This window comes from Scyliorhinus canicula, chromosome 5 (genome assembly GCF_902713615.1).
Source record: "Scyliorhinus canicula chromosome 5, sScyCan1.1, whole genome shotgun sequence".
In the NCBI taxonomy this organism is placed as follows: Eukaryota; Metazoa; Chordata; class Chondrichthyes; order Carcharhiniformes; family Scyliorhinidae; genus Scyliorhinus; species Scyliorhinus canicula.
In genome coordinates, this window is record NC_052150.1 from 222,727,473 (window position 1) to 222,850,413 (window position 122,941).

A 122,941-nucleotide genomic window follows, 5' to 3' on the forward strand; every position below is an offset into this window, starting at 1 on the left:
GTGTGGTGTGAATGTAACTTGCCACTTGTCAGCCCAAGCCTGGATATTGTCCAGGTCTTGCTGCATTTGGACACCGACTGCTTCGTTATTTGAGGAGTCACGCATGGTGCTGAACATTGTGCAGTCATCCGCAAACATCCCCACGTCTGACCTTATGATGGAAGGCAGGTCATTGATGGAGCAGCTGAAGATGGTTGAGCCGAGGACACTACCCTGAGGAACTCCTGCAGTGATGTCCTGGACCTGAGATGATTGATCTCCAACCACTACAACCAACTTCCTTTGTGCCAGGTATGAGTCCAACCAGTGACGGCTTATGTGGAGTTTGCACTTTCTCCCCGTGTGTGCGTGGGTTTCCTCCAGGTGCTCCGGTTTCCTCCCACAGTCCAAACATGTGCTGGTTAGGTCGATTGGCCATGATAGAGTGACCTTAGTGTCCAAAAGGTTAGGTGGGGATACTGGCTTACGGGGATAAGGTGGAAGTGTGGGTGCTCTTTCCAAGGGTCGGTGCAGACTCGATGGGCCAAATGGCCTCCTTCTGCACTGTAAATTCTATGATTCTATGATAACAGACACAAAAACAGAAAATACTGGCCAATCACTGCAGGTTTGACAGCATCTGTGGAGAGAGAAAGAAGGGAACGAACGTTTCGAGTCTGGATGACTCTTTGTCAAAGCCAGGAACATTTCAACAGAAATGCCCGTAATCCCCTGACTTTTACATAGCTGCAAGCAGACTCGAGTTGGAGCTTTCTCCCTCCTGCTCACAGCACCACTGACCTCACTGATTAAAAGCACATTGGATCAGCTCCATTGCAAACGTAAAATCAGAGATTTGCAACTGCAGACGAGCCCGAGGATCTTATATCATAGAATCATAGAATGTACACTGCAGAAGGAGGCTATTTGGCCCATCGTGTCTGCAGCAGCCCTCAGGAAAGAGCATCCCACTTAAGTCCAAAGCCCCACCCTATTCCTGTAACCCAGCAAACCCACCCAACCTTTTTGACACTATGGGCAATTTATCATGCCCAATCCACCTAACCTACACATCTTTGGACTGTGGGAGGAAACCGGAGCACCCGGAGGAAACCCACGCACACACTGGGAGGACATGCAGACTGCGCACAGACAGTGACCCAGTGGGGAATCGAACCTGGGACCCTGGAGCTGTGAAGCAACTTTGCTAACCACTGTGCTACCCCACTGAAGGGGAGGGATCCCCGGTTCCAGTATCTCTGAACAATTAACACAATTCACATTCTAATAAAAGAAAACCCTGAATACATTAAGTTTCTTAAAATGCTTTGACATTTCACAGAACAGAGAAAAGACAGGAGCTCCCTTCCCCATTAAAATTTGTTTGCTGGAATGAAACAATGTCAAACCAATTGTGGGAGAACATCACTATAGTACGTCAATGTGAGGATAAATACAAATACATCCAGAAGTGAACCAGATTCTTCAATATTCACACCTCTCACTGTGAAGCAATGCATGCAAACCCATTGCTTGCTCCATATATTAGTGTTCAGCTGAGTATAGTTTGCTCTGCCCTTAGATCCGGTATAGCACAAGGCATGTTCTCCCCTAGTAATCCAGTACAAGTAGCTATTATTTTATCTTAGAAGCTGCTTTATGAAGTTTTGATTTGATTTGATTTGTTGTTGTCACATGTATTAGTACACAGTGAAAAGTATTACTTCTTGCATGCTGTGCAAACAATGCATACCGTACATAGGGAAGGAAGGAGAGACTGCAGAATATGATGTTACAGTTATAGCAAGGTGTAGAGAAAAGATCAACTTAATACGAGGTAGGTCCATTCAAAAGTCTGATGGCAGCAGGGAAGAAGCTGTTCTTGAGTCGGTTGGTACGTGACCTCAAACTTTGGTATCTTTTTCCTGATGGAAGCAGGTGGAAGAGAGTATGTCCGGGGTGCGTGGGGTCCTTAATTATGTTGGCTGCCTTTCTTTTTTCAAAAAATATTTTTATTCTCCTCCTTTTTCCCAATTTTTCTCCTGAATGTACACCCAACAACAATCAATAACCAACAACAAATATCTCAAACCCCATAACACTAACAACGATCCCATCCTCCCACCATGCCCAGACATCAGCCCGCATCTTAACATAAACAAATGACAAAGAGAAAGGAATCAGGGATTACCCAGAGCCACCTTCAACATACATAGCCCCCCTCCCCCCCCCACCCATCTCCCCCCAACTAATGTTCGATGTTACCCAGTTCTTGAAAGTGCATAATGAATAATGCCCATGACTTGTAGAACCCACCCGTCCTTCCCCTCAGTTCGAACTTAACCTTCTCAAGGGTCAAGTATTCCAACAGGTCCCCCTGCCATGCCAGGGCACAGGGTGGAGAGGCTGCTCTCCATCCCAGCAGGATCCGCCTTCGGGCGATCAACGAGGCGAAGGTTATGATATCTGCCTCCGCACCCGTTTCCAACCCTGGCTGATCCGACACCCCGAATATGGCCTCCCGGGGGCCCGGGTCCAGTTTCACATGCACCACCTTGGAAATTACCCTAAACACCTCCTTCCAGTAATCCTCTAGCTTTGGACAGGACCAAAACATATGAACGTGATTAGTGCCCCCCCCCCCCCCCCCCCCCCCCCCCAACGTTCACACACATCTTCTATCCTGTCAAAGAATCGGCTCATCCTCGCCCTCGTGAGGTGTGCTCTGTATACCACCTTCAGCTGTATCAGCCCCAACCTCGCACACGAGGTGGAGGCATTCACTCTCCGGAGCACCTCACACCAGACCCCCCCTCCTCTATAACCTCTCCCAACTCTTCCTCCCACTTCACTTTGATCCCCTCCAGTGGTGCCTTATCCTTTTCCAACATAGCTCCGTACACCGCTGACACTGTCCCCTTCTCCAGTCCACTTGCCGTCAGCACCTCCTCCAGCAATGTGGAGACCGGTTCCTCTGGGAAGCGCTGTATCTCCTTCCTGGCAAAGTCCTGAACCTGCATATATCTAAACACTTCTCCCTTCTCCAGCCTATACTTCGCTTCCAGCTCCCTCAATCCCGCAAATCGACCCCGAAGAAACAAATATTTTAGCGTCTTAATCCCCTTCTTTTCCCATTTCCGAAAGCTTCCGTCCCACCTCCCTGGCTCAAATCTGTGGTTCCCCCGAATCGGCATTTCCCTCGACCCTGCCCCCAACCTGAAGTGTTGGCGAAACTGCCTCCAGATTTTCAATGAAGCTATTATTACCGGACTCCCTGAGTATTTCCCCGGAGCTATCGGGAGCGGCGCTGTTGCTAGTGCCTTCAGCCCCGACCCCCTGCACGAACTCGCCTCCATTCTGACCCACTGGGAATCAACCCCTCTGACCCAGCTCCGCACCTTCTCCACATTCGCCGCCCAGAGTAATAAATCAGGTTCGCAAGACCCAAACCCCCTGCCTGCCTTCCCCTCTGTAGCAGCACCTTCCTCACTCTGGCCACCTTCCCTCCCCATATAAATGAGGTAATCCTTCCCTCAATCTCCCTGAAAAAAGACTGGCAGGAAAATCGGTGGAGAGAAAAGTATCTGGAACTGATATTGTTTGTGCGGACACTCGCCTTCGGCTCCTTATATAATAGCTTTACCCAATTCACAAATCTTGGTCCAATCCCAAACTGCTCCAGAACTGCCATCACGTACCCCCATTCTACCCGGTCAAACGCTTTCTCAGCCGCCAATGCCACAACCACCTCTGTTTCCTTCCCTTCTGCCGGTGCCATAACGATGTTCAAAACCCTCCTAATGTTCGAAAACAGCTGCCTCCCTCTCACGAACCCTGTCTGATCCTCACCTATCATCTTCGGGAGGCACCCCTCCAGCCTACCCGCCAGTACCTTCGCCAATACCTTTGCATCCACATTCAGAAGTGATATTGGCCTATACGACCCACATTCCGTTGGATCCTTATCTTTTTTTAGCAACAGTGAAATCGATGCCTGCCCCAAGGTTTGTGGCAACACCCCCTTCCCTATCGCCTCTTCAAACATACCCACCATCAGGGGTGTCAACTTATCCTTACATTTTATCCTTGAAACCCATCCGGCCCCACCACCTTCCCCGACTGCATCCTCCCAATCGCATCCTTTATCTCCTGCTCCTTCTAATGTAGCCCTGTCCCCCTCCCCTAGCCTCGGGTACTCCAACCCATCCAGAAATTCCAGCATCTCACAGTCTCCCCCGGGTGGCTCTGACCTGTACAACCTCTCGTAAAATTCCTCAAAAACCTTGTTAATCAGTTCCGGAGCCACCACCAACTTCCCGGCCCTATTCCTTACCTGAAGAATTTCCCTTGCTGCTGCCTCCCTCCGGAGCTGACCCATTAACATACGCCCCACCTTGCCTCCATGTTCATAAACTGCTCGCCTCAGTTGGCGCACCGCCTTCCTGGTGGATAGTCGGTCGAAGCTCGCCTGTAGTTCCTTCCTCTTTCCCAGCATCGCTGGGTCTCCATCCTCTGCATAACTCCTATCTGCCTCCAACATCTCATCTATTACCCTCTGCCGCTCCAACCTCTCCTCTTTGTCCACCCTGGCCTTAAACAAAATTGCTTCACCCCTCACTACCGCCTTTAGAGCCTCCCAGAAGACTGCCATTGACACCTCACCGTACATATTCCTTAATGACCTTTTCAATTTTCTCACAGAATACTTGGTTCCCCAAAAGCCCCACATCCAGTTTCCACCCCGGCCTCTGCACTACCCCTTTCTCCAGCACCATATCCACCCAATGTGGCGCGTGATCTGACACAGCAATACAGAGTATTCCGACCCCTTGACTCCAGCCAGCAAAGCCTTTCCCACCACAGAAAAGTCAATCCACGAGTATACCCTATGGACTGCTGAGAAAAACGAGTACTCCCGTTCCCCTGAGTGCAGGAACCTCCAGGGGTCCACCCCTCTCATTTCCACTATTAGCCCAGCTAACACCTTTGCCCCCCTGATGGGACCAGCGAGCGTGGCCGTGATCTGTCCAACCTTGGCTCCTGCACCAGGTTCCAGTCCCTCCCCACAATCAGCTCGTGTGTGTCCAAGTCAGGAATGGCTCCAAACACCTTCCTCGCAAATCCCGCATCGTCCCAGTTGGGACCGTATATACTTACCCGCACCATTAATCCCCCGTCCAGCACCCCGGCCACAATCACATATCGACCCCCCTGATCTGCCACCACCTTCTCCATCTGGAAGCGTACCCTTTTGCTGACCAACACCGCTACCCCTCGAGCCCTTCCATCAAATCCAGAGTGAAACACTTGGCTAACCCAACCCATTTTAAGTCTCACCTGGCCCTTCACCCTCAAGTGAGTCTCCTGCAGCATTGCCACATCGGTTTTCAGACTTTTAAGATGCGCAAGCACTCTTGACCTCTTGACCGGACCTCCTAGCCCTCTCACGTTCCACGTGACTATCCTTACTGGGGGTCTCTCACCCCCCCCCCCCCCCCCCCACCTTTCCTATCCACCATCATCATACATGCTGGCTGCCTTTCTGAGGCAGCAGGAATTATAGGTAGAGTCAATGGAATGGAGGCTGGTTTGCGTGATGGACTGGGCAAAATTCACGACCTTTTGTAGTTTTGTGCGGTCTTGGGTAGAGCAGGCTCCATACCAAGCTGTGTTTTAATAAAGTTTACATTTTATTGTTTCATTTCAGATGAGCCTCAATCCTCAGATGAAATAAATTCTGCTCTTTAATTCCTCCCGGCCACAGACACTGAAGACAAACATTGTAAAGCTCAGGGAAGGGGGCGGCACGGTGGCGCAATGGTTAGCACTGCTGCCTCACGGCACTGAGGACCCAGGTTCGATCCCAGCCCACTGTCCGTGTGGAGTTTGCACATTCTCCCCATGTCTGCGTGGGTCTCACCCCCACAACCCAAAAATGTGCAGCATCGGTGGATTGGCCACGCTAAATTGCCCCTTAATTGGGAAAAAAAAAGAACTGGGTACTCTAAATTTACAAAACAAAAGTAAAGCTGAGGGAAATGCAGAATGGTTTTGGGAACATCCACACGCCTTGGCCACAGTGCTTCCTGCACCGCGATGGTTAGTCTTTCCCCAGCTCGCGGGCCCGCTTTGTTGCAGCTTCGACAGCATTCATTACAGTGCAGCGCAGGTTTCCCTTCTCCAGCTCATACAGGCCGTGGATGGTTGTCCCTCCTGGTGTGCAAGCATCATTTTTCAGTTTTCCTGGGTGGTCCCCGGTCTCCAAGATCATTTTCGCAGCTCCCTAAGGAAAAGATACCAGACAAACAGAAAAAAATAAATTACTAAACTATGGGCGGTATTCTCCGCTCCCGATAAAAATCGGGATGGCCGTCGTGAAATCGGCAGAGCTTCACGACAGCCTTGGGGCCCGCTCCCTGCACCTAATTCACCCCCACCCAGGGGGCCAGGGGCGGAATTCTCCGCTCCCCACGTGGCGTGGGAGAATCGTGGGAGGGCCTCACGACATTTTTCACGCCCCCCTGGCGCCCCCAGCGATTCTCCCCCCCTTCACGCTCGGAAAAATCGGCGCTCGCCGTTTTTCACGGTGAATGGCGATTCTCCGAGCCCGATGGGCCGAGCGGTTGGCCCTTCACGCCCATTTCACCACGGCAGCAACCACACCTGGTCGCTGCATTCGTGAAACGGGCGCCGGATGCCCGTTTGAGGAATCTAGGGGCCCGATTGGCACGGGAGCACCACGACTGTGCTCGGGAGGGGACAGGCCCGCGATCGGTGCCCACCGATCGTCTGGCCAGCGTCCAAAACGGACGCACTCTTTCCCCTCCGCCGCCCGGCAAGATCAAGCCGCCACGTCTTCCCGGGCGGCTGAAGAGAAAGACGGCCACCGCGCATGTGTGGTTCGCGCCGTCTGCGCGATGAAGTCATCCACGCATGCGCGGGTTGGAACCGGCAACCCGCGCATGCGCGGATGACCTCACAAATGCGCCATTTTGCGCGTCATTTCCGGCGCGACGAGGTCGCGGCCGGGAAAGACGGAGGCCCCTTTCCTAGCCCCCCCTGGGTGGGGGTGAATTAGGTGCGGGGAGCGGGCCCCGAGGCCGTCGTGAACCTCGGCTGATTTAACGATGGCCATCCCGACTTTTATCGGGAGCGGAGAATCCCACCCCAAGAGCGGGCCCCCGTCGTTCCCGGTCGCGACCTTGTGACGCCGGGAATGACGTGGAAACCGCGCTTTTCTGATGTAATCCGCGCATGCGCGGTGCCGTCTTTCTCCACCGCTGCCCGGCAAGACGTGGCGGCTTGATCTTGATCTTGCCGGGCGGCGGAGGGGAAAGAGTGCGTCTGTTTTGGACGCTGGCCCGACCATCGGTGGGCACCGATCGCGGGCCTGTCCCCTCCCGAACACAGTCGCGGTACTCCCGTCAAAATCGGGCCCCTAGATGTCCCAAACGGGCATCTGCCGCCCGTTTCACGAATGCAGCGACCAGGTGTGGTTGCTGCCGTGGTGAAACTGGCGTGAAGGGCCGGCCGCTCGGCCCATCGGGCTCGGAGAATCGCCGTTCTCGATTTTTAAGTAGTGGGGGGGGGGGGGGGGGGGGAGAATCGCTGGGGGCGCCAGGGGGGCGTAAAACATGTCGGGTGGCCCTCCCACGATTCTCCCACGCAACATGGGGAGCGGAGAATTCCTCCCTAATAGCTCTGTGTGTATTTTCAGTGGAAACTATCCAAACATATCACACTAGAATTACAGAACAATATTTCTAACAGAATATTATTTCAATGGAGAGGGCCTACAGAATGCTGCAGTACAGAGGGATCTGGGTGTCTGTGCCTAAACACCTACATATGGGCTGCTGATTTCAAACCTGCTGCTTGCTGCTTTTTAAAAATGTTTTATTCATTTACGGGATGTGGCTGTCGCTGGTTAGAGCATGGAACATACAGTGCAGAAGGAGGCCATTCAGCCCATGGAGTCTGCACCGACTCACTTAAGCCCTCACTTCCACCCTATCCCCGTAACACAATAACCCCTTCTCACGTTTTTGGTAACTAAGGACAATTTATCATGGCCAGTCCACCTAACCTGCACGTCTTTGGACTGTGGGAGGAAACCGGAGCACCCGGAGGAAACCCACGCAGACACGGGGAGAACGTGCAGACTCCGCACAGACAGTCACCCAAGCCGGGAATCGAACCTGGGACCCTGGCGCTGTGAAGCCACACTTGTGCTACCGTGCTGCCCGTTAGGCCAGCACTTATTGCCCATCCCTAGTTGCCCTTCAGAAGGTGGTGGTGAGCTGCCTTCTTGCAGTCCTTCAGGCATAGGTACACCCACAGTGCTGTTGGGGAGGGAGGTCCAGGATGATGCCCCAGCGACAGTGAAGGAACGGCGATATCTTTCCCAGTCAGGATGGGGAGTGACTTGGAGGGGAACCTCCAGGTGGTGGGGTTCCCAGGTATCTGCTGCCCATGTCCTTCTAGATGGTAGTGGTTGTGGGTTTGGAAGGTGCTGCCTAAGGAACCTTGGTGAGTTCCTGCAGTGCATCTTGCAGATGGTACACACGGCTGCCACTGCTCGTCGGAGGTGGAGGGTTTGAATATTTGTGGAAGGGGAGCCAATCAAGCGGAGCTGCTTTGTCCTGGATGGCGTTGAGCTTCTTGAGTGTTGTTGGAGCTGCACTCATCCAGGCAAGTGGAGAGTATTCCATCACACTCCTGACTTGTGCCTTGTAAATGGTTGACAGGCTTTGGAGGGGGGGGGGGGTGTCAGGAGGTGAGTTACTCGCCGTAGGATTCCTAGCCTTTGTCCTGCCCTGGTACCCACAGTATTAATATGGCCAGTCCAGATCAGTTTCTGATCAATGGTAATCCCCAGGATGTTGATTGTGGGGGATTCAGCGATGGGAATGCCATTGAATATCAACGGGCGATAGTTGGACCCTCTCTTGTAGGAACTGGTCATTACCTGGTACTTGTGTGGTGTGAATGTAACTTGCCACTTGTCAGCCCCAAGCCTGGATATTGTCCAGGTCTTGCTGCATTGGGACATGGACGGCTTCATTATCTGAGGATTCGCAAATGGTGCTGAACATTGTGCAGCCATCCGCAAACATCCCCACTTCTGACCTTGTGATAGAAAACAGGTCATAGAGTCATAGAGGTTTACAGCATGAAAACAGGCCCTTCAGCCCAACTTGTCCATGCCACCCAGTTTTTACCACTGTCATTGATGAAGCAGCTGAAGATGGTTGGGCCTAGGACACGACCCTGAGGAATCCTGCAGTGATGTCCTGGAGCTGAGATGATTGACCTCCAACCACCACAACCATCTTCCTTTGTTTTTCATAAAATCCCTACAATGCAGAAGGAGGCCATTCGGCCCATCGAGTCTGCACCGACCCCTCAAATGAGCACTCTATTCATATCCACTTCCCCCCCTATTCCCGTGCCCTAAACTGCACATCAAGGGACAGTCTATCATGGCCAATCCACCTAACCTGCACATCTTTGGACTGTGGGAGGAAACCGGAGCACCCGGAGGAAACCCACACCGACAAGGGGAGGACGTGCAAAGTCCGCACAGTCACCCGAGGTGGGAATCGAACCCCGGGTCCTTTGAGCAGCTGGACACTCTTTGTACGCAAGTCTGAATGGTATGAGTGATATTGGACTGCAGGGGCATCACAGTTGAACCCCTTTCTGTCCTCCCAAGCTTGAAGAATCATTTTTTGATCCGGAGCAATCGATATTCCATCCAAACCAAGGATCATTGAGATTATTGCAGCACCCTACCAGCGAGATCAAGTAACTCTGTATAGACTAATAACTGAACCCAGGCTGCTGTCTTGTTTATGTAAGTCACAGCAAACTATGAATATACTCACTAACTTTAGGGAGAAGTCAACTCAACTTCAAAAATGACGAAAGATGTGTCACCTACCAGCAGCGTGTGTGCTACAAGTTTCTTTGACAAGTCATATGGCATTCCCATTTTGACACCTCCCTCTGCCAGAGCCTCAGCAAACAGGTAAACCTATGAAACGAGAAAGAAGAAACTTGCGTGAATATAGCACCTTTTACAACCTCATATCGTCCAATTGTTCTTTACAGCCAAAGCAGTCACAACCACAAGAGTCCCAGAGGCTGTTCTCCCCATTGAGAGGGAGCTGACCGGTGGTGGTTTAACCTGAGGGTCACCACACCTCAGATGAAGGGCCAGGTTGAGAAGGTGGGGTCTTCATGGTCACCTCAGCAGGCACGGGAATTGAACCCACGCTGTTGCCGTCACTCTGCCCCAGCTATCCAGTCAACTGAGGTAACCAACCTCCCAGCCAATGAAGTAGTCTTAAGTATAATGTAATGCAGGAAGTGCGGCAGCCAATTTGTGCACAGCAAGCTCCCACAAACAGCAATGTGATAACGACCAGATAATCTTTTTTTTGAAGCTGTTGGTCAAAGGATAAATATTTGCCAGGTATTTGAGGGAGCTCCCCTGCTGTGTGATGAAATAGCGCTTCTGTAATGGGGAAGGGAGGAAAGAAATCGCTTGCAGTTAGCTCTACCAGATAGCTAGCATAGGCGCAGTGAGCTGAATGGCCTCCTCCCATCCTCCTTGTTCTGCTTCATTCCCAAGACACCTTTATCTTCCTTGAACACATTCTATACAAAACTCTATCACCACATCACACCAAACAAGTGCCACCAACAACCTCTTTACATATCAGTGTCAATTATTAGATACTTAACATCAATGACTCATCTAATTGGAATGTCTCTTAACCCATTCCTTAATAGTCTCCCTTCCTTGGAGAAAAAAAAATAGGTAAATATTGGTTTCCCCAGAAAAAAACAAAATGACAAGAAACTCAAATACACACACTGTTTCTGTGACTCTTTTTTTCAATTTTTTGGAAGGAAAAAAAAACAGTCACAGAAACAGGCGCCCTTCATTAATAAGATCCCCTCTTTTCGTAAAACAATTGATAGCTACTGTCGACCCATTTAATTTTTGCTATCTCCCCTCTGTCCAACATCTGCTTCAAACTTGTGAAGTCTATCCTTAACCTTTTCTCATTCACACTTTTTGTAGAGTGCACATTTTCCCACAGGGATTTATTGTCAATGTGACACTCAATGGGTATGTTACCCAAATTCCCTAATCCCAAAATGTCTGTCAATATCTGAGATATATAAAAGGCCATATCCACCGCCTGTACAAGGCTTAATGTCTCAGCGGCCAAAGTGCTTTTGACCACTCTCCTTATTTTCTTTGTTTCCCACACAAGAGGTCAACATTTACCATTGTTCCCCAAAAGGAAAATTCTAAAACCTCCTGCGCTTGAAACCCCATCACATAAATTTGCATAGGACGCATCACTATAAATTGTGAGTTTTAAGTGCCTAAGATCACCTAAAACCGGGAACCTCAAAACACACACCTGCATTTTTAGTTTGACCAACGCTTTATTTGCTCTTATTATGTCTTCCGCTTTAGGATCGTTAATTTTTGTACTCAACTCTAGGACATCAAAACTAGCATCCGGTCAGTCTGTCCACCTAACCAATTCAGTTGCCCATTGCTGCACTATCAATTACGACGAGACGAGAGTAGAATGTAATCGAGGCTTTATTACACAGAGATGTGTGGACTCCTACAGCAGCTGGCAAAATGGCTGCAGCTCGGAGAGCACACATATTTATACTCCGCCTACTGGGCGGAGCCAGCAGGCAGGGATCTACCCCCGTACCTGTAGTACAGGGGCCTTACCGTAATACCAATATATACAATATAATACAATAGTGGTGACTACTACACCCATTAAACTTTGCAGTTGCTCTTTTTCCATCTTTGAAATCACTGCGTCTTTTTGTGAAACCCGGCCACGACTAATTGCTATTGGGCTGATGCTTTCCAAATAAGATTGTTGTGAAGTTGCCCCTAACTTAGTCTGTCCAATTTCCAGTCTAATATATTTAAATGCACCGGAAACCTGACTTCCAACCCTGAATTGTTTCCTCAACCCAGAGATTAAAATAGCTTCAAAATCACTAGTCCCACCCCACAAAAAATCATCGACATGCATCATAAAGATAGAACATAGAACAGTACAGCACAGAACAGGCCCTTCGGCCCTCGATGTTGTGCCGAGCAATGATCACCCTACTCAAACCCACGTATCCACCCTATACCCGTAACCCAACAACCCCCCCTTAACCTTACTTTTTAGGACACTACGGGCAATTTAGCATGGCCAATCCACCTAACCCGCACATCTTTGGACTGTGGGAGGAAACCGGAGCACCCGGAGGAAACCCACGCACACACGGGGAGGACGTGCAGACTCCGCACAGACAGTGACCCAGCCGGGAATCGAACCTGGGACCCTGGCGCTGTGAAGCATTGACGCTAACCACCATGCTACCGTGTTTCCCCCGCCAGAAAGATTTCCTTTATAATGCCAGTAAAACATTGCCGGATCTGCTTTCAAATGGCAACAGCCTAACTTTAACAAAACTCACCTTACCGAAAAATACCAGACTCAAGACACATCATTTAATCCATATACACATTTGTTCAACTTCCAGAGTACCCCTTCTGTGTTAGCTGCCTCTTTAGGAGGACGGAGAAATATGTCTCACTGGAGCTGATGCCCCTGCAAGAAGGCAGCTTTTATATCTATAGATTTGCATTCCCATGCTTTTGTGGCTAATAGAGCCAAGAAGATCTTTAAAATAACCTTTCCTGCTGTAGGTGAATCTACCCTTAAATCCTGATCTTCTAAGTTTTCTTCAAATCCCCTTGCCACAAGCCTGGCCTTTGCCTGAAAAGTTCCACCCGGAAGAATCTTTTCCGTGCAAATCCATCTGTAGGATAGAGCTTTGTCCCCTATCTGGCACTTCTGTGTACATAGAACATGAACATACAGTGCAGAAGGAGGCCATTCAGCCCATCAAATCTTCACCGACCCACTTAAACCCACACTTCCACCCTATCCCCGTAAAATGAACACGTTGCCGTGATTTCTGTTTATTTTCCAATTCCTGCTCATTTTCCTTACAAAGGCATTTTTAAAGAGATTGAAGAAATGATTACCTCGTTCATATGGGGAGGGAAGGTGTCCAGGTTAGAAAGGTGCTGCTACAGAGAGAAAGGAAGGCAGGGGGTTTGGGTCTTCCGAACCTGATGTATTATTACTGGGCAGCGAATGTGGAGAAGGTGCGGAGCTGGGTCAGAGAGGTTGATTCCCAGTGGGTCAGAATGGAGGAGAGTTTGTGCAGGGGGTCTGGACTGAAAGCACTAGCAACAGCGCCGTTCCCGATGGCCCTGGGGAAATACTCAGGGAGTCCGGTAATAATAGCTTCATTGAAAATCTGGAGGCAGTTTCACCAACACTTCGGGTTGGGGGCAGGGTCAAGGGAAATGCCGATTCGGGGGATCTGAGCCAGAGAATTGGGACGGAAATTTTCGGAAATGGGAGGAGAAGGGGATTAAGACACTAAAATATTTGTTTCTTGGGGGTCAGTTTGCAGGATTGAAGGAGCTGGAAGTGAAGTATGGACTGGACCAGGGAGAAATGTTTAGATACGTGCAGGTTCGAGACTTTGCCAGAAAGGAGATACAGAGCTTCCCGGAGGAACCGGCCTCCACATTGCTGGAGGACGTGCTGACGACAGAGGGACTGGAGAATGAGGTAGTGTTCGTGGTTTACTGGGCTATTTTGGAAGAGGAGAAGGCACCACTGGAAGGGATCAAAGCAAAGTGGGAGGAAGAGTTGGGAGAGGATATGGAGGAGGGGTTCTGGTGTGAGGTGCTCCGGAGAGTGAATGCCTCCACCTCGTGTGCGAGGTTGGGGCTGATACAGCTGAAGGTGGTATGCAGAGCACACCTCACGAGGGCGAGGATGAGCCGGCTGTTTGAGGGGGTAGAAGATGTGGGAGGGGGGGCAAATCACGTTCATATGTTTTGGTCCTGTCCAAAGCTGGAGGATTACTGGAAGAAGGTGTTTAGGGTAATCTCTAAAGTGGTGCACGTGAAACTGGACCCAGGCCTTCAGGAGGCCATATTCGTGGCGTTGGACCGATCGGGGTAAGAAACGGGTGCGGAGACAGATGTAGCCTTCGCCTCATTGATCGCCCGAAGGCAGATCCTGTTGGGATGGAGATCAACCTCTCCACCCTGTGCCCTGGCGTGGCGGGGGAACTTGCTGGAATTCTTGACTCTTGAGAAGGCCAAATTTGAACTGAGGGGAAAGATGGAGGGATTCTACAATTCATGGGTGTTATTCATTATGCAATTTCAAGAATTGGATAACATCGAACATTAGTGGGGGGGGGGGGGGGATTTGGAGGGTTGGGGGAGGGGGACTATATTAGATGTTTAGCTGCTGTTGTATAAAGAGTCAAAGGTTATGCTCCTTTTCCACAAACACCTTTAATTTACTTCACCAGACTCTGCCCAAAACTCTAACATCCCATCATCTGACATAAAGGCCATCTGAAGCCCCTTTACATATCAGTGTCAATTATTGGATACTTAACATAAACGAGACAACTAATTGGAATGTCTCTGAACCCATTACTTAACAGTCTCCCCTTCCTTGGAGAAAAAAAATAAATTAGGTGAAAACAAAATTTCAAGAAACTCAAAATCAAACATGCAATTTCGCCCCTTTTTTAAATGTCATTTTTGGATGAAAAAAAAACAGCCACAGAAACAGGCGCCCTCCATTAACAATATTCAAACGTTTCTGTGAGCTAGCCCCTCTTTTTCTAAAACAGTCTAACAATTGATAGCTACTGTCGACCCATTTAATTTTGCTATTTCCCCTCTGTCCAACATCTGCTTCAAACTGGCGATGTCTATCCTTTAAAAAAAAATTAGAGTACCCAATTATTTATTTCCAATTAAGGGGCAATTTAGCATGGCCAATCCACCCAACCAGCACATCTTTGGGTTGTGGGGGTGAAACCCCCACAGACACAGGGAGAATGTGAGAACTCCACATGGACAGTGACCCAGGGTCGGGAATCGAACCCAGGTGCTCAGCGCTGTAGGCAGCAATGCTAACCACTGAGCCACCGTGTTGCCCCGATGCCTATCCTTAACCTTTTTTCATTGACACTTTTTGTAGAGTACACATTTTCCCACAGGGATTTATTGCCAACATGACATTCAAAAGGTATATTACCGAAATCCCCTAATGCCAAAATTTCTGTCAATATCTGAGATATATAAAAGGCCATATCCACCGCCTCTACAAGCCTTAACGTCTCAGCAGCCAAAGTGATTTTGACCACTCTCCTTATTTTCTTTGTTTCCCAAACAAGAGGGCAACATTTACCATTGTTCCCCAAAGGAAAATTATAAAACCTCCTGCGCATGAAACCCCATCACAAATTTCCATAGGACGCATCACTATAAATTATGAGTTTCATTTGCCTAAGGTCACCTGAAACCGGGAACCGTCTAGCCTGGGCTTGTGAAATCCTACCAACTGGCCTGGCTTGAGACAATTCACACCTCTTTAACCTGGGGTTACCCCTCTCTCCAGTTGCTCCATCTGGATTTGTAATGACTTAATTACCTGCAAATACTCACATTTAAAGTATCGTCATGCATCATTGACTTTGTCTATATATGTGGTTGTGCTCCGAAAGCTAGTGTTATCCTTTGCAGACAGTGACCAGGCAATGCCACATCAGCTGCTGTGTGTAGCTGCAGCCCATTGAGGAGTACAAAAACAGATTTAGTCCCTTGTCAGCAATAATACCTACATATGCCACTCCGCTCCCACTGATACCAGTGTGGATGTCCATGTAAGATTCTGGAGTTTCTTCACACAGTCCACAGGCAGCTACAAGGCTTTTGAGGAGAGCGGCTTCCTGAGTCCCAGCATTGCTTCCACGGCAGAACACCATCGAACCTTGCTGTACCGTGCACGGGAGGTTTGGCATCATTCGCAGCACCTTGGTCCCAGCAGGCAGGAACTGAGAATAGAGTCACAGGTCAGAATGTGGGAATTACTGCAAGCAAACAAAACGGGTTAAAGGGACATGGGGGACAGGCCAGGAGGGAGGTGGATGGAGTAGCACAGTGATGCAGTGGCTAGCACTGCTGCCTCACAACGCCGAGGTCCCAGGTTCGATCCCGGCTCTGGGTCACTGTCCTCGTTTGCACATTCTCCCCGTGTCTGTGTGGGTTTCACCCCCACAACCCAAAGATGTGCAGGGTAGGTAGATTGGCCACGCTAAATTGCCCCTGAATTGGAAAAAGTAATTGGGTAATCTAAAATTTATTTTAAGAAAAGGAGGGAGGTGGATTTGAGACCAGGAAGAGATCAGCCATGATCTGATTGAATGGTGGAGCAGGCTCGAAGGGCTGAATTGCCTACCTCTGCTCCTAATTCCTATGTTCCTATGGATGCAAAGTAATTACACGCAAGAGGATGCCATTCAGCCCATTGAGTCCATGCACTTTGTGGTTAGCACTGTTGCTTCACAGCGCCAGGTTCGATTCCTGGCTTGGGTCACTGTCTGCGCAGAGTCTACACGTTCTCCCCGTGTCTGCGTGGGTTTCCTCCGGGTGCTCCGGTTTCCTCAACGTGCTCCTCAGGCGAATTAGACATTCTGAATTCTCCCTCAGTGTACCCGAACAGGCGGCGGAATGTGGTGACTAGGGGATTTTCACAGTAATTTCATTGCAGTGTTAATGTAAGCCTGCTTGTGACAAAGATGATTAAATTATAAATAAATCCAACAGTTTAATTCAAATGTGTAAATGTTGTGAAGCTATTGTACAGTTACAGTGCAGGGTGTTAATGGGAGTTTGTTTTCTTAGTAATGGAAGTTGAAGGGGTTGAGGTTGTTACTTGTTGTTCTGCAGAGATCAGATGGATCTGAGATTCAGGTCTGTCTAATCATAGTCTTCAGGCATTCTGGTATGTGACATCCGGGTGTGGGTTGTAGGGAGAGTTTACATTGCAAACAGTAAAAGAAATAGCTGGTAGCAATGGCTTGTTGCACAGGCCTCATGCAAATCAGTGAGCAGGTGCAGCAAGTATTAGGTTGGTGCCTTCAGATCTGTAAGGCCAGTCAGGGTCTTTATGGTCTCTCAGACTATTGTTGTCAAAAGCTGAATGTAGGGCAGTGACCAGAATGACATCAAGACAGAACCTGACTGGAAACCAAAGGAGGAGATATTCAGACAGGTGACCAAATGTTTGGTCAATGAGGTAGACTTGAGGGAGCATCTTAAAGGAGAAGATAGAGCGAGAGGAAGAGAGGCTTAAAGTGGAGATTCCAGAGCTTTGGGCCTGGATAGCTGGAGTCCGGTCTGATGATGGTGGAGTAAAGGAAATCAGGAATGTGCAAACAACCAAGAGGAATGCAGAGCTTTTGGAGTGTGAGAGGGCTGCAAGAAATGACAGCGATAGAGAGGAGCGAGATCATCGAGGGATGAGAACACAAGAATGAGAACATCAAGATCCCTGGTAATTATCATCTGCCATTCTGAATTAAAGATTTAGAAAAGAGTCAATCATTCGGTGAGAAATCAGCACTTTGTGACCAATCTGCTACGTTGTGTGTTATTAAGAAGAGATTTGTCAGTGCCTTTAGCTTCGATGGGTTTCTTTGGGGTGAAAAATAGCGTCAGGATTCTCACTGCTGACTGCTGTCCAGAAATCATGCTGCAAATTATCCAATTGAACTGTGACTCTTATTGTCAAAAGATACAGAAATAATGGATGCACTGGCTGTGATCTTCCAAAATTCTCCAGATTCTGAAATGGTCCTAATAGAACGGAAAGTAGCAAATGAAATACCACTACTCGGGAAAGGAGGGGAGAGAAAACAGGGAACTACAAGTCAGTTTGCCTAAAATCAGTAATACGCTAGGATCCATTATTAGGGAGTGGTTACAGAGCAGTTAGAAAATCATAGTATAATCAGGCAAAATTGACATAGTTTAATTAAAGGGAAGTCATGTTGAACACATCTATGAAGAGTTTTTTTAAAGGATGTAACTGGCAGTGTAGATAAACGGAAACATGTAGATGCAGTGGTCTTTGGATTTTCAAGAGGTATTTATCAGGGTGCCACAGAGGGGAGATTCTTGCACAAGATAGGGTTTATGGAGTTTGGGTTATATATCAGCATTGATTGAAGATTGTGACACCCTGGACGAGTGTACAATCACTTTCAGCCCCACAGACCCCAGAGTCCCACAATAACCAATAATGTGTGTATTTCCCGGAGATCGTTAACCCTTGACTACTGCAATGAATTACAGACACCACAGTGAGTAAAAACATTAACAAACTAGTTATTTACAACAAGAGTAAAAGATTAACATAGTGGAAGTAATGCAACAATGTCTACTATGAAAAAAAAATGAAAATCGCTTATTGTCACAAGTAGGCTTCAATGAAGTTACTGTGAAAAGCCCCTAGTCGCCACATTCCGGCGCCTGTTCGGGGAGGCTGATACGGGAATTGAACCGTGCTGGTGGCCTGCCTTGGTCTGCTTTAAAAGCCAGCGATTTAGCCCAGTGTGCTAAACCAGCCCCTTGTGTAACTATCCCCAAATCCACGTTCATCCCTCCACCCAGACACACACAAGACAAACATACAATAGGGGTGGGGAAAGGATTAAAGATAACAAGGATTAAAAGGGTATGAGAGATTTGAGGATCCAGGCTGCTGAGGTTGAAGTCCTTGTAGGCGGTGTTCTCTTCAGAATGCGAGATGTTGCAAACCTGTGAGTTTGGATCTTTAAGTTCCCTTCGAACTCCCAGACGTTAGGACGTCCTCTGAGGAATTGCCTTCATGTAGCAGATTCAGGTCTGTGCAATTCCATCATGCGACCACCAGATGGAGTCTCCCCGAGATCCCCAACATCACAGCTGTCAGCCTTCAGCCAATACGATTCACTCCACGTGATATCAGGAAACGGCTGAAGACACTGGATACTATGAAGGCTATGGGCCCTGATAATATTCCGGCAATAGTATTGGAGACTTGTGGTCCAGAACTTGCCGCACCCCTAGCCAAGCTGTTCCAGTACAGCTACAACACTGACATCCAACCGGCAATGTGGGAAATTGCCCAGGTGTGTCCCCGACACAAAAGAAACAGGACAAACCTAACCCAGCCAATTACTGGCCTATCAGTCTACTCTCCATCATCAGCAAAGTGATGGGAGGAGTCAACAGTGCTTTCAAGCGGCACTTACTCAGATATAGCATCAAGGAGCCCGAGCTACATTGGAGTCAATGGAATTCAGGGGGAAAACACTCCGCTGGTTGGAGTCATACCTGGCACAAAGGAAGTTGGTTGTAGTGGTTGGAGGTCAATCATCTCAGCTCCAGGATATCACTGCAGGAGTTCCTCAGGATCGTGTCCAACCATCTTCAGCTGCTTCATCAATGACCTGCCTTCCATCGTAAGGTCAGAAGTGGGGATGTTTACGGATGACTGAACAATGTTCAGCACCATTCGCGACTCCTCAGATAATGAAACAAATGCAGCAAGACCTGGACAATATCCAAGTTTTGGCTGACAAATGGCAAGTTACATTCGCGCCACACAAGTGCCAGGCAATGAACATCTCCTACAAGAGATGTATGGAGGGAAAATCTTATGAGGAAAGGCTGATGGACTTGAGGTTGTTTTCGTTAGAGAGAAGAAGGTTAAGAGGTGACTTAATAGAGGCATACAAAATGATCAGAGGGTTAGATAGGGTGGACAGCGAGAGCCTTCTCCCGTGGATGGAGGTGGCTAGCACGAGGGGACATAGCCTTAAATTGAGGGGTAATAGATATAGGACAGAGGTCAGAGGTGGGTTTTTTACGCAAAGAGTGGTGAGGCCGTGGAATGCCCTACCTGCAACAGTAGTGAACTCGCCAACATTGAGGACATTTAAAAGTTTATTGGATAAGCATATGGATGATAATGGCATAGTGTAGGTTAGATGGCCTTTAGTTTTTTTCCATGTCGGTGCAACATTGAGGGCCGAAGGGCCTGTACTGCGCTGTATCGTTCTATGTTCTATGTTCTAAGAGAGGATCTAACCATCGTCCCTTGACATTCAATGGCATTACCATCGCTGAATCCCCATAATCAACACCCTGGGGATTACCATTGATCAGAAACTGAACTGGGCTAGCCATATTAATACTGTGGCAACCAGGGCAGGTCAAAGGCCAGGAATCCTATGGCGGGTAACTCACCTCCTGACCCCCAAAGCCTGTCCACCATTTAAAAGGCACAAGTCAGGCGTGTAATGGAATACTCTCCACTTGCCTGGATGAGTTCAGCTTCAAAAAGATCAAGGAGCTCGACACCATCCAGGACAAATCATCCCACTTAATGGCTCCCCCTTCCACAAACATTCAAATCCTTCACCACCGACGAACAGTGGCAGCCGTGTGTACCATCTACAAGATGCACTACAGTAACTCACCAAGGTTCTTTAAACAGCACCTTCCAAACCCACGATCACTACCATCTAGAAGGACAAGAGCTGCAGATACCTGGGAACCCACCATCCTGACTTGGAAATATATCACCGCTCCTTCACTGTCACTGGGGAAAAATCCTGGAACTCCCTCCCTAACAGCTGAAGGACTGCAGCGGCTAAAGGAGGCAGCTTACCACCACCTTCTGAAGGGCAACTAGGGATGGGCAATAAAAGCTGGCCCAACCAGCGACACCCACATCCCATGAATTAATTAAAAAAATAAATTCCTGGAGTTTTCTACCTGAGTTTACAGTAGATTTTCACAGAGTACTACAGTGCAGAAGAGGCCCTTCAGGCCATTGAGTCTGCGTCGATGCATGAATGGCCCTGACCTGTCCATCTAATCCCACTTGCCAGCACTTGGCCCATAGCCTTGAATGTTATGACGTGCCAAGTATTCATCCAGGTACTTTTTAAAGGATGTGAGGTATTCTGCCTCTACCACCCTCCCAGGCAGAGCATTGTAGACCATCCACTCTGCCGTTCAACTGCTTGTCTGGTCTCTGTGCAGAGATCCTGGCTGTATCTTGAAGAGAGTTCTCAGATTGGGCTTTTACTAGCCATTCAGACAGAGGATTAAACTATTACAGTCCTGGTGGGAGAACCTGATTGCAGCCTTTCAAACCAGTAGTTCCCTTCACAGGTCTGGTTACTGCCTGTAGTCTTTTAAACAGATCTGGCTGGGTGCCTCTTAAATACTTGGCAGAAAGAAAGCTGGGAGAGAGATCCTTAAAGCTGCTTCAGGGCAGAATCTTTCATAGAACTGACAAAATGGGGCTTGCTTCTCCTGTTCCAGTAGTTTCTGAAAAGCTCCACCAATCCCAAATGAGAATCCGAGGTCTGGATTTGAAACGAGCTGATTGGCTACTTGCCAAGTCCATCAATACTGTTTTTCAAAATGTAGAGTACCCAATTAATTTTTTCCAATTAAGGGGCAATTTAGCGTGGCCAATCCGCCTACCCTGCACATCTTTGGGTTGTGGGGGAGAATCTACAAACTCCACACGGACAGTGACCCAGAGCCGGGTTCGAACCTGGGATCTCGGCGTCGTGAGACAGTAGTGCTAACCTCTGCGCCACCGTGCTGCCCGCCAAGTTCATCAACATGTCATCATGGGCTCCGCCACAGAGCATACTGAGCCATGGGGGAATTTGCCGGATCAGTCCACAAAGAAGCTTGGAGCAGGGGTTTTCAGTTCAAAACCGAAACCAGCCAGCGGGGCAGACATTAAACGAGGAACACAAAACAGATCAGGATTCAGAAAGTTCCTTACAATTGGTTAAATAACAAAAAACAGAGAATGGGGAAAAACTGTGTCAATTTGTTTGTCAGGCTGTTACAAGTGGAATGATGCAAGGAACGGTGCTGGGGTCTAAGCTAATTACAATCTATATTAACAATTTAGATGAAGAAGGGACTAAGTGGAATGTGTCTGGGTTTTCCTGTCTGTGAAATGATAGACAGGCTAAGTGAGTAGGCAGCAAAGGGGCAGATGGGAGTACAATGTAGTGAAATGTGAGCTTATTCACTTCATTGGCAAGATTAGAATATTTTTTAACTGTTGGTGTCCTAGTAAAAAGAATATAGAAAGTTAAAACGCAGATACATCAAGTCAATAAGGCGGCAAATGGTTTGCTGGCCTTTATTGCAAGGGGTTTGGGTACAGGAGTAAGGGGGTTTGGGTACAGGAGTAAAGGGGTTGGGGTACAGGAGTAAGGGGGTTTGGGTACAGGAGTAACGGGATTGGAGTACAGGAGTAAAGGGGTTGGGGTACAGGAGTAAGGGGGGTTGGGTACAGGAGTAAGGGGGTTGGGGTACAGGAGTAAGGGGGTTGGGGTACAGGAGTAAGGGGGTTTGGGTACACGAGTAAGGGGGGTTGGGGTACAGGAGTAAGGGGTTTGGGGTACAGGAGTAAGGGGGTTGGGATACAGGAGTAAGGGGTTTGGGGTACAGGAGTAAGGGGGTTTGGGGTACAGGAGTAAGGGGGTTGGGGTACAGGAGTAAGGGGGTTTGGGGTACAGGAGTAAGCGTGGTTAGGGCACAGGAGTAACGGGATTGGGGTACAGGAGTAAGGGGGTTGGAGTACAGGCGTAAGGGGGGTTGGGGTACACGAGTAAGGGCGGTTGGGGTACAGGAGTAACGGGTTGGGGTACAGGGGTAAGGGGGTTGGGGTACAGGGGTAACGGGGTTGGAGTACAGGAGTAATGGGGTTGGGGTACAGGAGTAAGGGGGGTTGGGGTACAGGAGTAAGGGGGGTTGGGGTACAGGAGTAACGGGTTGGGGTACAGGGGTAAGGGGGTTGGGCTACAGGGGTAATGGGGTTGGGGTACAGGAGTAAGGGGGGTTGGAGTACAGGGGTAACGGGGTTGGAGTACAGGAGTAAGGGGGTTGGAGTACAGGAGTAAGGGGAGTTGGGGTACAGGAGTAAGGGGGTTGAGGTACAGGAGTAACGGGGCTGGGGTACTGGGGTAAGGGGGGTTGGGGTACAGGAGTAACGGGTTGGGGTACCGGAGTAAGGGGGGTTGGGGTACAGGAGTAAGGGGGTTGGGGTACAGGATTAAGGGGGTTGGGATACAGGAGTAAGGGGGTTGGGGTACAGGAGTAAGGGGGTTGGGGTACAGGAGTAATGGGGGTTGGGATACAGGAGTAAGGGGGTTGGGGTACAGTAGTAAGGGGATTGGGGTACAGAGTAAGGGGGTTGGGATACAGGAGTAAGGGGGTTGGTGTACAGGAGTATTGGGGGTTGGGGTACCGGAGTAAGGGGGGTTGGGGTAAAGGAGTAAGGGGGTTGGGGTACAGGAATAAGGGGGTTGGGGTAAAGGGGTAAGCGGGTTGGAGTACAGGAGTAAGGGGGTTGGGGTACAGGAGTAAGGGGGTTGGGGTACAGGAGTAAGGGGGGTTGGGGTACAGGAGTAACGGGGTTGGGGTCCAGGAGTAACGGGGTTGGGGTACCGGAGTAATGGGGGTTGGGGTACAGGAGTAATGGGGTTGGGGTACAGGAGTAATGGGGTTGGGGTACAGGAGTAAGGGGGTTGGGGTACAGGAGTAATGGGGTTGGGGTACAGGAGTAAGGGGGTTGGGGTACAAGAGTAAGGGGGGTGGGGGTACAGGAGTAACGGGGTTGGGGTACAGGAGTAAGGGGGGTTGGGGTACAGGAGTAAGGGGGTTGGGGTACAGGAGTAAGGGGGTTGGGGTGCAGGAGTAAGGGGTGGGGGTACAGGTGTAAGGGGGTTGGGGTACAGGTGTAAGGGGGTTGGGGTACAGGAGTAACAGGTTTGGGTACAGGAGTAAGGGGGTGGGGGTACAGGAGTAATGGGTTTGGGGTACAGGAGTATGGGGATTGGGGTACAGGAGTAAGGGTGGTTGGGGTACAGGAGTAAGGGGGTTGGGGTACAGGAGTAAGCGGGTTGGAATACAGGAGTAAGGGTGGGTTGGGGTACAGGAGTAAGGGGGTTAGGGTAGAGGAGTAAGGGGGGGTTGGGGTACAGGAGTAAGGGGGTTAGGGTAGAGGAGTAAGGGGGGTTGGAGTACAGGAGTAAGGGGGGTTGGGGTAGAGGAGTAAGGGGTGTTGGAGTACAGGAGTAAGGGGGTTGGGGTACAGGAGTAAGGGGTGTTGGAGTACAGGAGTAAGGAGGGTTGGGGTACAGGAGTAAGGGGGTTGGAGTACAGGAGTAACGGGGTTGGGGTACAGGAGTAAGGGTGTTGGAGTACAGGAGTAACGGGGTTGGGGTACAGGAGTAAGGGGGGGTTGGTGTACAGGAGTAAGGGGGGTTGAGGTACAGGGGTAAGGGGGTTGGAGTACAGGAGTAACGGGGTTAGGGTACAGGAGTAAGGGGGTTGGGGTACAGGAATAATGGGGTTGGAGTACAGGAGTAACGGGGTTGGGGTACAGGAGTACGGGTTGGGGTACAGGAGTAAGGGTGTTGGAGTACAGGAGTAACGGGGTTGGGGTACAGGAGTAAGGGTGGGTTGGTGTACAGGAGTAAGGAGGGTTGAGGTACAGGAGTAAGGGGGTTGGAGTACAGGAGTAACGGGGTTGGGGTACAGGAGTAAGGGGGTTGGGGTACAGGAATAATGGGGTTGGGGTACAGGAGTAAGGGGGGTTGGGGTACAGGAGTAATGGGGTTGGTGTACAGGAGTAAGGTGGTGGGTGTACAGGAGTAAGGGGATTGGGGTAACGGAGTAACAGGATTGTGGTACAGGAGTAAGGGGGTTGGGGTACAGGAGTAAGGGGGTTGGGGTACAGGGGTAAGGGGGTTGGGGTACAGGAGTAATGGGGTTGGGGTACAGGAGTAAGGGGGGTTGGGGTACAGGAATAATAGGTTGGGGTACAGGAGTAAGGGGGTTGGGGTACAGGAGTAAGGGGGTTGGGGTACAGGAGTAAGGGGGGTTGGGGTACAGGAGTAAGTGGGGTTGAGGTACAGGAGTAAGGGGTTTGCGGTACAGGAGTAAGGGGGGTTGGGGTACAGGAGTAAGGGGGGTTGGGGTACAGGAGTACGGGGGGGTGGAGTACAGGAGTAACGGGGTTGGGGTACAGGAGTAAGGGGAGTGGGATACAGGAGTAAGGGGGGTTGGGGTACAGGAGTAGGGGGGTTGAGGTACAGGAGTAGGGGGGTTGAGGTACAGGAGTAACGGGGTTGGGGTACAGGAGTAACAGGGCTGGGGTACAGGAGTAACGGGGTTGGGGTACAGGAGTAACAGGTCTGGGGTACAGGAGTAACGGGTTGGGGTACAGGAGTAACGGGGCTGGGGCATTGCCTCCACACTGGACATAGCCTCAAAAAAAGCCGTCCAGATCTCCTTGAGTCTGGGGCAGGGCCAGAACTTGTGGGCATGATTGGCTGGGCTCCCCCGACACCGCTCGCACTTGTCTTTCACCTCCGGAAAGAACCTGCTCATACAATCTTGGTAAGGTATGCTCTGCACTCTTCCTTTAGCTACACCAGGCTTGGCCCGGCGCAGGAGGCGGTGGAGTTGACTCTGTGCAGTGCCTCGATTCAGAGTCCTCTCCCTGTCCCCATTTTCTCCCCCCACTTCTGTCTGGTCTCGTCCTGTATGGCCCTGACCTTTTCTATGAGTCGTCTGCAGATGTCACCACATTTGTCGCCTCCTAACCAGTCCAGCCCCATCATTGTGTCCAGGAATGTGTGCCTGGGTCTCTGGGGAAACATTTTTTTCTTACGTAATAATGGATATGAATGTATTAGAAGCAGTTGAAAGAGCTCTTTCAGAGAGCCAGTGTAGACTTGATGGGCCAAATGGCCTCGCTTGCATTGTAAAGACCCTGTGATTCTTAGAGAAGGTTGACCTGAATGATAGCTGGGATGGGGAGCTTATTTTATGAGGAAAGTTTGGACAGGCTGGGCCTGTACCCATGAGAGTTTAGAAGAATGAGGGGTGACCTTATTGAAACATACAAGATACTGAGAGAACTTGACAGGGTGGATGTTGAGAGGGCCTTTCCCTGTGTGGGGGAGACTAGAACCAGGGGACACAGTTTAAAATAAGGGGCCTCCCATTAAAGACGGAGATTAGGAGAAACATTTTTTCCTCTCAGAAGATCATGAATCTGTGGAACTCTCTTCAATAATAATAATCATTATTGTCACAAGTAGGGCAGCACGGTGGCCTAGTGGTTAGCACAACCGCCTCACAGTGCTGAGGTCCCAGGTTCGATCCCGGCTCTGGGTCACTGTCCGTGTGGAGTTTGCACATTCTCCCCGTGTCTGCGTGGGTTTCGCCCCCACAACCCAAAAATGTGCAGAGTAGGTGGATTGGCCACGCTAAATTGCCCCTTAATTGGAAAAAATAATTGGGTAATCTAAATTTAAAAAAAAATAAAAATTATTGTCACAAGTAGGCTTACATTAACACTGCAATGAAGTTACTGTGAAAAGCCCTTAGTCGCCACATTCCGGCACCTGTTCGGGTATACTGAGGGAGAATTCAGAATGTCCAATTCACCTAACAGCACGACTTTCGGGACTTGTGCGAGGAAACCGGAGCACCCGGAGGAAACCCACGCAGACACGGGGAGAACGTGCAGACTCCGCACAGACAGTGACCCAAGCCGGGAATCGAACCCGGGACCCTGGAGCTGTGAAGCAGCGAGCAGGGGAGGCAGGGCCAATGAATAATTTTAAAGCAGAGGTAGATAGATTCATTGTTAACCAGCGAGTCAAAGATTATCGGGGTAGACGGTGTGTGAAGTTGAGGCTAGAATCTGATCAGCCACAATCTTATTAAATGGTAGGCTTGAGGCCAAATGGCCTACTCCTGCTCCTCATTCATACGTTCATATATACTCCTTTCAGACCTCATATAAAAGGGTCACATGAATAATTGCAGATGGTCAAGGTACCAGAGTGGGATTAGCTAACGTGACACCAGTAAAAGGTGGACAGAGGTGAAAATCCTGGAAACGCTCCCCTCGAAACATAATCACTCGCAGCGCCTTCCTTACTCCACCAGAGGCCCAGCGACTTACCTTTTCAAGTGTTTCTATGGTAACCCCAGCTGCCACAGAGACGATGAGGTGTGTTGGTGTGACAAATGGAGAAATGTCACTCAGGACTTTAGTCAGGATGTGAGGCTTGACGCTGAGAAAGACGACCTTGCAGTTCTCCAGCACCGAGCTATTGCAGTGTGTTGTCTTCATCCCAGCTTCCTGTAGAGCAAGGGACAAGAGGGACTGGAGGAAATCCAGATCGAGGAAAGACCATTCGACGAACAATCCCACATAACCCATTCTATTCTGGGAGCTGGGGGGCCCTACACAAACTTAACCTCACAAGGCTGGTGGAGCAAATGGAGGAGGAGTTTAAGAGGTGGGACATGTTGCCGCTGTCGCTGGTGGGCAGGGTGCAGTCAGTCAAGATGACGGTGCTCCCGCGGTTTTTGTTCCTGTTCCAGTGCCTCCCCATCCTTATCCCGAAGGCCTTTTTTAGGAGGGTCAACTGGAGTATTACGGGATTTGGATGGGCGCATGGGACTCCGAGGGTGAGAAGGGTGTTTTTGGAGCGGGGCAGGGATGGGGGGGGGGGCCTGGCGCTGCCCAACCTCTGTGGGTACTATTGGGCTGCCAACGCAGCGATGGTGCGTAAGTGGGTAATGGACGGGGAAGGGGCAGCATGGAAGAGGATGGAGATTGCGTCCTATGTGGACACAAGCCTGGAGGCGCTGGTAACGGCGCCGTTGCCGCTCCCTCCAACGAGGTATACCACGAGCCCGGTGGTGGCGGCTACCCTCAAAGTTTGGGGGCAATGGAGACGGCATAGGGGGAGGTGGGGGGCTCGATGGAGTCCCCGATACGGGGGGACCACCGGTTTGTTCCAGGGAGCATTGATGGCGGGTTTCTTAGCTGGCACAGGGTAGGTATTAGGAGGTTGGGGGATCTGTTTGTAGATGGGAGGTTTGCGAGCTTGGGTGAGTTAGAGGGGAAGTTTGGGCTCCCCCCAGGGAACATGTTTAGGTACATGCAGGTTAGGGCGTTTGCCAGGCGGCAAGTGGAGGGGTTCCCTCTGTTGCCCCCACGTGGGGTACGGGACAGGGTGCTCTCGGTGTGGGTTGGAGGAGGGAGGAGTTTGGACGTGTACCACGTAATGCAGGAGGTAGACGAGGCCTCGGTGGAGGAGCTGAAGGGTAACTGGGAAGAGGAGCTGGGTGAGGAGATTGAGGAGGGGACGTGGGCGGATGCCCTGGAAAGGGTGAATTCCTTCTCTTCTTGTGCGAGGCTTAGCCTCAGACAGTTCAAGGTGCTACATAGGGCCCACATGACCTGTTTCGGTGGAGGGGAGGAATGTGTACATGTGTTTGTTGAAAATGCCGGGTGCTAACCTATTTGTTCTTTTTGTAATTACTGTGGGGGGGGGGGGGGGGGTTTGGTTTTGGGGGTTTTTCTTTTTTTTTTCTTTTTTTTTCTTTTTGGTGTGAATACTGTTTTCTTGTTGATATTTTCTGTTTTTGATATTTTGTGAAAATCTCAATAAAAATTATTTTTTTTAAAAACCCATTCTATTCTGGACTTTACCTCAGGAAATCAAAAACAGAAAATGCTGAAAAACCCAGCGGATCAGGCAGCATCTGTGGAGAGAGAAAATAGGATTAATGTTTCGAATCTCATATAACTCTTCAACTCTGAAGATGGGTCATATGGACTCAAAGCGTTAACTCTGTTTGTCTCTCCACAGATGCTGACAGACTCGCTGAGTTCATCCAGCATTTTCCGTTTTTATTCCAGATTTCCAGAAACCGCAGTATTTTGCTTTTATTTTACCTCAGGAAATTCTGTTGAGTTTCTTGTTTCTGCTTAAGGAGCCGAAGTAAATCTCTCCTTGGCAGTCTGTATATTGTCACTGAATGTCTTCACTTCCTGCCCTCAGGCACCAACTCTTTCCCGGGTACATTTACAACTTGGGCACAGTGAATGTTGCTGGACTATTCATCCGTGAGTCACTTCACAACCTGAGCATGATTAGATCCTCACTCAGGAACCACATGAAGAGGTCCCTGCTGGATAGCGATTAAAGTCAGGATTTTCCTTCTCTCTGGCCCAGGGGAAACCGAGGCCGATCTTTGCCCACTAATTGTATCTGGAACTTAGTCTGATGATGACCAGGAAACTATTGTTGAATAAACCCAACTGGTTCCTTCATGGGGCAGCACGGTGGCGCAGTGATTAGCACTGCTGCCTGACAGCGCCAGGGACCCGGGTTTGATTCCTGGCTTGGGTCACTGTCTGCGTGGAGTCTGCACGTTCTCCCTGTGTCTGCGTGGGTTTCCTCCGGGTGCTCCGGTTTCCTCCCACAGTCCAAAGACATGCAGGTGGATTGGCCATGATAAATGACCCTTAGTGACCAAAAAGGTTCAGAGGGGTTATTGGGTTACGGGGATAGGGTGGAAGTGAGGGCTTAAGTGGGTCGGTGCAGACCCGATGGGCCAAATGGACTCTTTCTGCACTGTATGTTCTATGTTCTCCGTGTCTGTGTGGGTTTCCTCCAAGTGCTCCGGATCCTCCCACAGTCTAAAGATGTGCGGGTTGGGTGGATTGGCTGTGCTAAATTGCCCCTTAGTGTCCAAAGGCCAGGAGGGGAGTGGGCCAGGGTACAGTGCTCCTTCAGAGGGAAGGTGCAGATTTGATGGGCCCAATGGCCTCCATCTGCAATGAAGGAATTCTATGAAATCTGCCAACGTTTCCAGGTCTAGCCTACATGTGACTCCAGACCCACAACAATGACTCTGAAATGCCACTAAGCTCAATGCAATTAGGGATGGCAAATATGCTGACGCAGCCATTGGCGTCACATACCATGAATGAATAAAAACAATTCTGTGTTTTAAAAATTCATTTACGGGATGTGGGCGTCGCTGGTTAGCCCAGCATTTATTGCCCATCCTAGTTGCCCTTCAGAAGGTGGTAGTGAGCTGCATTCTTTAACGCTGCAGTCCCGAGGGGTAGGTACAGCCACTGTGCTGTTAGGGAGGGAGTTTCAGGATTTTGACCCAGTGGCCGTGAAAGAACGGCCAATATATTTCTAAGCCAGGCTGGTGAGTGACTTGGAGGGGAACATCTAGTTGGTGGGATTCCCAGGTATCTGCTGCCCTTGTCCTTCTAGATGGCAGTGGTCACAGGTTTGGAAGGTGCTGCTTAAGGCATCTTGTCGATGGGACACACATGGCTGCCACTGTACGTGTAGGGAATGTTTGTGGAAGCGATAGCAATCAAGCGGGCTGCTTTGTCCTGGATGGTGCTGAGCTTCTTGAGTGTTGTTGGAGCTGCACTCATCCAGGCAAGTGGAGAGTATTCAATCACATGCCTGAGATGTGCCGTGTAGATGGTGGTTAGGCGTTGTTTTTGATGGGGGATGGGTGTGTGTGTCAGGTGGCGAGTTACTCACTGCACGATTCCATCTGCCAATCCTCTCTAACCTCAATCTCTCACCATCTAGATTCACACAGCTATAATCCGCAGACTGCACCTTACCTTGAATTTGTATATATTGTTGTTTGATGGAGCCGAAGCCATTATTTTTTCAGGTTTCACCTTTCCTAAGAAACAAAAAAGATATTTTGCTTTAGAATTGGGATTGTTGCCCCATTGCATTGTGCAGCTTACTCACCTTCTCCGAGCCCAGATTACACACCAGGCCGCCAGCCTGCTGCTGTTGTTATCTGGAGGAGAAGGGCAGAGACTGCACACTCTTAATAACAGCAGGATAGACACAGGCTCCAATTAGGAACGGAGCTTCCCCTCCTGGCTCGACAGCACTGATGAAGGAGGCTGGTTTGGAAAATAATCACCAACATGGACTGGTTGGCCGAATGGCCTGTTCTTCTTTTTCCTGGTATTCTTTCCTGGGATGTGGGTGTCACTGACGCGGCCAGCATTTCTTTCCCATCCTTTAACTGAGTGGCTTTCTCAGCCATTTCAGAGGGCAGTTAGCAGACAAGCAAGTTAGAAGTAGGCCAGACCGGGTAAGGACGACATTAGTGAACGCCAGGGCATTGAGTACAGGAGTTGGGAAATTATGTTGCAGCTATATAAAACCTTGGTTAGGCCGCATTTGGCGTATTGCGTGCAGTTTTGGTCACCGCATTATCAGAAGGATTTGGAAGCTTTAGAGAGAGTGCAATGAAGGTTCACCAGGATGTTGCCTGGTCTGGAGGGTGTTGGCTATGAGGAGAGGTTGAATAAACTAGGATTGTTTTCACTGGAAAGATGGAGGCTGAGGGGAGACCTGATTGAGGTCTACAAAATTATGAGCGGCAGATAGATTATGGGTGGATAGTCAGAGGGTTTTTCCAAGGGTGGAAGTGTCAATTACAAGGGGGCACAGGTTCAAGGTGACAGGGGGACAGTTTAAGGGAGATGTGCGGGGTAAGTGGTGGGTGCCAGGAACGTGCTGCCAGAGGATCTGGTGGAAACAGGCACATTAGCAACATTTAAGAGGCATCTGGATGGATACATGAATGGGGCGGAAATGGAAGGAGACGGACCGAGTGAGGGCAGAAGGGTTCTTTTCCAGTTACGGCAGCATGATCGGCACAGGTTTGGAGGGCCGAAGGGTCTGTTCCTCTCCTGTATTTTTCTTTGTCTTTGACACCAAGGTCTTGTTGCACTTCCCCTTTTCCTAAACTGCCACTGATGTGTTATCTGTGTTGGTCTAACATCGACTGCAACTGGATGCAGTAAAACGAGAAACAGGTTTCCGACACAGGAGATGGTCCAACACTGTTTTATTGAACCTGCTGATTGCTGTACATAATCTGCTGTGGGTTGACACTCTATTAACCTAACGGATAACCTCCTACTGGCTTGACCAGACTAGCTCTTTACCACATGGTGATGATGTTCATTGGCCTGTGCACTGTGACTATCTCCCTAGCCGTGCCCTGTGAGAGAGAGAGTCTTAATGCACTGTGGGCTTTGTAGTGGTGGTGTCCTGTCTGGTGATTGGTTGTTCTGTGTCGTATGTGTTCATTGGTTATCCTGTGCGTCAATCACTGCCGGTATCTCAGGATATACATGAGTGTATATTATGACAGCCACTATTCAGATAATAATCTGCCTTCCTCACATTTACCCACATTATATTGCATTTGCCAACTACTTGCCCACTCAGCCAGCCTGTCCAAGTTCCCCTGCAGAGTCTTTACACCCTCCTCACAGCACACACTGTCACCCAGCTGAGTGCCGTCTGTAAATTTGGAGATATTGCGTGCAATTCCTACGTCCAAATCATTAATGTATTGTGAACAGCTGGGGTCCCAGTAACGAACCCGACGGTACCCTAGACACAGTATCGCAGCACCCCCCCCCCCCCAGCTAGACCCAGCCTCCTGCTCCTGTCCAAACCCAGACACATTTCCCTCCCCAAACCCAGACACACCCCCCAAACCCAGACACATTCCCCCCAAACCCAGACACATTCCCCCCAAACCCAGACACATTCCCCCCAAACCCAGACACATTCCCCCCAAACCCAGACACATTCCCCCCAAACCCAGACACATTCCCCCCAAACCCAGACACATTCCCCCCCAAACCCAGACACATTCCCCCCCAAACCCAGACACATCCCCCCCAAACCCAGACACATCCCCCCCAAACCCAGACACATCCCCTTCCCAAACCCAGACACATTCCCCCCAAACCCAGACACATCCCCCCAAACCCAGACACATTCCCCCCAAACCCAGACACATTCCCCCCAAACCCAGACACATTCCCCCCAAACCCAGACACATCCCCCCAAACCCAGACACATCCCCCCCAACCCAGACACACACCTCCAATCCAGACACACACCCCCAACCCAGACACCCCAAACCCAGACACATTCCCCCCAAACCCAGACACATCCCCCCCCAAACCCAGACACATCCCCCCCAAACCCAGACACATTCCCCCCAAACCCAGACACATTCCCCCCAAACCCAGACACATTTACCTCACAATACCCAGGCACCAATGTGTGTCTAACCCACCTTCCTGAGGAATCTAACAGAAGGTGCTGGGCGGTGAGGGGTTTGGGGTTAGGAATGTCTGATTGGGGTCGCCGCCGTTACCTGACTGCAAGATGCCGATGGCAATTCCAAAAGCCATTTTCCCTCCGCCGATGAAGCCCACCCCTCCATCGCCCCCCATGGCTGCAGAGTCGGCACAGACTGATGTGGAGATGCCGGCTCACACCAGGTTAAAGTCCAACAGGTTTATTTGGAGCCACCAGATTTCCAAGCGCAGCTCCTTCCTCAGGTGAGTGATGACGGCGAAAGTTAATGATTCCAAATAAACCTGTTGGACTTTAACCTGGTCCGAGGCTCTGACTGAGCACAGGCCGGAGCGGAGGGGGCCCACCACCAAACACCCGCAGTTCAGGCAGCTGGACACCCATGAAGCAGAGACACCCTGGGGACAGAGTCGGGCTGGGGGGGGGGGGACACAGCCGGGCTTGGGGGGGGGGGGGGGGGAACAGAGCCGGGCTTGGGGAGGGGGTGGACAGAGCCGGGCTGGGGGTGGGGGGGAAACAGAGCCGGGCTGGGGGGGGACACAGCCGGGCTTGGGGAGAGGGTGGACAGAGCCTGGCTGGGGAGGGGGGAACAGATTTGGGCTGGGGGGGGAAACAGAGCCGGGCTAGGGGGTGGGGAACAGAGCCAGTCTGGGGGGGGGAAAGCGGGGGGAACAGAGCTGGGCTTGGGGGGGGGGGGTCAGAGCCGGTCTGGGGGGGGGGGGGGGAAACAGAGCTGGGCTGGGGGAGGGGGGAAAGCGGGGGGAACAGAGCTGGGCTGGGGGAGGGGCTGAGCTAGACTGGGGGAGGGGCTGATCAAGGCTGGGGAAGGGGCTAAGCCGTGACCCCACGGCCACTGACCCGGCCGTGACCCCACAGACACTGACCCGGCCGTTACCCCACAGACACTGACCCGGCCGTGACCCCACGGACACTGACCCGGCCGTGACCCCACGGACACTGACCCGGCCGTGACCCCACGGACACTGACCCGGCCGTGACCCCACGGACACTGACCCGGCCGTGACCCCACGGACACTGACCCGGCCGTGACCCCACGGACACTGACCCGGCCGTGACCCCACGGACACTGACCCGGCCGTGACCCCACGGACACTGACCCAGCCGTGACCCCGACACTGACCCGGCCGTGACCCCGCCAACCCGGATCCGGCCGTGACCCCGCGCACCCTAACCCCCCGGGCACTGACCCGGCTGTGACCCCATGGGCACTGACCCGGCCGTGACCCCACGGGCACTGACCTGGCCGTGACCCCGCCGGCACTGACCCCGCCGACCCTGACCCGGCCGTGACCCCGCCGACCCTGACCCGGCCGTGACCCCGCGGACACTGACCCGGCCGTGACCCCACGGACACTGACCCGGCCGTGACCCCACGGACACTGACCCGGCCGTGACCCCGCGGACACTGACCCGGCTGTGACTACGTGCACCCTGACCCGACCGTGACCCCGCGGACACTGACCCGGCCATGACCCCGCAGACACTGACCCGGCCGTGACCCCACGGGCACTGACCCGGCCGTGACCCCGCGGACACTGACCCTCGCACCCTCCTTTCGAGATGAGAGCGGTGGACTCGAGGTTTGTGTCGGAAGGCCGGAGGCTGGAGCTGAGTCTGCTGGACAGCTGTCACCAGGCGGTAAGGGGGCAGCGGGCCCGGCATTTACAACTTGCATAAACTGTTTACTGAAGTCAAAGTAGAAGAAAATTCTCCAGCATTCCTTTATTTTATTTTAATTCAGCAAAAGATTTCAGCAACATGTCATATGGAAACAGAAAGAGGAAAAATGGGTGTGGTGAATTTATCAATTGCAAATCCTACCAGCTGCTGTTAGTTGTTGGGAGGCTATACCCAATGCTGCAGGGCTTGGAGAGGAGTGGCCACTCTCTCGGGGGTTCACCATGAACAACACAGGAGCAGTAATGGCAGAAACCAATCTACAGCAAATGGAATGGGACCTTCATTAGGAATTTTCAATAAACTTGATACCAAATAGTTTGGGGTGGGCGTTCCCTCCATTGTACAACAGATTCAACAGAAACAAAACCAGAAAATACTGGACAATCACCGCAGGTTTGGCAGCATCTGTGGAGAGAGAAGGAAGGAGCTAACGTTGAGTCAGGAGAGATTTGCAACTGCAGACCAGCCCGAGGACTGCTACGCAGCAGACCTGGTTCCCTGAACAATTAACAAGATTCACATTCTTACAATAGAAAAACCTTGAGTACATTAAGTTTCTTAAAATGCTTTGACATTTCACAGAACTTGATCCCTAGCCCATCAAAATTTGTTTGCTGGAATGAAACAATGTCAAGCCAAATGTGGGAGAACATCACTATAGTACGTTAATGTGAGGATAAATACAAATATATCCAGAAGTGAACCAGATTCTTTATGTTCCACTGCTATCTTCAATATTCGCTCCTCCCACTGTGAAGCAATACATGCAAACCCATTGTTCACTTGTGTACAATTTGCTCTGCCCTTAAATCCGGTATCGCACAAGGCATGTTCTCCTCCAGTAATCCAGTCCAAGTAGCTATTATTTTAACTTAGAAGCTGCTTTATGAAGTTTACATTTTATTGTTACATTTCAGATGAGCCTCAGATGAAATAAATTCTGCTCTTTAATTCCTCCTGGCCACAAACACTGAAGACAAACATTGTAAAGCTCAGGGAAATGCAGAACGGTTCTGGGAGTATCCCAACCCCATGGCCACTGTGCTCATCATAGAATTTACAGTCCAGAAGGAGACCATTCGGCCCATCGAGTCTGCACCAGCCACCCGGAAAGAACACCCCACTTAAGCCCACACTTCCACCCTAGCGCCACAACCCAGCAACCCCACCCAACCTTTCTTTGGACAGCATGGGCAATCCAGCCAGGCCGATCCACCCAACAGTGCTTCCTGCACCGCGATGGTTAGTCTTTCCCCAGCTCGCGGGCCCGCTTTGTTGCAGCTTCGACAGCATTCATTACAGTGCAACGCAGGTTTCCCTTCTCCAGCTCATACAGGCCGTGGATGGTTGTCCCTCCTGGTGTGCAGACATCATTCTTCAGTTTTCCTGGGTGGTCCCCGGTCTCCAAGATCATTTTCGCAGCTCCCTAAGGAAAAGATACATGAAAAATTAAACTACCTCTCTCTCTCTATATATATATCTATATCTATCTGTATCTAGATAGATAGAGAGATAGAATTTATAGTGCAGAAGGAGGCCATTCGGCCCATCGAGTCTGCACCGGCTCTTGGAAAGAGCATCCTACCCAAGGTTAACACCTCCACCCTATCCCCATAAGCCAGTAACCCCACCCAACGCGAAGGGCAATTTTGGACACTAAGGGCAATTTATCATGGCCAATCCACCTAACCTGCACATCTTTGGACTGTGGGAGGAAACCGGAGCACCCGGAGGAAACCCACGCACACACGGGGAGGATGTGCAGACTCTGCACAGACAGTGACCCAAGCCGGAATCGAACTTGGGACCCTGGAGCTGTTAAGCGACTGTGCTAACCACTATGCTACCGTGCTGCCCTATATCTATCTAACTATATATATATATATATATATAATATATCTATCTGTGTCTATATATCTATCTTCATCTGTCTATATATCTATATCTATCTATATCTAGGATATATATATATATTTTGCACTCTGTCTGTATTTTTAATGGAGACAATGCAAACATATCACACTAGAATTACAGAACAATATTTCTAACAGAATATTATTTCAATGGAGAGGGCCTACAGAATGCTGCAGTACAGAGGGATCTGGGTGTCTGTGCCTAAACACCTACATATGGGCTGCTGATTGCCAAGTGAAGCTATGAGACTTTCCCACTGTAACCAGACCAAATGTCATATCTTCCGATTCAGCACGTTAGTGTCTAACAGATTTTCCCTCTCCCTCTCTGTTGTGATGAAGAGCCAAACAGACTCGAAGCTTTAACTCTGTTGTCTCTCCCTACCGCTGCTGCCAGACCTGCTGAGTTTTTGCAGCATTTTCGGTTTGTCTCTCTCGTCTGCAGCAAGGAGGGATTGTCTCTCTCAGCACTACCTAGGGGCGTCCCATTCTCTCCCTGCCCCCGCTAGCTCTACAGTATTTTGCAGCTCTAAGCCGATACGTTTATCAACATTTTGTTTCTCCCTTCAGGTTCTCTCCCCTCCTTTCCAAAAGTTACAAACTCAAACTGGCGTAAAGTCCCCACAGTGCAAGATGACTCGCTCACTTCACATACTGTCTGCTGCCCCACCCAGCTGGACACTCTTTGTACGCAAGTCTGAATGGTGAGTGATATTGGACTGCAGGGGCATCACAGTTTAAACCCCTTTCTGTCCTCCCAAGCTGAGGGGAATCGCTTTTTGATCCGGAGCAACCGATATTCCATCCAAACCAAGGATCATTGAGATTATTGCAGCACCCTACCAGCGAGATCAAGTAACTCTGTACAGACTAATAACTGAACCCAGGCTGCTGTCTTGTTTATGTAAGCCACAGCAAGCTATGAATATACTCACTAACTTGAGGGAGAAGTCAACTCAACTTCAAAAATGACTAAAGATGTGTCACCTACCAGCAGCGTGTGTGCTACAAGTTTCTTTGACAAGTCATATGGCATTCCCATTTTGACACCTCCCTCTGCCAGAGCCTCAGCAAACAGGTAAACCTATGAAACGAGAAAGAAGAAACTTGCGTGAATATAGCACCTCTTACAACCTCATATCGTCCAATTATTCTTTACAGCCAATGAAGTCACAACCACAAGAGTCCCAGAGGCTGTTCTCCCCATTGAGATGGAGCTGACTGGTGGTGGTTTAACCTGAGGGTCACCACACCTCAGGCGAAGGGCCAGGTTGAGAAGGTGGGGCCTTCATGGTCACCTCAGCTGGCACGGGAATTGAACCCACGCTGTTGCCGTCACTCTGCCCCAGCTATCCAGTCAACTGAGGTAACCAACCTCCCAGCCAATGAAGTAGTCTTAAGTATAATGAAATGCAAGGGCAGCATGGTGGCGCCATGGTTAGCACTGCAGTCTCACGGCGCCGAGGTCCCAGGTTCGATCCCAGCCCTGGGTCACTGTCTATGTGCAGTTTGCACATTCTCCCCGTGTTTGCATTGGTTTCGCCCCCACAACACGAGGTAGGTGCATTGGACGCACTGAATTGCCCCTTCATTGGAAAAAATGAATTGGGTAGCCTAAATTTCAAAAAATTAGAAATAAAAGTATAATGTAATGCAGGAAGTGCAGCAGCCAATTTGTGCACAGCAAGCTCCCACAAACAGCAATGTGATAATGACCAGATAATCTTTGTTTTTGTGAAGATGTTGGTCGAAGGATAAATATTTGCCAGGTATCTGTTGGAGCTCCCCTGCTCTCTCGTTGAAGTTGCACTCCTGTCATAAGGAAGGGAGGAAATAAATCGCTTGCGGTTAGCTCTACCAAATAGCTAGCATAGGCGCACTGGGCCGAATGGCCTCCTCCTGTCCTCCTCACGTCATAGTTCCAGTTCCCGATTACCATCCAGCTAATTCAGATTGAAGATTAAAGTGATTTGGCTTTGCTGTGACGCTTCCTGAAGTTGAATTACTGCCACTCATTTTTAATAGCAGAGGACACCCAGTACTCTAACAAAGGGTGAACAGTTTAAGGAGAGGAATGAAAAGCCCGAGTCATCGAGATTTTACAGTATGAAAGAAGCCATTCGGTCCATCTTGGCTGTGCTGCCCATAAAGCACCTATTTATTCTAATCCCATTTTCCAGCACTTCATCTGTATGCTTGTCTGCTAGGGCGTTGCACGTGCTCATCTAAATACTTCTTAAATGTTGTGAGGGTTCCCGCCTCTCCCATCCTTTCAGGCAACGAGTTCCAGATTCCCACCACCCTCTGGGTGAAAATATTTTCCTCAAATCCCCTCTAAACCTCCTGCCCCTTACCTGAAATCGATGCCCCCCTGGTCATTGACCTCCTCCGCAATGGGGCAAAGTTCCTTCTTATCTACCCTATCTATGCCCCTCACAATTCTCTCCACCTCAATCAGGTCCCTCCTCAGCCTTCTCTGCTCTAAGGAAAACAACCCCAGTCTCCCTATCTTATCCTTTGCAGACAGTGACCAGGCAATGCCACATCAGCAGCTGTGTGTAGCTGCAGCCCATTGAGGAGTACAAAAACAGATTTATTCCCTTGTCAGCAATAATACCTACATATGCCACTCCGCTCCCACTGATACCAGTGTGGATGTCGATGTAAGATTCTGGAGTTTCTTCACACAGTCCACAGGCAGCTACAAGGCTTTTGAGGAGAGCGGCTTCCTGAGTCCCAGCATTGCTTCCACGGCAGAACACCATCGAACCTTGCTGTACCGTGCACGGGAGGTTTGGCATCATTCGCAGCACCTTGGTCCCAGCAGGCAGGAACTGAGAATAGAGTCACAGGTCAGAATGTGGGAATTACTGCAAGCAAACAAAACAGGTTAAAGGGACATGGGGGACAGGTAAGGAGGTGGATTTGAGACCAGGAAGAGATCAGCCATGATCTGATTGAATGGCGGAGCAGGCTCAAAGGGCTGAATTGCCGACTTCTGCACCTAATTCCTATGGATGTAAAGTCATTCTACACAGGAGGATGCCATTCAGCCCATTGAGTCCATGCACTTTGTTAAAATATTGCCAAGATGGATTTGTTTCTTGTCACGTGTACCGAGGTACAGTAAAAAGTATTTTCCTGCGAGCAGCCAAACAGATCATTTAGTACATGAAAATAAAATAAAAGGAAAATACATAATAGGGCAACACATGGTACGCAATGCTAATACATAAGACACCGGCATTGGGTGAACCACACAGGGATGTAGTATTAATGAGGTCAGTCCATAAGAGGGTCGTTTAGGAGTCTGGTAACAGTGGAGAAGAAACCATTTTTGAATCTGTTCGTGTGTGTTCTCAGACTTCTGTATCTCCTATCCGATGGAAGAAGTTGGAAGAGTGAGTAAGCCGGGTGGGAGGGGTCTTTGATTATGCTGCCCGCTTTATATTGATACGTGTACATTTTATGAAGCTATTGTACATTTGCAGTGCATGGTGTTTATGGGAATCTGTTTTCTTAGCAATAGAAGTTGGAGGGGTTGAGGTAATAGGCTTGTTCTGCAGAGATCAGATGGATCTGTGATTCAGGGTCTATCTATTCAGAGTCAGGTTGATGATGGTGGTGATGGAGTTGGGTCTGTAAGGCCAGTCAGGGTCTTTATGTTCTCTCAGACTATTGTTATCAAAAACTGAATGTAGGGCAGTCACTAGAATGTCATCAAGACAGAACCTGACTGGAAACCAAAGGAGGAGATATTCAGACAGGTGACCAAATGTTTGGTCAATGAGGTAGACTTGAGGGAGCATCTTAAAGGAAAAGATAGAGCGAGAGGAAGAGAGACTTAGGGTGGAGATTCCAGAGCTTTGGGCCTGGATAGCTGGAGTCCGGTCTGATGATGGTGGAGTAAAGGAAATCAGGAATGTGCAAACAACCAAGAGGAATGCAGAGATTTTGGAGTGTGAGAGGGCTGCAAGAAATGACAGCGATAGAGAGGAGCGAGATCATCGAGAGATTAGAACACAAGAATAAGAATCTTAAGATCCTTGGCAATTATCATCTGTCATTCTGAATTAAAGATTTAGAAAAGAGTCAATCATTTCAATTACAATGGGATGAGAGAAGAACCGGCTAAGGTAGACTGGGAGCAAAGACTTTATGGTGGAACAGTTGAGGAACAGTGGAGAACCTTCCAAGCGATTTTTCACAGTGCTCAGCAAAGGTTTATACAAACAAAAAGGAAGGACGATAGAAAGAGGGAAAATCGACCGTGGATATCTAAGGAAATAAGGGAGAGTATCAAACTGAAGGAAAAAGCATATAAAGTGGCAAAGATTGGTGGGAGACTAGAGGACTGGGAAATATTTAGGGGGCAACAGAAAGCTACTAAAAAAGCTATAAAGAAGAGTAAGATAGATTATGAGAGTAAACTTGCTCAGAATATAAAAACAGATAGTAAAAGTTTTTACAAATACATAAAACAAAAAAGAGTGGCTAAGGTAAATATTGGTCCTTTAGAGGATGAGAAGGGAGTTTTAATAATGGGAGATGAGGAAATGGCTGAGGAACTGAACAGGTTTTTTGTGTCGGTCTTCACAGTGGAAGACACAAATAACATGCCAGCGACTGATAGAAATGAGGCTATGACAGGTGGGGACCTTGAGAGGATTGTTATCACTAAGGAGGTAGTGATGGGCAAGCTAATGGGGCTAAAGGTAGACAAGTCTCCTGGCCCTGATGGAATGCATCTCAGAGTGCTGAAAGAGATAGCTAGGGAAATTGCAAATGCACTAGTGATAATTTACCAAAATTCACTAGACTCTGGGTTGGTCCCGGTGGATTGGAAATTAGAAAACGTGACACCACTATTTAAAAAAGGAGGTAGGCAGAGAGCGGGTAATTATAGGCCAGTGAGCTTAACTTCGGTAGTAGGGAAGATGCTGGAATCTATCATCAAGAAAGAAATAGCGAGGCATCTGGATAGAAATTGTCCCATTGGGCAGACACAGCATGGGTTCATAAAGGGCAGGTCGTGCCTAACTAATTTAGTGGAATTTTTTGAGGACATTACCAGTGCAGTAGATAACGGGGGGCCAATGGATGTGGTATATCTGGATTTCCAGAAAGCCTTTGACAAGGTGCCACACAAAAGGTTGCTGCATAAGATAAAGATGCATGGCATTAAGGATAAAGTAGTAGCATGGATAGATGATTGATTAATTAATAGAAAGCAAAGAGTGGGGATTAATGGGTGTTTCTCTGGTTGGCAATCAGTAGCTAGTGGTGTCCCTCAGGGATCCGTGTTGGGCCCACAATTGTTCACAATTTACATAGATGATTTGGAGTTGGGGACCAAGGGCAATGTGTCCAAGTCTGCAGTTGACACTAAGATGAGTGGTAAAGCAAAAAGTGCAGAGGATACCAGAAGTCTGCAGAGGGATTTGGATAGGTTAAGTGAATGGGCTAGGGTCTGGCAGGTGGAATACAATGTTGACAAATGTAAGGTTATCCATTTTGGTAGGAATAACAGCAAACGGGATTATTATTTAAATGATAAAATATTAAAGCATGCCGCTGTGCAGAGACCTGGGTGTGCTAGTGCATGAGTCACAGAAAGTTGGTTTACAGGTGCAACAGGTGATTAAGAAGGCAAATGGAATTTTGTCCTTCATTGCTGGAGGGATGGAGTTTAAGACTAGGGAGGTTATGCTGCAATTGTATAAGGTGTTAGTGAGGCCACACCTGGAGTATTGTGTTCAGTTTTGGTCTCCTTACTTGACAAAAGACGTACTGGCACTGGAGGGTGTGCAGAGGAGATTCACTAGGTTAATCCCAGAGCTGAAGGGGTTGGATTACGAGGATAGGTTGAGTAGACTGGGACTATACTCGTTGGAATTTAGAAGAATGAGGGGGGATCTTATAGAAACATATAAAATTACGAAGGGAATAGATAGGATAGATGCGGGCAGGTTGTTTCCACTGGCGGGTGAAAGCAGAACTAGGGTGCATAGCCTCAAAATAAGGGGAAGTAGATTTAGGACTGAGTTTAGGAGGAACTTCTTCACCCAAAGGGTTGTGAATCTATGGAATTCCTTGCCCAGTGAAGCAGTTGAGGCTCCTTCATTAAATGTTTTTAAGATAAAGATAGATTGTTTTTTGAAGAATAAAGGGATTAAGGGTTATGGTGTTCGGGCCGGAAAGTGGAGCTGAGTCCACAAAAGATCAGCCATGATCTCATTGAATGGTGGAGCAGGCTCGAGGGGCCAGATGGCCTACTCCTGCTCCTAGTTCTTATGTTCTTATTCGGTGAGAAATCAGCACTTTGTGACCAATCTGCTACGTTGTGTGTTATTAAGAAGAGATTTGTCAGTGCCTTTAGCTTCGATGGGTTTCTTTGGGGTGAAAAATAGAGTCAGGATTCTCACTGCTGACTGCTGTCCAGAAATCATGCTGCAAATTATCCAATTGAACTGTGACTCTTATTGTCAAAAGATACAGAAGTAGTGGATGCACTGGCTGTGATCTTCCAAAATTCTCCAGATTCTGAAATGGTCCTAATAGAACGGAAAGTAGCAAATGAAACACCACTGCTCGGGAAAGGAGGGGAGAGAAAACAGGGAACTACAAGCCAGTTAGCCTAAAATCAGTAGTCAGTAATACGCTAGGATCCATTATTAGGGAGTGGTTACAGAGCAGTTAGAAAATCATAGTATAATCATAGTAAAATAGCTCAGTGGACTAGACAGCTGGTCTGTGATGCAGAACAAGGTTAGAAGCACGGGTTCAATTCCCGTACCAGCTGAGAATTCTGAATTCTCCCTGTGTTCTCGCCAGAATGTGGCAACTAGGGTCCTTTTCACAGTAACTTCATTGCAGTGTTAATGTAACACTGCCTACTTGTGACAATAAAAAAGGTTATTTATTTTAATCAGGCAAAGTTAACATAATGTGATTAAAGGGAAATCATGTTGAACAAACGTATTCAGAGTTGTTTTTAAAGGATGTGTCTGGCAGTGTACGTTAACATGTAGATGCAGTGTATTTGGATTTTTTTTAAATTTAAGAGTACCCAATTATTTTTTTTCCAATTAAGGGGCAATTTAGCATAGTACTGAGGGGAGGGTACCCTGTTTCTCCAACACAAAATTAGTGTTTGTACCGTTTGGCCGTGTATATATTTTTTACTGTTTTAATAAAAAGATATGGTCGATCCACCTCGAGTGGCTGCAGCTGCTCTATCTGTCTCTGTTGCTACTCCTGTTTCCAGTGCTGGTTGCTGCTGAATTGCCTGGAGGAAGGGGAGAGGAGGGAGGCTGCAATAACAAGGTGGGAGTAAAGCCCCTTTGGACTGTTTGTTTGCTGGGCCCCTCCCAGGCTGAGGGCCCGGCCCTGCCCAGTTCTCCCAACTGTCAGGCCTTCCTCGTTCCATCTGGTGAGCTTGTTCCGGGACGGGGAGGTAGAGTGGTTGCTGGGCCCCTCCTGGGCTGAAGACCCCATACACCAGCAGGGAGGAGATCGGTTCCATTGGGTGGTCGTTCCAGGGTAGCACAGACTCTATTTTGCTGCGCCGTACTTGGGCCGAAGACTTTTCAAACCAGGGTCACTGACCTCAGTGTGGTGACCTAGGCTGGGAGCACAGACTGTTTTTTTTTTTGCTGGGCCCCCTCCTGGGCTGAAGTACCCAATCCTCCCACCCTCCAGCTTCACCCGGAGTCTCTCACCTCGGGCACCACTCCATCTACCGTGCCCCACCCTCCTGTGTTGCTGACCTCCTCCAACAGTGCTCCTTGTTCTCTCTTCCCTTCCTTGCCTCACTCCCCCGTATACCTTCCGAGGGGGAGAGTGCATCATTCTACCCTGCTCTTCCCCTGACACGCCCATTCCCACTATTTTGTTAATTAAATTCCATAAGACCATAAGACATAGGAGTGGAAGTAAGGCCATTCGGCCCATCGAGTCCACTCCACCATTCAATCACGGTTGATTTCAACTCCATTTACCCGCTCTCTCCCCATAGCCCTTAATTCCTCGAGAAATCAAGAATTTATCAATTTCTGTCTTAAAGACACTCAATGTCCCGGCCTCCACCGCCCTCTGTGGCAATGAATTCCACAGACCTACCACTCTCTGGCTGAAGAAATTTCTCCTCATCTCTGTTCTAAAGTGACTCCCTTTTATTCTAAGGCTGTGCCCCCGCGTCCTAGTCTCCCCTGCTAATGGAAACAACTTCCCTACGTCCATCCTATCCAAGCCATTCATTATCTTGTACGTTTCTATTAGATCTCCCCTCAACCTCCTAAACTCCAATGAATATAATCCCACGATCCTCAGACGTTCATCGTATGTTAGGCCTACCATTCCTGGGATCATCCGTGTGAATCTCCGCTGGACCCGCTCCAGTGCCAGTATGTCCTTCCAGAGGTATGGGGCCCAAAATTGCTCACAGTATTCTAAATGGGGCCTAACTAGTGCTTTATAAAGCCTCAGAAGTACATCCCTGCTTTTATATTCCAAGCCTCTTGAGATAAATGACAACATTACATTTGCTTTCTTAATTACGGACTCAACCTGCAAGTTTACCTTTAGAGAATCCTGGACTAGGACTCCCAAGTCCCTTTGCACTTTAGCATTATGAATTCTGTCACCGTTTAGAAAATAGTCCATGCCTCTATTCTTTTTTCCAAAGTGCAAGACCTCGCACTTGCCCACGTTGAATTTCATCAGCCACTTCTTGGACCATTCTCCTAAACTGTCTAAATCTTTCTGCAGCCTCCCCACCTCCTCAATACTACCTGCCCCTCCACCTATCTTTGTATCATCGGCAAACTTGGCCAGAATGCCCCCAGTCCCGTCATCTAGATCGTTAATATATAAAAAGAGAACAGCTGTGGCCCCAACACTGAACCCTGCGGGACACCACTTGTCACCGGTTGCCATTCCGAAAAAGAACCTTTTATCCCAACTCTCTGCCTTCTGTCTGACAGCCAATCGTCAATCCATGTTAGTACCTTGCCTCGAATACCATGGGCCCTTATTTTACTCAGCAGTCTCCCGTGAGGCACCTTGTCAAAGGCCTTTTGGAAGTCAAGATAGATAACATCCATTGGCTCTCCTTGGTCTAACCTATTTGTTATCTCTTCAAAGAACTCTAACAGGTTTGTCAGGCACGACCTCCCCTTACTAAATCCATGCTGACTTGTCCTAATCTGACCCTGCACTTCCAAGAATTTAGAAATCTCATCCTTAACGATGGATTCTAGAATTTTGCCAACAACCGAGGTTAGGCTAATTGGCCTATAATTTTCCATCTTTTTTCTTGTTCCCTTCTTGAACAGGGGGGTTACAACAGCGATTTTCCAATCCTCTGGGACTTTCCCTGATTCCAGTGACTTTTGAAAGATCATAACTAACGCCTCCACTATTTCTTCAGCTATCTCCTTTAGAACGCTAGGATGTAGCCCATCTGGGCCCGGAGATTTATCAATTTTCAGACCCTTTAGTTTCTCTAGCACCTTCTCCTTTGTGATGGCAACCATATTCAACTCTGCCCCCTGACTTTCCTGAATTGTTGGGATATTACTCATGTCTTCTACTGTGAAGACTGACGCAAAGTACTTATTAAGTTCCTCAGCTATTTCCTTGTCTCCCATCACTAGATTACCAGCGTCATTTTGGAGCGGCCCAATGTCTACTTTTGCCTCCAGTTTGTTTTTAATGTATTTAAAGAAACTTTTACTATCATTCCTAATGTTACTGGCTAGCCTACCTTCATATTTGATCCTCTCCTTCCTTATTTCTCTCTTTGTTATCCTCTGTTTTTGTAGCCTTCCCAATCTTCTGACTTCCCACTACTCTTTGCCACATTATAGGCTCTCTCTTTTGCCTTGATGTATTCCCTGACTTCCTTTGTCAGCCATGGCTGCCTAATCCTCCCTCTGATAACCTTTCTTTTCTTTGGGATGAACCTCTGCACTGTGTCCTCAATTACTCCCAGAAACTCCTGCCATTGCTGTTCTACTGTCTTTCCCACTAGGCTCTGCTTCCAGTCGATTTTCGTCAGTTCCTCCCTCATGCGCCTGTAATTACCTTTATTTAACTGTAAAACCTTTACATCTGATTCTACCTTCTTTCTTTCAAATTGCAGACTGAATTCTACCATATTATGATCACTGCTTCCTAAGTGTTCCCTTACTTTAAGGTCTTTTATCAATTCTGGCTCATTACATAACACTAAGTCCAGAATAGCCTGTCCCCTCGTGGGCTCCATCACAAGCTGTTCCAAAAAGCCATCCTGTAAACATTCAATGAATTCCCTTTCTTTGGGTCCACTGGCAACATTATTTACCCAGTCCACCTGCATATTGAAGTCCCCCATGATCACTGTGACCTTGCCTTTCTGACATGCCCTTTCTATTTCGTGGTGCATTTTGTGCCCCTGGTCCTGACCACTGTCAGGAGGCCTGTACATAACTCCCATTATGGTTTTTTTGCCTTTGTGGTTCCTCAACTCTACCCACACAGACTCCACATCGTCTGACCCTATGTCGTTTAGTGCTATTGATTTAATATCATTTCTAATTAACAAGGCAACCCCGCCCCCTCTACCCACCTCTCTGTCTTTTCGATAGGTTGTAAATCCCTTGATGTTTAACTGCCAGTCCTGAACCCCCTGCAACCACGTCTCTGTGATGCCTACCACATCATACCTGCCAGTCACAATCTGGGCCACAAGCTCATCTACCTTGTTCCGTACACTGCGGGCATTTAAATATAGCACCTTTAATTCCCTATTGACTGTCCCTTTTTGTTTTCTTAGTGTGGTGGACCTTGGTTTACTGAGCCTTTCCATACACTGTGTCATATTTTGTGAGATGGGGACTATCGTAACCTCTCCTGAGCTCTGTCTTTTCGTGATTTTTTGTAATCCTAAGCAGCTACGCTTCCCACTGATCCCTTCACCTCTTGGTTCCCTGACTTTCCCTTCCCCCCCAATCTCTAGTTTAAAGTCCTATTGACCACCCTATTTACTCTTTTCGCCAGAACACTGGTCCCAGCTCGGTTCAGGTGGAGACCATCCCAACGGTATAGGTCCCCCCTGTCCCAAAACTGATGCCAGTGTCCCATGAAAAGGAACCCCTCTTTCCCACACCACTCTTTCAGCCACGTGTTAACTTCCCTTATTCTTGCCTCCCTATGCCAATTTGCACGTGGCTCGGGCAGTAATCCGGAGATTATGACCCTTGAGGACCTGTTTTTTTAATTTGAATCCTAACTCTTTATAATCTCTAAACAGGTCCTCTTTCCTAGACTTGCCTAAGTTGTTGGTACCGACATGGACCACAACAACTGGATCCTCCCCCTCCCTCTCCAATATCCTTTCAAGCCGGTCAGAGATGTCCCGCACCCTAGCACTGGGCAGGCAACATACCATGCGGGACCCTCTATCCTGCTCACAAAGGATACTATCTATCCCTCTGATAATAGAATCCCCTACAACTACAACTTGCCTATTTACTTCCTCCCCTTGAATGGCCTGCTGAACCATGGTGCCTTGGTCAGCTGACTCATCCTTCCTGCAGCCCTGTTCGCCATCCACACAGGGAGCAAGTGCCTCGTACCTGTTGGACAGGGTCAAGGGCTGAGGCTCCTGAGTTCCTGACTGCTGGTTCCCTTTACCTGCCTGACTTGCAGTCACACCCTGCTGTCCCTGGCCACTGGCAGGATTTAAACTATTTACTCTGACAGGTGTGACTGCCTCCTGAAACAAAGTGTCCAGGTAAGCCTCCCCCTCCCGGATGTGCCTCAGTGTGTGAAGCTCAGACTCCAGCTCATCAACTCTGAGCCGGAGTTCTTCGAGCAGCCAACACTTACTGCAGATGTGGTCGCTGCAGCTCGCAATGGGATCTGCCAGCTCCCACATCAAGCAGCTTAAGCACATCACCTGACCAGCCATCTCTAATTAATTAATTTGTTTAATTTAAGTTTACGAGTTTTAAATTTGGGGCAGATTGGTTACCAACCAATCAGATCACAGCTTCCCTCTGACGTCACTTTTGAAAAAAAAAGTGGAAAACAGAAAGTTACCGTTAGGTCTGTATACTCACCCAGAGACTGCTCCTCCTCCTCTGAACGGCTCCCGAAACTAGGCCTCGATCCCCGGGTTAAAGTGAGTTTTTATACTCACCCAGACACTGCTCCTCCTCCTCTGAACGGCTCCCGAAACTAGGCCTCGATCCCCGGGTTAAAGTGAGTTTTTATACTCACCCAGAGATTGCTCCTCCTCCTTTGAACGGCTGAAACTAGGCCAACGGACAGAACTTTTTTTTGGTTAGAGGAGGAGGATGGGTGGGAGACACTACGTAAGTACTGTTTCGGGTAAAGCTGTCACTCGAGAACAGCCCCTTCACAAACCACCTTCAACTTACGCTGACCGCACTGCACGTATGCAAATGTCCCCGGAACAGCCAATCAGAAGCTCTGCTGCCCTCTGCTGGATGCTTGACTTCCGTCGAACTCCTCGGGTCACTGATGCAGGTGCACCTTCAACTTACGCTGACCGCACTGCACGTATGCAAATGTCCCCGGAACAGCCAATCAGAAGCTCTGCTCTGCTGCCCTCTGCTGGATGAATTCCAACGCGACAAAGCCCACATTGGGGTGGGCGTGGCACTTGCCCTGTGCCCACTCCACCTACGGCAGTGGCGAGGCCGACCAGAGCCACCTATGCGGGGGTGGTGGCCTCCTCGGCCTCCAGTGCTCCCGCATCCCACCACCTTACCGGCTGCTGACACGAAAGCTGGGCGTAAAGTGCTACGCTCACCCTACCGTCACCATAGGCACACCTACTCCTTCCGGCGGCAGGCTGCCATCCACCTGGCCCAGGAGGATGTATTAGAGGGGGGATTCGAGGTCTCCCATCTCGGGGAGACTTTCCGCATTTTCTGGCCTGCGGATGGCATGAGGTGCCATGCCTGCAAGAAGGTGCGGAAGAACTGACCCGCCTCCAAAGCCACATCAGACACCAAGGCGGCTGCGGTTGGCACCACCGGCCCCTCTCCCTCCATTGTCATTAATAATAATTACTTATTGTCACGAGTAGGCTTCAATGAAGTTACTGTGAAAAGCCCCTAGTCGCCACATTCCGGCAACTGTTCAGAGAGGCTGGAACGGGAATTGAACCGCGTTGCTGCCTTGCTCTGCATTACAAGCCAGCTATTTAGCCCACTGTGCTAAACCATTACCACCCCGGCCCTGCAGGGGGACACCATGCCGGCGCCTACTGGCCAATCGGCTGCCAGCGCGGAGGAGTGAGGGTATCCACCTGACCGCAAGGCCCAAAAGAAGGTACGGCTGGGGTCGGCTCCAGATACCTCCGACCCCCGTCAGCCTGGAGACCCCTGCGCCCAGCAACTCCGGCCTGGGGGCCACCGCGGACACTCCAGCTCATCACGGCTCCAAGGACGCCTCAGCGTCGGGTGCTGGGCCCTGCACGTTTAGGCGCGGGTCAATGGGGGGGGGGGGGGTGATGCTCGTGCTCCCAGGCCAGTGGGGGATGCGAAGATGGAGGTTACTCCAGCACAGGGCACCCCCCACAAGGGGGTGAGGGGGAGGGAAGAGAAACATCATGAACCCCCCCCAGTGCGGAGAGGATGGCGCCCCAACCTTTGCCCCTCGACATTACACCACGCACCCAGAGAAATTAGACAAGGTCAATCACCTATTGACCCCTGAACTGTTGCAGCCCCCCAAGCAGGACGCCTCGGGGCCAGGTGCGAGCGAGACCCCCCCCAGGGCTCGTTCCGCCCAGAGCCATTTTGCACTCGAGGTGTTCCTTTCCGCAACGCTAGAGAGCTGTGGCGGCTCCCTGACCTCGGGGTTACGGGACGGTGGTGGCGAGGAGAGACCCCCCCCCCCGCCTCTACATCCCAGCCTCTGACGCTGAGCATCCCCATCTCCATTTTCCGGAACTGTTCCCGGGCCTATCCAGTGGCCCGGCGCTGCAAGAGGAGGGGGGGGGGGGGGGGGGGGGGCGTCTGAGCTGCCACCTCGCTGAAACCGAGTGCAGCTACCCATCAACCGGTGGTCAGACATGACGCTGCTCATCCGGTCTTCCCGCTCTGACGTTAAAGAGGCGGGAGACGCGGACACCTCAGGGGTCACAGCGGACACAGGGAATGGGAATAACTGTGTCAATTTGTTTGTCAGGCTGTTACAAGTGGAAAGATGTAAGGAACGGTGCTGGGGTCTAAGCTAATTACAATCTATATTAACAATTTAGATGAAGAAGGGACTAAGTGGAATGTGTCTGGGTTTTCCTGTCTGTGAAATGATAGACAGGCTAAGTGAGTAGGCAGCAAGGTGGCAGATAGGAGTACAATTAGTGAAATGTGAGCTTATTCGCTTTATTGGTAAGATTAGAATATCAGAATAAACATAGAACATAGAACAGTACAGCACAGAACAGGCCCTTCGGCCCTCAATGTTGTGCCGAGCCATGATCACCCTACTCAAACCCACATATCCACCCTATACCCGTAACCCAACAACCCCCCCCCTTAACCTTACTTTTTTTATTAGGACACTACGGGCAATTTAGCATGGCCAATCCACCTAACCCGCACATCTTTGGACTGTGGGAGGAAACCGGAGCACCCGGAGGAAACCCACGCACACAGGGGGAGGACGTGCAGACTCCACACAGTGAGCCAGCCGGGAATCGAACCTGGGACTCTGGAGCTGTGAAGCATTTATGCTAACCACCATGCTACCCTGCTGCCCCTGGTGAGATTTATGGGGTCCTGACCTTTTCTATAAGTTGTCTGTAGATGTCGCCACATTTGTCGTCTCCAAACCAGTCCAGCCCCAACATTGTGGTCAGGAATGTGTGTCTGGGTCTCTAGGGAGACACTTTTGTCTTACTTAATAAAAGATATGAATGTATTAGAAGCAGTTGAGAGAGCTCTTTCAGAGAGCCAGTGGAGACTCGATGGGCCGAATGGCCTCAGTCTGCATTGTAAAGACCCTGTTATTCTGAGAGAAGGTTGACCTGAATGATAGCTGGGATGGGGAGCTTATTTTGTGAGGAAAGGTTGGACGGGGGCCTGGACCCATTGGAGTTTAGAAGAATGAGGGATGACCTTATTGAAACATACAAGATCCTGAGGGAACTTTACAGAGTGGATGCTGAGAGGACCTTTCCCTGTGTGGGAGAGACTAGAACCAGGGGACACAGTTTAAAATAAGGGGCCTCATGTTTAAGACAGAGATGAGAAGAAAAATGTTTTCCTCTCAGAAGGCCATGAATCTTTGGAACTCTCTTCCCCAGGGAACAGGGGAGGCAGAGCCAATGAATAATTTTAAAGCAGAGGTAGATAGATTCTTTGGCAACAAGCAAATCACAGATTATCAGGGTAGACGGTGAGTGGAGTTGAGGCTACAATCAAATCAGCCACGATCTTATTGAATTACAGACATGAGAGACCAAATGGCGTACTTCCTACGTTCATATATACTCCTCTCAGACCTCATATAAAAGGGTCACATGAATAATTGCAGATGGTCAAGGTACCAGAGTGGGATTAGCTAACGTGACACCAGTAAAAGGTGGACAGAGGTGAAAATCCTGGAAAAGCTCCCCTCGAAACATAATCACTCGCAGCGCCTTCCTTACTCCACCGAGCGACTTACCTTTTCAAGTGTTTCTATGGTAACCCCAGCTGCCACAGAGACGATGAGGTGTGTTGGTGTGACAAATGGAGAAATGTCACTCAGCACTTTAGTCAGGATGTGAGGCTTGACGCTGAGAAAGACGACCTTGCAGTTCTCCAGCACCGAGCTATTGCAGTGCGTTGTCTTCATCCCAGCTTCCTGTAGAGCAAGGGACAAGAGGGATTGGAGGAAATCCAGATCGAGGAAAGACCATTCGACGAGCAATCCCACATAACCCATTCTATTCTGGGCTTTACCTCAGGAAATCAAAAACAGAAAATGCTGAAAAACTCCGCGGATCAGGCAGCATCTGCGGAGAGAGAAAATAGGATTAATGTTTCGAGTCTCATATAACTCTTCAACTCTGAAGATGGGTCATATGGACTCAAAGCGTTAACTCTGTTTGTCTCTCCACAGATGCTGACAGACTCGCTGAGTTCATCCAGCATTTTCCGTTTTTATTCCAGATTTCCAGAAACCGCAGTATTTTGCTTTTATTTTACCTCAGGAAATTCTGTTGAGTTTCTTGTTTCTGCTTTCAAAGCCGAAGCAAATCTCCCCTTGGCAGTCTGTATATTGTCACTGAATGTCTTCACTTCCTGCCCTCAGGCACCGACTCTTTCCCGGGTACATTTACAACTTGGGCACAGTGAATGTTGCTGGACTATTCAGCCGTGAGTCACTTCACAACCTGAGCATGATTAGATCCTCACTCAGGAACCACATGAAGAGGTCCCTGCTGGATAGCGATTAAAGGCAGGATTTTCCTTCTCTCTGGCCCAGGGGATACCGAGGCCACTTTTTTACCAATAATCGTATCTGGAACATACCTGCACCCCTGACAACAGAAGGTAACTGATGAAGCCAATCGGGGAGCAGAGACTCTGAGATATTCCTTTATCATTTAGGAGGCGATGCTGGCTTGGTGGTATTGTGATTGGACAGGTGAGAGGCTAGTGCTCTGGGAACCTGGGTTCAAATCCCACCATAATCGATGACAAAATTTGAATTCAATGAAAATCTGGAATTAAAAGTCCAATGATGACCAGAAAACCATTGACGAATAAACCCAACTGGTTCACTAATGGGGCAGCACAGTGGCGCAGCGATTAGCACTGCTGCCTCAACAGTGCCAGGGTCCCTGGTTCAATTCCCGGCTTGAGTCACTGTCTGTGCGGAGTCTGCACGTTCTCCACGTGTCTGTGTGGGCTCCGGGTGCTCCGGTTTCCTGCCACAGTCCAAAGACGTGCAGGTTACGTGGACTGGCCGTGAGAAATTGCCCCTTAGTGTCCAAAGGCTAGGAGGGGAGTGGGCCAAGGCACAGTGCTCCTTCAGAGGGCCGGTGCAGATTTGATGGGCCCAATGGCCTCCTTCTGCACTGTAAGGATTCTATGAAATCTGCCAACGTTTCCAGGTCTCACCTACATGTGACTCCAGACCCACAACAATGACTCTTAAATGCCACTAAGCTCAATGCAATTAGGGATGGCAAATGTGCTGACGCAGCCATTGGCGTCACATACCATGAATGAATAAAAACAATTCTGTGTTTTAAAAATTCATGGGCTTCGGTGGTTAGGCCAGCATTTATTGCCCATCCCTAGTTGCCCTTCAGAAAGTGATAGCGAGCTACCTTCTTTAACCACTGCAGTCTTGAGGGGTAGGTGCACCCACTGTGCTGTTAGGGAGTTCCAGGATTTTGAGCCACTGGCAGTGACAGAACGGCGATATATTTCTAAGCCAGGCTGGTGAGTGACTTAATAATAATTATTATTGGTGAGTGACTTACTAATAATTATTATTAGTAAGTCATAATAATATTTAGTAGTGTCACAAGTAGACTTGCATTCACACTGCAATGAAGTTATTGTGAAAAGCCCCTAGTTGCCACACTCCGGCGCCTGTTCGGCTACACAGAGGGAGAATTTTGAATGTCCAATTCAACTAACAGCCCATCTTTGGGGACTTGCGGGAGGAAACTGGAGCGCCCGGAAGAAACCCCCGCAGACACGGGAGAACGTGCAGATTCCGCAAAGACAATAACACAAGCTGGGAATCGAACCGAGGTGGTGGGGTTCCAGGTATCTGCTGCCCTTGTCCTTCTAGATGGTAATGGTCACAGGTTTGGAAGGTGCTGCTTAAGACGCCGTGGCGAGTTACTGCAGTGCATCTTGTCGATGGGACACACATGGCTGCCACTGTACGTGGAGGGAATGTTTGTGGAAGCGATAGCAATCAAGCGGGCTGCTCTGTCCTGGATGGTGTTGAGCTTCTTGAGTGTTGTTGGAGCTGCACTCATCCAGGGAAGTGGAGAGAATTCCATCACATGCCTGACTTGTGACTTGTAGATGGTGGACAGGCGTTTTTTTTTGGGGGGGGGGGGGGGGGGGGGGGGGGGGGGTCAGGTGGTGAGTTACTCACTGCACGATTCCATCTGCCAATCCTCTCTAACTTCGATCTCTCACCATCTAGATTCACACAGCTACAATCCGCAGACTGCACCTTACCTTGAATTTGTATATATTGTTGTTTGATGGAGCTGAAGCCATTATTTTTTCAGGTTTCACCTTTCCTAAGAAACAGAAAAGATATTTTGCTTTAGAATTGGGATTGTTGCCCCATTGCATTGTGCAGCTTACTCACCTCCTCCGAGCCCAGATTACACACCAGGCCGCCAGCCTGCTGCTGTTGTTATCTGGAGGAGAAGGGCAGAGACTGCACGCTCTTAATAACAGCAGGATAGACACAGGCTCCAATTAGGAACGGAGCTTCCCCTCCTGGCTCGACAGCACTGATGAAGGAGGCTGGTTTGGAAAATAATCACCAACATGGACTGGTTGGCCGAATGGCCTGTTCTTCTTTTTCCTGGTATTCTTTCCTGGGATGTGGGTGTCACTGGCGCGGCCAGCATTTCTTTCCCATCCTTTAACTGAGTGGCTTTCTCAGCCATTTCAGAGGGCAATTAGGAGACAAGCAAGTTAGAAGTAGGCCAGACCGGGTAAGGACGACATATTTCCCTGAAGGACATTAGTGAACGCCAGGGCATTGAGTACAGGAGTTGGGAAATTATGTTGCAGCTATATAATACCTTGGTTAGGCCGCATTTGGAGTATTGCGTGCAGTTCTGGTCACCGCATTATCAGAAGGATTTGGAAGCTTTAGAGAGAGTGCAAAGAAGGTTCACCAGGATGTTGCCTGGTCTGGAGGGTGTTGGCTATGAGGAGAGGTTGAATAAACTAGGATTGTTTTCACTGGAAAGACGGAGACTGAGGGGAGACCTGATAGAGGTCTACAAAATTATGAGAGACGGAGAGGATAGTCAGAGGGTTTCTCCAAGGCAGGAAGTGTCAATGACAAGGGGGCACAGGTTCAAGGTGACAGGGGGGCAGTTTAAGGGAGATGTGCGGGGTAAGTTAGGGCAGCACGGTAGCATGGTGGTTAGCATAAATGCTTCACAGCTCCAGCGTCCCGGGTTCGATTCCCCGCTGGGTCACTCTCTGTGCGGAGTCTGCACGTCCTCCCCGTGTGTGCGTGGGTTTCCTCCGGGTGCTCCGGTTTCCTCCCACAGTCCAAAGATGTGCGGGTTAGGTGGATTGGCCATGCTAAATTGCCCGTAGTGTCCTAAAAAAGTAAGGTTAAGGGGGGGGGTTGTTGGATTACGGGTATAGGGTGGATACGTGGGTTTGAGGAGGGTGATCATTGCTCGGCACAACATAGAGGGCCGAAGGGCCTGTTCTGTGCTGTACTGTTCTATGTTCTAAGTGGTGGGTGCCAGGAACGTGCTGCCAGAGGATGTGGTGGAAACAGGCACATTAGCAACATTTAAGAGGCATCTGGATGGATACATGAACAGGGAGAATATAGAAGGATACGGACGGAGTAAGGGCAGAAGGGTTTTTTTCCAGTTACGGCAGCATGATCGGCACAGGTTTGGAGGGCCGAAGGGTCTGTTCCTGTCCTGTACTTTTCTTTGTTCTTTGACACCAAGCTCTCGATGCACTTCCCCTTTTCCTAAACTGCCACGATTCAGATAATAATCTGCCTTCCTGTTTTTGCCACCAAAGTGGAGAACCTCACATTTAGCCACATTATATTGTATTGCCAACTATTTCCCCCCCTCAGCCAGCCTGTCCGAGTCACCCTGCAGCCTCTTTGCATCCTTCTCACAGCACACACACTGCCACCCAGCTGAGTGCCATCTGTAAATTTGGAGATATTGCAATTCCTACGTCCAAATCATTAATGTATATTGTGAACAGCTGGGGTCCCAGCACTGAAACCCTATGGTACCCTCGACACAGCATCGCAGCCCACCCCCCCACCAGACCCAGACCCCCACCTGCCAACCACAGAACTGGATTCCATCCCCCAAACCCAGACACATCCCCTCCCCAAACCCAGACACATCCCCTCCCCCAAACCCAGACACATCCCCCCCAACCCAAACACATCCCCTCCCCAAACCCAGACACATCCTCCCCAACCCAGACACATTCCCCCCCCAAACCCAAACACATCCCCTCCCCAAACCCAGACACAATCCCCCCCAAACCCAGACACATTCCCCCCCAAACCCAGACACATTCCCCCCCCAAACCCAGACACATTCCCCCCCCCAAACCCAGACACATTCCCCCCCCAAACGCAGACACAATCCCCCCCAAACCCAGACACATCCCCCCAAACCCAGACACATCCTCCCCAAACCCAGACACATTCCCCCCCAAACCCAGACACATTCCCCCCAAACCCAGACACATCCCCCCCAAACCCAGACACATCCCCCCCAAACCCAGACACATCCCCCAAACCCAGACACATCCCCTCCCCAAACCCAGACACATTCCCCCCAACCCAGACACATCCCCCCCAAACCCAGACACATTCCCCCAAACCCAGACACAATCCCCCAAACCCAGACACAATCCCCCCAAACCCAGACACATTCCCCCCCAAACCCAGACACATCCCCCCAAACCCAGACACATCCCCCCAAACCCAGACACATCCCCCCAAACCCAGACACATCCCCCCAAACCCAGACACATCCCCCCAAACCCAGACACCCCCCCCCCCCCAAACCCAGACACATTCCCCCCAAACACATTTCCCCTCCAACCCAGACACATTCCCCCCAAACCTAGACACATTCCCCCCAAACCTAGACACATTCCCCCCCAAACCCAGACACATTCCCCCCAAACCCAGACACATCCCCCCAAACCCAGACACATCCCCCCAAACCCAGACACATTCCCCCCCAAACCCAGACACATTCCCCCCCAAACCCAGACACATTCCCCCCCAAACCCAGACACATTCCCCCCCCAAACCCAGACACATTCCCCCCCAAACCCAGACACATTCCCCCCAAACCCAGACACATCCCTCCCAAACCCAGACACCCCCCCCCCCCCCCCAAACACAATTCCCCCCCAAACCTAGACACACCCCCCAAACCCAGACACATCTCCCTCTCAATACCCAGGCACCAATGTGTGTCTAACCCACCTTCCTGAGGAATCTAACAGAAGGTGCTGGGCGGTGAGGGGTTTGGGGTTAGGAATGTCTGATTGATGTCGCCGCCGTTACCTGACTGCAGGATGCCGATGGCAATTCCAAAAGCCATTTTCCCTCCGCCGATGAAGCCCACCCCTCCATCGCCCTCCATGGCAGCAGAGTCGGCACAGGCGGCTCAGCAGAAAGCAGCCTGTGTTCCGGCAGCTGGACAACCAGGAGCCTGCCTCAGCTTCCGGAGCTGCGGCCCCCGGGGGCGGGGGCAAGGCCCTAGGCCCAGGGCCTGGCTGCCAAACCCAACACAAGCTGCCTTTCTGTCCCAGCCCAAACTCTCCAACATCAATCCTCCCACAAACAGGCGGAACACGGTTTAAAACCAAAAATGGGCGGAACACAACGCCCTGGTGAAGGAGGTTTGAGGGCTGCCAGCAAGGGCTGGGCAATGTTGTGGGAATAACCCAGAGGAAGGCTGGCTCTTAAACACACATTTAAAACAGTACGATGTCTTACAACACCAGGTTTAAGTCCAACAGGTTTGTTTCAAATCACTAGCTTTTGGAGCACTGCTCCTTCCTCAGGTGAATTCACCTGAGGAAGGAACGGTGCTCCGAAAGCTAGTGTTTGAAACAAACCTGTTGCACTTTAACCGGGTGTTGTGAGACTTCTTACTGTGCTCACCCCAGTCCAACATCATGACACATTCAAAGATGCCAGACAATGCTTAGAATGCGAGCATTTGCAGATAATCAGGTCTTTACAGATCCAGAGATAGGGGTAACTAACCCCAGGTTAAATAGGTATGAATTATCTCAAGTCAGGACAAGTTGGTAGGATTTTGCAAGCCCAGGCCAGATGGAGGGGGATGAATGTAATGCGACATGAATCCCAGGTCCCGGTTGAGGCCGCACTCATGTGTGCGGAACTTGGCTATAAGTTTCTGCTCAGTTCTGCTAAAACACTGAGCACGCAGGAGCTCTGGTGCTGGGGGAGGATGGCCCCGAATTCAGACTTACTTTGGGGCAAAGTGGGAAAGATACAGAGCAGCAGGATTGGGAGGAAACGGCAGTGTTGCCCCCATAGGGGGAGATGAGGAGTTTGTACTGGGCTCCACCCTTGGCTCCGCCCATGGCTCCTCCCACTAACCGGAAGTATAAAGCACTGCAGCCGTAAGCCTGATCTCAGTTCCTCTGGTCGCAGGCTGCCTTAGTTGTAAGACTATTAAAACCACAGTTTACTTCCAATCATGTGTCTGGTGAATTGATGGTCACATCAATTTAATAGTCTTAGAAAACTTGAAGAAAACTACTGTGGAATCAGCCCTCAAACCTGATCGACTAGAACTCGACACGCAGGCTGCAGAGGTGAAAGAAATCTTTCTACACTGGCTCAGATGTTTCAAGACCTACCTGGCTGAATCAAGCACTTCAGAAACTACGGAGGAGCAGAAACTCAGCCTACTGCACGCAAGGGTGAGCCATCGTATCTCTACTGTTGCACGTTTTACTTGAGTGTATTACGCGTTTATTGGAGTGTATTAACACGCCTCCGTTTAAAGGCCGTGTGCTTAACACTGCTACAGCTCTGTGTGTGTATTTTCAGCTCGGAGTCGCCAGGTGCCGTATTTAGACACCTCACAAGTATTTCAAGGTCAGGTTCAAAGTAATAAAACTATACACCGATTAGTAAGTTCAAACGATTAATATTTATTATACAAATATAATAAATACGCATGCACACGCTAAAGACTAATACTTATTTCTACTATTAAACGACTAAATACTTATCTAAGTAGGAACCAGCAAGGTCAGGGGACAAGGCCTTTGTTCCTTCCTGGGCTGCACCTTCTGTTCGCTAATAGTCGAATAATGTATAAGCAATGCCGGGTTCACGTAGCGAGCGTCGTTTGGCACTTACTGAACGATGGCTGGTGCTCAACGGCCGGTGATGAAAGACAGGATCTGGAGGCTGGAGTCGGAGTCAGAACAGCAGTCTAAGCCGGAGCACAAAAACAGACAGAACCATGTGCGGGGTCTATCTTTATAGGGCCCCCAATGTCCGTGCCTTTTTGGGGCGGGCCTTTACCTGCCATGTATCGATTGGGTTATTTCCCAATCGATGTCTTACAGACCCCCAATCTGAGGGTCTCTTCTCGATGGGTGGGGCGGTCTCTAGGGTCTTTTGTGATGGATACTTCTGGTGCCGTTTCGTCTGGGCGTCCACTCAAAGTATCCATTCAAACCCAAATGTTGCTATTGTGTGTGCCCAGATCTGGATTGCCTCATTACTATGCAAAGCGTTTTGCTATTTACACCTTTGGTTGAGATCTTCCACCTGGCCATAAACTAGTTTCGTTACGTGCAGAATGCTAATTAGCCTTTGCAGACTGCTTGTCCTGGCTAAAACTGTTTTCTCCCTACAGTCTTAGCAGTTCTCCATTTTGTTAGCCCAGTGTCCATCTTAGGTGGCTACACTACGCAACTTAACTGTACTATCTCATATACGGAGGCCCTGGCCATGCTCGACTGAATGTACGTGCGGCCCATCAACGAGGTCTACGCGCACCATATTTTCACGACCCGCCACCAGCGCCCCGCGGAGTTGCTGGAAGACTTTCTGCGCGATTTAAAAGCCCTAGCTTTGGACTGCAATTTTCAGGCTGTATCAGCCGCCCAGCATATGGAACTTGCTGTCCGTGATGTATACGTGGCAGGGCTCAGGTCCAACTATGTGCGCCAACGGTTGCTTGAGAAAGGGGCCCAGAACTTGGAGGACACTGTAGAGTTAGCTACAACCATGGAGGTCTCGTTCCACAGCCTCACCTCGTTCCCCGCGGACCAAGCGATCCCATCATGGGCCCCCGACCAGCGACTGCCCCAGGCCTGTGCCGCGCAGCCACCCACCCACTATGCAGCACCAACGTGCCATTTTTGTGGACAGCCCCAACACCGACGGCAGCACTTCATCTCAAAGACTACGACCTCAGCGGACAGTCATCACGGGGCCTCTCCAGCACAGCTGATCGAGCCGCCGACTACCCACAACTCAGCGCGGTCACGTTGGACTAGTCGCGACCGAAACACCTTCGGAATTCTATGATGACCGTTAAAATCAATGGGTACAGGACACCGTGCCTCTTCGACTCCGGGAGCACCGAAAGCTTCATACACCCAGAACTGGGGCACTACCACGGGGGTTTTGCTCCCAGCTTGGTTGAAGACACCGGGCCTGGTTCTCCTCCGGAAGCACGTCCGGGCACACACAACTGATCCACTCGTAGAAAGAGTGCTCCTACTCCATTCAAACCCCCAATACGCTTTCATTGAATACCCTGACGGCCGTCAGGACACTGTTTCCCTCCGGGACCTGGAGCCTGCAGGATCCAACTCCACCACTACCGCCGAGGTACCCCCCCACGCTACACCCTACCCAACCCTCCGCGCCCTGCACCCCCGCACCTATAGGTTCCCTGCGCTCCCCGTCGCACTGGTCGGGTACGAAGCTCGGACCAAATCACCCCTGGAGTCCACCATCGTACCCTCACCGACCGCCACCACCCAGCCACCCGGAGAGGCTGCAACCCCGGTGCTCCGCCGATCCCAAAGGACGACTCGGCCACCGGACCGGCTCAATTTGTAGACCCGTCACCCCCGCCGGACTTGATTTTTTTTACAGGGGGTGAATGTGCCATCGTAATTCACACTGTATTGCCTTGCATGTATTGTGTCCTTGTGGGCTCTGTATGTGAGCCGTTGCGCGGCTCTGCCCATAGGGGGAGATGAGGAGTTTGTACTGGGCTCCACCCTTGGCTCCGCCCATGGCTCCTCCCACTAACCAGAGGTATAAAGCACTGCAGCCGTAAGCCTGCTCTCAGTTCCTCTGGTCGCAGGCTGGCTTAGTTGTAAGACTATTAAAACCACAGTTTACTTCCAATCACGTGTCTGGTGAATTGATGGTCACATCATCCCCATAACCCCTGATCCCCTTATTAATCAATAACCTATCTCTATCTTAAAGATACTCAGTGATTTGGCCTCCACGGCCTTCTGCGGCAAAGAGTTCCACAGATTCAGCACCCTCTGGCTGAAGAAATTCGTCCACATCTCTGTTTTAAAGGATCATCCCTTTAGAACAAAGACAAAGAACAAAGAAAATTACAGCACAGGAACAGGCCCTTCGGCCCTCCCAGCCTGCGCCGATCCAGATCCATTATCTAAGCCTGTTGCCTATTTTCCAAGGATCTACTTCCCTCTGTTCCCGCCCATTCATATATCTGTCCAGATGCATCTTAAATGATGCTATCGTGCCCGCCTCTACCACCACCGCTGGGAAAGCGTTCCAGGCACACACCACCCTCTGCATAAATAGCTTTCCACACACATCTCCCTTAAACTTTCCCCCTCTCACTTTGAAATCGTGACCCCTTGTAATTGACACCCCCACTCTTGGAAAAAGCTTGTTGCTATCCACCCTGCCCATACCTCTCATAATTGTTTAGACCTCAATCAAGTCTCCCCTCAACCTCCGTCTTTCCAACGAAAACAATCCTAATCTACTCAACCTTTCTTCATAGCTAGCACCCTCCATACCAGGCAACATCCTGGTGAACCTCCTCTGCACCCTCTCTAAAGCATCCACATCTTTCTAGTAATGTGGCGACCAGAACTGCACACAGTATTCCAAATGTGGCCTAACCAAAGTCCTATACAACTGTAACATGAGCTGCCGACTCTTGTACTCAATACCCCGTCCGATAAAGGCAAGCATGCTATATGCCTTCTTGACCACTCTATCGACCTGTGTTGCCACCTTCAGGGTACAATGGACCTGAACTCCCAGATCTCTCTGTACATCAATTTTCCCCAGGACTCTTCCATTGACCATATAGTCTGCTCTTGAATTAAATCATCCAAAATGCATCACCTCGCATTTGCCTGGATTGAACTCCATCTGCCATTTCTCTGCCCAACTCTCCAATCTATCTATATTTTGCTGTATTCTCTGACAGTCCTCTTCGCTATCTGCAACTCCACCAATCTTAGTATCATCTGCAAACTTGCTCATCAGACCACCTACAACCTTCGTCCAGCTCATTTATGTATATCACAAACAACAGTGGTCCGAGCACGGATCCCTGTGGAACACCACTAGTCACCTTTCTCCATTTTGAGACACTCCCTTCCACCACTAATCTCTGTCTCCTGTTGCCCAGCCAGTTCTTTATCCATCTAGCTTGTACACCCTGAACCCCATACGACTTCACTTTTTCCATCAACCTGCCATGGGAAACTTTATCAAACACCTTACTGAAGTCCATGTATATGACATCTGCAACCCTTCCCTCATCAATTAACTTTGTCACTTTCTCAAAGAATTCTATTAGGTTTGTAAGACATGACCTTCTCTGCACAAAACCATGCTGCCTATCACTGATAAGTCTATTTTCTTCCAAATGTGAATAGATCCTATCCCTCAGTATCTTCTCCAACAGTGTGCCTACCACTGACGTCAAGCTCACAGGTCTATAATTCCCTGGATTATCCCTGCTACCCTTCTTAAACAAAGGGACAACATTAGCAATTCTCCAGTCCTCCAGGACCTCACCCGTGCTCAAGGATGCTGCAAAGATATCTGTTAAGGCCCCAGCTATTTTGTCCCTCGTTTCCCTCAGTAACCTGGGATAGATCCCATCCGGTCCTGGGGACTTGTCCACCTTAATGTCTTTTAGAATACCCAAAACTTCCCCTTTCCGTATGACAACTTGACCTAGAGTATTTAAACATCCATCCCTAGCCTCAACATCCGTCATGTCCCTCTCCTTGGTGAATACCGATGCAAAGTACTCGTTAAGAATCTCACCCATTTCCTCTGACTCCACGCATAAATTCCCTCTTTTGTCTTTGAGTGGGCCAATCCTTTCTCTAGTTACCCTCTTGCTCCTTATATACGAATAAAAGGCTTTGGGATTTTCCTTAACCCTGTTAGCCAAAGATATTTCATGACCCCTTTTAGCCCTCTTTATTGCGCGTTTGAGATTTGTCCTACTTTCCCGATTTTCCTCCAAAGCTTCATCGGTTTTAAGTCGCCTAGATCTTGTGTATGCTTCCTTTTTCTATTTAGCTAGTCTCACAATTCCACCCGTCATCCATGGTTCCCTAAAATTGCCATTTCTATCCCTCATTTTCACAGGGACATGTCTGTCCTGCACTCTAATCAATCTTTCCTTAAAAGACTCCCACATTTCAAATGTGGATTTACCCTTAAACAGCTGCTCCCAATCCACATTCCCTAGCTCCTGCCGAATTTTGTTATACTTGGCCGTTCCCCAATTTAGCACTCTTCCTTTAGGACCACTCTCGTAGAGTATTAGAGTATTCTAAAATTTACGGAATTGTGATCGCTATTCCCAAACTATCACCGACTGAAACTTGAACCACCTGGCTGGGATCATTCCCCAATACCAGGTCCAGTATGGCCCCTTCCCGAGACGGACTATTTACTTACTGCTCTAAAAAACTCTCCTAGATGCTCCTTACAAATTCTGCTCTACCTACGCCTCCAACACTACACGAGTCCCATTCAATGTTGGGGAAGTTAAAATCTCCCATCACGACCACCCTATTGCTCTTACGTTTTTCTATAATCTGTCTACATATTTGTACCTCTACTTCACGCTCGCTTTTGGGAGGCCTGCAGTAAAGTCCCAACAATGTTACTGCACCCTTCCTATTTCTTAGCTCTACCCATATTGCCTCAGTGCTCGAATCCTCCATCGTGCCCTCCTTAATCACAGTTGTGATATCATCTCTGACCAGTAATGCAACTCCTCCACCCCTTTTACCTCCCTCTCTATCCCTCCTGAAGCATCTATACCCTGGGATATTTAGTTGCCAGTCTTTCCCATCCCTCAACCAAGTCTCAGTAATACCAATAACATCATATTCCCAGGTACTAATCCAAGCCCTAAATTCATCTGCCTTACCTGCTACACTTCTCGCATGAAACCCAATGCACCTCAGACCATCTGTCCCTTTGCGTTCATCATCTCTTCCCTGTCTACTCTTCCCCTTAGTCACATTGAGGTTATTATCTAGTACCTTACTGGCTTTAGTTGCTACCTCTTTACTGACCTCTCACTTCCTAATCTGGTTCCCATACCCCTGCCACATTAGTTTAAAACCTCCCCAACAGTGTTAGCAAAAGTACCCCCTGGGACCTTGGTTTCAGTCCTGCCAAGGTGTAGACCATCCGATTTGTAATGGTCACACCGCCCCCAGAACCGGTTCCAATGTCCCAAAAATCTGAACCCCCTCCCTCCTGCACCATCTCTCAAGCCACGTATTCATTTTGACTATTCTTGAATTTCTACTCTGACAGTCTCGTGGCACTGGTAGCAATCCTGAGATTACTACCTTTGAGGTCCTACTTTTTAACTTATCTCCTAACTCCCTAAATTCTGATTTTAGGACCTCATCCCGTTTTTTACCTATATCGTTGGTGCCTATATGCACCACGACAACGGCTGTTCACCCACCCCCTTCAGTTTGTCCTGCAGCCGTTCTGAGACATCCCTGACCCGTGCACCCGGGAGGCAACATACCATTCGGGAGTCTCGTTTTCAAGCACAGAAACGCCTGTCTACTCCCCTTACGATTGAATCCCCTATGACTATAGCCCTGCCAGTCTTTTTCCCGCCCTTTTGTGCAGCAGAGCCAGCCACGGTGCCATGAACCTGGCTACTACTGCCTTCCCCTGGTCATCTCCCCCAACAGTATCCAAAACGGTATAACGGTTTTGGAGGGAGATGACCACAGGGGACACCTGCACTGCCTTCCTGCTCTTTCTCTGCCTTTTGGTCACCCATTCCCTGTCTCCCTCACCAATCCTAATCTGCGGTGTGACCAACTCACTGAACGGGCTATCCACGACCTCCTCAGCATCGTGGATGCTCCAAAGTGAGTCCGTCCGCAGCTCCAGAGCCGTCATGCCGTCTAACAGGAGCTGCAGCTGGACACACTTCCTGCACATGAAGGAGTCAGGGGCATCGGCCGTGTCCCTAAACTCCCACATTGAGCACGAGGAGCATAACACGGGTCTGGGATCTCCTGCCATTTTTACACTTTACCTTAACTGATTACAGATATAGTCTGAGATGGTGTCCTCTGCTTCTAGTTTCTCCAACAAGTGGAAACATCCTCTCCATGTCAGTAGGCCTCGCAGTATCCTGTAAGTTTCAATAAGATCCCCCCTCATCCTTCTAAACTCCGAGTACAGACCCAGAGTCCTCAACCGTTCCTCATATAACAAGTTCTTCATTCCAGGGATCATTCTTGTGAACCTCCTCTGGACCCTTTCCAAGGCCAGAACATCCTTCCTTAAATACGGGGCCCAAAACTGCTCACTGTGAAGCAACAGTGCTATCCACTATGCTGCCCATGGTGCACCAGTGCTAATGGTGGGCTTTAAAAATGCAGAGCTGGGCTGGGGGCTGTGCCGGGCTGGGCTGGGGCAGAGAAGGGCTGCGGGGGGGGGGGGGGGGCAGAGCCGGGGGGGGGGGGGGCAGAGCCGGGCTGGGGGGGCAGAGCTGGGCTGGGGGGCAGAGCCGGGCTGGGGGGGCAGAGCCGGGCTGGGGGGGGGGGGCAGAGCCGGGCTGGGGGGCAGAGCCGGGCTGCTACCAGGACTTGATGTTCTGAGTTATAAGGAGATGCTGGATAGGTTGGGACTTTTTTCCCTGGAGTGGAGGAGGCATAGGCGTGATCTCACAGAGGTCTATAAAATAATGAGGAGCATAGATAAGGTAGATAGTCAACATCTTTTCCCAAAGGTAGAAGAGTCTAGAAATAGAGGGCATAGAACATATAACAGTCCAGCACAGTACAGGCCCTTCAGCCCACAATTTGTGCCAACCATTTATCCTAATCTCAGATCAACCTACCCTACACCCCTTCAATTTACTGCTGTCCATGGTGCCTGTCCAAGAGTCGCTTAAATGTCCCTAATGACTCTGACTCCACCACCTCTACTGGCAGTACATTCCACACACCCACCACTCTCTGTGTAAAAAAACTACCTCTAAAATCTCCCCTATAGTCTCTGGCTATCCACTCTATCCATGCCTCTCATCACCTTGTACACTTCTATCAAGTCACTTCTCTTCCTTCTTCACTCCAGTGAGAAAAGCCCGAGCTCCCTCAACCTTTCTTCAAAAGACATGCCCTCCAGTCCAGGCAGCATCCTGGTAAATCTCCTCTGCACCCTCTCCAAAGCATCCACATCCTTCCTACAATGAGGCGACCAGACCTGGACACAATATTCCAAGTGTGGTCGAACTAGGGTTTTATAAAACTGCAGCAAAACCTCGCGGCTCTTAAACTCAATACCCCTGTTAATGAAAGCCAACACACCATACCCTCCTTAGCAACTATATCAACCAGGGTGGCAACTTTGAGGGATCTATGCACATGGACCACAAGATCCCTCTGTTCCTCCACACTTCCAAATGAATCACTTCACATTTATCGAGGTTGAACTCCACCTGCCACTTCTCAGCCCAGCTCTGCATCCTGTCAATTTCCTGTTGTAACCTGCAACAGCCCTCGACACGTTCTACAACTCCACCAATAGGTTTAAGGTGAGAGGGGAGAGATACAAAAGAGACCAGAGGGGAAATTCTTTCTCACAGAGGGTGGTGAGCATCTGGAACAGGCTGCCAGAGGCAGTGGTAGAGGCGGATACAATTTTGTCCTTTAAAAAGCAGTTAGACAGTTACATGGGCAGGGTGGGTATAGAGGGATATGGGCCAAATGTGGGCAAGTGGGACTAGCTTAGTGATAGAAACTGGGCAGCATGGACAAGCTGGGCTGAAGGGCCTGTTTCCGTGCTGTAAACATCTATGACTCTATCTATAACTCTAGCACCGGGCTGGTCTGGGGACAGAGCCGGGCCGGGGGTGGGGGACAGAGGCAAGCTGGGGGTGGGGGGGGTACAGAGCTGGGTTGGGCAGGGGGGGCAGAGCTGGGTTGGGCAGGGGGGGGCAGAGCTGGGCTGGGCTGGGGCACAGAGCTGGGCTGGGCTGAGCTGGGGAAAAAGTCGGGCTGGGCTGGGGGACAGTGGCCTGTTCAACGTTTAGTTGCTGTTGTATAAAGAGTCAAAAGTTCTGCTCCTTTTCACCAACACCTTTATTTCAGTTCAACAGACTCTGCACAAAACCATCAAATCACATCACCTGACACAAAGGCCACCTGAAGCACCTTGACTTATCAGTGTCAATTATTGGATACTTAACATAAATGAGACAACTAATTGCAATGTCTCTTAACGCATTACTTAACAGTCTCCCCTTCCTTGGAGAAGAAAAATAATTAGGTGAAAACAAAATTTCAAGAAACTCAAAAACACACGTAATTTCCCCCCCTTTTTTCATTATTTTTTTGGGGAAAAAAAAAACAGTCACAGAAACAGATGCCCTTCATTAACAATATCCAAAAGTTTCTGTGAACTACGCCCTCTTTTTGTAAAACAGTCTGACAATTGATAGCTACTGTCGACCCATTTAATTTTTGCTATCTCCCCCCTGTCCAACATCTGCTTCAAACTTGCGATATCGATCCTTAACCTTTATTCATTGTCACTTTTTGTAGAGTGCACATTTTCCCACAGGGATTTATTGTCAATGTGACACTCAATAGGTATATTACCCAAATCCCCTAATCCCAAAATTTCTGTCAATATCTGAGATATATAAAAGGCCATATCCACCGCCTGTACAAGGCTTAATGTCTCAGCAGCCAAAGTGATTTTGACCACTCTCCTTATTTTCTTTGTTTCCCACACAAGAGGGCAACATTTACCATTGTTCCCCAAAAGGAAAATTCTAAAACCTCCTGCGCTTGAAACCCCATCACATAAATTTGCATAGGACGCATCAATATAAACTATGAGTTTCAAGTGCCTAAGGTCACCTAAAACTGGGAACCTCAAAACACACACCCGCATTTTTAGTTTGGCCAACGCTTTATTTGCTCTTATTATGTCTTCCACTTTGGGATCATTCATTTTTTGTACTCAACTCTAAGACATCAAAACTCACATCCAGTCCAGTCTGTCTACCTAACCAATTCAGTTGCCCAATTAAACTTCGCAGTTGCTCTTTTTCCATCTTTGAAACCATTGCGTCTTTTTGTGAAACCCAACCACAATTAATTGCTATTGGGCTGATGCTTTCCAAATAAGATTGCTGATGTAAAGTTGCCCCTAACTTAGTCTGTCTGATTTCAAGTCCAATATATTTAAATGCACCGGAAGCCTGACTTCCAACCCTGAATTCTTGCCTCAAACCAGAGATTACAATAGCTTCAAAATCACCAGTCCCACCCCACAGAAAATCATTGACATGCGTCATAAAGATGCCAGAAAGATTTCCTTTATAATGCCAGTAAAACATTGCCGGATCGGCTTTCAACTGGCAACAGCCTAATTTTAACAAAACTGACCTGACCGGAAAATACCAGACTCTAGACGCATCATTTAATCCAGATACACATTTATTCAACTTCCAGAGTACCCCTTCTGTGTTAGCTGCTTCTTTAGGAGGACAAAGAAAAATGTCTCTCTGAAGCTGATGCCCCTGCAAAAAGGCAGCTTTTATATCTATAGATTTGCATTCCCATGCCTTTGTGGCTAATAGAGCCAAGAAGATCTTTAAAATAACCTTTCCTGCTGTAGGTGAATCTACCCTTAAATCCTGATCTTCTACGTTTTGTTCAAATCCCCTTGCCACAAGCTTGCCCTTTGCCTTATAAATTGCATCCGGAAGGACCTTTTCCATGCAAATCCAGCTGTGGGATAGAGCTCTTTGTCCCCTATCCGGTACTTCTGTGTATACCCCAAATTCACTCCAACTATGCAATTCTTGCTGTTTAGCATCTTTGATAACTTTTTCATCTAATTTATTGGAAGCCACCAAAATCTCACGTGCAGGTGGGCTTCTACTCCTATTAATATTCGTAGTCTTACTCATGTTCTGAGACCTTGATAAAGTACGTCCCCTCTCCCGCCTGGTTTCTCGATCTGTACTGCTACTGCTTGACCTTTCCTGTTCTAATTCATCAGAAGTGTTGTGTTCCTCTACAGAAGCCCTGTCTATATCAGTTAACTGGTCCTCATAGTTCTGTAACACTTGCGTACCAGATGACCCTGGTTCCTAGTCATGTCCGTCTTGATTTTAACAACTCACCATTATTCTTAGAATTCCCCCTATACCAAAAAGGGCCGACATTCTAAATGGTGAACAGGAATTCTCACTCCCTGACCCCGATGCAGGCTTCAGTGGGTTCTATCCAGGTCAAACTATATTTTCAAGTTATCCCCCGGTATAACCCATACCTTCACCGAAGATTTCATCTACTTACCACTTAGTAGCATCGATCCTGGGTCCCGCATTGTTAAGTAAGTAAAGTAGACTTTAGGAATAGCCACTTTTTCAGGTTAAGTTATTTTATTATTATATTTTTTCTTTTAAAAGCTGCAAACACTTTCTTTACAGAAAGGTAAAAAGATCTTGCTTCTGGATCCTGCTGGTTGGTTGAAGGGACCTTCAGGCCCACCTTGACAGTCAATCTTCTTTAAAGTCTGGTCTTCTTGAAACGTGTTCGCTGGTTAGCTCTGTTGCTGTGTCTTGTCGATCCCATGTATTGAGCTATAAGAGCTGGCTCTGGTAGCTATCTCTCAGCTAACTCTGACTCCTGTTTAAATTTTAGTCTTCCTTAGATATATAGCTGTTTAAGGTCGGCTGCTCGTCTTGTATTTCCCATGACTGAGCTGTGAAAGCTGAATATGCTTCTCTCCTCTCTCTGAGTTCTCCTCCCCTTTCCTTCTGGTTGTGCTCCCTGGGTTTATATTCTCTTTCTAACAATTATTATGTTTTTATTACCTTATTGTAAATTAACTTATTTCACTTTGATTGTTAAAAAGTATCTTTGATCTAAACATTTTAATACAACTAAATATTCATTTTGGGCATGATCTGATTACATTGTCCTTTGTGATGTTCAAAGTTCCTTTGTGATATTCAAAAAATGCTTTGGTTTCAAGAGGTATTACTTTTAATTTCTGTCATTTGAACAGTTTAATTTTCCAATTGTCCCCAGCTCATGACTTTGCCTTTGATTTTGACTTTAAATTATGTTTCTCCTAGACTGATTGTCTCCAATTTTCTTTAATTTACCTGATGTTATCAAAATTTCACACTTAGAATTGACACCAAATTCAACTGAACATCATCCATCCTTTCCAGCTGTTTAATAAGAGAGTTAATTTCAATGAAGGTGTGAAACCTTTGCTTTTAGCTGTATGCTAAAATTTCACTTGGTTATGACTTGAAAGACCTACCTGTTTTAAACATTCGTCACTTAATTCAATTGAAACCTTCATCTATGCTTTTCCAGATGCTTCCTAAGATAGTTACTTTCAATGAAGGTGTGAGCCATTGTTTTAGCTTAATACATGAATCCTGTGTGTTTGCTAAGACTGCTTGTGAGAAATAATCTGCATTTTATAATCCTGCTCTTTGCAGCTGCTATTAACCTTTTCTGGGGTCTTTCCCTGTATCCTCTCATGTTTTTCTCAGACCAGATATTGCCAGATGCCCATGTTTGAAATGACACATTTTTCTGTATTTTCAATAAGTCTGCTCTGACTAAATTTGAAATCTGTACTCATTATCCTTGATAAGTTTGATTGCCATGTTGCAAAATAATTGTTTTGCCATCTATGCCTATGATATTCCCTGGGCCTTTCCGTTCATTAAAATTGTCTCTCTTATAGTGTACTATGTCTCCTTGCTGAAAAACATTATCTGATGGCCGTACATTATGCCTTAAACCTCTGTGAATTCTTTCAGAGACTTCTGTTTCCAAAAAGGCTTTTCTACTGCTATGTAATGCATTTAAATGCTCAGCAAAGGCAGAGCTAATTGTAGTCCCTTCCCAAGCTGGAGTCTGGTCATCCAAAATGGGCGGAATTTTAGGATTTCTACCAAAAACTAATTGATAGGGACGATAGCCCCCAACCATCTGCAATGAATTCTTTGCATGTACCGCCCATGCTAAAGCTGAATTTAGCCTGCCATTCGGTCTATCTGCCAAAATTTTCCAGAGCATGTCGATTACAGCATGGTTTCTTTCACACACACCATTACTAAATGGGCTTTCCGCAGCCGTATTCATAACTGTGATATTCACGTTTTCACACATATCCCTAAACTCATCATTAGCAAATTCTCCCCCATTGTCTGTAAGGAATTTTGCCGGTGGGCCCATTCCTGTCCCTATCCATTTTTCCACGATTTGATCCAGAATTACTCTCTTTTCTTTGCTTCATACAATCGTTGATTGACTAAATCTACAAAATGCAAAATAAATATATTATTGGCTTTATCCCAGATCTTAAGGTCCATGGCCACAATGTTGTTAAAATCCCTGGCCAAAGGTAGGGTTACTACTGGTCGTGCTGGTGCCCTTCTGTACTTCCTGCAAACATCACAGCGATCACTAACCTGTTCTATCAGTCTTCATCCCTTACCCCTGCATCCTTTAATAAATTTTTCAGCCTCCGAGGAGACGGATGTGCAAATTGCCTATGCGGGTTTAATATAACAAGCTTTTATCAGCTGCCATTAACACATCCTTAACAACTTTACTTGAAATATTATTTGTCAGTAATGGAATAGTGTGCCGACTGTGTAAATTGTAAGTCCACTGTCTTTCCAAAAATTGTTGCCTTATCCTGTTCCATATCCAGTTTCATGTATGCTTTCTTCATCGACGGTCTGCTCAGAAGCAAAGGTATCTCACTTGATACAACATCCGTGCTAATGAAATGATTCACTCTGGCAATATTGCAAGGGACACCACTCTTTTCAGCGACTTCAGGGTATTATCACCCCAAAACCTGAAATTTGAGGAACTTTCAAATTCCTTAACCTTGTTATGATTTTCAGCATTCAAGGAGTCCAGGTAACATTTAAAAAAATATATTTTTATTCTCCTCCTTTTTCACATTTTCTCCTGAATTTACACCCACCAACAATAAACAATAATCAGCAACAAATATGCCAATCCCTATAACAATAACAACGATCCCATCCTCCCACCAACTCCCAAACATCAGCCCGCATGTTTACATAAACATATGACAAAAAGGAATCAGGGATTACCCATAGTCACTCTTAATACACACAACCCCCCTCCCCCAAACCCTCCCACCCATCCCCCCCCAACTAATGTTTGATGTTATCCAGTTCTTGAAAGTGCATAATGAATAATGCCCACGACTTGTAGAACCCCTCCGTCCTTCCCCTGAGTTCAAACTTCTCAAGGGCCAAATATTCCAACAGGTCCCCCTGCCACGCCAGGGCACAGGGTGCTCTCCATCCCAGCAGGATCCGCCTTTGGGCGATCAACAAGGCGAAGGCTATGATATCTGCCTCCGCACCCGTTTCCAACCCTGGCTGGTCCAACACCCTGAATATGGCCTCCCGGGGCCCCGGGTCCAGTTTCACATGCAGCACCTTGGAAATGACCCTAAACACCTCCTTGCAGTACTCCCCAAGCTTTGGACAGGACCAAAACATATGAACGTGATTAGCGCCCCCCCCCCCTTTGCAACGCTCACACACATCTTCTACCCCTTCAAACAGCCGGCTCATCCTCGCCCTCGTGAGGTGTGCCCTGTACACCACCTTCAGCTGTATCAGCCCCAACCTTGCACACTAGGTGGAGGCATTTACTCTCCGGAGCACTTCATACCAGAACCCCTCCTCCATACCCTCTCCCAACTCTTCCTCCCACTTTGCTTTGATCCCTTCCAGTGGTGCCTTTTCCTCTTCCAAAATAGCTCCGTACACTGCTGACACTACCCCCTTCTCCAGTCCCCTTGCCATCAGCACCTCCTCCAGCAATGTGGAGGCCAGTTCCACCGGGAAGCTCTGTATCTCCTTCCTGGCATAATCGCAAACCTGCACGTATCTAAACATTTCCCCCTGCTCCAGCCCATACTTCGATTCCAGCTCCTTCAATCCTGCAAACCGACCCCTAAGAAACAAATCTTTTAGCGTCTTAATCCCCTTCTCTTCCCATTTCCGAAAACTTCCATCCCACCTCCCTGGCTCAAATCTGTGGTTCCCCTGAATCAGAATTTCCCTTGACCCTGCCCCCAACCCGAAGTGTTGGCAAAACTGCCTCCAGATTTTCAATGGGGCTGAGCCGGGGAGGGGCTGAGCCAGGGAGGAGGGGGGGAGGGGCTGAGCCGGGGAGGAGGGGGGGAAGGGGCTGAGCCGGGGAGGAGGGGGGGAAGGGGCTGAGCCGGGGAAGGGGGGGGGGAGAGGCTGAGCCGGGGAGGGGCGGGGGAGAGGCTGAGCCGGGGAGGGGGGGGGAGAGGCTGAGCCGGGAGGGGGAGAGGCTGAGCCGGGGAGAGGGGGGGAGAGGCTGAGCCGGGGGGGGGGAGAGGCTGAGCCGGGGGGGGGGAGGGGCTGAGCCGGGGGGGGGGGGGGAGGGGGAGGGGCTGAGCCGGGGGGGGGAGGGGCTGAGCTGGGGAGGGGGGGGAGGGGCTGAGCTGGGGAGGGGGGGAGGGGCTGAGCTGGGGAGGGGGGTAGGGGCTGAGCCGGGGGGAGGGGCTGAGCAGGGGGAGGGGCTGAGCGGGAGGGGAGGGGCTGAACCGGGGGGGGCTGAGCCGGGGAGTGGCTGAGCCGGGGAGGTGGGAGGGGGGAGGGTCTGAGCCGGGGAGGGGCTGAGGCGGGGATGTGAGGGGCTGAGGCGGGGATGTGAGGGGCTGAGGCGGGGGGGGGGGCTGAGGCGGGGGGGGGGGGGGCTGAGGGGGGGGGGGGGGGGGGGCTGAGCCGGGGAGGGGGGGAGGGGGGGGAGGGGGGGAGGGGCTGAGCCGGGGAGTGGGCGAGGGGCTGAGCAAGGTAGGGGGGGAGGGACTGAGCAGGGTGGGGGGGAGGGGCTGAGCAGGGGGGGGGGGGAGGGGCGGGGCAGGGGGGGGGGGAGGGGCTGAGCAGGGTGGGGGGGGTGGGGCTGAGCAGGGTGGGGGGGAGGGGCTGAGCAGGGGAGGGGGGAGGGGCTGAGCAGGGGAAGGGGTAAAAACTGAAAAGGGGAGGGGCTGAGCAGGGGAGGGGGAGGGGCTAAGCAGGGGGGGAGGGGGCTGAGATGGGAAGGGGCTGGGCTGGGCCGGGGAGGGGGGAGGGGCTGAGCAAGGGAGGGGCTGAGCAGGGGAGGGGCAGGGGCTGAGTCAGGGAGGGGGCAGGGGCTGAGTCGGGGAGGGGGGAGTGGCTGAGTCAGGGAGGGGCTGAGCCGGGGAGGGAGGGGCTGAGCCGGGAGTGGGGGAGGGGCTGAGCCGGGGAGGGGCAGAGCCGGGAAGGGGGGAGGGGCTGAGCCGGGAAGGGGGGAGGGGCTGAGCCGGGAAGGGGGGAGGGGCTGAGCCGGGGCCGGTAGGGGGGAGGGGCTGAGCCGGGGACTGTTGCGGCTCAGTGACCGTCTCGAACCCCGGTGGGCGGGGCTTGTCCTGAGCGCGCGGCGGAGCTGATTGGCCGCCTCCCTTAAAGAGGGGAGCGCGCGGCGGATTCAAACCTGGAGACGGTTTAACCGCCAGAGACTGACCCCGAACACTGAACTGGCCACTGACCCTGAGCCGGCCGTGACCCCGAACCCGCAGACACTGAGCCGGCCGTGACCCCGAGCCCGCGGATACTGAGCCGGCCGTGACCCCGAACCCGCAGACACTGAGCCGGCCGTGACCCCGAACCCGCAGACACTGAGCCGGCCGTGACCCCGAACCCGCGGACACTGAGCCAGCCGTGACCCCGAACCAGCGGACACTGAGCCGGCCGTGACCCCGAACCCGCTGACACGGAGCCGGCCGTGACCCCGAACCCGCAGACACTGAGCCGGCCGTGACCCCGAACCCGCAGACACTGAGCCGGCCGTGACCCCGAGCCCGCACACACTGAGCCGACCGTGACCCCGAGCCCGCACACACTGAGCCGACCGTGACCCCGAACCCGCGGACGCTGACCCGGCCGTGACCCCGAGCCCGCGGACACTGACCCGGCCGTGCCCCCGAGCCCGCGGACACTGACCCGGCCGTGACCCCGAGCACTGACCCGGCGTGACCCCGAGCCCGCGGACACTGAGCCAGCCGTGACCCCGAACCAGCGGACACTGAGCCGGCCGTGGCCCCGAACCCGCTGACACGGAGCCGGCCGTGACCCCGAACCCGCACACACTGAGCCGACCGTGACCCCGAACCCGCAGACACTGAGCCGGCCGTGACCCCGAACCCGCAGACACTGAGCCGGCCGTGACCCCGAGCCCGCACACACTGAGCCGACCGTGACCCCGAACCCGCAGACGCTGACCCGGCCGTGACCCCGAGCCCGCGGACACTGACCCGGCCGTGCCCCCGAGCCCGCGGACACTGACCCGGCCGTGACCCCGAGCACTGACCCGGCCGTGACCCCGAGCACTGACCCTTCGGCCGTGACCCCGAGCCCGCGGACACTGAGCCCCGGCTCTCCCTCCCTCCGCCATGCAGGGCGGCCCCCGGCTCCTCCTGCTTCTCGCTCTTTCCTGCCTGGCCGCCGGCCGGTGCCGGGCTGCTTTCGGTTGGTTCCGCCGCCAGGAGGGAGCCGGGGCCCCGGGCAGCTCTCCCACCCCGGGAGGCCGGCTCGCTGTTGCCGGACCCTCGCACCCTCCTTTCGAGATGAGCGCGGTGGATGAGAGGTTTGTGTCGGAAGGCCGGAGGCTGGAGCTGAGTCTGCTGGACAGCTGTCACCAGGCGGTAAGGGGGCAGCGGGCCCGGCATTTACAACTTGCATAAACTGTTGGCGACTTCATGTTGTTTCCAATATCAAACTAGGAAGAAAATACTTGCATTTGTATAGCGCCTAACAAAAGGACAAGAGCAGCAGATACCTGGGAACCCCACCACCTGGAGGTTCCCCTCCAAGTCACTCACTATCCTGACTTGGAAATATAACCTTCACTGTCACTAGGTCAAAATCCTGGAACTCCCTCCCTAACAGCACAGTGGGTCTCCCTGCAGCACTCAAGGAAGCAGTACGGTAGCATTGTGGACAGCACAATTGCTTCACAGCTCCAAGGTCCCATATTCGATTCGCGGCTTGGGTCACTGTCTGTGTGGAGTCTGCACGTTCTCCCCGTGTGTGCGTGGGTTTCCTCCGGGTGCTCTGGTTTCCTCCCACAGTCCTAAGATGTGCAGGTTAGGTGGATTGGCCATGCTAAATTGCCCTTAGTGTCCAAAATTGCCCTTAGTGTTGGGTGGGGTGACTGGGTGATGGAGTGTGGGCTTGGGCAGGGTGCTCTTTCAAAGAACCGGTGCAGACTCGATGAGCCGAATGGCCTCCTTCTGCGCTGTAAATTGTATGTATGTAAGGCAATCACCACCACCTGCCTTCTTCATTGGTCATGGTGGACCATGTCTGAACAATTCACTTCCCTGTGTCTCCACGCTTTTTGTGTTTGACATTTCCAGCATTGGTCGGTTATTGCCTTTTTTTGTTGCTTGAACTGCTTTGATGAAGCTAATTTAGGAATGAGATTTCTGTGGTACGGACCAGGCACTAATAATAATCTTTAATGTCACATGCACGCTGACATTTACACTGCAATTAAGTTACTGTGAAAATCCCTGAGTCACCACATTCAGGCGCCTGTTTGCGTACACGGAAGGAGAATTCAGAATGTCCAAATTACCTAACATCGTGTCTTTCTGGACTTGTGGGAGGAAACCGGAGCACATGGAGACCCACACAGACACTGGGAGAACGTGCAGACTCCGCACAGACAGTGACCCAAGCCGGGAATCGAACCTGGGACCCTGGAGCTGTGAAGCATCTGTGCTACCACTGTGCTGCCCTTACAGACCCTCCTGACCCATTACAGTATTTCAATTAGATCACAGCAGATCTGTAACAAATTTGTCCTCCGCCATAAAATAATATTCCTCCTCTATGTCCTTAACTAACAAAAATCTAACAGTTTCTGTCTTGAAAGACCCAGCTCCCATGGCTTTTATTGTGTAGAATGGGTACAACTAAGGAGTTTTCAGGATCCAAGAGAAACCTGGGGGTATATGTGGATAAGTTATTGAAGTTGAAAGAACGGTGTCTGAGGGATTTCCTCCAGGTGACTCTCAGAATCCCTACAGTGCTCTGCTTTCTTCCTGCAGTCCAAAGATGTGCAGGTTAGGTGGGGTTACAGGGATAGGCAGGGGAGTGGACCTAAGTGGGGAGCTCTTTTGGAGGATTGTAGACTTGATGGGCCAAATGGCCTCCTTCTGCATTGTAGCGATGTATGGAAGAGGAGGGAGAGTGGTTCATGAAATGTACTGTATCATACGTTTCATTAATAGGGACATAAATACAATGGCAAAGGGGTTGTTGAACTTCTGCAAACACTGGTTTGGCCGGAGTATCATGATCAGTTCTGGATGCCACACTTTAGGAAAGATATGAAGACATTAGAGATGGTGCAGAAAAGATTCATGAGAATGGTTCCAGGAATGAGGACTTTTATTTACGGAGAATGGAGAAGTTGGCACTGTCTTCCTAGAGAAAGTTGAGAGGAGATTTGACCAAGATATTCAAAATCCGAAGGAGCCCGGTCAGAGTAGACAGAGAGAAATTGTTCCCATTGATGGAAGGAAGGATGGAGAAGGCACAGATATAAGGTAATTAGCAAAAGAAGCAATGGTGAAATTTCACAGCGAGTGTTTAGAATTTGCAATGTGCTGCCTGAGAGTGGTAAAGGTAAGATTCATCCAGGTATTCAAAAGGGAGTTGGTTTATTATGTGAAAAGTGAGCATGTGCAGGGCTTATGGGGAGAAGGCAGGAGTATGGCACCATGTCTATTTCTCACTTTGAGAGCCAGTGTAGGTGCAATGGGCTGAATAGCCTGCTTCTCCACTAAAACAATTCTTTGAAAATGATCTTTCCGTTTCCACTTCTAAATTGTTCAGCTCCAATTTTCAGATTCTAACCTCTTGTTCGGGATTTCTTGTGAGATAAATTTGTTTCTCTCTGTCTTAAATGATTTAAACACCTTGATTAAATCATCCCTCAACCTTTTTAAGCTTTCATACAAACTAAGATAAGAACTAATTGGGTATTGCAGCAGCTATAACATTGTTTTAAAAATCTCTGTGATAATGTGGGGTTAACTGTGTACATGATAATTTTGGATCATTGTTCTTTTCAGGAGAAATGAATCAGTAAAGGAAGCTTCACTCTAAATCTAACCACGCTACAGCTGATCTGTAGAACCTTTAGCTGGCATTAAATGGAAACTGTTCTTTTCCTCAAGGCTACCATCCTAACCTTAAGTTCAAAATAAAATCAAAATTTGAAGCTGGAACCTACCTCTCATAACTGGTTACAACGCAGAAGGTGTAGATTTGGCACTTTTGTGTATGTGCTAGCTCTCTGAAGAAGTAATCCGCCGAGTTCCACTTCTCCCTGTAGCCTGCACAAAGTCTCATTCTCCTTTGAATGCTTTGATTGACCCAGGTTCCACCACATTGAGGCAGTGCATTCCAGATCCTAACCACAGGGGTTAGCTGATTTACCTCATTGCTTCTATAGGTAACCACCTTTAAACTTGTGCCCTCTGGTTCTCAATTCATTGGATTTGGGTAACCTGCAATAATCCTCGACATACAACTCCACCAACCTCCGTGTCATCGGCAAACTTACTAACCCACCCTTCCACTTCCTCATCCAAGTCATTTATAAAAACCACAAAGAGCAGAGGTCCCAGGACACTGGTCACCGACCTCCAGGCGATATACTTTCCATCCACTACCACTCGCTGTCTTCTTTCGGCAAGCCAATTCTGTATCCAGACAGCCAAATTTCCCTGTATCCCGTGCCCCCTGACTTTCTGAATGAGCCTACCATGGGGAACATTATCAAATGCCTTACTGAAATCCATGTACACCACATCCACTACCCGACTTTCATCAATGTGTTTCGTCACATCCGCAAATAATTCAATGAGGCTTGTGAGGCATGACCTGCCCCTCACAAAGCTATGCTGACTATCTTTAATCAAACTATGTTTTTCTAAATAATCATAAATCCAATCTCTCAGAATCCTTTCCAGTATTTTCCTCACCACAGACTTAAGACTGATGGATCTTTAATTCCCAGGGATTTCCCTATTCCATTTCTTAAACAGGGGAACAACATTCTCCTCCCTCCAATCATCCTGTACTACTCCAGTGGAGATCATCGCCATCAACGCAGCAATCTCCTCTCTCGCTTCCTGTAGCAACCTTGGGTATACCCCGTCTGGCCCAGGGGACTTGTCTATCTTGATGATTTTCAAAATTTCCAGCACACCCTCCTTCTTAATATTAACCTGTTCGAGCCTATTAACCTGGTTCACGCTGTTCTCTCGAGCCACAAGATCCCTCTCTAGTGAATACTGAAGCAAAATATTCTTCAGAGCCTCACCTATGTCCTCAGACTCTCGGCACAAGTTCCCTCCACTATCCCTAATCGGCCCTACTCCCACTCTCATCATCATCCTCTTATTTCTCACATAAGTGTAGAACACCTTGGGATTTTCCCCAATCCTTCCCGCCACGACTTTTTTATGTCCCTTTCTAGCTCTCCTAAGTCCATTTGAGTTCCTTCCTGGCAACCTTTGTAACCCTCTGGAACTGTGCCAGATCCTTGCTTCCTCAACCTTGCGTAAGCTTCCTTCTTCCTCTTGACTAGAAGCTCCACTTCTCTTGTCATCAAAGGCTCCTTCACCTTGCCATTCCTTCCATGTCTCAGTGGGACAAAACTATCCAGCCCTCGCAGCAAGAGCTCCTTAAACAATCCCCACATCACTGTTGTGCATTTCCCTGAGAACATCTGTTCCCAATTTATGCTCCTCAGCTCCTGTATAATTTCTCCTCCCTCAATTAAATACCTTCCCATACTGTCTGTTCCTATCCATCTCCATGACTATGGTAAAGGCCAAGGAGTTGTGGTCACTGTCACCGAAATGCTCTCCCATCGAGGCACCTGGTTCATTGCCAAGCACCAAATCCAATGTGGCCTATTGAGTCAGGAATCCTTCCTGGACACCTGACAAAATCTGCTCCAACCAAATCATTTGCACTAAGGAGGTTCCAGTCAATATTAGGGAAGTTGAAGTCGCCCATGACAACAACTCTGTAACTTCTGCACCGTTCCAAGATCTGCCGCCCAATCTGTTCCTCCATCTCTCTGCTGTTATTGGGGGGGGGGGGGGGGGGGGGGGGTCTATAGAAAACTCCCAATAAATTGACTGCTCCTTTCTTGTTTCTGACTTCCACCCATACTGACTCAGTAGACAAACCCTCCTCGACTAACTCCTTTTCTGCAACTGTGATGCACTCCAATTAACCGTGCCACTCCCCCTCCTCTTTTACCTCCCTTCTTATTTTTCTGAAAACCTCTAAACCCTGGAACATCTAACAACCATTCCTGCCCCTGTGAAATCCATGTCTCCGTAATGGCCACAGCATCGTAGTTCCAAGTACTCATCCATGCTCTCAGTTCATCTCCATTATTCCTGACGCTTCTTACATTGAAACAGACACACTTTAACCCATCCCACTGAGTGTAACTTTGTGCTATCAACTGTCTATCCTTCCTCACAGACTCGCTGCATACTATTTCTGCCCATTCAACAGCTACCCTATCCTCTGATCCATAGCTCTGGTCCATACCAAACTAGTTTAAACCCTCCCGAAGAGTTCTAGAAAACCTCCCACCCAGGGTATTGGTGCCCCTCCAGATTAGGTACAACCCATCCTTCATGTACACGTCCCACCTTCCCCAGAAGGTATCCCAATGATCTACATATCTGAAGCCTTCCCTCCTGCACCAGCCCTATAGTCACATATTCAGCTGCACTCGCTCTCACTCTCTGTTCCTTGCCTTACTAGCACGTGGCACCGGTAGCAATCCTGAGATTACTATGCTCTTCCAACCTAACTCCCTAAAATCAGTTTTTAGATCCTCATCCCTTTTCTCAGCTACGTCGTTGGTGCCAATGTGCATCACGACTTCTGGTTGCTCCCCCTCCCCCTCCCCCTTAATAATCCTCCTTTATTTCCTTAGATATCCATGGCTGATTATACATTTTCCTACCGTCCTTCCTTTTCACTGGTGTATATTCTTCTGCTGAGCACTGAAAACTCTTTTAAAATCCTCCACTGTTCCCCAATTGTCCTACCATAAAGTCTTTGCTCCTCGTCTACTCTAGCCAACTCCTCCATCTGCCCAAATCCCAAAGGGTTTGGATTGGATTTGTTTATTGTCACCTGACCCAGGAACACAAGAAACAGGAAAAATCCAACTCAGCCAATTATCACTCTCTATCTACTCTCCATCAGAAAAGCGATGGAAGGAGTCATCAACAGTGCTGTCAAGCGGCACTTACTCAGCAATAACCTGCTCACAGATGCTCAGTTTAGATTCTGCCAGGGTCACATGGCTCCTGACCTCATTACAGCCTTGGGTTCAAACATGGACAAAAGGGCTGAATGCCAGAGGGGAGGTGAGAGTACTGCCCTTGACATGAAATGAAAATCGCTTATTGTCACAAGTAGGCTTCAGTGAAGTTACTGTGAAAAGCCCCTCGTCGCCACATTCCGGCAGCTGTTCGGGGAGGCTGGTACGGGAATTGAACCCGCGCTGCTGGCCTTGTTCTGCTTTACAAGCCAGCTGTTTAGCCCACTGTGTTAAACCAGCCCCATCGGGGCAGCATTTGACCCAGCATGGCATCAAGGAGCCCTAGCTAAACTGGAGTCAATGGAAAGCAGGGGGAAAACTCGCCGCTGGTTGGTGTCAAACCTGGAACAAAGGAAGATGGTTATGGTGGTTGGAGGTCAATCATCTCAGCTGCAGGAGTTACTCAGGCCCAACCACCTTTAAGCTGCTTCATCAATGACTTCCTTTCCATCATAAGGTCCGAAGTGGGGATCATTGTACAGTTGTTCAGCACCATTTGCGACTCCTCAGATAATGCAGCAGTCCATGTACAAATGTCCCAAAATCGAGACTTTGGCTGACAAGTGGCAAGTTACATTTGCACCACACAAGTGCCTGGCAATGACCACCTCCTACAAGGGAGGATCTAACCACCACCCCTTGATATTCAATGGCATTACCATCACTGAACTACCCCACAATCAATATCATGGGGGTTACCATTGATCAGAAACTGAACTGGCCTACCCACATTAATACTGTGGCAACCAGGGCAGGACAAAGGCTAGGAATCCTACTGCGAGTAATTTGCCTCCTGACAACCCACCCCAAAAAAGCCGGTCAACCATCTACAAGACACAAGTCAGGAGTGTGATGGAATACTCTCCACTTGTCTGGATGAGTGCAGCTCCAACAACACCAAGAAGCTTGCCACCATTCAGGACAAAGGAGCCCGCTTGATTTGCTCCTCACATGAACATTCAAACCTTCCACCACTGATGAACAGTGACAGGTGTGTGTACCATCTACAAGATGCACTGCAGTAACTCACCAAGGTTCCTTAGGCAGCACCTTCCAAACTAGAGGCGACCACCATCTAGAAGGACAAGAGCAGCAGAAAGCTGGAAACACCACCACCTGGAGTTCCCCTCCAAGTCACTCACCAACCTGACTTGGAAATATATCGCTGTTCCTTCACTGTCGTTGGGGCAACATCCTGGAACTCCCTCCCTAACAGCACAGTGGGTGTACCTACACCTCCAGGACTGCAGCAGTTCAAGAAGGAAGCTCACCACCACCTTCTGAAGGGCAACTATGGATGGGCAATACATGCTGACCTAGCCAGTGACACTCTCATCCCGTTAATGACTAAATAAAAATGGATTGGTCAAAGATTGTCCACTACCTGCTAACTGACAGTGATTTGGTCCTGCCAGGTAGGGTGTTTCCAGAGAACCCAGCTCCTGGATGTTGTGAGGGGACTCGCTCTCCCTCTCCCTCTAGAACAGCTGTTTACAGACTGCTGCCACCATGTGTTGTTAGCTGTATTGTCACATAGATTACATAGAACATACAGTGCAGAAGGAGGCCATTCAGCCCATTGAGTCTGCACTGATCCTCATTAAGCCCTCACTTCCACCCTATCCCTGTAACCCAATAACCCCTCCTAACCTTTTTGGACACTCAGGTCAATTTGGCTTGGACAATCCACCTAATCTGTACGTCTTTGGACTGTGAGAGGAAACCGGAGCATCCGGAGGAAACCCACGCAGACATGGGGAGAATGTGCAGACTCTGCACAGACAGTGACCCTAGTCGGGAATTGAAATTGGGACCCTGGCGCTGTGAAGCCTCAGTGCTAAACACTTGTGCTACCATGCTGCCATGGGTTGGGCTCTGGGTGCCTTTGATAGAGACCTGGAAACCATGTTGTTGTAAATAAGTGAATACATTGATTATTTACAAAGAAGGATTCCATTAGAGCCTTCTTCCCTTGGGTTCTAGTAGGGTGTCATCTGACATCACTAATGATGCACTGTAACTATTGCTATTAACCTTTTATACTACAGCAGGCACTCAAAAAAGAAATCCTGAATAATTCTCTTTTTTAGTGTGCCTTTCACCTGTCGGCAGTGCTGATTTGAAGTGTTGCATGCGTGCGTGTCATATTGGATATCAGTGAGCGCTGTGACATGTATTAGTTACTCCTTTGGATTTGAAAACGGTAACTTTATTAAATTCTCCTTACTCAACCAAATTGAGAGATATTTGGAGGATGTTATTTAAAAGCAAATTGTGTTCCCACAGAGGCAGATTAAATTTTGATACCAGTCCTAGATACTGGGGCTGGTTTAGCACAGCAGGCTAAACAGCTGGCTTGTAATGCAGAACAAGGCCAGCAGTGTGGGTTCAATTCCCGCACCGGCCTCCCCAAACAGGCGCTGGAATGTGGCGACTAGGGGCTTTTTGCAGCAACTTCATTGAAGCCTACTTGTGACAATAAGCAATTTATTATTATAACTTTATAATGCACCTCTGACTCTTCATTTGTAGAAAACTGGTCTCTACAGGGAAGGTAGGTTTCTTACGACACTAAGATGAAATTGGGAGGAGTAGGCCATTTGGCCCATCAAACCCGCCCTGCCATTCAATTAGATTATGGCTGATGATCTACTAGTGTTTTCCTGTGTTATCCCCATCCCCTGAGCGGGAGCGAATCACAAACATATCCCACTCTCTGAATGGAGAAATTCCTCCTCGTCTTAGTCCTAAATAGCCCGACCCTTATTCTGCAACTGTCCCTCCATTCTAGACCCACCAGCCAGGGCAAACATCTACATCTACCCTGTCAGTAAGATCACCTCTCATTCTTTGGAACTCCTCTGGAGAATATATGCCCAGTTACCTCGATCTCTCATTCAAGACTGTTCAGGATCTCCTGAGCTAAAGTGCTGTGTGCAGGTGGAGATGCTTGAGCCAGTAAAGCAATGTTTGTTTTTTCTCATGGGAGATGGCACTGCAAGCTGTTTGCAGATTTGGCAGTCTACAGTAGGAATGGATGACATTACTAAACCTAATTGAAGATGTGGACAAGTTTACCCCTTATTCTCAAGCTATGATCCTAGTTCTGGACTCCCCCACCATCGGAAACATTCTTTCTGAATCTACTCTGTCTTATCCTGAATTTTATAAGGTATGATGAGATCCCCTTTCGCTCTTCTAGTCTCTCCTCGTATGTCAGTCCCGCCATCCCAGGAATCAGCATGATGAACCTTCGCTGCACTCCTTCCATAAGAACATCCTTCCTCGGAAATTCTTTAAACTGTGGAACCAACTTGATGGTTTCACAGTTTGCTTGGTATAAATTGAGAACACAACTTAGACAGCTTTAACTCGACAATAAGGCTCATAGCTAATAGTTATAATAATCGCTTCAATTAAGTTACTGTGAAAAACCCCTAGTCGCCACATTCCGGCGCCTGTTCGGGGAGGCCGGTACGGGAATTGAACCCATGCTGCTGGCATTGTTCTGCATTGCAAGCCAGCTGTTTAGCCCACTCTGCTAAACCAGCCCCAGCTGGTAAGATACAACAGCGCACACTAGTGCGGAATACAGTGTCTGATGTAATTTCATGTAAAATCTTTGCAAATAGCTCATTAGTAGAATCATGTGTATTGAATTAAACATTGGCTATTAGCAATCACAGCATTTAACATCCATTTCTGCAGTAACTGATCACAGATCTAAAAATGTAGTAATTCTCCTGATCCAAATTTGATGAACTGAAATCTGCCTTCCCGGTTCTAGAATCCTTTTATATTCACTAACTGTTCTATGGATGGTTAGATTTCAGGTGGAATTATGCTTTAGAATAGAGTCCCCTTCGCAGCTTAGGAATAGGAAATCCTCTCCAATGCTAGATGTCATGCTGAGCCCTGAAGAGGTCTACTGTCCTGGTTTGGTTTCCTGCCTACTGACCTGCTTGCTCGCAGCCAGTTAAGAAAGCTACAATTGATCTGTCAAGCTTAGGGCCCAGAAGACAAAAAAGATTTTAGCAGTCCTGTTAGGTTAGAAAGTGGGTGGTTGGTGAGGCTAGTGTTTGAGAACTTTCAGCCCTTGTAGCGCCCATCCCCCGATGTGAAATAATGCCTTCAATGCATGTCGAATTAAGCCTCAATTTTTAAAAAAATTTAGATTACCCAATTATTTTTTCCAATTAAGGGGCAATTTAGCGTGGCCAATCCACCTACCCTGCACATTTTTGGGTTGTGGGGGCGAAACCCACACAGACACGGGAAGAATGTGCAAACTCCACACGGACAGTGACCCAGAGCTGGGATCGAACCTGGGACCTCAGCGCCGTGAGGCGGTTGTGCTAACCACTAGGCCACCATGCTGCCCTGAATTAAGCCTCAATAATAATCATAATTAGTGTCACAAGGAGGCTTGCATAGCACTGCAGTGAAGTTACTGTGAAAATCCCCTAGTCGCCACACTCTGAACAGCCAACGGAGTGTGGTGACTAGGGAATTTTCACAGTAACTTCATTGCAGTGTTAATTAAAGCCTACCTGTGACACTAATAAAGATTATTATATGCATTTCTAAGTAATTTGTATTGTTTGAGGGATAAATATTTGCCAATACTTAGGAAACTCTATCCCAGAAGACCAATTGTAAGATGTTTGGGCATTTAGGGAATATAGAGAAAGGGAAATATAGAGATGTAGAAGTTTAGCCATAGTCTTATTGAATGGTGGAGCAAGCTTGGTGAGTTATATGGCCTGTGCTCCTCTTATTTCTTGTCTTGCAGCAAGATGCGGGAGAACTTCCTTGCTCTTCTGCATTGGGATTTTTTATCCACCTGAACCTCTGTTTAACATCTCATCGTCTCATGTGAAAGATGTTGAAAGTGTGGATGCTGTTTGTGCTACCTTGGGATGAAGACATTGATAATCCACAATCACTTCAACAATGAAGGGTGTCAACTGCTACCCGAGTACATCTTGGTCTTTGATCATGTTCAAAGGTAGTGAGCCATAATATGTTTTCCTCCTCCATCTCTATACAGTACTAGTACTGCAGTCAGTGATGCACTAATGTGAGGCTTTTAACTGCGATGTCTGAAGTCTGTATAGCTTGCACTGTGTCATTATCAGTCGACCATTGTTGGAGCTTCTGTCTTACTCCTCTCCACCTACAATGAAGGCACTTGCTGAAATCTTTTTCCCCCCTCCTTCTTTAGGTAATTGCTCAGCTAAAGTCCTCTTGCATTGACCTTTCAGAAGAGGAGCTTGCCAAACTTGGGGTGTCCTTATTCAACTGTCAAGCAGCTGCTGAAGGTCGTCTAACTTACCCATGCACTGCAGACATGGTAATTCTTTCGGTAATTTTTATTTCTCATGAGGTTGGGAGGAGGAAAAACGGCCATCAAAATACTCTAGTCTGTTGGTGTCCTGTGTTCTTTATATAGTTAAATTCCAGTCTCTCCCTTTTAAATACTAAATTGAACCAAGTATGGACATTCTTGCATCAGTAAACTTATGCTGTTCTTTAATGTAGATTTTTGAGGCAAATGATAACAGACTGAACACAAGGTGGGTTACTGTTTAAAGAAAAACACGAGTTAAACATTTCTTCTTTTGTGACTTTTTGTCAGTTGGCGAAGGATAAAACGAGTCAATCCTAGTGTCACATCGGGCGGCATGGTGGCGCAGTGGTTAGCCTATTGGCTGCCTCTTGGCACTGAGGACCCAGGTTCGATCCTGGCCCCGGGTCACTGTCCGTGTGGAGTTTGCACGTTCTCCCCTTGTCTGCAAGGATCTTTAGTACCATAGAAGTATCTTGTTTTAAATTTGTAGAATATGAACTTAGTTTTTAAATTAATTTATGACACATGAGCGGCTCTGGGCCAGCATTTATTGCCCATCCCTAACTGCCCGGCATTTCAGAGAGCATTTGTGAGTCAACTCAATTGCTGTGGGTCTGGAGTCACGTGTAGGCCAGACCAGGTAAGGAAGGCAGACTTCCTTCCCTAAAGGACATTAGAACCAGATGGGTGTCTATGACCGTTTGATGGTGATTTTTGTGGTCATCATTAGACTTTTAATTCACCATCTGCCATGGTGAGATTTGAAATGGGTCCCCAGATCTTGCTCTGGGTCTCTGGATTACTAGTCCAGTGAGAATACCATTGCCTCCCCTAAATGCTGCATTCAGCCCTCTTAAAGGCTGCAGGCAGTCCTCAACCCTGACTTCATTTAGTGCTGGCCCCTGCAAATGTTGGTTATTTATCTTCATTTTGTTTTGCCAACCCTTCTTTGCAGCCTTGTATTTTGCAGACTTCCTGTGGCTTGTGTCTAGTCTTTTGTGAATAGCCAAGAAAGGCCTATTCTGTAATGCTAATTTTCCTTTGTCTTTGTGATGGCACAATACCTCAGTATTTTATGTACATTCAGATAAAATGGCTGAAGATGATTGGAGTATTTGATGCAGGAAAAGAGCCTGATTGTGTATATCACATATATATCTGATATTAATGTAATGCTTTATTCTTCCTCTCACGCCCCGTTGACCCCAAGACATTAGCTGAATGTACAGCAGATATGGATCCTGATACATGGAATGCGTACCACATAGTCAGTAACCGGGCACGTTCTGTGTGCTATGCCACACGACAGCAGGATTTCAAACGGAGGACTGAGGTGACCGTGAATTCGCTGGTGGTTTCAGCTTCCAGTCAGTTGGAAGCCATGAAAATGTTGAAGGTAATTGTGTTCCTCCTGCACTCTCTGTAACCATTCCACAGTGAAAGCATTTGGAGCATTTTTCTACCTCAGATGGCATAAAATTGGAATCAAAAGATTGGTTTGAGCCGGCTGTAACTGTTTTAAATCATTTGGCTCAATTGATTGAACTTTGGTAGATTTTTGGGCCTGTGGGGGAGTACCCCTCTGATTAGTTAAAATGCTAACCAATATTTTCCCAGAAATGAATGGATCTTACTGGCTGTTTGTAACCACATATTATCCGGAGCCACGAAGACTGGACCCTCTACAGAGGAGCGACATCAGTCTCTTGTTGGCTGTAACTCATACATAGAACATGCAGTGCAGAAGGAGGCCATTTGGCCCATCGAGTCTGCACCGACCCACTTAAGCCCTCACTTCCACCCTATCCCCGTAACCCAATAACCCCTCCTAACCTATTTGGTCACTAAGGGCAATTTATCATGGCCAATCCACCTAACCTGCACATCTTTGGACTGTGGGAGGAAACCGGAGCACCCAGAGGAAGCCCACACAGACACAGGGAGAACGTGCAGACTCCGCACAGTCAGTGACCCAGCGGGGAATCAAACCTGGGACCCTGAAGCTGTGAAGCCACAGTGCTATCCACTTGTGCTACCGTGCTGCCCTCACGGCCTGCCTCCTGCATTATACTTTGCTAGTGAACTTCAATAATAAGAGTGGGGGGGGGCATAGTGGCAATATCACTGACCATGGGTTCAAACCCCACCACAGTATCTAGAGGAACTTAAATTCAATTAAAACTAGTCTCTATGACCGTGACCATTGTTACCAATTGTAAAATTCTATCAGGATCACTCGTGTGCATCCATTAGGGAAGGGATTCCAGACCTACACTAATGTGGCTGACTCTTAACTGTCTTAGCTATTCACATTTTATATTAATGATTTGGGCGAGATAACTAAATGTAGTATCTCCATATTAGCAGATGATACAAAGTTGGGTGGGAGGGCGAACTATGAGACGAATACTGAGATGCTGCAGTGGGATTTGGACAGACTGCGTGAGTGGGCACATGCACGGCAGATGTAGTACAGCATGGATAAACGTGTAGTTATCCACTTTGGTAGCAAAAATAGGAAGGCAGATTATTATATGAATGGGTATAATTTGAGAGAGGTGGATACTCAGCGAGACCTTGTTGTCCTCGTGCATCAGTCGCTGAAAGTAAACTCGCAGGTACAGCAGGCAGTAAAGCAGGCAAATGGGAAGTTGGTCTTCCTAGCGAGAGGATTTGAGTATAGGAATAGAAATATTTTACTGCATTTGTATAGGGCATTGGCGAGGCAACACCTGGAGTATTGTGTGCAGTTTTGGTGTCCTTATCTGAGGAGGAAATGCAGTGAAGGTTTATCAGGCTGATTCCTGGGATGGGAGGATTGTCTTGAGGAGAGACTAAGTCGGTTAAGATTATATTCATTGGAGTTTAGAAGAGTGAGAGGGGATCTCATAGAAACTTATGAAATTCTAACAGGGTTAGACAGGGTAGATTCAGAAAGAATGTTCCCGCCTGATGTGTATCTCCAGAACTAGCGGTCATAGTTTGAGGATAAGGGGTAAACCTAGGACTGGGATGAGGAGCAATGTCTTCACCTAGGGAGTGGTGAATCTGTGGAATTCACTATCACTGAAAGCAGTTGAGGCCAAAATATTGTGTAACTTCAAGAAAGAATTAGATATAGTTCTTGGGGCTAAAGGGATCAAGGGATATGGGGAGGGCAAGATTAGGGTATGAACTTGATGATCAGCTATGATAATGAATGGCGGAGCAGGCTCGAAGGGCTGAATGGCCTCCTCCTATTATCTATGTATTTTCTTATGTATGTCTGCCGCTCTGTTCAATGGCAGTTAGGGATGGGCAACCCATACTGGCCTTGCCAGTGGGTGATGTCCACAGTCAATTAAAGAACAAATAAAAAGTTAATCTTTTTCATAGAATGGACAAAAAGAACTACGAGATCTGACTGCTTCGTCACTGGAGAAGGTGGTCAAGAGTCAAAATGAGTTGTTGGAGCAGCAGGAGCAGCTTCAGGATGGGCAGCAAGATCTGGAGTCCTCCATTAATGGAAACCTGGAGAAGTTGGCCAAGGAAAAGGAGCTCATTGCTAGTGGACACCAGCAAGTTGCCAGGTTGATTGAGGGCATCACGTTAACAATGGGTAAGATAACCCTTCCAACCTAGTTCACTCCCAACTGTTACAGAGGACTGTGGACGTTTAGCTGTTGAGTATATTAAAAACCTGATATTTGTGCACTTGGGCAATCTGTGGGATGTGAAGATAGGGCAGGAAAGTGAGTGCAGGTAGATTAGCCGTGATCTTTTTCATGCCAGAGGGTAGTTTTTCTTAACCAAAGATCTACTGTATTCAGAAAAAAAACATTCCAGAGGCACTCTGGTCAACAGCATCTATGGAGAGAGAAATAGTTTCAATTTGTTGACCTTCATGTTTCATAATTTAGCTGAGCTCCTCGAGTGGACGAAACAGTTTATTCAGAATTCCTAAACATTACTCTTTTTTTCTGAAAGGTTGAAAGTAACATATTTGTGTAAGTTACACTGTAACCATGTTTATGATATTTATTTGCAATTTTTTGATTTTGCTGTTATGTTTTATATTAATGTCTTAAATAGCAAAGAACTGACATACAATTAACTGTGCATGATACAGCGTAGAATCATTGACTCCCTGCAGTGCAGAAGGAGGTCATTCGGCCCATTGAGTCTCCGCCAACCATTCGAATGAGCACTCAGCCCATTTACAAGTGTCCACCCCGCCCGATCCCTGTAATCCCATAACCTAGCCTAACCTGCACTTCATGGGGCAATTTAGCACTGCCAATCCACCTAACCCGCGCATCTCTTCGACTATGTAGGAAACCGGAGCTCCCGGAGAAAACCCACGCAGATACCGAGAAACTCCACCCGAGGCTGGAATTAAACCCATGTCCCTGACACAAGGGCAGCAGTGCTAACCACTGGGCCACCGTGCTGCTGCATGTTTATATGGTGGTAGTAATTGAACTGTGCATGGTTAGTTGGAAAGGATGCAGCGAAAGGAAGAACTTGGATTTTTCAAAATCCTTGCTTCCTGACTTCTCCACAGCCAACAAGTGCTGATCCATGTTACAGCTGTGTAGAGAAATGAGCTAGCCACTGCACAGGACATTTTCCATTTTCTTTTTGCAAAAAAAATACTTAATTCATAAAATATCTAAATGAAAAAAACATTACAAAACAGTTCAAATTGTCATGACGGGAAAGGGCAATGATATTCACCTTCTCTACAGAGATCAAGATGCACTTTGGGGTGGTACAATATAGTAATAAGAACATTCAATATTTTCTGTTCAATTTAAATACAATCTCTGTGAGGTGCTTCAACACAGTTACATTTACATTATACAGTTAGGATTAAGCTTACAATAAGAAGGGTTCTGCTGTTACCACCACCTCGATATACGTTGGCCGAGAGGCCTTGCACAGTGACTTTTAATGTTTTTTTGAATTCAATAAAAATGTGGAATTGAAAGTCCAGTGATGACCATGAAACCATTATCGATTATTGTAAAAAAAAACATATGGTTCACTAATGTCCTTCAGGGAAGGAAATCTGCCGTTCTTACCTGGTCTGGCCTACATGTGACTCCAGACCCACAGAAATGTGGTTGATTCTTAACTGCCCCTCAAGGGCAATTAGGGATGAGCAGTAATGTCGGCACAGCATGTGATGCCAACATCCCATAAACGAATTAAAAAAACAAAATAAAGTTACAAAGCCAATGCAGAGTGGACAAGGCAAGCCCTTAGTCCATCTCCTTGCTTGCTCCAAAAAACAATTCAAATTGCAACCAATTCATGGTCTCCACAAGAGAGACATACAAGGTCCAAGCTGATGAGAAAAGGAATCACACCTCATCTTGATCTTAGCCAAAAGGCCGAGTGATTTGACTGAAAAACGAATGGGAGGGATATTGGTTTAGATTTATTTGAAAGATGATACCTCTGAAAGGCGGCATTCTCATCACTTTATAATCGGGTTGGCAGGGGGAGGGGTGCTGAGGAATTGTAATTAGAAGTGTAAATTCTTTTCAAAAATGTTTCCAATTGGGCAAATTAGCGTGGCCAAACCACCACCCTGCTCATCTTTGGGTTGTGGGGGTGAGACCCACGCAGACACAGAATGTGCAAACTCCACACTGACAGTGACTCGGGGCTGGAATCGAACCCAGGTGCTCGGCACTGTTAAGGCAGCAGTGCTAAATTGCCCCTTAATTGGAAATTTAAAAAAGCAAATCAATCCAATAAGAATTCTGGCACAAATTTCCCAGTGGTGAGAATGTGGAGCTCCCTACCACATGGAGTTGTTGAAGAGACTAGCACAATAAAGGGAGTTGGGTGAGGAGGAGTTCAATAAGCTTTGCTTTATCTATATATTTTAGAAAATGTCAGTAGACAATTGGCGCATCAGGATTCTGAGCTGCAGGAAGGACATCGGGCAATTCTAACTGATCTGCTGGAGGTGCGGGCACGTGCCCATCAGGTGTACACCAAGCTGGGTAAGTTAGCTTTTGCATTTGGACTGACGGAACCTGTGGATGATTACTCTACTGCCTTTCTATAATGTTATATATGGTGAAGATGTAGGACATTAATGAGGGCAGTTCCGGATGTTCATTCAGCAGGCTGCTTTGTCAGATACTACATCAGTATTCACAACATCAACTCGTTCCTAAAATCTGCCATTTCTACCTGGTCTGGCCTACCTGTGACTCCAGATCTAAGCTGTGTGATTCATGCTTAACTGCCTCTCTGAAGTGTCCTCTATACCAGGGCAGTCAAAGATGGGAACCTAATGCTGGCCTTGCCTGTGATAATAAATAAATTTTCCTGTCCAGCTGCCATTGCAGACTGTGAATGATAAAAGGAAAACTACAACTGGAATGTCAAATACGCATAGAAAAAGTCACTCCGCAACTGGGAGCAAAATGGGTTGACTTGAGACTTCAGCTGTGTCTGCACCTCTTGGTTTGAGGTAAAAGGAAAGGTTGAGCTCCACCCTCCCAAATATGGTCAAAAAACAGATCGGAAACAGATCTTGGAACTGCTGCAAGTCTCTAATGGCTGTTCCTTCCTGGAGTCTCCATTCAAGAGCACTTCTTTTAAAACTTAAAGCATGCACGGTCTTAAAGTACGAGTACTTTGCCTGCTTTAGGAAACATAGTTACTGTCTGATCTTCAACAACAAACACCCAATCAACTAAACAACGAGGTAAGAATATCAGTCATATGCTGATGTAAGACCACGTAGTATCCCTCTGCATGTGGGGTGGGTCACTTTAAATATTAAAGTGCTGAAGAAACTAGGGAAATCTTTGAAGATTTCCGATTTGGCTGACAGTATGTACTGGTCCCCCAAGTTTCTTTGAATCTCCAGTGTTTCTAGCTTTTCCCCATTGAGAAAGGATTACAAATGGAACAATATATATATTGCAGATTCGAACCTGGCTTTATTTTCCGCTCACCAGTCCCAGACTGCCATTTATTACGATCAGTTGATGGAAAAGCTGCAGAAGATGAACCAGACTGTGGGCATGGTGATGAACATGATTGATCACCTTGAATTAGGAGTAAGCCAGAGACTGAACAGCATTCAGCATTTCCTGAGTTGGACAGGTAAGGAGCTGATTGAAACTTTTTGTGGACTCTTTACTTCAGTAACCCTTGAGGGTGCAACTGCTCATGTGAAGATTTTTAATCTTATTTGTGTGAACAAAGGGCACAATTCCCCGCGGGTTTTTCCGAGAGTTTCCCATTGACTCTGCCGGCGAGTTCCCCACCCGCTATTCAATGACACTTTGTCACTTCTTTGAGCCCTGGGATGTTTCTCATCGGTTTAGCCCACACTTGGAATTTCTTTTAACACTGGGGAGCTGAACTATGAGATCGGGCTGCTATTTTGAATGGGTGCCCTGATCTCTAAGTGAGCTTGTGGGTCCCCAACACCTCCCACCCATGCACAATGTCACCCCCTGCACACATGGACACTATCCCACAGCCCCTGCTATGGGGTGCCTGAGGGTCCTCCTCTCCAGGGCCACCCCCCCCTCCCCCAAACTCCCAGAGGCCCCTACTTACCTGCTTTGCATTCCCCCACCCTCATTTCATGGGCATGCTTGGCCCCTGACCCTTAGCAGTACCACCCTGGCACCCATGCAGTGTTCCTGCCAGCTTGGCAGTGTCATGAAATGAAAAGAAATGAAAAGAAAAGAAAAATGAAATGAAAATCTCTTATTGTCACAAGTAGGCTTCAATGAAGTTACTGTGAAAAGCCCCTAGTCGCCACATTCTGGCGCCTGTTCGGGGAGGCTGGTACAGGAATTGAACCGTGCTGCTGGCCTGCCGTGGTCTGCTTTAGTTTAGCGTCTTTGGTCTCCTTTGGTTTAGCTTAGGGGCTGGTTTAGCACACTGGGCTAAATCGCTGGCTTTTACAGCAGACCTAGGCAGGCCAGCAGCACGGTTCAATTCCCGTACCAGCCTCCCCGAACAGGCGCCGGAATGTGGCGACAAGGGGCTTTTCACAGTAACTTCATTGAAGCCTATTCGTGACAAGAAGCGATTTTCATTTCATTTCATTTCATTTCATTTTTCATTCTTTAAAAGCCAGCTATTTAGCCCTGTGCTAAACTAACCCCAGTGGTCATCTGACCACTGGCAGCACCAGGGTGCCAGCTGGGCAGTGCCAAGGTGCCTACGTTCCATGGGGAGGGCCTGGGAGCCACCCTGCACATACCCCGACCACCTAGGGATCTCCAATGGCCCAGGAGATCGCCCCCCCCCGGGTGCCATTCCACCTGGCCCACGTTTGTGTGGACCAGCGCTGATTGCCCGGCTGCAGCCTCTCTGGGGAGGCCGAAGAATCAAGGGAGGCCAGTAGATCCTGGGCAGGTATGTTGTAAGTAGGTTTACGACCTACTTCCCCAAGCGTCATTTGCTCCGACCCATTTTGAGCGGAGTTCTGACTCTGACATCTCGCGGGACTTCAGTGAATCTCGCGAGGAGCGGAGTCTGTTGGGAGTCCGCTGGAGACCTATCCTGGGATTCTCCGGCCGAGTTGTGCTCTCACTGAGCGCAACGTGGCAAGAGAATCACGCCCAAAGTCTTGTCAGAATCACTTCAAGAATAGAATTACTGATCATTTATCCCAATGTTTGTGGAAGGGATGTACTATTGCGCTTGCCTGAATAAGTTGTTTAAGATTTGATGGGGTATTCATATAAATTGGCTTCTGGTGGAGATGCATAATGGGATGTTTGAAGCCAAGTGAAGATGGGTTAGTGGCCGATTGATATAAATTCCCTTGTGCACAGTTATAATTGGAGCTGGCAGTTGTAATAAAGTGAACCCTCAGGCCAGCAGTGGGACTCCACTTGGAGGAGTGCTGTTCTATTGGGATAAATTTACATAGGAAGCTTCTATTTTATTAAATGTGAACATGAATTATTGTGGGAACATTTTCCAGAAAAATGTGTAACTGTAAAATTTCTAATTGTTTTATTTACTGTTGATTTGCAAATGGGGGAGTGCGTGTTTTTAATATTGCCAGTCTACATTCCCTTACCCGCAACATGCATTATAGCTAGGGACCCAATTCCACACTTCGGATCCTCCTGAGTCTGCTATCCTGAGGTATAAGGCACTCCACCACACATCCAGAAATAAGTTGTCGGATGTTCGTATGTATGCACTTTGGAACGCTGGAAGCACCTAACAATTCTAGTCCCTCCTATACAGTCTGCCAACTTCTAATCAGTGAGTTGTATTATTCCAGCAAATACCAGGGACAGATGTTCTGCTTGACTCGTATCTCTTTCCTTGAGGGGCAGCACGGTGGCACAGTGGTTAGCACTGCTGCCTCACGGCGTCGAGGTCCCAGGGTCAATCCCTGCTCTGGGTCACTGTCCGTGTGGAGTTTGCACATTCTCCCCATATTTGCATGAGTTTTGCCCCCACAACCCAAAGATGTGCAGGGTAGGTGGATTAGCCACGCTAAATTGCCCCTTAATTGGAAAATGAATTGGGTACTCAAAATTTATAAAATAAAAAAATAAATAAAATCTCTTTCCTTGATGCTCCAAATGAACAGCCCATTGCTTTCATAAAAGTGTTTTGTTTTTTTTCATAGAATTTACAGTGCAGAAGGTGGCCATTCGGCCCATCGAGTCTGCACCAGCTCTTGGAAAGAGCACCCTACCCAAGGTCAACACCTCCACCCTATCCCATAACCCAGTAACTCCACCCAACACTAAGGGCAATTTTGGACACTGAGGGCAATTTAGCATGGCCAATCCACCTAACCTGCACATCTTTGGACTGTGGGAGGAAACCGGAGCACCCGGAGGAAACTCGCGCGCGCACACGGGGAGGATGTGCAGACCCCGCACAGACGGTGACCCAAGCCAGAATCGAACCCGAGACCCTGGAGCTGTGAAGCAATTGTGCTATCCACAATGCTACCGTGCTGCCCCATTGCATGTGCAATTGTTTAAGTTGCTCAACTAAGATTGTAATTCTTTAGTTAGATTTTTGGATTGCAGTGACTTATTATAGACCAGTAAGTAACCTACTTTTTAGTTGTAACCAATTTACTTTTCTCTACTGATTTTGTAATTACAGGAAACAACCTTCATGTGATCTACACGTGTACAGTACATGTCAGCTATTTTCTGGTTGCTGCTCTCATCATGACATTCTTGCAAACGCCAGGTTTCTCCCGAGCTGTGTTGTTGATTCTGGTGGTGTTAAATGCTCTGTCTCAGTTTAACCACTGTGTCTCCATGGACCTCAAGTGTCTCAGTCTCTTTCTATTTATGACTGTGATTGGTAAGTGGGGGTTACAGACGGGACAGCCTTTTGTCAAGTCAAATATCTGAAAAGGAGATGGAATTATGGCTCTAGTTTGAAAATTCAACCCCGTTTAATCTCAATGGATAATGCTTCCATTTCATGAAACAGATGTAAATGTAAATTAGGGAAGTGGGGTTGAATATGGGCAGCACGGTAGCACAATGGTTAGCACTGCTGATTCGCGTGCTTCTTGGGTGAATTGGACATTCTGAATTCTCCCCAGGGGCTTTTCACAGTAACTTCATTGCAGTGTTAATGTAAGCCTACTTGTGACACTAATAAAGATTATTATCATTATAATTGCTTAATTCTATTGTTTATGTCTTTTAGTTTAAAACTTGAGGTCAGTTCACATAAAAGAAATGAACTCTGCACCAAAACTAGGTACAAATGTGAGGGGAAAGTGTTTCTCCATCAGTATTCCACTTGTTTTTAAAAGAAAAATAATCATGCAGAGCAGCCTGTATTTGTTGGAATTGTGACACAGTGGTTATCACTTCTGCATCACAGCACCAGGGACCTGGGTTCAATTCCAACCTTGAGTGACTGTCCTGTATGGAGTTTGTACTTTCTCCCCATGTCTGCGTGTGTCCCCTCCGGGTGCTCTGGTTTCTTCCCACAGTCCAAAGATGTGCAGATTAGGTGGGGTTACGGGGATAGGAGTTGGCCTAGGAAGGGTTCTCTTGGCCTCCTTTTGCACTGTAGGGACTCTATGACAAATGGATCACTTCAGAATTCTGATAGCTACCTATTGAGAGGGAAGGTAAAGAGGAAAATAAGGGCAGCATGGTGGCCTAGTGGTTAGCACAGCTGCCTCACGGCGCTGAGGTCCCAGGTTCGATCCCGGCTCTGGGTCACTGTCTGTGTGGACTTTGCACATTCTCCCCGTGTCTGCGTGGGTTTCGCCCCACAACCCAAAAATGTGCAGAGTAGGTGGATTGACCACGCTAAATTGCCCCTTAATTGGAAAAAATAATTGGGTAATCTAAATTTATTTTTAAAAAGAGGAAAATAAAACTGGCAAAGAGAGAATGAGAATTAAATGGTAATTAACATGAAAAGAAACCCAAGATTCTCTTACTGGCATGCAACTGTAAGGGACAGAGGGATTTTTTTTGTCGTTTTTATAGTAGAATTTTGATTGTTGATTAAAAGTGGTTCTTTCTATTTAACTTTTGTTTAGGTAACTGGATGTTGATTAACTACCTTAGTTTCTGGAAGAGAAAGGTTCTGCAAGGTCACCCATCTACTCCTGTTATTGTGCCGTCAAACCTCTACAACTCTCAGACTGGGTTTCGCACCTCCACACCCGAGAGGTATGGGTTGGACTTTATCGCTTCCTTTTTCTCTCTCCTATACCACCGGCTTGCAAGAGCTTCTCGTTGACCATCAGCTGCTGAGCCATTCAGATCAGGGTAGTCTCTGGTTTAGTCCTTGTCAATGACGAGTTAGTTAATCTGAGGTGGACAATAGCGAGAATGCATTAAATATTCCTTTGTTAGGACTGGGGTAAAAAGGCTAGGACATTGTTGCTGTCTAGTGATTCTCTGCTAGTTGGATTTGTTTATTGTCACGTGTACCGAGGTACAGTGAAAAGTGTTTTTCTGCGAGCAGCTCAACAGGTCATTAAGTACATGAAAATAAAATAAAAAGAAAATACATAATGGGCAACACAAGGTACACAATGTAACTACATAAACACTGGCATCGGGTGGAGCACACGGGTGTAGTGTTAATCAGGTCAGTCCATAAGGGGGTCATTTAGGAGTCTGGTGACAGTGGGGAAGAAGCTGTTTTTGAGTCTGTTCATGTGTGTTCTCAGACTTCTGTATCTCCTGCCCGATGGAAGAGTGAGTAAGCCGAGTGGGAGGGATCTTTGATTATGCTGCCTGCTTTCCCCAGGCAGCGGGAGGTGTAGATGGTGTCAATGGATGGGAGGCGGGTTCATGCGATGCACTGGGCTGTATTCACGACTCTCTGAAGTTTCTTACGATCTTGGGCTGAGCAGTGCCGTACCAGGCTGTTTGTGCTGACCTAATGGGGACTGGTTTTATTTTTCTTTTGACTATTTAAATGAACTATGATCTGTGATCTATGAACTTGTTTGGTGACGTGCACAAGAATACTCAATAAGACGTTTGTTTTCCAGAAAGCATGACATCCTCAGCTTGGAGGAAGAACTTGAGAAACTAGAATGTGATGGCTTGCCAGGTAAATATTTGTTGCAAACAAGTTAGAAGTTTAAACCCGGAGGAGTTTTAACTGGGTAGCAGTTAGAATTAGGATTTTGAGGGTGGGTGGGGAAGCACTGACTGTTTTGAAAGATGGGTAACAGTGACTGGCTAAAGGGAAGAGTTACAAATTATTCAGATTTTGACCAAGAAAATATGTCATAGTTACAGTTATAAACTGTTTGTGACTTGGGTTAAACCTGTTTGATTATGAGAGAGAACAGGAGCCAGACCAGATGGTTTAATAATTACAGGAGAGATGCAAGGACATGCTTTGATTTAGCGCATACATCACATCGGTGCATCACCCACGTGAATTTATTGGGTACATGGTGACTGGAATATGTATTGTAAACGGGGAACTATCAGTTAATTGGCTCTGCCAATATTTGTAACTGGAAACTGAGATTAGGCTAACTTATGATAGGAGAGAACACGATTCAACAATTTTATTTCTCCTCCCTTAATTAAAAGTAAATAAGCCTTGAATCTGTTTGAGGTACATGGCATAATTGATATTAAAATACTGGCTTTTTTTCAACAGATTAAAATTTCCAGCAACATTTGCATTTAATAATCACACCACCAGGACCCCAATTTTTTCCAGTGACAATTTAGCGTGGCCAATCCACCTACCCTGCACATCTTTTGGGTTGTGGGGGTGAGACCCACGCAGACACAGGGGGGGGGGGGTGAGGAAATGTGCAAGTTCCACACGGACAATGACCTGGAGCTGGAATCAACCCGGGTCCATGGCGGCGTGAGGCAGCAGTGCTAACCACTGACCGCCCTTAAAACCCGACACTTCAGTAAGTGAATTTATAAAGGATTCCTTTCCCGCATCCCTCAGTATATCCATTAAAAAAAGCTCATTGTGGGAGCTGCTTTATTGAAGGAGCTGCTTTATTTCGATAATGGATCTTCCATGGTTGCATATTCCAGGTTGGCAATTCCAGTCACATGCAGATCTAGCCCACAGTAGTTTGGTACCACTGGACCTGTCTGGTTTTATTAAAAAAAACATATCATTGTGTGTTATAACAGTGTTGTGCAAAGGTGCATAGTACCAGAGGCAAGGTTGTGCGTGGAGGGGGAATGGAAGATTTCAGTTGAATTAATGGTTATGATCCTAAGCTTGGGTTTTAAAGGCCTGAAGCTGCAAGAGATGAGGAGTTCCACAATCTTTGTGGGTGGATAAATGTGTAGAATCCATTATGGAATGGTTAAAATACAGGAGGTGGCTATTTCGACCATTGTGACCATTCTAGCTCTCTGCAACAGCAATTTAGCTAATCTCACTCCCTGGTCTTTTCCCTGGAGCCCTGCACGTTTTTCCTCTTCCAATGGTTATTCAATTTCCTTTTGAAAGCCATGATTGAATCTGCATCCACCACACACACTCTGAGGCAGTGCATTCCACATCCTATTGACTTGCTGCATTATGAAGTTTTTCCTCCTGTTGCCATTGCTTCTTTCACCAAATGTTTTAAAAGATGTCCACTAGTTCTCAATCCTTCTACAATTGGGAACGGTTTCTCCCTATATTGTCTTTCTACACACCTCGAGAGGCATTCAAAATCATGTCTCTATCATTTCTTTAAATAGAACAGCCCCAGTTTCTCCAATCTGTCCAAGTTCCTTATCCCTGGAACTATTCTCCTAAATCTATTCTGCAGCCCCTCTAATATTTGTGCATCAGGCTGTGTGTGGATTCAAGCACTGCCTCAGCTGACTCTGCATCCTGCTGGTCAGTGGATGGTGTGGGCAGTAAGGTGCTTCACTGAACACAGCACAACCTCTCTGGGACAATGCTTCGAGAACTTTCTTGAACTTGGCCGTTTCAGTCTGGAGTGTTCATTGATTGGAGTTGGAAACCTTATGAAATATGTATCTCTTGTATTTCCCCGAAACTACTTCAGACAGAGAAGGCAGGAATATGTTGAAGTTGGAAGGACTAACTTTTTTTTTTGTTTCAGATAACTATGGTTTGAGGAATGCAGATTTTATCAGAAGTAGCCCTGTGATAGAGACTCCAGCCCAGGCATCATCTCACACTGCAACTCCATTGGAATATGTCTCCAAAACTCCGATAAGCTCCATGCCCATCTTGAAGAAAAGACTGGGATTGACCAACTCTGCTCGTTGGGAGGTCACTCAGCGAAATGTATGTTTATCTTTTAAAAATCCTTAAATCTAGCTGTTTGTGAACAAGGTGTTTAGTTTACTCTATCCACACTTCCATCACCTAGAACCTGAATTTAAAATCTAACTCCAAATGAATAGAGGGAAATCTCTGCCTCATGGTGATTGGGTTGTCTACCTCTCCCTTTACTTGTTTTTTCCCAGCAAAGGTCCCAAACTGTACTGATGCAATCTGATACATTGAGAGACTAAAAAAAGTTTTGCTCGATCCAGCACCGGCTGTAACAGAATATGTCAATTTCAACTTCAATTTGCTGCAGCAAAATGTCTTCAGGTTCCTGCTTCCTGATGCTTACCTCTGCTATCCTGTTGAATGATCATTTCGACAACTTGCCAAGCGAACTGTGGCACAAAGCAATTTCAGTTGTAGTTTTATGTTTCATCCCTGTCCCAACTGTTAGCAAGTCTCCACCAGCTCACACATCTGTTGTTGGGAAATTGTTAAAATCCATTAAAAAAAAATAAAATAAATTTGGTGTACCCGATTCATTTTTTTTCCAATTAAGGGGCAATTTAGCGTGGCCAATCCACCTAACCTGCACATTTTGGGGTTGTGGGGGGCGAAACCCATGCAAACACGGGGAGATTGTGCAAACTCCCCACGGACAGTGGCCCAAAGCCGGGATCGAACCTGGGACCTCAGCGCCGTGAGGCAGCAGTGCTAACCCACTGCGCCACCGTGCTGCCCACTAAAATTCATTATTAAGGAAGTAATAACAGGGATGTTTGGAAAGTCAAACCGCGTTCCACCAGAGTTCTCTGAACTGATTCGCATTTATATTCTTTCTTAAAATAACCAGACCAAAACTGGATATGGTACTCCAGGTATGATATCTTAGTTCCTTATTCCAGTTTATTGATACATTTGTATTGTGTCCTTGATCCCTGGTTTAGATTGTTGTGGAAGGGGCTTCCCTGAATCCCAGTGCCTGCGTGTGTGAAGCTGAAACCTTCAATCTCAATCACTCTGCTGCCAGCAGTGGGTGAGTATCCCAGTGTTGGGAATGCTAGTGCCATGGAGGAAAAGGGAGATTTCAAACCAGCATCAAAGCAAAGTAGATGAAGTCAGAAAAATGTGAATGTGGCAAAACTACAGAGGGGAAGTAGAGAAGATTAATAGGGAATCTTAATAACTGATTTTAGTCGGTAATTGATGCACAAGATGGGAATACACTTGGTGCTAAGTGATGACATGGCAAAGAAAGCAGTAGGGTCTTGGTAATAGGGATATGGGATAAAAGAGGAGGTCCTTCGAACCTGTTCCCCATTCAGTAAGATCATGGCGGATCTGGTTGTAATCACCATTCCATCTTTCGGTCCGCCTACCATAACCCTTAACTCCCTTCTCTAACTCTACCTTAATGATGCAGCCTCCATTGCTGTCTGGGAAGAGAATTTTTCCTCATCTCTCTCTTAAAAGGGCTTAATCTTTAAAAAAAAAAGTCCACTAGTCTCATCTCGCCAACACGAGGAAATGTCCTCTTAGCTACCCTATCAAATCCCTCAGGATCTTCTATCTTTCAATAAGATCACATCTCATCTTTCTAAACTCCAATGGATTAGGCCCAGTCTGTTCAACCTTTCCTCATAAGACAACCCGTCCATCCCAGGAATGAGTCGAGTGAACTGTTTCTAAAACAAATCTATTGTTTTTCAAAGAAGAAGGCCAAAATTGTTAAACAGTATTCCAGATGTGGTCTCGCCAAGGCCCTGTACATCTACAGCAAAACTTCCCTACTTTTATATTCCATTCCCCTTGCAATAAATGCCAACAATCGATTTATCTTCCTAATCACTTGCTGTAACTTTTTTGTGATTCCAAAGTGATAAACAGATACACTGGAACTGAAGTGGAAAAGATCAACAATCTGGCCAGCTGCAGAGTTCAAAAACTCAATGCACCATTCAACGTTTCTCATCACACACCTGTGCAGCTTCCACTCACTGATGACGTCTGCCTCCATCACCCCTCTAGTCCAAACCGGCTGTGAAGCACGTTGGGCTAACTTAGGTTCTGAAGGACACTGTACAAAAGTTATTATTTCTTTCCCTGACCTCTTCTCCCATCTGCCCCCCACACACCACCATATTTTTTTTTTCTTCTACTGGAAACCATCTGTTCACCTTTCCAATTCTGAACGTCATGCTGTGGTAAAGTTCAACTGGACACCTCTCTTCAGGATCTTCAATACCTTTGTTTTAATAAAAGTGTAATCATTGGTTTTATATCAAGCAGTGTTTGGGTAATCTTAGAGGGAGAATATAAAAGGTGCTTTGTAAATTCACTGCGATTTTGCTGTGGATATATTTGAGGAGCCATTGCAGCTATGGAGGGCTGACCTGAATGAGTTCTTCACAATTACAAGGCAAATATTGATCAAAAGACCATAAGACATAGGAGCAGAATTAGGCCACTCGGCCCAGCGGGTCTGCTCCCCCATTCAATCATGGCTGATATTTTTCTCATCCCCATTCTCCTACCTTCTCCCCATAACCCCTGATCCCCTTATTAATCAGGAACCTATCTATCTCTGTCTTAAAGACACTCAGTGATTTGGCCTCCACAGCCTTCTGTGGCAAAGAGTTCCACAGATTCACCACCCTCTGGCTGAAGAAATTCATCCCCATCTCAGTTTTAAAGGATCGTCCCTTTAGTCTGAGATTGTGTCCTCTGCTTCTAGTTTCTCCTACAACTTGAAACATCCTCTCCACGTCCACTCTATCCAGGCCTGGTAGTATCTTGAAAGTTTCAATAAGATCTCCCGTCGTCCTTCTAAACTCCAACGCGTATAGACCCAGAATCCTCAACCGTTCCTCATACGACAAGCTCTTCATTCCAGAGATCATGCTTGTGAACCTCCTCTGGACCCTTTCCAAGGCCAGCATATCCTTCCTTAGATACGGGGCCCAAAACTGCTCCCAATATTCCAAATGGGGTCTGACCAGAGCCTCAGCAGTACATCCCTCGTCTTGTGTTCTAGCCCTCTCGACATGAATGCTAACACTGCATTTGCCTTCCTAACTGCCGACTGAATCTGCACATTAACCTTAAGAGAATCGTGAACAAGGACTCCTAAGTCCCTTTGTGCTTCTGATTTCCTAAGCATTTCCCCATTTAGAAAATAGTCTTTGCCTCCATTCCTTCCGAAGTGCATAACCTCACATTTCCACATTGTATTCCATCTGCCACTTCTTTGCCCACTCTCCGAGCCTGTCCAAATCCTTCTGCAGCCCCCTTGCTTTCTCAATACTACCTGTCCCTCTACAGATCTTTGTATCATCTGCAAACGTAGCAACAGTGCTTCAGTTCCTTCTTCCAGATCATTAATGTATATTGTGAAAAGTTGTGGTCCCAGCACAGACCCCTGAGGCACACCACTAGTCACCGGCTGCCATCCTGAAAAAGACCCCTTTATCCCCACTCTCTTCCTTCTGCCAGTCAGCCAATCCTCTATCCATGCCAGGATCTTACCCTTAACACCATGGGCTTTTAACTTATTTAACAGTCTCCTATGTGGCACCTTGTCAAAGGCCTTTTGGAAATCTAAATAAATCACGTCTACTGGTTCTCCTTCCTTGTTACCTCCTGAAAGATTAGTTTGTTTGCCCTGGTTAATGAGGACGTAATTTGGCATCAATTTAAGATCACCTCTGTTATAAGTGTTTACATTAAGACTGCCCAATTTGTTCAACTACTTCTGGTGAAGAGAGTCTATTTTAAAAGGCTGAAAATGAAAGAATGGAAAAGAAAATTGCTTATTGTCACAAGTAGTTTCATAGAATGTACAGTGCAGAAGGAGGCCATTCGGCCCATCGAGTCTGCACCGGCTCTTGGAAAGAGCACCTGATCCAAGGTCAACACCTCCACCCTACCCCCATAACCCCACCCAACAAGTAGGCTTCAATGAAGTTACTGTGAAAAGCCCCTAGTCGCCACATTCGCTTGTTCAGGGAGGCTGGTACGGGAATCGAACTGTGCTGCTGGCCTGCTTTGGTCTGCTTTAAAAGCCAGCTATTTAGCTCAGTGTGCTAAACCAGCCCTATGGGAGAGTGAGTTGGGTTATTTGAGGTGGATAAAGTAATTTATTTTTGTTTGAAAACCCCTATTCTGCTGTTTTATTCTGTGACGAGGACTGTTCACGTCCAGATGTGACTGTGCCCAGACGAACAGGCTGCTGCTGTACTTGTAGGTCAGTGCCCTCTGGTGGCAAATGAGCATCCACATGGACGGCATTTATTCCCAATCCCTTTCTGGGTTCCCCACTTTTGGACTCCTCCTGATATCATGCCATGATGTGAAATCTGTGGTATCGTGGACACTGCACTATATTGTTAAATCAATATCCCTTTCTCAACAAATGAATGGGCAATTAAAATGTAATTAACAATGCAACTAACCTTTTTTGTTTTTTCGATGTTAGATCTCTATCGCAAAGGCAACCCTGTTGTGGCATCACAAAGACTGGTCAACCATGCCGAAATAAAGCAGTTACTGGACAGGAATTCTGTCGCGTCCACAGTTCAGGGCAGACTTCATAACAGTTAAATCTACTTCAGTCTAAATCACTGTTGCTCAGTTAAGAGTATTGATGCTGTTTTAAATTTGGTTAAATTAATATTCCTGTATTTGTAACTACTTGGTTTTTAAACTGGTTTGGCGTAAATGGGGAGAAATCTCTGACTCTGGGTACATGGGTCCGATTAGACACATTCCAGATTCTTCCTGGTTCATTGTTCCATAACCCTGTCCAAATTGTGCAGATTCAGCACAACTGTTTGGAACCAGGCAACAGAAACCAATATGGCTGTGTCACTTCATGGAGAGCTGGTAACTCGACCCATCTGTTTCCAACTGAGTTTGACATTAGTCTGTCCGCCTCTCTCCACCAGCAGACCAGCCGTGTGTTTTCAGCATTTACGTTGATTTTAATCTTTTCTTTTTGAAACATGAAATGGTTATTTTAAAGGTGCCATATTGAATTGTGTATATGCGATGACTGATTCTTTCCCATGGGAATGTGGTTACTAACTACAAGTGAGCTGCTGCCAGTATGTAATCCCGTTTGTATTTTAAAGGTCTTTGGAAACCAGTGTTGTTGGATTCTGGCTGTGAACAAAATACAGCTCCCAGTGAAATGAGAGTTGTACAAGATCTGTACGAAACTCCCAGAAAGCCTGGGTCTTGGTTAAGGGGTTTGGGATGAGAAAAGCAGCTGGGCAAGAGTGTGCGTTTACATGAACAGCAACTTCCGAGTTTTTATTTTGTATTCCTGTTTTACCATCTGACCCCTTCCTCCTTTTTTTCTGAGGCCTCTGGAGATTTATAGTAATTTTCACATTTTTGTGTGTGTTAGCAAAATGAAACGAGTTGGCACAGCAGGGTCCTTTTTGACTCGCAATTTATTATGTGTAATCTTTTTCCAGAACTCTGTCCTTTTGGAACTGTGCAGTAACAGATCCTTTTGCTGCTGAACCAATTCTCTGCTCTGCTACCTGTTCTGTATTTAATGAGGACCGCTTGCTCTTGTAACATTCTTCCATTTGCTTTGACCATTATCTACCTCCAGTGTTACTTTCCTGTCCCTCACTCCTGATCATTCGTGTACTTGTGTCTGCGGCACTGGTGGGCATATTCCGTCTCCTCTGTACATTTCTATCTGATTGTAGTCCGAACCCTCTGCGTGGACATATCTGCAATGACATCTGACCTGGACGGAGGGGGGTGTTTTGTATAATGTTGTGCAATAGCTCAGTTTAAGGTAACATTGAGAATAAGGTTGGACTGGAAATACCTTCTTAAATACATAACTCGGTCTTCAGGCCCCCTCACCAATTCTGAGTCGACGCTACAGAAAACAGTGGTGCTGCATTAACCCTAGCAGGAGGCAGGTATTAAAGAGGAGGGTTTGTACTCCTGCAATGCATTTTATTGAGTGTTTTGTTTAAGTACAGTAGTAGTCACCTAAAGGATGAAAGGTCATTGATATTCAAACGTGTGGACCATGCCAGAACCGCAAGTCCTGGCAATTTGACCTATGATGTGCAGATAACCTAGTTCTCTGACTTAATCAGGTCAAATGAGTTCCTTGGAGCTGGGAATGTATTCCTACTCAGTAATCAAGTTTAGCACTGAGATCTGATTGCAAATTCAAATTGCTGATAGGGTCATCTCTTTGCTAACCCCAGGATGATGTTAAATGAGAACTTGATTTTAATCTTTTTTTTTGTGAGCCATATGATTCCTTGATGTTGAATCTTTTTAAAAAAGTAACAAATACACAAACGTGGCGTGCGCCGGTATTAAATCACTCCTACTCAAAATATGTAATATCCATTCAAGGTGAATCGCTTGCAAATGTTTTATGTTTGCCGGTTTATGTAGTGGAACACTATCTGCTCACTGAATCTGTTTGGATGGATGCACTGAGTTATACTGGCTGCCCATATTACTCTGAGATGGACTGAACGCTCTATGCAATCTAGCTCTGCTGCCTTCTGCCCAGTTTGTGTCGGTTTATGTAGTGGAACACTATCTGCTCACTGGATCTGTTCGGATGGATGCACTGAGTTATACCGGCTGCCCGTATTACTCTGAGATGGACTGAACGCTCTATGCAATCTAGCTCTGCTGCCTTCTGCCCAGTTTGTGTCGGTTTATGTAGTGGAACACTATCTGCTCACTGGATCTGTTCGGATGGATGCACTGAGTTATACCGGCTGCCCGTATTACTCTGAGATGGACTGAACGCTCTATGCAATCTAGCTCTGCTGCCTTCTGCCCAGTTTGTGTCGGTTTTTCGGGTGGTCAATTTTTTTCAAGCTGAGGGAACGATATTGTGAAGACAGGTGATCGGCAGGATAGATCTGCTTTAGTAACTTTGATTCTGGCATGTTCCATTGACGCAGTCACCTACCTCTGGTGTAACATCTGAACTTGTGACCTTGCACAAACACAAATGACTCACTTTGGTGTCTCCGGTTTTCTTTGAGTTTTATCTGGTGGATTAACTATCCAAGTCATTATTTGGACAGAAATGAAAGATTGTTCTCGGCAATCGTGGGTACTCTGTTTTTAATGTGAGTTTTTTTGATTTGAAAAAGCCAGTTTTCAGGTTTTGTTTCCCGTGTAAATATAATGAAGTCTAATTGTTTTCTGAAGCATGTTATGGCTCTGCATTCTGATATAATGTGAAGTCCCTTTTGACATTGTTTTATTTGAAATGATAGAACTCTGGTTTTTACCCCAACTATGTCAAATTCAAGAAACCCACAACGTCCTGGCGTGTTTTGTTTGGGTCTGCTGCATAAACCATCATAACACTAATTGTCTTATTTGGAATTGTTGGCTGAATAAATATCAATATTTCCCATGATTCCAACACTTTGGAAATATGGGCGTGTGATTAGAATTCCCTGCTCCTGATTACTGTTAATCACTGTTCAAATTAATGTGTGTTTGGGGTCAGGGCATAACCAAGACTATTTAACATTTTAATCTTGTAAATTTTTTATTCAATAAATATATTTGGATTTCTAAAACTGGCTGATGGATTTAATTTTAGTCCCTCCCTTTACCTGACCTCTATTTGAAGGATGTCGTTCCACCATCTCCTTTGCTGCTCTTCATTTCAGTGCAGCACCAGGGAAGTGCTGCACCTTTGGAGGAGGAGGGGGGGAGGAAGAAGGAGTGCTGCACGGGTGCCGGGGTGGGGGGAGAGAGGAGTGCTGCAAGGCTGCCAGTGCCGCACGGTTGGAAAATACATAATAGGGCAACACAAGGTACACAAACTTAAATATAGACACCGGCATCGGGTGAAGCATTAATCAGGTCAGTCCATGAGCAGGTCGTTTAGGAGTCTGGTAACAGTGGGGAAGAAGCTGTTTTTGAATCTGTTCGTTCGTGTTCTCAGACTTTTGTATCTCCTGCCCGATGGAAGAAGTTGGAAGAGTGAGTAAGCCGGGTGGGAGGAGTCTTTGATTATGCTGCCCACTTTCCCCAGGCAGCGGGAATGTGTAGATGGAGTCAATGGATGGGAGGCAGGTTAGTGTGATGGAAGGGCTGTGTTCACGACTCTGAGGTTTCTTGCAGTCTTGGGCCGAGTAGTTGCCATACCAGGCTGTGATGCAGCCTATCATTTGAGAGTACCTTTAAGAAATGAGTGTTTAAGAAATGTACCTTTAAGAAATAAGTGTTTTTCAGTGATGTCAGATCATTCTCTTGATCATTTGGTGAATTCAGAATTATAAATGTTTTCAGTACTGAATGTAAACCTGATGGGCGCGATTCTCCGTCCCCCAATCCGGGTGGGAGAATAGCGGGAGGGCCTCCCGACATTTTTCACGCCCTCCCGCTATTCTTCCCCCATGCCTGACACACGCCACGAATCGCCGCTCGTCGTTTTTTACGGCGAGCGGCAATTCTCCGAGGCCGATGGGCCGAGCGGCTGGCCCTTCACGCCTGTTTCACCATGGCAGCAAACACACCTGCTTGCTGCTGTCGTGAAACGGGCGCCAGATGCCCGTTTGGGGCATCTAGAGGCCCGATTGGCACAAGAGCACCACGACTGTGCTCGGGAGGGGACAGGCCCGCGATCGGTGCCCACCGATCATCGGGCCAGCGTCCAAAACAGACGTACTCTTTCCCCTCCGCCGCCCGGCAAGATCAAGCCGCCACGTCTTGCCGGGTGGCTGAGGAGAAAGACGGCAACTGCGCATGCGCGAGTTGGTGTTGTCCAACCTGCGCATGCGTGGCTGACGTCATCGGCCGCGTCAGCCGCCGTGACGCTTGACGTGCGGCCTTGACGACGGTCGTCAAGGCCGTCAAGGCCGTGCCGCACGGGGCTGCGCTCCTAGCCCCGCCCGGGGGGGGGGAGAATCGGCCCCGGAAGTGGCCGTGAAGGCTGCCATGGGTCACGGCTGCCATGGGTCACGGCCTGTCCCACGGCAGCCTTTACGATTCTTCGCATTTGCGGAGAATCTCTCCCTATGTGCTTCTGTTAAAAGGTGCTTCTTTTGTCTTCTGGATGTCGTTTGGGAAGTTATTAAGGATTACTTAGTGTTGTATTCTTTGGGGGTTGTATTTGAATTGATGGTTGCTAAGATGTTCACTGTATGTTTTTAAAAAGGCTAACTTGAGTTCATAGAATAAACATTGTTTTGCTTCAAAAAATACTTTTCTATTTCTGCTGTATTACACCTGGAGAGTGGCCATGTGTTCTCCATACCACAATCTATTAAAAGTTGTGGGTCAGGTGAACTCCATGATACACTTTGGGGGTTCTCTAAACTCTGGCCCATAACAAGCCAGATTGGATGCTTTCTATGGTGCACCTGTAAAGGTTGGTAAGAGTTAATGTGGACATGCCAAATTTCCTTGGCTTCCTAAGGAAGTACAGGCGCTGTTGTGCTTTCTTGGTGGGCGTTGACGTGGGTGGACCAGGACAGGTTTTTTAGTGATGTGCACGCCTAGGAATTTGAAGCTGTTAATCATCGCCACCTCGGCCCCGTTGATGCTGACAGTGTACAGTACTTTGCTTCCTGAAGTCAATGACCAGCTCTTAAGTTTTGCTGGCATTGAGGGATCAATTGTTGGAATTGCACCACTCCAATAGGTTCTCTATCTCCCGCCTGTATTCTGACTTGTCATTATTCGAGATCTGAAAGCTGAGGATCCAGTTGCAGAGAGACGAGCCAAGTCCTCGGTTTTGGATCTTTGATATGTGCTTGGCTGGCATTATGGTGTTGAAGGCGGACCTGTAGTCAATAAATAGGAGTCTGATGTAGGAGTCATTGTTGTCAAGATGCTCTAGGATGAGTGTAGGGACAGGGAGATGACGTCTGCTGTGGACCGGTTGCGGCGGTATGCGAATCGCAGTGGATCAAGGGAGTATGGAGTTGATGCGCTTCATAACCAACCTATCGAAGCACTTCATTCCGACTGATGTCAGGGCCACCGGATGGTAGTCATTGAGGCACGTTGCCTGGTTCTTCTTTGGCACCGGTGTGACGGTTGTCTTCTTGAAGCAGGTGGGGACCTCTGAACAGAGAAGGGACAGGTTAAAGATGTCCACAAACACATCTGCCATCTGGTCCGTGCAGGCTCTTGAGTGCATGACCAGGGATCCCTGATCAAAGTCCCACAGGTTTGTTTGGAATCACTAGGTTTCAGAGTGCAGCTCCTTCATCAGCTGAGTGAAGAGGTAGATTCCACAACCACATTCTCTAGACAAAGCCAATGATACAAGACGATACTTTGAATGTGAGTCTTTGCAATAATTAAGTCTTTACAGGTCCAGGCGGAGCGACTGGAGAGAGGAATAATCAGTTAGAGGTGTGAATGGTCTCAAGCCAGGACAGTAGGTAGGATTTCACAAGCCAAGACCAGATGGTGGGGGGTGAACGTAATGAGACATGAATCCAAGGTCCCGGTTGAGGCTGTAGTCATGCTTGCGGAACTTGGCTATCAGTTTCTGCTCGGTGACTCTGCGTTGTTGCGAGTCCTGAAGGCCGCCTTGGAGTTGGGGACCAAGGGCAATGTGTCCAAGTTTGCAGATGACACTAAGATGAGTGGTAAAGCGAAAAGTGCAGAGGATACTGGAAGTCTTCAGAGGGATTTGGATAGGTTAAGTGAATGGGCTAGGGTCTGGCAGATGGAATACAATGTTGAAAAATGTGAGGTTATCCATTTTGGTAGGAGTAACAGCAAACGGGATTATTATTTAAACGATAAAATATTAAAGCATGCCGCTGTGCAGAGAGACCTGGGTGTGCTAGTGCATGACTCACAGAAAGTTGGTTTACAGGTGCAACAGTTGATTAAGAAGGCAAATGGAATTTTGTCCTTCATTGCTAGAGGGATGGAGTTTAAGACTAGGGAGGTTATGTTGCAATTGTATAAGGTGTTAGTGAGGCCACACCTGGAGTATTGTGTTCAGTTTTGGTCTCCTTACTTGAGAAAGGACATCCTGGCACTGGAGGGTGTGCAGAGGAGATTCACTAGGTTAATCCCAGAGCTGAAGGGGTTGGATTATGAGGAGAGGTTGAGTAGACTGGGACTGTACTCGTTGGAATTTAGAAGGATGAGGGGGGATCTTATAGAAACATTTAAAATTATGAAGGGAATAGATAGGATAGATGCGGGCAGGTTGCTTCCACTGGCGGGTGACAGCAGAATTAGGGGACATAGCCTCAAAATAAGGGGAAGTAGATTTAGGACTGAGTTTAGGAGTAACTTCTTCACCCAAAGGGTTGTGAATCTATGGAATTCCTTGCCCAGTGAAGCAGTTGAGGCTCCTTCATTACATGTTTTTAAGGTAAAGATAGATCGTTTTTTGAAGAATAAAGGGATTAAGGGTTATGGTGTTCGGGCCGGAAAGTGGAGCTGAGTCAACAAAAGATCAGCCATGATCTAATTGAATGGCGGAGCAGGCTCGAGGGGCCAGAGGCCTACTCCTACTTCTAGTTCTTAAGTTCTTATTTTACACAGTCTGTCAGGTTATCACTGTCAGGATGTCACCGTCAGGATGTCACCGTCAGGATGTCACCGTCAGGATGTCACCGTCAGGATGTCACCGTCAGGATGTCACCGTCAGGTTGTCACCGTCAGGTTGTCACTGTCAGGTTGTCACTGTCAGGTTGTCACTGTCAGGTTGTCACTGTCAGTTTCACACTGTCAGGATGTCACTGTCAGTTTTACACTGTCAGGTTGTCACTGTCAGGTTGTCACTGTCAGGTTGTCACCGTCAGGTTGTCACCGTCAGGTTGTCACCGTCAGGTTGTCACCGTCAGGTTGTCACCGTCAGGTTGTCACCGTCAGGTTGTCACCGTCAGGTTGTCACCGTCAGGTTGTCACTGTCAGGTTGTCACCGTCAGGTTGTCACCGTCAGGTTGTCACTGTCAGGTTGTCACCGTCAGGTATCCTTGATTGCTGAAGTGTTCCCCGACTGAAAGGGAATATTCCTGCCTGACAATTCATAGCATTTACAGTGCAGATGGAGATCATCGAGTCTTCACCGGCCCTTGGAAAGAGCACCCTACTCAAGCCCATGTCTCCACCCTATCCCTGTAACCCAGTTATCCCACTTAACCTTTTTGGACACTTGAGGGCAATTTAGCATGGCCAATCCATCTAACCTGCATATCTTTGGACTGTAGGAGGAAACCCATGCAGACACGGGAAGTGCAGACTCTGCACAGACAGTGATCCAACGGGGAATCGAACCTGGGATTGTGAATCAACTGTGCTAACCATTGTGCTACCACGCTGCCCTATTGTATGATGTCCGTTCATCCATTAACGCAGCATCTGCATGGTCTCGCCAATGTACCATGCCTCAGGACATCCTTTCCTGGTAGTGAGAGTAAATTGGTGCTGCTGGAACTTAGTGGTGGAGCTGAAGATTCAGTTTCTTACCCTCTCCTGCCCTCTGGTTTCCTCTCAAAGCTGTCCCTGTCCCCAGTTTCATTTCATCCTTCACATCATTCGTGCATTCAGGATCCTGACCTTCCCGTTGCTTGCCATTTTAACACAAGGCCCTGCTCACATGCCCACATGTCTCTCCTTGGCCTGCTGCAATGTTCTAGTGAAACGTGAGCTCTTTTCTCTCCCTACAGATGCTGCCAGACCGGCTGAGATTTTCCAGCATTTTCTCTTTTTTGGTTTCAGATTCCAGCATCCACAAGCCCATACCTCCTCCATCCACAGTACTTGGCTCAGGAGAGTCAGATCACCTATCTTGTTGAATGGCGGAACAGACTCGAGGGCCAAGTTGTCATAATATACACACAAGTATATGATGGTGCATAGACAGGCATTGATTGACACACAGGATGACCAATGACCACACAGAACACAGCAGCCAATCACCAGACAGGACACAACCACTATAAAGCCAGAGGGCACTAGTTTTCCCACTCTCTCAGGATCCAGCCTCTGAGACAGTCCGAGCTCGTGAGCAGCAACTAGAACATACATCATGTGATAGTAAGATATTCGGGTCAGGTTAGCCTCAGGTCTCCAGTCAACTCAGCATAGTGTCAACCCACAGTTAAAGTATGTATGATAATGAAATGAAATGAAAACCGCTTATTGTCACGAGTAGGCTTCAAATGAAGTTACTATGAAAAGCCCCTAGTCGCCACCTTCCGGCGCCTGTTCGGGGAGGCTGTTACGGGTATCGAACCGTTCTGTTGGCCTGCTTTAGTCTCCTCCTCATCTCTGTTTTAAAGGATTGTCCCTTTAGTCTGAGATTTTAGTTTGAGACCTATTGTTACAATTCTAGCTGATGCTACTGGTCAGCTCCCAGAGTGTAACCTGGCTGGATCATCCATGGAGGAAAGTTACTGAACATATTCACAGGAGGCTGCTAGTGCACTTTTAACACAAGGAAATGTTTATCAAACAAGAATGAAGTAGATTACACCAGACAAAAAGGTTGGAAACATTTTAATTAGTAAATCTGACTAATAAATAGTCAAATCACAATCTAATCTTGATGATTGAAGAGCTCTGATAGATTATTGATTCATTGGTTTAAGAGTGAAATTATTAGAAATGCCTCCTTGACTGATAATGAATCAACTGTTTGAACTTTTAGTGTCTTGTCTGTGGAAATTTAGACATTGTTTCAATTGAATGCTTAATATAATGAATAGACTATTGTATGTCAGTGCATTTAGCAATAAGAATGTATCAACTAATTAGTTACAGCAAGGTCTATGGCCAGTGGTGGCATGAGGAACCTATTTTCATAAGACTGCATAAGTAGATGCAGAACTAACTTTGATAGACATCAGTCAATCTTAAATAATGGCCAATGTTTGATTAATAAATCGTCTATTTGAACAAATCAGGTGGTCTCAGCTGAGAATTAGAAGCTAATGAAAGTAAATGAGGGACTAGACCATAGATAAGGATTCCTTTAAAAGTAAAACCTCGTGGGTGAGGTTCTGTTCCTGGATTTCCTACCTTCCAGAATCATCTATTTGTTTGTGTTTAAAGTAATTTCTTTATGCTTTTGTGTTTAATGCTTTCCTTTGACAGGTATTTGATTAATAGAACATAGAACAGTACAGAACACATAAGATCAACCTAACGAGCACCCCTTCAATTTACAGCTGCCCATGTGTTTGTCTAAGAGTCGCTTAAATGTCCCTAATGACTCTGACTCCACCACCTCTGCTGGCAGTGCATTCCACACACCCACCACTCTGTGTAAAGAACCAACCTCTGACATCTTCCCTATACCTTCCTCCAATCATAAAATTATGTCCCCCTGTGACATTAAGTTTATGTATTAAAGTGAATAATTAGCAATAAAGTTTAATTTTCTATACCTCCCAATCAACCAACCAAGAGTCCTGACAAGCTCTCCTCATGCTCTCAATGCCAACAAAACTAAAGAGCTGGTCATTGACTTCAGGAAGCAAAGTACTGTACACACCCCTGTCAGCAGCAACGGGGACAAGGTGGAGATGGTTAGCAGTTTCAAATTCCTTGGGGGTGCAAAAATCTGTCCTGGTCCACTCACGTCAACGCTATCACCAAGAAAGCACAACAGCGCCTATACTTCCTCAGGAAACTAAGGAAATTTGGCCTGTCCACATTAACCCTTACCAACTTTTATAGATGCACTATAGAAAGCATCCTACCGGGCTGCATCACAGCCTGGTATGGCAACTGCTCGGCCCAGGACTGCAAGGAACTTCAGAGAGTCGTGAATACCGCCCAGTCCATCACACACACCTGCCTCCCATCCATGAACTCCATCTACACCTCCCACTGCCGGGGGAAAGCATAATCAAGGATCCCTCCCACCCGGCTTACTCACTTTTCCAACTTCTTCCATCGGGCAGCAGATACAGAAGTCTGAGAACACGCACGAACAGACTCAAAAACAGCTTCTTCTCCATTGTCACCAGACTCCTAAATGACCCTCTTATTTATTGATTGACCTCATTAACACTACACCCTGTATGTATGCTTCACCCGATGCTATTGCTTATGTCGTTACATTGTATATCTTGTGTTGCCCTATTATGTATTTTCTTGAATTGTGTTTAATTCCCTTTTCTTCCATGTACTGAATGATCTGTTGAGCTGCTTGCAGAAAAATACTTTTCACTGTACCTCGGTACACGTGACAATAAACAAATCCAATCCAATCCCACCCTTGGAAGTCACTGTCCAAACAATGCTTCACTCACTCTTCAAGAAGAACCCCCCCTGCCTGGGTTTCAATTTCTTCTTTAATATATAAATTTAGAGTAGCCAATTATTCTTCTTTTCCAATTAAGGGGCAATTTAGTGTGGCCAATCCACCTAACCAGCACATCTTTGGGTTGTGGGGGTGAAACCCACGCAGAGACGGGGAGAATGTGGCAAAAGCTACCACACCCCGAATCAGCCCAATGCTGAACTGCAGAGAGACTGAGCAAGGCAAATCGTTTTTGCAGGGAACGATTAAAGAGGAATAGAATAATGGCAGATGGCAGGCAAATTGAAGGAAGATTTTGGCAAATGAAAAGATTGGCACATGAAGAGAGAGAGAGAGAGAGAGAGAGTGGCAAACCCTAAAGAAATACCTTAAAATCAGAAATCGCCTGCAAGCCTCGAGGGCTGAGTGTTTGTGCCAGACATAAATTGGCCGGATGTGCAGTTTATGCTTCTTCCAGTTTGGGGTCTTTTGCATGTGGCAGCCAGAATGACACATGAGCAGGTTGTGGATTTTCCTCACCCTCCACACATACACGGGTCATTTTCAAAAATCTATCTTCAGATTGGGAGCCAGCCCTGCTCCGGCGCACAAGTAAAACAAGGTGTTCTGCCAAACACGTTCGAATACCCAAACGCAAAGTGAAGCTCGAGAGCACGGTAATCAGAAATTGAAACCCGGGGGGGGGGGCAGCATGCGGCACAGTGGTTAGCACTGGGACTGCCGTGCTGAGGATCCGGGTTCGAATCCCGGCCCTGGGTCACTGTCCGTGTAGAGTTTGCCACATTCTCCCCGTGTCTGCGTGGGTTTCACCCCCACAACCCAAAGATGTGCTGTTTAGGTGGATTGGCCACACTAAAGTGCCCGTTAATTGGAAAAGAGAAATAATTGGCTACTCTAAATTTATACATATAGAAAAGAAATTGACATCCTGGGGGCAGCATGTGGCACAGCGGTTAACACTGGGACTGTTCCCTGGTCCCCCACCATCATTAGTTAATATTTTGTGCGATAACTTTCCCCGCTTGCTGCAGCAGCCTCTCAGGCCCTGTCAGCTACACCACTCTGGCTGTACACTAATCATTATTCCTTACACGCAACAGCCCAAATCTGCCAAAAGACAATATACTGCAGAGCACAGGAGCTGAATTGTAGAATGATCCAACACAGGAGATGTTTCACCCTACCAGCTCCTATCCTGTTAATCTTCCACTTTCGTCTTCTCCATCTAAGGGGCAATTTAGTGTGGCCAATCCATCCTACCCTACACATCTTTTTGGGTTGTGGGGGTGAGACCCAAGCAGACAGGGGGGGGGGGGGGGAATGTGCAAACTCCACATGGACAGTGACCCAGGGCCACGATCAAATCCAGGTCCTCGGCACCGTGAGGCAGCAGTGCACAGCCTTTGTTTCCACTTTGATAAAGCTAGTTTTAGGAGACTCCCTTCCTGACCACCCCATTCCCCCTCCTCACCACCAGCAAGTAAAGTGGAAAAAACAAGTTTGATTTCACACAGCTGTACGTTTAATATTTAAATCACCCATTACAAAATAAAATCACCCTTTACAAAGTACTATTATACATTTTTAAATTATTTACCAAAGCTTATTTTCCCGTTATGTAACCGAAAAACCCGCAGTGTCGGCTGATGCAATTGTGAAAACAGCCTCCTCTTAAAGAATCCTGCACCCACTCCCACTGGCCTCTCTCAATCCACTCTACCCTCAGCCTGCATTGCTCATTGCCCTGCGATAAGCTGGAGGCTGGCATGGAAGGCAGTGTGGCACAGCGTGTTGCCCACATGGGGAGCCTCAGCACCAGGCTGGAAAGTGGCAAAGGTCCCTGGGAGAAGATGCAGGAGACACTGCTCACCATCAGAGGTCAACAAAAAATAATCACTACCAACCAATGCCCCATAACCCACCAATGAAAAACAGTTTTTTGATCATTTGAGTTAGAGTGGGGAAACAGAACATCGCAACCGGCAATGATGTGGACGTAGGACTCAGCTGTTGTGACAAAAGAGCGGGTTTTAGCAAACTAAATGGGGAATGGCTGAGGGGGGAATTCTTGTTTCCTGCCCGACGTCAGACGATTGTGCACAGAACCCACTGGGAGTTCACACACACACACAACCTACCCCCACCTTGCTGGGGATTGGTTCACTCAACTCGGATCTCACCCCTACCACACGACGGAGAATCGGACACAGATCATTGAAAACATTCCGTTCAAGGACTGCAACCCACCATTTTCCACTTTTTATGTTCTTTAACATTAGCCATAAAGGATTTATTATTAATAGGAACTTCCAAACCCCAGCCAGACACAAATAATTTTGCAGCAATGAGTACAGTGGGGAGAGCGGGCCCGATGAGGGAACTACCAAAAGATGTTCAGGCGAGGGAGAGGATCCAGACACACTCACTGGCACATAAACATGGTGACACCACGCCAGATTGATCTCGGCCCAGCCGGCCTCTCCAACACCAGCAGGCTTGGTGTTCCTCAGTTAAATGCAGCAGCGGGACGGGAATTCTACCGGGATAGTTGGGGAATGGGTAACCTCTCCTGTAGTTGAATATCCAAAGTCATTCCATGTCTCGCACAATTTAAGGTGGGCCTTTTGTGGGGGGGGGGGGAAGAGGGAGAGGTTGAGTGGGGGCTGGGGGGGGGGGTGGAAGTTGAATGAGAGATGGGAGTAAGGATTTTTTGATTGGCGATGGACGCTGACAACCTGAGTAAGTTAATCACAGAGAAACCTATGGCAAACTGTCCCTCGGAGATGCACAACTGCAGCGAGATGGAGCAGGAGGATGAGGCACCCTGGACCACCTTCGAGGGTGGAGTGAGCCCCTGCTGCAACCAGTCAGTGTACTGAACAAGACACTCTCAGCAGGGAGTGCCAAATCACAGAGTCAGGATGTGGGTTTGGCTTCTCCCTCTGAATTAGACCCGCACACCCATTGCTACATTATATAACACATCTACTTCAAACCCATCAATCACCATGTGCACATGCTCGACCATCCCACAGACGCATCGATGGCCGCTCGCCTCGCTCATTTCCTCGCCTGGTCATAATTGGCCACAAACCAATCGCAGGTCTCCTTGACAGCTGAAACAAATTAAAACCTGACCTGTTACTCACTTTTAGTTTTAAAATGCAAGTTCACAATCTGCCACTTTTGGGAGCGAGACACGATTTAAAAAAAATGTAGATTCAACTGGTAAATATGCAGCTGTAAACCCACACATTGCAAAACAAGTGGGGAGCATTCAGCATTAATCTTCGGAAACACATCATATCCCAGGATCATCTCTGGACCTGACTGGGGTGACACGTTAGTGAACCCAGTTGGGCTTTTGAGATTCTCCTGGTGTTTTAAAAAATAAATTTAGAGTATCCAATTAGTTTTTTGCCCCAATTAAGGAGCAATTTAGCGTGGCCAATCCACCTACCCTGCACATCTTTGGGTTGTGAGAAGTGAGACCATATTGTGTGTAGTTTTGATCTCCTTATCTGTAAAAGGATGTTCTTACTCTAAAGGGAGTACAGAGGGACATAGATAAGCTGCAGAGCTGGGCTGAGAGGTGGCAAATGGAGTTTAATGTGGAGAAGTGTGAGGTGATTCACTTTGGAAAGAATAACAGGAATGCGGAATATTTGGCTAATGGTAAAATTCTTGGTAGTGTGGATGAGCAGAGGGATCTCGGTGTCCATGTACATAGATCCCTGACAGTTGCCACCCAGGTTGATAGGGTTGTGAAGAAGGCCTATGGTGTGTTGGCCTTTATTGGTAGAGGGATTGAGTTCCGGAGCCATGAGGTCATGTTGCAGTTGTACAAAACTCTAGTATGGCCGCATTTGGAGTATTGCGTACAGTTCTGGTCGCCTCATTATAGGAAGGACGTGGAAGCTTTGGAACGGGTGCAGAGGAGATTTACCAGGATGTTGCCTGGTATGGAGGGAAAATCTTATGAGGAAAGGCTGATGGACTCGAGGTTGTTTTCGTTAGAGAGAAGGTTAAGAGGTGACTTAATAGAGGCATACAAAATGATCAGAGGGTTAGATAGGGTGGACAGCGAGAGCCTTCTCCCGCGGATGGAGGTGGCTAGCACGAGGGGACATAGGACAGAGGTCAGAGGTGGGTTTTTTACGCAAAGAGTGGTGAGGCCGTGGAATGCCCTACCTGCAACAGTAGTGAACACGCCAACATTGAGGGCATTAAAAAAATTATTGGATAAGCATATGGATGATAAGGGCATAGTGTAGGTTAGACGGCCTTTAGATTTTTTCCATGTCGGTGCAACATCGAGGGCCGAAGGGCCTGTACTGCGCTGTATCGTTCTATGTTCTATGTTCTAAGTGGAGGTTTACCAGTCTGATTCCTGGGATGGCAGGATTGACGCACGAGGGGAGATTGAATCCGTTCGGATTATATTTGCTGGAGTTTATAAGAATAAGAAGCGATCTCATCGAAACCTAGAAAATCCTAACAGGATTAGACAGGGTAGATGCAGGAAGGACGTTCCCGATGATGGGAGAATCCAGAACCAGGGGTCACAGTCTGAGGATACGGGGTAGACCATTTAGGACAGATGTAGTCGACATGTGGAGCTCTCTATCACAGAAAGCAATTGAGGCCAACATGTTTACAAGGAGTTAGATATAGCACTTGCGGCAAAGGAGACCAAAGAATATTGGGGAAAATCAGGAACAGGTTACGGAGTTGGATGATCAGAATGAATGGAGGAGCGGGCTTGAAGGGCCGAATGGCCTCCACCTGCTCCAATTTCAATGTTTCTATGTTTAATGGGAGGAAGCTAACATGGTACCATTATTCAACAGTGCGTCTTTCGGGACTTGTGGGAGGAAACCGGAGCACCCGGAGCAAACGCACGCAGACAAGGGGAGAACGTGCAGACTCCGCACAGACAGTGACCCAAGCCGGGAATTGAACCTGGGACCCTGGAGCTGTGAAGCCATAGTGCTAACCACTATGTTACCGCGCTGCCCTAAGATTAGGCCTTATATTACAGAGCGATATATGAAATGAAAATGAAAATCGCTTATTGTCACAAGTAGGCTTCAATGAAGTTACTGTGAAAAGCCCCTAGTCGCCACATTCCGGCGCCTGTTCGGGGAGGCTGGTACAGGAATTGAACCGTGCTGCCGGCCTGCTTTCA

The 122,941-nt window shown here is 48.1% G+C and overlaps 4 protein-coding genes across 9 annotated transcripts in view; 1 reads left to right on the forward strand and 3 right to left on the reverse strand.

Annotated features, from left to right (window-relative positions):
- Positions 1 to 5,697: 5,697 nt before the first annotated feature.
- On the reverse strand, positions 5,698 to 33,232 carry LOC119966612 (pyrroline-5-carboxylate reductase 3-like). Of its 2 annotated transcripts, none has more exons than XM_038798594.1 (6): positions 33,068 to 33,232; positions 30,483 to 30,547; positions 26,988 to 27,167; positions 15,757 to 15,969; positions 9,923 to 10,015; positions 5,698 to 6,262 (listed from the first exon to the last, which is right to left on the reverse strand). In XM_038798594.1, exons 1-6 carry the CDS (start codon positions 33,144 to 33,146, stop codon positions 6,080 to 6,082), a joined length of 813 nt encoding a protein of 270 aa, XP_038654522.1. In that variant the 5' UTR covers positions 33,147 to 33,232; the 3' UTR covers positions 5,698 to 6,079. The 2 variants fall into 2 exon arrangements, with proteins under 2 accessions (XP_038654522.1, XP_038654523.1); XM_038798595.1 differs by lacking the exon at positions 33,068 to 33,232 and adding an exon at positions 32,987 to 33,008.
- A 1,495-nt stretch (positions 33,233 to 34,727) lies between these two features.
- LOC119966613 (pyrroline-5-carboxylate reductase 3-like) lies at positions 34,728 to 58,282 on the reverse strand. Its single transcript, XM_038798597.1, has 6 exons — positions 57,924 to 58,282; positions 54,839 to 54,903; positions 52,311 to 52,490; positions 39,245 to 39,457; positions 37,615 to 37,707; positions 34,728 to 36,136 (listed from the first exon to the last, which is right to left on the reverse strand). The coding sequence occupies exons 1-6, from the start codon at positions 58,000 to 58,002 to the stop codon at positions 35,954 to 35,956; spliced, it is 813 nt and encodes a 270-aa protein (XP_038654525.1). The 5' UTR covers positions 58,003 to 58,282; the 3' UTR covers positions 34,728 to 35,953.
- A 17,962-nt stretch (positions 58,283 to 76,244) lies between these two features.
- Positions 76,245 to 110,077, forward strand: bmb (brambleberry). 3 transcript variants are annotated; one of them, XM_038798598.1, is made up of 12 exons: positions 76,245 to 76,679; positions 87,636 to 87,764; positions 88,972 to 89,157; positions 91,137 to 91,359; positions 93,641 to 93,757; positions 94,695 to 94,874; positions 97,875 to 98,081; positions 99,289 to 99,421; positions 100,255 to 100,316; positions 102,313 to 102,500; positions 103,433 to 103,521; positions 106,960 to 110,077. In XM_038798598.1, exons 1-12 carry the CDS (start codon positions 76,428 to 76,430, stop codon positions 107,075 to 107,077), a joined length of 1,884 nt encoding a protein of 627 aa, XP_038654526.1. In that variant the 5' UTR covers positions 76,245 to 76,427; the 3' UTR covers positions 107,078 to 110,077. The 3 variants fall into 3 exon arrangements, with proteins under 3 accessions (XP_038654526.1, XP_038654527.1, XP_038654528.1); XM_038798599.1 differs by having other exon boundaries at positions 97,875 to 97,964; XM_038798600.1 differs by lacking the exon at positions 87,636 to 87,764.
- Positions 110,078 to 120,397: 10,320 nt separating this feature from the next.
- Positions 120,398 to 122,941, reverse strand: part of LOC119966615 (GDP-L-fucose synthase-like) — a 40,513-nt gene continuing 37,969 nt past the window's right edge. For all 3 annotated transcript variants that reach the window (XM_038798602.1, XM_038798601.1, XM_038798603.1), the window contains one exon: positions 120,398 to 120,869. In XM_038798602.1, the coding sequence (XP_038654530.1) occupies positions 120,814 to 120,869 (56 nt within the window). In that variant the 3' untranslated portion in view covers positions 120,398 to 120,813. The remainder of the gene's footprint in view (positions 120,870 to 122,941) is intronic.

What these genes read in the sequence shown, in the direction of transcription:
- bmb (XM_038798598.1), top strand. Translation starts at nt 76,428, where the DNA reads ATGCAGGGCGGCCCCCGGCTCCTCCTGCTTCTCGCTCTTTCCTGCCTG. An exon ending in CGCACCTCCACACCCGAGAG is followed by an intron (nt 99,422 to 100,254) that starts GTATGGGTTGGA and finishes TTTGTTTTCCAG; the next exon opens with AAAGCATGACATCCTCAGCT. An exon ending in GGGAGGTCACTCAGCGAAAT is followed by an intron (nt 102,501 to 103,432) that starts GTATGTTTATCT and finishes TCCCTGGTTTAG; the next exon opens with ATTGTTGTGGAAGGGGCTTC.
- LOC119966612 (XM_038798594.1), bottom strand. Translation starts at nt 33,146, where the DNA reads ATGGGGGGCGATGGAGGGGTGGGCTTCATCGGCGGAGGGAAAATGGCT. An exon ending in CATCGGCATCTTGCAGTCAG is followed by an intron (nt 30,548 to 33,067) that starts GTAACGGCGGCG and finishes TTTGTTTCTTAG; the next exon opens with GAAAGGTGAAACCTGAAAAA. An exon ending in TTGTAGCACACACGCTGCTG is followed by an intron (nt 6,263 to 9,922) that starts GTAGGTGACACA and finishes TCTTTTCCTTAG; the next exon opens with GGAGCTGCGAAAATGATCTT.
- LOC119966613 (XM_038798597.1), bottom strand. Translation starts at nt 58,002, where the DNA reads ATGGAGGGCGATGGAGGGGTGGGCTTCATCGGCGGAGGGAAAATGGCT. An exon ending in CCATAGAAACACTTGAAAAG is followed by an intron (nt 39,458 to 52,310) that starts GTAAGTCGCTCG and finishes CTCTATTCTCAG; the next exon opens with TTCCTGCCTGCTGGGACCAA. An exon ending in TTGTAGCACACACGCTGCTG is followed by an intron (nt 36,137 to 37,614) that starts GTAGGTGACACA and finishes TCTTTTCCTTAG; the next exon opens with GGAGCTGCGAAAATGATCTT.